Raw genomic sequence first — 108,465 nt, 5'->3', positions numbered from 1 at the left:
TTAGGTGTTCAAGTAGAAGATAGCATGCGGTTTTTGACGTTGTTGCCTCAAGTTCTCTAACGTGGCCCGACTAATTAATTTGTATCGAGTTTTTTTCTGAATAGTGACAAAATTTATCATGCCCTAATAAATTTGAGGAAAATTATCTTTTTGACAACCAAAATTTTGACAAACTTAATAAAGATTCTAAAAATAGAATTAAAGTAGATTAAATTTTTATTTTTTAATTAAAATAAAATAATAAAATAATACTTTTTTATCTGAATAAGAAAGTTTGTCAATGTCAAAAACATTTTGTTAACCTATCATATCATAACTCGTTTGAGAATATTGGTTTTCCCACCTATAAAATCCTACAGCTGTTATATTTTTACACAGTACTGGCCATAATGAAGTGTAAATTTGAGAACATTGGTGATTTTTGGGCTCTGAATTTCTCATTTTGCCATAGGTCAGAAGTTACGGTTTCAGTTTATGGAATGTCGGTTGTAATTGAGCGAATTTTCCAAAATTTGAAGAAAAAAAATGCTTAAAATAATTATGAACTGAATTGACTTAATATTCTTATTTATAATGAAGTTTGTTTGACATTAAGAACATTATTACATAAGAAGATGACAGTTTTAAATTGTCAAATAAATTAGTCTTGAGCTTAAGTTTATTTCATTATTAGTTTAAGAAGACTCTTTGAATAGAGAAAAAGTTACTTCTAAATGAATGCATTCTCATCCAATTAAATTTTAATTATAAAATCATGTACACTAAAATATACAAAATAATAAATAAATTTATTTATTGAATGAGAAGATGGAGTCTATGAAGCATAGATATGATACTGATACGACACGTATTTGATACACCGATACATTTATTTTGAAAACAATAATACATAATACGTGATATATGCATATTAAAAATATATAAAAATCATTAAAAACATGATAAATATTTATATTTTATTGTGTTAATCCAAATTAAAATCAAATATATTAAGCATTTTTAACATAAAAAGTTATAAATTATTATCATAAAAGTATTACTAGTTTTCATATTAGATATTTCATTGATTAATATTAATAAAGTATCATAAAGTATCAGATACTAATATATGTAGACACGGATATACGATATATAAATTGAAGTGTGGAAACATCATAGTATGTAACTAATTGAATACATCACGGATGACTAACTTCTATTATATTTATTCATTATTAAAAAATATATTTTATAGTATTTTTTGGAGAAAAAACTTACTATTTTGACAAAAGATGAGAGATAATATTTTTTTAAACATTATTTACATGTTTCGTTTATTATGATTTTATATGTTATTTTATTTGTGTGTGTTTTTAGTTTTAAGAAAATTACATATCAAATATGTTAATTTATAATTTATTGTTGAAAATTAATGAGTATGATTAAGAATGAAGTTAAACTTTCTTACTTTATTATAATTAATTGAAATTAAAGTTGTCATTTTCTTTTTTGTTTTGTAAAGATTTTCTTGCCCGATAAATATGGGATTAATATCCCAAAATGTAAAAGGTGCTAGCTAGCTTCTATAACTTTCTTTCTTTTCTTTAAAAAAAAATAAAATAAAAGTGAATATTAATTTACTAAAGTAACTTTAACTGAAAATAAAATGCAGATTATAACAAGTATCTCTCTCTTTAGTTCAATTTTTTTATATATTTTTTATTTGAGTAAAATCTCACATGGGCTCAAATAAGAGAGTATGGGCTTTATTTATTTAATTGGTCTCAGATACACCTTTTTTTTCTTTTAATAATAAAATATCAAAAGTATGCTATTGACATCTAATATAGTATTATTAGAGATGGAAAAAAAATCCCCGCACATATAATAAATATATAATTTTAATGGATAATTGATATATATATATATATATATATATATATATATATATATATATTTAATTACCTATTTCATATATATTATTTTTAATAATTATCAATAAATTTATTTATTTTTTTAAAAAATTAAGTAATTAAAATAAAATTATTAATAAAAAAATATTAATCATGGAAGAATTATTTAAAAGTTAACTTCACATATTTTTATTTTTTATTTAGATTTATAAAATTAAAATTAATTTTTAAAAGATTAATTTCTTAGAAGACCAAATTTATTTATATTAATATCTTAGAAGACCAAATTTATTTATATTAATATTTTAGTGAATAATTTAATTTGAATTGTATTTCAAAATTAACTTTTTATCTAAATTTATATTTTAAAGTATTTTATTTAAAATTTAATATATATATATATATATATATTTATTTATTTATTATTTTTCAAGAAGTGATTATAGAAGTACTTCTCGATATGTTTTTGTTAATAATTGTCATAAAGGCTCAACATAAGGAGTACTGGAAGCATTTTATTTTATATTTCCAGTAATTTAAAATATTATATTATTTTTTTAATTTTTTTTAAATATTATTACTATTTTTATTTTCATTTTCTTTATCAATATTTCCATAACCCTTTTAAACATTCACTTAGTAACAATAGTCAGCGTCGGTGACTTTATGCCCCCTTCCCCGTCTTGTTTATAATGTTGGTGTCTCTTCTATTTTCATGCAACCAAAACAATTTGTTTTATTAATAATTATAACATTAAAAAAGCTTTCACTTTTATTTTTTCTTTAATTTCATCTTTTTATGAAGCTACTTAATTAAGCAGTGTCCGAGTAACAGGAGACAGCTTGTTGTCCCAGAATTAGAAATTGATTAGCCATAATTAATGAATATAGTAATGAAGTTAGTTAGATTGGTAATTGATCTCATCTTCAATTCCTCTTGATTTCAAATAATTTGAACTTTATTATAAGGTCCACATGTGAAGGACCTCTTATTTTGTTCATTCTTTTATCCTTAAAAAAATGCCCTACTTCTTCTATGGTTACTCACTTGGGACCCTATGCCACCAAGAACAAAAAAACAAACAAACACCTTCAACATTAATATACACAAAACTCTCATAATCACACAAGAAATAGGCACATGCAGTAACATCATTCTTCAACATTAATCTAATCATTCCAACATCAGTGGACCTGGTTTCTTAATTTGGCATTAAAACATGTTGGATTCGATGTCAACAGTTTCAGCCATTGGGATTTTTGTGCACCAAGTCATTCTAATTCTAGGAAGCAGTTTTTATAAGGCAAATCGACCACATTTTGAAGACCGTTACTACGTAAGTAAACACTGAATCAAATGAAACATCCACATCACATCATGTAAACAAATAAGTGTATGAACTAGAAATGAAGAACACAAAAAAAAAAAAGGTCAAATGGCCCAGTTGAAGGGCTGTGAAGAGTGGTGACTACGTTGAGTATAGACTAAATTAAAGCCTTAAAGTATGGGAAGATTTATGATGAAACCTTAAAAGACAAAAAAAATGGAAGAAGAAGATAAACACCCACTAATCCCAACTACCTCACCACAAACCCATGTTACAAACTATGTATTTTTCCAACCTCGGGGAAAAAAAGTAACACATTGATGTGGGAACAAGAGAAAGGGATAATTTGCTTTTTTTTCTGAGGTCGCAATCTTTAGTTTGAACTTTTCAATGCAAAATATATAATAATTCTTTTTTCATTTTATTTCCACGAGCTAAGGTTCAATTCTCAAAAAATTGAGTGATAAATGGCCTACTTTTTTTGTAGTCTATTATTATTGTTAGTAATAATAATAATAATAATAATAATAATAATAATAATATTTAGATAAAAGGAAATAGGGGTAGGTGATTTTGATTGCATTGGGACGTAGGGTAGTAGTTAAGCGTGGTGGTTGCTAAAGAATATTAATGTCTCTTGTGTGGTGGCATGTGTAACTGTAGACATGTTACGTGGTAAATAGGCATCCTATGCGTTAGGTATTTTTCTCATGCCACTCTCTAATAAGAGTAATCAATTTTTTTTTTCATATATAAAAGTAATAATAGGCAGCTAGCACTAGTAGAAGTTTGGACCAATATTGCTGTGCTCAAAAATATTACGAATAAATTCATTGTATAAAATATAATTACCAAGCTCATTTCAATTTTTGCTTTATTTTGACTTTTTTTTTCCCTATCGTGAATAGTGGTTTTTCTCTTTGGGCCATTTGTGTTACTCGAAATAAGGGGTCAAATATTAGATTCTATATTGAGTATTACGTTGCTTGTCATTTATATATATATATATATATATATATATATATATATATATATATATATATATATATATATATATATATATATCAATCAGAACTTTACAAAATTAGAAAAAAGAATAAAGAAGGGAAAGATTTATTTCTTTTGTTTATTTCATCTTTTATAGTTTTGTTTACAAGACAAAGAGATGACAATGGGAAGGGACAGGAACGAGTTTCGTTATCTTATATTTAATTTTAAAGAAAAAATTCATCATCATCCCTATACTCAAATCCAAATTCTATCAAATTTTTGTCTCATCCCATTCTTACATGATAACAAGTTCATACTTATATCTCTATCCGTTTTCTTACTCTTTCAATATTAATTATTAAATTTTGTAAAATAATACAAAATTATGGTAAAGAAAACATAATATTATCACATATTCAATATTGAAATATGTTTGCTTCTTCAATACCAATATTTAAAAAGAAATTATAATTATATATATTTTAATTTCAATTGTATACATTTCAAATTAGAATACCAAATAAAATTTCATGAGAACAAAAATATTTATTAAATTTAAAAACAATAATAAAACCTACTTGATAAAATTTTAAATATTTAAAAGAAAAAACAAATTCAAATTAAAAAATATTTGAAATGTCTGTTTATTTTAATATTTTAAATTTTAATAAAATATCGTATTTTATACACTAATAAAAGTTATAACACATCACTTAATCAAAATTACACAAAAAAACAAAGATTAAACTAATAATAATATAATTTTAAAATAGATATTTCATCTTTTGAACTTCAATATATGTTAGATGGTGATAAAAAAAACTCATGGAAATTACATAAATTATTCTATTTTAGCAAAAAAATATATATTTATACAATTATAGTGATAAAATCACACATATAATATTGACTTTTAAAATAAAAATAATTCTATAAAAAATATCAAAATAGTATTATACATGATAAAAATAAACAACAAATAAAATATTAAGAAAATGGTCAAATATGTATCTTATAAACAATTTGAGAGACCAATGAATGAAATCTCACAAAAGAAAACAAATGTATAATTAAATGTATGATAAGATGAAAAATATCTTAGAGTTCTAAGCAAACTTTTCAAATATCAACATAATTGATGGTTGAGAGATAACAACAATTATTTTAGTAAAACAAAAGACTTTTTCAAATAAAACAAAAATTAATAATCATAGAATAAAAAACGGTAATTTTTTATATAACTTAGCAAATGAAAGGTTTATGGTATTGAATAGTTAAATTGAGAATATTAAACATTCCCACGTGAAAAGAAAATATACATTAAATAAAAATAATAAAAAGTAGTAAAAATATTCAAATGTTAAACATAAAAAAATATTTAATTGACATACATTATCTGAATATAATTGCATAAAAGTTATGATAAGATTGACAAAAAATATATTGGAGATGTGAATGAATTTCATGACAAGTCAAACAATTAAAAAAAATAAAATTAGAAAGTGTGCAATATATATATAAGATTACTTAATATACTATGAGTATTTTAATAATTTAAACATAGACGAGATAGGACTGGGATGAATATTATGGTAGGTATGAAAACGGGAACCGGGTACATCCGCACCTCATTTTCATCTTCATCTTCATATCTATGCTTAATCAATACAAAAATTCATCATCAAAATGGAGACGAGTTCAAATAATATCCACAAAATCAAATTTATATGGCTTCCCAGTGAGAGGAAGATGGTCAAATGGAAAACTTAAAATTTCTTCCCCTTTATTCCAGAAATTGGTCCAAATCAAATAAATAAATGAAATTATGATCACTTTTAGTCTACATATTTTCTAACAAATGTTCCTTTTTCTTTTTCTATATATTTTTTGTTTTATTTACATGTACATTAGAATATTACTTGGCTACTAAAATTATTTCCAACCTGAAATTCTATCTCAAGTTTTTTTCTGAAACAATATATAAATGTAAAAACTTATTACTTTTTTTTTTTCTTTTCATAACACAAATCGAACCCACTAACTATATTCCTGTTACATTTCCTTTTTTTGGATAATTTATTACGTAGTTTTTTCAGAAGTTCAAGTTTTTAAAGATATTTGAGCGTATTTAGTCAGTGTGAAATTTTAATAATTTGGACTTAAAATGTATAAATTCATTCCAATTTTAAAAAGTGCCGAAAAGTTTAAATCAAAATATTTAAAGCAATCAAACTTAAAATTATAATATTTGATCAAGATAAAGATTGAGTGAGGTTAGATTTCATGAATTATATTTAACATAGCTTCAACATTCAGACATTGTTCCTGGTTCTTTAGAGACGACTTTTGAACCTTAATACAAAAATACTAATTAATAATTATTTTTACGCAATATTTACATAGAGATAAATGTTTAGAATGATCGAAACATGTAAAGTTATGTCTATAATCATATCATGAAATGGTTCAATCTTTTTTACACATATTTTTCAATGTTTAGAAACAACACAACCCAATGTATTAATAATCAAACTATAATTTTGTGTATATTACTTTACGAATAAGTTGGAACAATTCAATTATCCTTATTTAATATATTTATTTTTGGTGATAAAAAATACAACATAAAATATAAAGAAAAAATACAAAAGGTTCAATCTCTGGAATTTGAATATCTAATACTGCTGAAGGTTAAAAGATACTTCCAAGTTGAGAAACGAAAGTCGAATTTTGAGTAAAGCTCCATGGATCAAGGAAGAAAATTATTATGGCTAATTATATACATATATCTCTTTGATGAAAATCATAACGATATTCTTCTAAAACAATTGAACAAGACCATAAACTAAAATATTTTCTTAAATGTAAATATCAAAATGTTATTATGCGTGTTGACTAAATACAAAAATATCTACACAGCTTAAAAAAGCATCAAACTTCTGAGAATTATTGAAAATATTTAAAATGATTTGTCATTAATTATTCACAATGAAAAAATGACTATTTTAATAATTAATAATTTTTTATTTTATAAATTAGTATTTAAATCAATTATTATAATGATTAATAATTTTTTGTTACTGAAATTAATTGTTAATAAATTACTTTTTAATAATGTATTTCCAATTTTTTCAATGTTTTTTTATATTTAATATTTAATGTATATGTAGATTTTGCTTGAATCGATACGGTACTTTTAAATTATTGAGATTGACATCTTAATAGTATCACATTCTAACCTTATAGTACAAACAATATATAGTATTAGCAATTATGAAGTTTATACATTTATTAAATATAAAAAATACTAATTTAAATTCAAATTAATTTTAAAAGTACTAATAATTTACTTAACAGTGAAATATACGTGGATTTCAAACCATTTTAGATAACTTAAAAACATTGAAAAACCTATAATTAACAAAATATTGGGTACCTTATTCTAGATAACAGAAACTATAAATAAGATATTCAAAAAATTTAAAACCAAAAGTATGTTTTGTTTCAAATTTCAAACGAGACAATATTTTAGTAGATAGTTGGAAGTTCTATTTTTTGAAAAATGTTTGGAAGATTTAAAGAAAGAACTGTATTTAAATTATATTTTAGTTATTGAATGTATCCAAAGAATGTCATATGAGAGAAAATGTGTTTGTTTGTTTGTTACAGTCACAAATGTTTCAGAGTTAAACTTATTTAAAATTATAATTTAAAGTTTTATTTATTCTTAAAATGGAGTTGACCTCGTAATTTCTGGAGGAAAATATATAGCTTATACTCGGTCAGCAAAAAGGTAAAGAAAAAAGGTACATTAATCACATGACATGAAGACTTGTAAGACAATGTACATTGTCTCAAGACACCCCACCACTATCTATCACCACCATTGCACTTCCTTGCTACATTATTATTTAACACACCACAAACAAAATTTCTACATGCTCCAATCTTATGCATTTTAATCATTTTAACCATTTTTTCTTTTCCTCCAGTCAATAATACTATTCCAAAGGATAAAACTTTCCCCCGGAATAACTTTTATACTACAAAACCTTTTTTTCTGAATATTTAACTCAGCTGTACATTATTTTATTAATCAAAAGCAACACATGTAAAACGTACGTAATTGGTTGGGGATAATAAAATAAAAATATAGCCGGAAGAGGAGACCCTGTCTCAATAAAATTGGTGAATCGGATACACGAAATTAAAGAAATTTCGTATTCAAAATAGATTTAAAGTTCATTTTTTAATATGATTGAATTAAAGTTTATTTTAGCAAAATTTGTTATTTATTGGATTTATTGTTTTATCTCTTATCAAATTACTATCAAGTCATCTATTAAGGTCTAATCTTAATATATATGTCTTGGTACAAAAAAGTGTATATTAAAAGTTTCACATTAACTGAAAATAAGGTCGATTTACCGTATATACGTATATATAAATATCGATGATAATTTGGTAGCAATTTAATGGAATATTGTTGGGAATTTAAGTAGAGTCTAAGTTACTCATTGAGTTAAAATGAGAAAGTTAAGCATCGTATAAGAATCAATGCCATAAATCCATTGTCTTAATATTTTGAGTATTTTAGGTTGAGAGTAGCTCAGGTCTCATTAGTGTTGTATTTCTTCAGTGAAACTTCCTCTGGATATCTAACAAATATATATAATGACGATGTAGTGAGAAATAATTTGTGGAGGCATGAAATGTTGAAACGTGTAATAGAGGAGAAGTAGCTACTTGTTTACCCTCTCCCAATTGGGTACCTTATTTTGCAAGCATCTTGCCCAAAATAGTGGGTGCAGCTATTATATCTGTATGCAAACAGTGCCATGCAAGAACAGATTCTAAGCACATGAAATTAGAAGCCATATATGAAGGCGACAAAAACAACTGTTATTCCATCAACATTTTGAACCGCCAAAGTCCCACACTGTTGCAGTAAGTGAGGACCAAACCCTACATTTTGAACTATCAACGTGAACCACAATTGAAAGCTACTCTCTCATTATCCATTAACACTAGTTTAAGGGTTGGGGGAGATGAACGTTTGAATCATATTTATGCACGTTTTTTATTGACTTTCAACCAAATCACCAGTGACCAATATTTTCTAGCTGTGACAGCGACCACAGTTTTGGAACGAAAATATATGCCTTGTGTGAGTCATATGTGACATTATAAACGCTTCGATATCTACATAGGTTTTCTTCACTTTCAAATGTATAAAGGATTTTGAACCTAATACGCGCCTTTTCTCGACCAAACCGATTCCTTTACACACATTTTAAAATGCTGAAATAGTGCAGAGTTTTCTCTTCATCTCGTGTGGTGAACGAAGATGCGGTCCTATTGTCATCTTGACTTAAACCTCTCTTACATTATTAGTGTTGGGGGTGCAAAAATATCGATACTCGAGTTAAGTAAATGCTTAAAAATTAGAGAATTAATTATGAGGTTTACTATAATAGATTGAATGATTATATACACCTAATGATATATCATGATGGAATTAGAAAACCAGTCTCCCGAGTTACCGCGAGTACATGAAAAGTAGGGCACTTTAATGAGACAGGGAATATGTGATTAAGTGGAAGAAAGTGTTTATCGATAAAATCGTGAAACTGTGATCCGTATTTGAGGAAAAAATGGTAATGTTTTTGTTGTCTGAAACAGACATAGTTAAGAGGGTGATTCACTGCATGCGTTAAGAGGTATTTTGTGTTGTTGGATTTATGTGAAGGTGTAGGAATATTCATCACGCAACTGCACGTGGTGTTGGATTGGTGTGAGGTGGTGGCACAGAAGATAGTACACGTGTGGACACATGGTGTGCATTTGAATTAAGACACCGCAAAATATGGCATGCCATCTATGAGCTAGCAAGGTTGAATTCAATTCAATCTATTGGCTCTTCCAAACCTATCCAACAAAACCAGGTTGAAACACTTTGTGTTACAAAATCTGTACAAGGATTCGTTACAATGAAACTTGTTTTGTTTTGGTGTTTTCTTCTAATTAAATATACTTAGAAGAGGTTTATGCAGAAAGTTTTGGGTCTTGGACGACACAACTAACAGTTATATTTCTGCAGTTCCCTATCAGACAAATGGATCGTAATTTGTTGTTTTTAAGGAAAGTGAAGGATTTTGGCCGTAATATGCCAAATATAGATAAAGCCAAAGTGCCCTAATTCTATAATCTGATTGTTAGGTCCACACAAGAAATTTTTACAAAGAAATACAACATTAATAAGATCTGAGTCCAACACATAAAAATTTTACATGACGCTCGATCTAAAACCTTAAAATAATGGATATATGAATTTTTATTTTTATATAATACTCTATTTTTTTATTTTTAATCAATGTGCAATTTAGACTTACAGTTGAATTCCTAACATTAATATTATTATGCATCAAAATTAACCAACCACAAGTACATCACAGGACCATTTCATTAAATTTCAGGTTGTGCGGAATATGATTGATTCCCATGTACATATTTAATAGCTTTTATATGATTCAATTGTGATTTAATGATTTGAACTTCGTTATGGACCATTTATGTCACCAATAAAAGAAATAAATTTACTTTCGAATGGAAATAGTGTCTTCTATAGCCGATAGGATCTCTTTAGGAAAAGAAAAAAAAAATCAAAATTTAAGAAAGATTTGTCAAAGAGGATATGGATTCTTGGACCCACATATCTTCCCAAGAGAGAAAGGAAGAGGGCGATAAAAATTATTGCAATAATAACATTAAAAAAACTTACTTTATTTTAAGATATTATATTAGTTTATAAAATATTTATTCCATTTTTTTAATGTTTATAAAAGAATTGTCCAAAACTAACTTCTCAATCATTGTATTAGAAAGATGAAAGTGAGAATGAAAAATAGGTCTTCTAAAACTCTTCATGCAGCTTAATTACTTTACACGAATAATTTTTTGGCATTTGAGATTTTGATAAAATAATGCATTGAGTGTAATTAAATTTAAATGATAATCTACCCAATAATTTCATTAACTCGTATACCATTAATTTATATTATTATAATATAGTTATTAAAAAATTGTTTTAGACGTAATAAAACCATTATTTTTCGGAAGTTTAATTCGTGTAGTAATCCATCTAGTACAATAATTTTAATATAAATTAGTGAATAGTATATTACAATTACGTACCTTAATTCACAACAAAACAAATATTATTCCATTGTACTAAACAATTTAGTACACCTTATACTTAAATAGTATTTGCAAAACGTGTTATTATAATATTAAATATTTAATATATATCATTTCTTTGGTAAAACCTTTGTTAACATGAATATTAACACGTCTTTCATAGATATTCAATGGATACCCAGGAGCATACATAAAATCGCATTCCATAACGAGAATAAGAATTTTGTTATTTGTGGGTAACCTAAAAGCTTTTTTTTTTTTTTTTGCATGAAAAAAAGATTATTAATTAGTTTGCACCAAAAGCTTAGGTTATTTATATACAACCTGCATATACCAATGATCAGCTCATTAATCCTTTTGAGTGTGGACAATGTTAAATTGAATGTCAATGTTTTAGAATGGTTATTTATTAAATATGCTTTGCAAGTCATCGTCATCACATCGGAAAAGTGTTCATTTTCACCTTCTTTGTCAGTTCAGTTGTCACTATATATAACACTTACTATTGCTTTGCTATTATAATTATTATCACCATCTCATAATTATTACCGTCATTCTTTCACATATTCTTCAAATAAACATAATCATAACATCTAACTATAAATCATTACTTATATACATATTTTTTCCTAATCTATTCCAATTTTCTAACCATTCCACAACTCAGTCGACACATATGATTTTGCATTTATATTATCAAATTTTTAAGTAATGGTTGATACCAATATCAAGAACACGCTTTTTGAAATACGTTTTTTAATAGGTCAAATTTATTGAAACTATAAAAATTTGTAAGTTTCTTATATTGTGATGACTTTTAAATTTTAGTGAATAAAGAAAAAAAAAACATGTTAAAAAAATATGTTGTTATCACTTCTTTTTGATGAATTGGTCAAAAGTGACACATCTTCAAAGCTAAACAAAAAAACCAGCTCTTGAACAGATCATAAGTTTGTTGAATATATATTCTTCTTGTAATATTAGTATAAGGGTGATGACGACTAATTAATTACTTATTATGAATTATCTGATCTCCTCACTAACATTATCTCATTTTTTTATTTATTTATACAAAGCAAAAGAAATCATATTCTCAATTTATTTCAATTTATTCCCAACTATTCTTAATTTCACGTTACAAACATTTTTCTCGGTCTCCAAAAAAAAAAAAAAAATCCGTTATTCTGAATTTCCGCGTCAAAAGAAAACAACGGATAGAACAATTAGAATAATTAGACACACTACAATACATTCTAATTGCATGCTGTATTCTTCTTTGTGTTTGCTAGCAAAACATTTTTTGTTAAAAAATCATATAAAAAATATGTTTTGTGCTTGATCCAATTAGAGCACCCAAAAACTGACACAGGAGGTAAATTCGTTGACCACTGCTTGACCGTGCAATGATTAACAGCAAAAACCCCTTTTTACATACTGTTATATATTCTTTCACACCAAACAATAATCATGTTTAAGAAATGACATGAAATTAAGAAGATTATTATTTAATTAAATGTACCGTCTTATCTCACTTTAGTTAACACATGTTTTCATAATGAAAGCCCTTTGTGAAGTAGGAAATTTTATACGGCTTTTATGAAAAAATATGCTTCGTCATGTTTGCCTCTTGAATACGTAGATGAAGTCACCTTCTTTGTCCCCTTCCCATTTGGTCTATATATATAGCCATACTCACCCTTAGTTTTTATCATATGCAACAAACCCAAAAAATCTTAACAATCCTCTTTCCTCTGTTTTCATTCCTCTGTCTCAAAACACCACCATGGATTACAAACTCAAAACCTTAACAACACCAACAACTTCTTCTTCTCCACCAATCCCAATCCATGTTCCCACTATGCTCTCAAACTCTCCTCCATCTTCATCTTCTTCACCTCCCTCACACTCCCCCACACCCTTCCCTTCACCCTCTCAGGGCTCTCCCCCCGCTGCTCCGCCTTCTCCGCCGCCGCCGGTGGTGGTTAGCCCCTGTGCCGCCTGCAAGATTCTCCGCCGCAGGTGCGTCGAGAAGTGTGTCTTGGCTCCCTATTTCCCCCCCACCGATCCCCTCAAATTCACCATTGCTCACAGAGTCTTCGGAGCCAGCAACATCATCAAGTTCTTGCAGGTACCATACACAACGTGCATTCACCAATCCTTTGTTACTGGTTTTTGTTTTTTATATTTTTCCTCTTTGTTGCGTTGTGTTTGACAAGTCCACACTTCTTGGCACGCCATTTTTCTTGGAAGACAACAAAAAATTAGCAAAATTGATGATTTCAGAGAAACAAAATCATGGGTTTTGGTCAAAAGTGGGAGGAAAAGCTAGCAGGGGGCATACCTAATTGATGGTCATGATGGGTTTTTGTTTTCTAACTTCCTAACACATCAAAACTGTGCATAATTCCCTCTTCTTTCAACTCTAGTAACCACTGCTTTCTTTTTCATCTTTTAGTTAAAAGAATGCCCAAGTCAAACAACACTTTCTAACTTCGTTTTTCTATCTTCCCCTGCCATCTGTTTGTAATAATGCACAATGTCAGTTTGTAACAAAACTAAAATTTAGAATCTGGGTGTCAAAATTCTGGTGTCCACATTTGGAATATGTGTGTGAATTGTTTTTACTGTCTCGAATTTTGAAGGAACGTGCATTGATTGATTTTTCAGGAGCTACCAGAGTCCCAGAGAGCAGATGCTGTGAGCAGCATGGTTTATGAGGCAAATGCTAGGATCAGAGACCCTGTTTATGGGTGTGCAGGTGCAATATGCCAACTTCAGAAGCAAGTGAGCGAGCTTCAAGCACAGTTGGCGAAAGCACAGGCTGAGCTAGTGAACATGCAGTGCCAACAAGCGAATTTGGTGGCTCTAATCTGCATGGAAATGAGTGAATCGCAGGAGCAGCACATGGTGCAGCCTCAACCTCACATTGACATGAGTTGCTTCATAGAGGACAACAGTTTCGGAACTGCTTGGGAGCCTCTTTGGACATGATGAACTTAATGAATGCTATATATGTATCTTAGATATTTGCATTAGAGAGAGAGATTAATTTGTTCTATAGTAACTGCTCGAGTTTTCAACCTCCCAAGTGGAGCAAGAGATGATGAAAATTATACTCAGGGAATCCATTTTCAATAAAGTCATTAATTAGTTATATGGTAGATATGCGTCATCGTGTTCGCTACCTCATTAGTCATTTCACAAGCCAAACCTTTGACAATACAGAAAAAATAAAATAAAACAAACACAAAAAAGGGAATAAGAATAAGAAGAAGAAGAAGCAGAAGAAGAAAAATATAATTGATAGCGGTCCTCTCCAATATAATGACTCGGGAAAGAAAAGTGCAATAGAAGAAGAAAATTAGTACAAGGGATAGCTGTTTTAGTCTGAGTCAGCATACTCTTGAAACATCTTTGCGACTGTTTCTTTGGACCTTCTTCTCATTTTTCTTTATTGAAATAAAAAGAAAAAAATTTGAGCTTTTGGTGTCACACCAACCGTGGACAATGTGAAAGTGCCTTTTCTAGCCATCTAATAACATCCAATCTACAATTTTTGCTTTCTGCTTGTAGTACCATGGCACCTTTAGCATCTTCACCTATTTCCACCAAATCATTTCAACACTCTTCTACACGACAACACATATTTTCATTCACTAAAAACTAACTTCCATTGCCACTGTTGCGGCTCTCCCAGGAGTTTATCTGTGGTTATATTCATGCTATCTTCCATATTTATGGGACTAACCTGTAATACGAAAGTTATTGTGTGATTAAAGATTTTTTTTTTTACATTTCAAGGCATTTTGTTTTAAGTTAATATTTTATATTCATGTATATGAAGTAGCACGTTGGTCTAAACAATCCAATTAATTAATGAACCAGATCAGATGTTCAATAACGTATCAAGATAATAATTGCACTTTTGGTTCAATTTTCTGTCCTTGGCTAATGTTAAGTATGTAGCTGTTTTATGTAGTTTGGCTTTAAACTTCATGTTTATTTATTTGTTTGTTTGTTTTTTTGTATTTTATTAATTTGATTTTTTTTGGTTAAACAACAAGATAACAACTACATAATGAAATCTAAGTCAAATTCATATAAGATAATGATATTACTTTCGACATAAAATTTGAAGACAATAAATTTATATTTTCATTTTTATATAGTGTTCAACTTTTTTGTTTGTCTAATATAAAACTTAAACTCATTTAAATTCTCATGATCTCTCCTTCAAAGGTGATGGAATTCCTTCGTACACTCTTCTTCAAGTAACCACGAGTACCTTAATGATGACTTTATTATAAGGCTCATATATATTAATAAGAGGTCTTTTAATTTGCCGTAAAACATGTATTCTTGTGTAATTTTTTTTTATCTTTTCATAAATGTAATTGGTTTTGGTTAAAAATCAGAACATTCAAATATAGAAAGATACTAATTGCAAACGCCTTGTTTTGTATACATCAATCACAAATGATAACATTATGAAAAATGATAAGATCACAAATTGGAAAATTTTGAACATAAAAGCATGAAATATCTATATTGTAAAGGTTTGATAAATCTCTACTTAATAGTATATGTACATGTAAACCAAATGACTAATTAATATTGAAAAATACCTCAAAAATACTAAAAAACTATTAGTAAGTGGAGAAATTTTGGAGATTTTGGACCCTAGTATGCTTTGGGTATTGGTCAACAAAATGCTTTTCTCATTTCAAGTAGCTTTCATTTGAATCACTTTTCAATTTAAGCTCTTAATCCAAAAAAAGTTACAAGTCTTTGAAATTTTTCTTCGTCAAATTATGCACATTTTTGTATCATATGTAAAGACTCTATTATCAAATATATATCAAAAGAAATTACCACATAAATATCTGGGTCAAAAATCAATGTCTAACTAATTTTAATGATTTTTACAAAATTTGACGGATAGTAAAATTACAAAAAATATAACAAAATAGATTTAGCAATTTCAAGATACATAAAGTGAATATCGAACACAAAACAGTAAACAGTAAACGAAACAACAAATTAAAACACAAAATTATTAGGATTGAGTGCTTACCACTAGAACAAAAGTTATAGTTATTAGTTAGGGTACAACTTTTTTTACTTAAGAGTGTAACAGCCCAAGCGCCACGATTCGATTGTGATCCGCCCACTTGAACTCTGTCACAGGACAATTGATGTCACTTACTAGGAAACCCACTTGGATTGTGACTTGACCCACTTGGTCTCAACCACGGGATAGCCACTTGGTCTCCGTCACGGGACAATTGTGCAATCTGCAACAATTTCTCCCTTAACAATTGTCCACTAAGAATCGAAGGACAATTATGCAACCCGCAACAATCTCTCCATTAACAATTGTCCACTAGAAATCGAACTCGTGACATTAACTCTGATACCAATTATCAAGATCGAGTGCTTACTACTATTTCAAATCTATTGGGGTACACTGAACTCTGTGAAATACTATTAGACCCAGATAAACTTTAATATAATTGGGAAAAAAGTGTGAACCACCAATTTGAACCATAAAAACTGCCTTCAAAACACCTATAAGTTTTCCGGCAACCATAAAAAAAAAATGAGAAAAGAGGTGAAGGGGTTAAACTCTAATTTAAACAGATTTGATATAAACATGTTTCAATTATTTAAAAACTATTATCGCAAAAACTTGAGTAACTAATGGTTTAGGAAAAAAATAATAGTATAGAATGAAAATTGATTTAAGGAGTAACGTGTAGCATAAACTTTCATATTACAAAACAAAACATATTTAATTATGCTGTTATTTTTATTCAGAATTTTGCTTTTTGCTGTATTTACATATTTTGTATTTTTTTAAACCCGACATTTTTTTTTCAATTTACCTCTTTGTTTTTTCTTTTCCACTTTTCTTCTCTACCAAAAGCAATTGTGTATGGTTTAAGTGTTGGACATGTGTGGTCACACATGGATAAAAAGTCTGAACTCAATTTAATAAAGTCAACTGTAAATCGTATATTGAATAAATGTTTTTGAAATTAAATAAACGAGTTATAGATGTTAATTTATATTATGAGTGAAATAATTATTATCCTAAAGTTTTCCAAGATTCAAATGTTAATCAGGTTGTGATAAAATTTATTGGCTATTTAATAGTATAGAAGTTTATCTGGAGAGCTTAAAATTGATTTGGTAGATGGAACATTTTAATCATTCGGTTAAGTTAAAACCGCGTTATCTTTAATCTTTTTATTTTCATCCTAAACCTTTTCATGATTTTTCTCGTTGCCCAAAAAAACGCGTTTGCAAAACTCTTCATTGCGTCGTTGTATCTCACCTTCTGTCATCTCACGTGCAACACTCAGTCACCCATGACTTCTCAAAAAGAAATACAAACTAATAACATTTTAAGGTGTATTTTTATAAGTTTTTTAATAATAAAAAAATCAAAATTAACTTTTTGATAGTTAGAAATGGGTTTTAAGCCCAACTCAATCTCACAAAATCAAAAAACTCGTTAGGATAATCTCTAACTTGATTCTGATATTATGATAGAAGTGAATTTTAAGTCTAACTCAATTCCACAAAATTGACTTGTAAGATAAGATTTACAATTTCACTTATATACTATGAAATGACTTGATCTCTTATTTACGTAGACTTCCAACACTCGTAACTCAATTATTGTATGAAAAAGTTCATGTAGTTTTTAAAATTTATAAATAAATGAATTTTAACTTATAACATTTTTTTTTTTGTATAAAGTTTATGAAGAAATTGAGTATAGCTTTATCGCGTATATTATCATCTCATTGTTTACATTTTACGCCAAAAAGGAATATGTTGTTTTGACACCCATGTGCCGATTGAGGGTACTCCCATCTCATCACATATCCACCAAACAAAGTGATATTGAAATCGAAAGATCATAGTCAAACCCTAAAAATATTCATGCACATTTCACCACTATCACTTACTTACCTTGCTACATTCATTGTATCTATTTAACTCAATAATCATTCTCACTATTGTAAATAAAATAAATAACTACCCAAAATATAATAATATATATATGAAAAAAATAAATTGGAAAATAATGTTAGAAGAGGAAAAGTATGTTGAATAAAGTAGGTTATAATTGAAGGGATAATGAAATGAAAGATATAAAGTCAATTATTGATTATATGAATTCTCAATGAAAATAAGAAAAAAAAACTGTATATATGTTTAGAAAATTATCAACGTGTCATATACGAACATAGTGATCTAAAGGTCATCTCAAAAACATCTTTTTACTGGGTGCTTCTCATAAGCATAGGTAATGAATATAAATATATTTATTTATTTATAGTTTATAAAATAAATATTATTTTTTCTAAATGTTATCAAATTCTCCATTGAAAATTGCCTTATCTAGCTGTCTAGGAACGAGTCAAGAGTGTCCATGGGATGAGATGAGTTTCTTACTTTTGATCCAACCTCTTTAAAGACAATAAACTAGGTCAAATGTTACCATAATCTTATTAATTAATAGAATTCATTATAAGTCACATCATTTAATAATTAACTTTATTTCTCTTCGTAAAAAAAAAAAAAGTTTATTGACATAATGTAATATGATATAAAATATAAGATAGGAATTCAAGTGTGAGAGTTTCACATTGGTTAAAAATGAGAAAGTAGAATATTATATGAAAATAAAGACCCATAAATTTATTATCTTAAAATTTTAGATCGAAAATAGTATCAATATTTTGTGTAATTAAACTCAGATTTTATTGATATTTGTTCTTTCTAATAAAACTTTCTCTATAAACCTAACTATGTATATAACTATGTATATAGAAACATAACACTCTTTTATGTGAGTAACATAGTATTGTTAGGTAAGTAAGTTGTAATACGTTAACAATGTGAATGGAATATTAAATGTGAATGAAACAGAAGAAGTAAATTAAAATGAAAAAAAAAAAATGATTCTAGGAGAGAGAAAGAGCTAAGAAACCAGAGTGACCGCCATCGCTCGATTCTGGTGACTCCTTCTGGAAAAAACAGTTAGAAAAATTGTTTTATTGCAGAACTTAGTGCAAACTCCAAAATTTAGATGACATAATTCAAAGTCAAGATATAGACATTAATTAATTAGTTCAAATATTCATTTTGGTATTCTACCCTAATTATGTATTTTTCAAAAACATACGAAGTCATCGCATTTTCTCACTCACATTCAAAAACAAAACATTTTTTAAATAAATTTGTTTTCTTTTTCACAGTTTTTGTTTATGAAGAAATTATCAGCATAACGACAAAGAAATATGAACTAAAAGAGATTACACGAGTATTTAATTTCACCCTTGCATTTTCAATGTCTTCTAAGGGTGAATGGTTTTCTTCGTAACGAGACGTCTTTTATTAAAAAGGACTTTTGATATAAGAAATTTTTGTATCTAGAATTTGTTAGGTATATTTTATGGACTTTTTTACTTATATTATCTTACTTTAATTTATCCAAATGTTGACACTTCAAAACTCTTAAAAAAATATTTCACTCGTACTATTTTATACTACTTATAAGTCTTGAAATAATTTATTATAAAAACACAACATAAATAAAATACAAATCAAACTCATAAATATGGACACAGTTTTCAACTCAAAATCCGGTGAATTTTCTTCTTCATATATCTTTTTAAATTTTTCATTTATACTCGGTGTTAGTCTTAAAATTATTTAGCAGTCATTTATCACATTTGTCATAATTTTTATTATAATAAAATATTCTATGCAGAAATCATATTATACACCTTAACTCATTACTATAATGAATCACTAAAATAATTATCAGGTTTTACATAGGGGTTTCACTGGGGAGAACAACACCAATGAGATCTGAGCCTAATCACATAAGACACTGACACCACTCTCAACCCAAAAACCTTAAGGCAATTGGTTTATGGGTCTTTATTCTTATATAGTGCTCTACTTTCTCATTTCTGGTCAATGTAGGATTTAGACTCACACTTGGATTCCTAACAATCTCCCCCCTCAAGGGTGAGTCCCTTCAACCACATTGGTACACTCCTCCTCCAGCGGAAGCATTCCCAACCACGAGTACTCCTTTTCTGCCCTTTTTCTGTACCGCCGTTATTCTTAACGGGACACGCTTACCTGGAACCCTTACCTGGGACCCTTGCCAGGAAGACTTTCGATACTAGGACTATACTGCACTCGTTTGAACCGGTTTTAACCATCGGCTCTGATACCACTTGTCAAGTTTTACAGAGGGGGTTTCACTGGGGAGAACAACACCAATGAGATCTGAGCCTAACCACATAAGACACTGACACCACTCTCAACCCAAAAACACCTTAAGGCAATAGGTTTATGGGTCTTTATTCTTATATAGTGCTCTACTTTCTCATTTCTGGTCAATGTGGAATTTAGACTCACACTTGGATTCCTAACAATAATATTATATGATATTATACCTTATATAGTAACAACATAAGTTTTATTTGTATTACTCGTGTTGAAATGTTTCGGTTAGGTAGGCATCGAAAAATTCAAATGAAATAATTTTCTTTCCATAAAATAAATGAGTAAATAAAATTATGTAAAATTATTATATTTTTAAATACACCTTGAGTTAAGGAGCTTACTTGGATTATTTGTAAATTTGAATTGACTCAAATTCAACCCATTTTAATTTGAGTTTTAATTGGAGCTAATTTTTGTTAGTTTGTGTTGAATAAGCTTCACTTCACTTAACTTAGTTTAAGTCTTAATAGAAACAAAGAGATATTAAACAACGGAAAATTCATATCCGTGTGTGTGATAGGTCCCTTTCAACTTAAAGAGTTTGAAAAATAAATTGGACTGAATGATTAAATTGGAATACTTTATACATTAAATATTAAATCAAGATGCTTTAAAAATCTATTATCGAAATGATATAGTTTTAAAACATATTACTCAAAAAAAGGCAATAAAGTTCAAACCCACTGTTCAGATTAGCAGGTCCTATGGAAGATTTCATTTTTTTAATAAATTAAAAATTATAATAGTATAAGAAAAACAATTCAAAACTCGTACTTTACTAGATAATTATATGTGTAATGAATAATATATTACCATTTAAGGCGAGTTATACTTGACACTTTTTTATTTAATGAGATTCGTCGTTTTAGAAGTTTAAAAATAATATACTTTTATTTAACCACAACCTATCATCATAAATAGATTTTTTTTTTTAGGCTTAAATACCTTCTTGGTCCTCATTTTGGTAGTGTTTGTTGCGAATGGTACTTATTTTAACATAATGTTTAAATTTAAAATGGTTCTCATTTTTACTGAATGTTTAAAATGGTCATCATTTTCGCAAATCGTGTTTTATTTGGTCCTTTTCTGTAACGCCGTTTAAATTATGAACGTAACATTGTACAGGTGGCACGATTTGTATTAGAGTGTGTTATGTGTACTGTACAGGTGTGGTAATTTAGATATTTGAGATAAATAAGTGAGCTAGGGTGTTGGTAAGGAATGTTTGGGCAGTTGGTGAGTTTTGGCAATCTTGTTCCTACATTCCCAATTGGTTATATAGGTATGTTACGGTCCCAATCTTCTTCTTCCTTGCAGCACCACTACTAACACCAGAAGAATCATCTCAACAGTTTAGGATGAAATTACATATTAGGAGGAGACCATGATAGCAGCTACAAACATCTTAGTTATTTTTTGGAATTTCTGATGTAGAATTCCGAATTCATTATTGATGTACTGTATTTTGACTTTCCATAAACTTCGTTCGATTTCACTTTTGCCAAACATTGATGTAGTGCATTTTGATGAGTGATGAGGATGAATTAATGTTATGAATTTAACTTCTTCCATACTTAGATCAATTTAGTTTTTCCCAAACTTAGATCAATATCACTTACTTCAATGCTCAGATTAAGATGTCATTTTGAACATCTTGAGACTAATATCAACATAATCAAACTAATTCATTTCTTCATTTAACAATAGTACAAAACAGATTGGACTTTAAAAGATTACACACAATAACAGTACGAATAATACAATAACAACACAAGTGAACTCTATTACTACTTGCAGCCTCTTCTCAGCAACCTTCAATGACTTCTCCAAATCATTAATCTGCCTCATTTGTGTCATGATGATGACATCCTTTTCATCAACACCACCATTTGAAAAAGTTGCAGCCCACATTATTAGAACCACCACTCTGTAAATCAATAAACCAAAAATTAAAACCAATTTATTATTAACACAAAAATAAAAACATATTGTACCCAAAATTTTCTACCAATATTCTTTGGAGTTCTTGTCATCCTCACAACTGCCATCTCCGCAACTACAAATCGCGGTTAATCCATTTCTCGTTGAACCACCAACAATGCACGAAGTGATACAACACGATTGTCTCCAACGATTACAAACAGAGCTAAAGGAAGAAGATTAGGACCATAACATACCTATATAATAGGATTGCAGGAAGAAAAAGATTGCAACAACACCAATTGAGAATGGAGGAACAAGATTGCCAAAACTCACCAACTGTCCAAACATTCCTTACCAAAATCCTAGCTCACTTATTTATCCCCAAATATCTAATTACCACACTTGTACAGTACACGTAACACGTAACACATCCTAATACAAACTGTGCCACCTGTACAATGCTTCGTTAATGATTTAAACGGCGTTACAGAAAATGATCAAATAAAACACGAATTGTGAAACTGATGACCATTTTAAACATTCGGTAAAAATGAGGACCATTTTAAACATTCTGTCAAAATGAGGACCATCCGCAACAAACATTACGAAAATAAGGACAAAAAAAATATTTAAGCCTTGTTTTTATAATGATCTATTGACAAGAAGGATATGTTGTCATTTTCTTTTTATTTTCATGTAAAGTCATGCATCATTCCATTTTTATGCATAAAGAATGTGTCCCTATGGATGATGAATGTGTATGTGTAGAACTTGCAGAGCAATGAGATTGCGTAATAAAAGCTTATAGTGTTTTGCAGTTATGTTAGCGTGTTGCATTGCATGAGCATGAAGAGTGGATCATGCTTAAAAAATAGTGTATGAAAGGAGAAATATGCTTTATGGGCTAAAGAGAGAATGAAACAAAGATAGGTTTTGACAATAATCTCAGTAGTTGAAAAGATAAATGCACCAATACAAATAAAAAATAGCTATATAATTTTAAAGATTAAAAAAATTATAATAAAGAATTTATTTTTGTCGGTGAGTCTCTAATTAGATCACATTCTTTAATAAAATTGACTCTAATAAAATCATTTTCTTATAACTTCCAATTTTTTTTTCTATGTGAATTTGCAATTATGGTTTTCCATATCAATTTATAATTCTTAAGTTATTGAGATTGATTATCAATACATATTAATGGATGAGACAAGAAATTAATGGGTGGTTCGTTAGCGGTCCGATATCGGGTGAAACAAAATGTTCAAAAAAGTTTGTTATCATAGATTCTAACTTGGTTTTGATACCATATTAGAAGTGGGTTTAAAGCCTAACTCAACCTCACAAAACCAGTTTGTAAGATGAGGTTTGTACCCCACTTATATAGTATTAATTGGTCTTATCTCTAATCGACGTAGACGTAGGACTTCCAACACTCAATAATATAAAAACAATAAAAGTTTTTCTATTTAAAATTGTTTTAGGTTTAATATTCATTACTTTCGCAAAAGTAAACAAAAAAAAATAGTGCTATTTTAAAGTGGATTAAATTTATGAAATATTACCAATTCGTATCTTGAATTCCATATGTTTTTTACTTTAAAATGTAAAATCAAATATTAGAGATGTCAAAATAGGTTTTAACCCGTGAGCCAACCCGGCTCACCACGGGTTCGAGCCGGGTTGGGTTGAGAAAAATTCAACTTTTTCAAAAGTGGGTTGAACTCAACCCGGCTCACTTAACCCACGGGTTCGAGCCAGGTTGAAGGTGGGTTGGCCCACTTAACCCACCAACATTTTTTTACAATTTTTTTTTTTATTTTTTTTAAATTTTCTTTTAATTTTTTTTAATTATTTACTACTCCAATTATATTTTTTCACAATTTCATATTTTTAAATGTTAGAATGTTGCTTAATTATATTTGAATTATTTGAATGTTTAATTAATTTGATTGTCAAGTTATATATATGTTGATACTTTAATCTTTAACTATAATCTTTATAATAAATTACTCAAGTAACCGTCTAATAAACAATTTTTTCTAAATTAGCATGAAAAAAATGTATAGTTTTTTTTATTTATATTTTGTTGAATAGCATGACAGAAAATTTGTAATATTAGTCATGCTTTCTTAGACTAATGGATACTTTCTTGGAAATAATTCTTCATATATTGGTGGTGAGCCTGATCAAAACATTGGTTCTTGATTTTACTATGATTGTCATCTCATGGGTTACTTAAAAATTTATTTAAATATTTGAATAATAAAAAAAATAAATAAATAATTTTTTTAGGTGGGTTGGTGAACCAACCCACTTAACCCACCAACCCGTGGTGGGTTGAGTCGGGTTACAAAATTTCTGGCTCACTAGAAAGTGAGCCGGGTTGGGTTCACTCATTTTGAACCCGGCTCGTGATGAGCCAACCCCTTGGCTCACTTTGACATGTCTATCAAATATATTATTATATATGTTCTTAGTCTCTCTATTTCCTCCTACGCTCATGATAGTGTTACCCGAATAAGGCAAGACAAACTTACAAGGAAGGTTCATCTTATCTTCCAGAAAAAACACAGTTTTTCTTCTATTTTTGTCATTACGAATGACTTGCATCCAAAATCCACTCTTGAGTTGCGTATATATGTTTTCCTAAGTAGAACCAAATCAATGAACCAAGATGATGTTTTTTACGAACATTTCCATATCTTGACTAATCTTATGTTAACATGTGTTTAATGATCATCATGGGCTCCTGAACAAACTGAATGGAACCCTTGTGAGACGCCACCAGTATTGTTAATTAAACCTACATTCTAAGTGTCGTACGATGAATCGTATACGTAATCTCGGTTGTATTGTTAGAATCACTTCACATGTCTGCTTGTCCAAGTCCATATACATATATATACTAATTTGAGTATTTCTTGGTCCTGTGCTTCCCCCTGAGCACGGTAGCATGAACAATGGAAATATAGAAACTAAAAAACAAGAATTGACTCAAGTTAGCAAAACTTGACCTGCAACATTGCCGTTAATTAGCAGCCTTCATCATCATGCTTTTCTCCATCCTCATCTCTAATTAGTATCTATATGAAACTTTTTTATGTGTGAAACCCTTGAATTTTCGAGAAGAGGTTAGTGCATGGTTATGTATATATTAATAATATTCAATATGTAGAAATCAAGTAACTTAACTTCTCTAAGGTGGCATGATGATTTCCGAGATATTATTTGTGTGTTAGTTATATCTCCACTACTTCTCATTGCCCATGTATAGTTTTTTTCTTATATATATACACTTGTCATTGTCTACCCCGTCAAAAAAAGTATGACCCGTAACGGTACTTGTTCAAGTTGGGAACTTACACATGGAGTCAAGAACAAGAACATGTTCCTGAGAAGAAATAATGTAACATGATCATGGACTAATCCGAAAGAAATGAATACATAGGAATAGTAGTATAAGCAGTGTTGGAAAGTGATTTGTATCTGTCTCATAAGCCGACAAAAGCTCATAACTAGAAATAACCTTCTCAACGAACAATGTAGGGCTGTGGTTATTCACTTTCTACGTGTGTGAGAAGACAATGATAATAATTAAAGCTTGGTGTTGTATTTATTTTGTTGTTGGTCCCAAGTAGGGTCTTGCAAAAGCAATAAAGAGGAAAAGGAGCAGAGGTACATCCAGGCCCAATGCAGCCATACAAGAATGTACAACTAAAAGACACCCAAAATGCACATGCTTCCTTGGGTTGCTTTAGAAAGAAAATCTAAACCTAGATACCATTCTCGCACGCCTAAAAGCACCCTCTCTTTTCGTATCCTTTGTCTCCATCTCTTTTATTTACTGCATCACATATTAGGATTCAAAGTTCAATAATAAATAAGGTTTAATAATAATTTAATCCAAATAATTAATTATAAAAAAGTTAAATTTAGTAAAGTAGGAAAAAACGAAAAACAAAATGAGAGGCTCAGCTGCAACGCGGATTGATGCAACGAAGTGAAATCGAGGTTGAGTAGGGGTTAGTTTAGTCATTTGAAAAGCTTAAAAGGAGGGGATGAACTTAGTAGTAAGTGGGTGAGAATAAGAGGACCCATTACTGTATTTCGATGACATAACGGGCCGGCCCTATAGAACCCGGCCCATACGAGGAGGCAAGGTAATGAATGATAGGAGGAGGGTGTGAAAGGGAGCACAGAGAACACAGCAGCGAGAAGGGGAATTGGAATCGCGTTTGGGGAGAAGAGAACATCGCAGGCAAAAAAATGAGCGGAACGGTGAAGAAAGTTACCGATGTGGCGTTCAAGGTGGGAAAAAACATTGATTGGGATGGAATGGGGAAGCTTCTGGTCTCCGATGAGGCTCGCAGGGAGTTCTCGAATCTCCGTCGCGCATTCGATGAGGTTAACTCCCAACTACAAACCAAGTTCAGTCAGGTCGCCTCTCTCTCTCCGATCTCTCTCGCTCTCATTACATTATGCACTGGATTTGGGATGCGAATTTCTGTGTTAATTCTGAGATGTTAGATCGATTGGATAATTAGGGCTAGTAATTGATTTATTGCGATTATATTTCATTTCGCTTTCTGTTTTAAACATACACGTTTTTTAACCTAATAAGCTAATCCAAATAAACATACACTGTCTCTTCTCCCGAATAATAGTTGAGGAAATGATTATTTTTATTATTTTTATAAACATTAAGGTCCCTGTTATGTGAATGTTTGTTCAAGCGCCTCTTCGTTGTGTTTTGAACTAGAGCGCTTTGCGATTCGAATTGATCGTGTGATAAACTAGTTAGATGCTTGTTGTAGTTGATTATTTTTTTCGTTTTTTTAAGTTATCATTTTCAGGAATTGCTTAGTTGTTTATTTCATTCTGCAGGAACCTGAGCCCATCGACTGGGATTATTACAGGAAAGGCATTGGCCCTCGTTTGGTGGACATGTACAAGGAGCATTACGAGAGTATGTTTATAAATTCCATGGCCAATGCTATTAATATGTATATATTTAGATTTCTTAACGATACCAGTACCGGGTAGTGTGCTTGACTCATTCTTAGTGGCGATGATGACATCATTGAATTTAAGGTTTGTAAATTTAGTTTTTTGTCATGCACTTACTCTCCTCCATGAGCGAAGACTCTAGAGTCTTGCTCAACCCCAATGAAACATTTTTTTACTTCTGCATTTCTTCCTTTGGGTTATGTGCACACCAGTTTCCATCATGGGTTTACAAAAGTGCTCCTTGTTCTACACTGATTTACATTTTGATTTGCAAGTCAGTGCATATATTGTAAAAAAACTATTTTTTTCTTCTCTTCTTACTCGTCTTATTCCATCTTTCTCTCTCTTTTTCAATTTATTTCTTTGTTGTAAAAAGAATGATTGTAGAAACTCGTTATATGGACAAAATTTTGCAAATAATATTGGATAGAAATTAGGAAAAGTTCAAATAGGTAGTTGACTAGACATCTCCAAACATCCATGACATTCTTTTTGTTTACCAATTTCCTCATGTTATAATATACTTTCCAATGCGTGTTAAAACCTATATTCTAGTGATACATAGAATCTAGTGTTCAAAGTGTTTATGGGACTGTTTATTTTTCTGTTTAAATCCCAATTTGTAAAATGAAGAGCATACGAAACAATATGCTACTCAGCTGTGGCAATGTTTTGCCTCTACTTTCACATTTAAATAATACCTATGTACTAGGGACTTGAATTTGGAAAATGGATGTAGTTTGATTTTGATATAAGATCTCAGATCAATGACACATTAGTAGAGTTGTCAAAATGGGTTGGAACCCGTGAGTCAACCCGGCTCACCACAGGTTCGGCTCGGGTTGGGTTGAAATTTTTTTACAAATTTCAATACGGGTTGATTTTTGACCCGGCTCACCCAGGTTGAACCCGTGGTGAGTCCCGACTCACCAACCCGCAAATAAATGGTCAGTGTTTTTTATTAAGTTGAATTTTGCATTTGGGTCATGTTAGGTTTTTTTTTAGCCAACACATAGATAATTTGTATTTTTGTGATTTTAGTTTGTATTTGGATTGTATTAAAATTTATTTAGATTTTAATTAGAATTATAATTTAGTTTTGATTGAAAAAAAGTAAAAAAGTTGTATTTTTTTTAATTAAGTAAACTCGTGAGCCAACCCGTGGTAGGCCGGGCCGAGTTCAATTTTATTTTTGGCTTGCTAATAAGTGAGCCGGGTTGGGTTGGCTCACTTAGTGATCAACCCGTGGTGGGTCGAACCGAGTCGGGTTGGGTTACTCGTTTTGACAACTCTACATATAAGCCTTGCCTTATAGTTTCCTTATATTATTAGCTAATGTGGAATGGATTATGCATTTGGTGTAGTTTCCTGTATGTGTGTGTGTGTCTCTGTATAAGGAGTCTATTAGGTGAGATAGTTTGAGATTAATGTAATTGTTGAAGAGCCTACATTGACTAAAATAATGACAAATTATCTTAGTCAAGTTTGTTGGGCATATTGGGTTCGTCTCGGTCCCACGTTTGAGATGTCCAACCCTTGGCATGTGGGAGTGTGTTGAAGAGCCTACATAGGCTAGAGATAAGGTAAAATCATTATATATATATATATATATATATATATATATATATATATATATGTGTGTGTGTGTGTGTGTGGATTATGTAGATGTAAACCTCATCTTATAAGTTGGTTATTGTGAAGTTAAATTAGACTTAAATTTCATTTTCTTAATAATAATCTAATCATGACTATTCTACCTTGCTTTGGATGGGCTAAATTAATTTGTTATGCCCCATATATGTGCGTGTGCACAACCAATATGTCATTTTATAAATTTACTCTTTTACCTACAATTAATTCAAATTTTAATGTTTGATTTGATGCCCTATTTGCAGGCATTGAGGTCCCCAAGTTTGTTGACACAGTAACTCCTCAGTATAAGGCTAAATTTGACTCCCTGGTAAGAACTTAGTCAAATTGTTAGTTTTATTTTGTTTAAATCTTTTACGTCCTAAAAAGGCTCTTTTACTCATACATTACTTTTACAATTATAATTTCCTGATTTATTATGCTTGCGTTTTTGGCTGCAGTTGATTGAGCTTAAAGAAGCAGAAGAGAAATCTCTGAAGGAATCTGAACGTTTGGAAAAGGAAATTGCTGAAGTACAAGAGTTGAAGGTAATAGATATAACCTCAGATTTTACAGCTTTATAGGATTTTTATTAAAAATCTCATTCTTTTTTTTCTTCTTTTTCACAGAAAAAGCTTAGTACCATGACGGCAGATGAGTACTTCGAAAAGCACCCTGAGCTGAAAAAGAAGTTCGATGATGAGATCAGGAATGATAACTGGGGCTATTGATTTTCAATTAGCAAAATGTCATAAGTTGATGTTTTTCTTGCTGGTTCAATAAAAACAACTACATTGATTTCTTTGTAACTTGGTTACCTTTTTCGGTTAAAAGGTTTTTGATATACAGTGTCGAATTTTTTGTGGTACTGTAGTTAATCACTTACGATTTCACCTTAAAGTGCAGCTTTGGTTGTCCAAAGAAACTGATATCTTATGGTTTCCGTTCGGAGACAATGATAAGAAAATGCTGTTCTGCGATTGTCGTTATAAATTATGCCCGTAAAGAGATTCTGATTTATGTCAAGCAGTAGTACACTACAACTCGATATTCCATAGCTAGACATATTCGGTTTAAAATGTTACATGGGATTTGTACTGTTTATAAGAATGATTCGATAGATAAATAGGCATAGTTTGGTAATGGCAAAATGCTGTTACTCCATCTTTCCATTGATTTAAAACGATGGTGACCATTGATTGCCGAAACAGAAGAGAAAACATTGGCCTCATTAAATATTGAAAGTAATTCATCTTTATGATTACAGATTAGGTGGTGTTTAACTTCGTTTATATTTTAATTTTCTCTCCTTATTTTTCAAATGCAGGGCCAAATATTCATAGAAAAGTTCTTATCAAGTTTATTTTCTATAGAATTGATTGTACTAAATTTTTTCAGCTCTCAAATGATTCTTGTACTTTCTATGGTTTATTAAAAAAACTCTACATTCTTTTGGCAGAACATCAGAGAATGTAATTTCCAATGTCTTTTCCAAAATAAATCTCGAGAGAAGCATAAAGAACAAACACATAATACATATAGAAGAAACAAAATCGAATTGTGCAATTCTTTTTCTATTATGTTTAGATGCTTTTTCTTACAATCATGGGATGAGGAGTGTAAACAGTACTGTTGTCTTTCATCAAAACAGCACATTTTTTATCTTGCACGTATGTCACTTATTAAACAAAACAAAGGGCTGTATCAATTCATTAAACATACAAGGTAGGTTAATTATACTTTAAAATTTAGAAAAGAAGTGTTAGTGCCTTTTGAAAACTCTACAAAAATAGTAAATGTAATCTGTTTTTAAAAGAAAAAAAAAACTTCTAATCAGAAACACGTCAACATATTTCCATTTCACTCATTTTTCTCCTTTATCAAATAAGCATAAAGAAAACAAAAAACTGGTCAGTCATTAATAATTTCAGGAATTAATTTGCAACATTAAATTAGAAATTTCGTACCAAAACGACGTTGAATAACACGCCACCAAAAAATATGCATTCATTTTAGTCATATATTCTATTAGAAAGGGTACACAATTTTAGGACTAAATATAAATTAGGTTAAATATTCTTTTTCAAAAGACATTTGCTAAATATAAATTTGATGCATGTCTCGCTATGGAATCAGCCAAACCAAATTAATACGAATTTCATGAGTAATGTCTAAAGTTTGAAATTTTTTAGACTTCGCTTAACGATTTGCATGACGAACTAATCTCAACCATGTCTAAAAAATTTATATAAAAAACTTGTTACCCGAGATATACTCCAATTAAGCTCCACTCTCAACCGCAACAATTATACAAGATTGTTCCAAATAAATGGAAGACTAGCAAATCAAAATATAAAATTGTGGTGACAAACTGATCCAACAAAACAATAAAAAAATGAGAGCTGAAGAAAGATACAAGGGACCAAAATCTGTACAATAGAGGAAGAAATAAAATTGAACCTTTAGTTTGCAAATATACTTTTTGATTCTGCTGCTACAAAGGGCAATCTTATAAAAGTAGAAGAAAACGAACAAAGGAAACAAAATGTGTATCTGAGAGCAGCATCAATGACCTTACTCCATTGATGACTGCAGTAAACTCAAAAATTCCACCAGACATTTGGCTGCTGTAACACAAAATCCCATGTTAATCTGAACTCCCTGCCTTACCCTCCTCATTTTTGTTCATAGCCTTCTTTGCCAACTCATAACCTGCAAAGTTCATAGCACCAAGAGGTGCAATCCAAAAGAACCTTGGAACTGCTCCTTTGAACAACCCAAGGGGTCCCTCATGTTTCAGTATAGAAAAGGCTATCAAGGACATTGACACAGACCGTCCTTGCGCCGTCATCATTCTAGTTTTCATCACATCAAACGGTGTCGTCACAACAGCCGCCAAGCCGCCAGATAAAGCTCCAACAGCAATTGTTTCCAGGGGACCCAGTTCCCGCTCCAGTAGACGTTCAACAACCTAAAATCAAAGACCAACACCACAACACTCAAAGTTAATCTTTTTTTGGGTGAATATAAAACATAAGTTAAAATGAAAATGCCATTGATAAACACGAGAACATTGATCAAGCATGCTGAATCATGGAAGTTACACACCTTTTTAGATTCAGCATAAAGCCCCATGCCTGCGACATAAAATGGAACCTCACGGCACAGGGTAGCTCCGGTTCCACGAAAGAAGCCCCTAAGACCATCCTGCTCCCAAGTTGCAACAAAAGCCTGACCAACATTGTCAAAAAGGCCGGCCTGTAACCTTTGCTTCAACACCTCACAGGGGATCCGCACAGCTGTTCCTAAAAATGTGCTACAGAATGATGCTATTGATTGTACCTACAAAAGGGTTCGTACATGGAACTTTTGGATTCAGTTAAGTGACAACAAAGAACTTCTATTGAACAACATAATGAACTTGTTATCAACCTCCTAATCTTTTGAAGTACTAAAAACGACTAAATAAAATTTGAGTACATTGATCTATTAAGTGTGAACATCTCAGTTTAAAGCATTTGCCCCACTAACGACCCTTTTAATAGAGACAAGGAGTTAAGTGAAAAAATATTCACTTATTACAGAGTGACACATTTTTCATGCTTTTACATATAAGATTTACAAATTACCTGGAGTTCTGGCAGTGTTGGAGCAACATTTATCAACACCAATTTGCTTGCTTCAAATATCCCAGTTCGCAAGCCGTGGCTGCAATATCAAAGATGGCATAAGCTCCAATTTCAAAACAGAGGAAAGTAAAAGGGAAGCATTGAAAAGAGATTGAACAAACAACCTTGAAAACTGTCCAAGAATTGCAGGGATTGACCCCCTGTATAAACCCCGCCTTCCAATCTCTGGCAGCTTAGAAATAATTTCAGGGAAGGACATGGTTGATGCTTGTACTCGAGTCTAATATACCAAATAAGACAACGATGAGGCCTCTAAAAGGAGCCAAAACAATCAAATGGCTATGAGAGGAATAGGGAATTGTTCATCAAAGTTCAAGAACATGCCTTAATTGTATCAACTGGATGCAGTAAGGCACAAGACAGGGCACAGGAAAGGCCACCTGCCAGTGCAGATCTTAGCACACTTCCGGCAGGAATTTCAACAGGTGGTGGAACAGCAACAACAGTTGCAGCTTCAAACCAAATACTCCTGAAAGTATAACCAAAAATAGTCATTAATATAGAGGATCAATTTAATCATTGACTGCTGGTAGTAGTTGAACATCGACGAAATTAAATTACTAACCGAATCTTAATCACCTACTGCTTGCTAGATTTTCTGATTACAGCTCTTAAAACAAAGATAAAAGATCAAGACCCTTTAGTTTTTTAGTAAGAATAGAATCATCTTACAATAATTTGAAGTTCTTTTATCAAAGTTTCACACCAAAGAGCTTCCAATCCTATAAGTGATCAGTTGCTCCCCCCACTTCCTAAAACAAGTGTTTTATAAACTTGAAATCATATGCCATTGAGAAATCAATAATAAACTGTACTTTCTCATTTAGTACTCCAAAACCACCATGAACTCATGAATAAATTTCCTTGCCCCACTACTAAATGTTCATTTAGATCCCCACCAAAGAGAATCTTTTCTTCTCATGGAAAGCCTTAAGTAAACTCCAGCAAATATTTATGTTAATCCTTGCCCCACTACTGCTTACAAGCAGAAGCAGGAAGCAGAAAAACTTAAACTTATATACAAACACATATACACTAATCCTTCTCCTAATGGTAGCATCTACCCAGTCCAAAGGCTTGAACCAGTGTCTTTCAAGAAAATTGTATTTAACAGGATATTTGAGCACTGATGCAACTACGCTAACTCATTTAAAACTGTACTCAAGAGCTAGAGTGTGTAACTTCAGGTTAACAACCACCCATTAGCACACATATGGGCAATTTAGATAAAAGTTCTCAGTCAGTATTTATACAAAAAATAAAATACATTTTAATAAAACTTCTTTCACAAATTAAAATTCAGACAAGGCCATAATCTACAGTGAGTGATCCATGTTTCAGATTTTGAGAAGTTTTATGTTGGCTGCTGATGATGTAACACAGTCCCTCCTATTTTACAAAGTTTTGGAACTGGGCATCAGACCATAGGCCTGACAATCAATAATGAAGCCTTATCCCACTAGGTGAGGACAGCTATATGAATAAACAATGTTATTTAACCAGGTTAAAAGCTAAAGTTTAAGAAATATTTGACCAGGTTATTCTCCATAGTTTATTTTGACCTTTGTTGCTTATAGTTCCCCTTTTTCTTAAATTCTGTTTTGAAAGGTATCTTATTTTCTATTTTTCTCCAAATATTTATTTTTTTCTACCATTAGTAAATATCCTCATAAGCAAGGCTTTTTAACAGTATAGTGATTACGCCCCTCTCCTACCTCCAAAAATATATAAAGGATTAGTGATGCACTTTATTATCATGGATATATATATATATATATATATATAAATCAATTAATTGATCATATTTCTCTCACCTTGGATCCTCTTGAAGACGATCAGAGGGAAGCAGAAGCATGAAATTGCGGAAATGTCCATACGAAATAGATTCTTCTGTATCTGCATTCAGAAATCGCATCATAGCAACAGCATTGTCTTCATTTGCAGGGAGACCTGCATTCTTTAGTGATTCCAATATTTCACTCTTCTTCAGTGTCCCTGACTTGCTTAGACAAAGCGAAGTATATGCCCGAAGAATTGTTGGCTCCTTCTGTTCCATTAATGATAAGAACTGCTTCAAACCAAAAGACCTAGAAAACAAGTGACTTCTTGCACGACTCATAAATTCTTTAGCATATCTTCGTGGCAGCTTTCGTTTTCTAATTGCTACTTCTAGATCTTCCAGAGTTACTTGGCCATCACCATCTCTATCCAACTCCTCAAAGAACCTCCTCCCTGTACGAGGATAATGAAAGTGAACAGTTAACTTTATTTCCAAAAAGTACCACAAAGAAATCACCATATACAAACAAATAAAGTGCCCAAGTCTCTATATAGTATAGTAACTGGTGTTGTAGCTACCTATCTTCTCTATATGCTGACCAACTGCCAAAAGTTGGCAATCATATATGTAGTACTGAGTCAACACCTAGTACTACATGTAACAGTTTTTAACTGGAACCATTAACTTCCTCGAGAGGAAGAACTAGTAACAAAGTAGAATAACTGAATAATAAATAATAAATTAATAACAAAACAGATCTCAAGTTCTCTTTTTCTATGTCTAAGATCCTTTCTAACAATCACAACAATTAAACAGGACATCTTAACCAACTACTTCAAGAAAATATGTCAGAAACAGACTAACTTAAGCATATCTTACAAAAAGGATAAAAGATTACAACTGATAGGATTCAGATCCGGGTACCCATTTGTAGTAAAGTTGTTTATTGCTTAAAATGTATTCGTTTATTGTATAGTCGTACATGATTTCTTATTGCAATATTAATCATACAGAGATTTATTGCCGCAATGCTCAAACACTGCTCCAGAAAAAATAAGTTCCTGTTTGATTGTGATTTTAGGTTTTCGTTTTATAAAGTTATTTTGTAATATATTGTTTAAAAACTCGTAAGGGGGTTAAAAAGAAATGAAATGATGATGATGATGATAAAATTTTGAAAACATTTTTTAAAATGTTCACAAGATCTTCTCTATTGACGTTCCCAATATTGCTTCTCATCTATGAATTTTAAGCCAGCACTTCATCTGAAGTCTACCCTAGGCCACAACCCTACCATTCCATATTTCATTCCTAATCTGCCTAATTAATCTTCACTCCTTCACATTTCAAAAAATCAAATCTATAAAAAACAAATTGATCTCAGATCATCAAAACCCTGCATTTGAAAACCATATGCAGATTTATTAAACTAACTTACATTACTGTTTGCTCAAATTATATTATACCCCTCAATAATATTACATCCCTGCCATACCTAGGAACAGAAAGTATAAGCTAATTGACAATATCTTTACATGAATCAGAGAATTCATGTCAATTCCTGTAACAGTTAAAAATATACCTAACCTATACTCTCGTATTTGCCGAAACAGATTTCTCGTATATCCCTCCCCTGTCCATGCATACCAGCATTTTCTATCCTATTACTATGTACATGTATATTCTAATAAATGAATTCACAATTTTAAATAATTAAATTGCACCAGAATCCTAACTCCAATCAACTCCACGTTTTAACAATCGATAACTGCAGTTATTAAGAAGAGTGTGCTGGTATCTTATGCAAGCAAATTTTGAAAATAAAAAGACTCCTATTCCATGTAATATGACACACCTTCAGCCTCTGTGTATCTAAAAAAATCTTGCACCGAGATTAGCTTCTTCTTATCAGGATGGTCTTTAGAAGTTTTTCCCAGTTGTGGTAGCAGTTCAACCAATTCTGTCAATGAAACTGTGGAAAGTGTAGACTTAAGACGTTCCACATTTGAGAGAGGAATACTGAATATGTTGCTGGCAACCTTCTGCGGCGAATTTCCTCCGCTTTCCTCCTTGTTTTCATTATTACCGCTACCATTTCCATTATTATTATTACTATTGCTATTATCTCCCTCCCCGTTTGTGGAAGGGCTTTCTTCTCCAGGCACGGTTGATGGTACACCACCCACCTTTGCAAACCTCAAATTCCCCAAGAAACCATTGACATATACTTTCTGCTCCTCCAAGAAACCTGTAAGTGCATTCACATTACCAAAATGAGGAAAAGAAGGTTGGGGCAGACAAGTTTTCCCACTGTCAAGGTCATCCTGATTTTCTTGCACCCCATGATCAAGACTCTGAATAGTCTGAGATAACTGATCAAAAATAAAACCTATAACGCACTCAAGTGAAACATGTTTCCCATCCTTCCTATTCACACCGTTCTCCCAAACTGCTCTACCAAACTGAACCCCCTTGGATTCATCCTGCTTCAAATCACATGATGAAACAGTGGACCTCATGCAAGAACTCGGCTTATCTTCATCACACACTTTATGACACTTCTTCTTTCCAGATTTGAAAGGAAGTGGCAAAGACTGAAGGAACCCGTTAACCAACAAAGACCAAGTCACAGCAAACTGCAAACAATTGGTGCAAGAAGGACCGTCTTCTTTACCCACTTGAGCTCTATTACCAGCACCACCATTCCCTGAATTCTGTGAAAACATGCCCAAGAAAGCCTTCAAAGGAACCTTCATTGACAACCCCTTCTTCTTCTTCACATCACAGATCTGAAATTCACTACCTTCCCTCAGTGGGGCAATCAAACAAACACCATTGACCTTGTTCTTTGGCCCTGCCAAACAATGCTCAAGATCCTTCGCCGCCTTCCGAAAACCCACTTCCAGTGGCGACAGCGATTCCTTCACAACCTGAACGGAATTGAAAAAAGACTCAACTGGGTCGCTCCCTGACACCATTTCTAATCAACCCTTTGAAAAAGTCGCAGCCTTTTTCTACCCCCTTATCAGAAAGAAAACTTCAAAGTGCAAAAAATTTACAAAAGGAATTAAAATCAACAGAGAAATATCAAGCTGTTACGAAAACTGGATTAAAAGGGATGACCCAATCGAGTATATAGATGGAAAATAATCCACTCTTACGACGGGACCAATAAGGATTGCACATTTCGGTTCAAGATTAGACCCATTTTGGTACAGAAAAGAGAGATGGTATGGTGAAGAAAGTTAAGAGTGAAAAAAATTGAAGGGAAGAATTTGGATAAGATTGAGACAAGAGACAAAGAGCATCAAGACCTGGTTTACGACAGAGTTTGCGAAAAAAACTGATATGGGTGGCAGAGGAAGAAGCACATTAAGTAAGCAAGAAGCACAATGAGAATCAAAGAACAGAAACTGCGAAGTTTTATTTTCCTTTTATTTGCTTTTTTCACAAAAAATTAACACCATTTAATGCAACAAAATATAAAAAAAATTAAACAAATGCATAATTTGGGCGCACTTCTTTTTTATAAACAAGTTCTTTACTATTATTATTATTATTATTATTATCAGAAATCCATTAAGAATTATAAAACTTTGGAGTCTTATTTATAACTCCCTCAATAAATATAATAAACTGTGTTTTCTAACATTAACATGACATTCCTTGGTGTTATGAAAAATGTGTTAGCAACATTTTTTTTCTTTTGTTATTTGTGTACAACACTACATCACCACTACTCTATTCTACTCTAAGCTTTGTAGTTAAAACATTAAAAGAATATTCATATGGCCATTATGACCAAAATAAATATGTATGTCTTTCTTACCAAAAGAAAATAAAAAGGAAACATTTGTATATAGAATGTACTAACACCTGGGCTGAAAATTTAAAAAGGTTTTTATTGTGTTTTGGATAAAGAATAATGAATGCTGATGAATGGATAATGGCTGACGCAAGGCCATGTAGGAGTGAGAATTGGGGACACCACTGAAGGGTTGTGACCCTTCTTGTTATTCACGATGGCATTATCAGATAAAACTTGTTTTATGAAATGAAATTTGAAGTGAAATGGTTCAACTCTCATAGCAGAGTGAACAGTAATTGCAGGTTTGAACAAGTGCAAAACAACAAGGCAAAAGACACATACACATATATTTTTAACAAAACGTAGACTATCAAAATGGACAATAATAAGATCTAATTTAGCTTGATTTATTACGGGTTAATTATTTAGTGAATTAATTTAATTTAATTTATTTTTTAATGAATTAAAAAATTTAAATTTGATTCAATTTATTACAGGTTGACGGATTAAACGGGTTGGCTTACGAAATCACTTAATTAAAAAATATATAATTTTTTTAGTTAAAACTAAATTATAATTTTAATTAAAATCTAAATAAACTTTAATACAATCCAAATACAAACCAAAATCAAAAAAAATCCAAATTATTTATGTGTTGACTAAAAAAAACAACTTAACATCACTCAAATATAAAGTCCAATTTCATAAAAAATAGTAGTGTGACCCTTTTATCTGCGGATTGGTGAGTCAACCCAACTCACCACAGGTTCAACCCGGGTGAGCCGAATTCTAAATAAGTCGGATCAAAAATCTTCATATTAAAATTTGTAAAAAAATTTCAACCAAAACCGACCCGAACTCATGATAAGTCGGATTGAGTCATAGATTCAAATACATTTGGACAGGTATAGCAAAATGCTTATTTGAAAGCACAACTTGTATGAATGACTTGTTCAAATATATTAAATTTATTTATTTATTTATTATTGTTATTATAAATTATACACTATGTTGAGAAATTTTTTAATGGCCAAGTTCATGCCAAGTGGTTTTGTATTTGCCAATAGTCATCACACACTCAAGTTTTGATTGGCCAATTGCAAATTTTTTGAGTCTTTATCTCTTCTGCAGTCAACCACACATTAAAACCCACCAGAGAGTTTCTATCGATGCTTGCATATACGGCGCAAAATTTTCAAATTGGAGGAATTTAAAATATAAATAAATAACTCTTTTCTACGAGATACTGAGTTGTGTTGAAAAAAACTCTTTTTCCTAAAAAATTATTCTTTTGTGGCTGAAGATTGTTTCTTAGCAATCATTTTTTTTTTCGTGGTTTATGTATTGAAATATTGTATTTATTTAGCCTAACATTTTTAATATAAATTGTTGCTAATACCTTGAACATTTTGAGAAAATCAAATCATCACCAATCCTGTCAAGCTAATAATTTAAGTGGGTTTCCTTCATACCTTTTGTTGGAGTAAAAAAATATGGGTGGAACTGAATCAAATTTAAAAATATATATTATGTATATTAAGATCATTGTAAATATTAAAAAACAGTATAACGATACAAAACTTCAGGAATTGTCGGTAAAACTTTCGGAAAAAATACTGTACTTAACTGTTTTCCTACACTTTAAAAGCTAATAATTTCTGGTGTTACTTAACAGTTATTATTAACTGTAAAAAATATTGTGCAGATAAATAAACAGCAAAATGAAACTCACAAAAAGAAACACTTTTACTTTACTCGGTCTTAAATTATAATTTAACAAAGTAGTGAAAACGATTGATGGCATGGTGATGGAGAATACATGAAAATGCAATTTTGTTGTGCGAATTAATGTCATTAATATTCTGAAAACCATTATCTTTGAACTCACCAACAATCATTATTACAAAGTTCATGTCACAATAATATATAACCTTTAACCTAAAACCCTTTATCAAGATCACCGTTGGTTTTAGAACTCCTAAAACCACCATCTCCAATCCAATGGGTCGTTATTGGTATCCTTTGACCACCATTCCAACCTACATCATTGCCAACGTCCACTCTTCACATCACCTCAATTTTTTCACCATAAATTTCAATTCAAATTTTTAAATTTGATCCATTCTTTACTTTTTCAGTTTAATAAAAATTTATCTAAAATTAAAATCAAGTTCTATGTTTCATCCATTCAAAATAAAAAATACATTTTTGAATATGGCTCTCAAAAATATAACACGGAATGGAGAATAGATACAACATGGTCTATCACAGTTAGAACCATGGTCTTGAATTGATGAATTGATGAATACTTTACAAATGGGATAAATAGTGCAGTACATGTTTACATAATATATATTTATATATCGCTCCCAAAAGCAATAATCTTGTTACATATATATAACATGGAACTACTACAGTGAGTTAAAGTAAAAGAAAAAGTTATCTGCATCGGTTATGAAGATAACTGTGAGGATGAAATGAATACTTGATCAGTCAAATTTTATTGCATCTCCTCCCATTGCGCACCAACAACATGGCTTGTATGAAGAAAAAGCTGATAGAGACTACTATGAAAGATATTGGTGCCACCTTTTGTAATTTGATTAATCTTCGTTCATGTTTCTATTCTAAGTACACCAATGGCATGCATGATGCATCTCTACCTTCTCGCTCTCATTTTCTGTTGCTGGAAGAAACCACATTTCCCGGTCTGGTTGAAACAGAATGCCTTCTTGCACCAGTTGGAGAAGCAGGGAAAGAGAGTCTCTTCTTTAGAGGAGCAGAAGCTGCTGCATTTTCGGGTGTTGTATTTCTTTGTGATGCACTTCTTCCTTTGGATGATGGCTTCGCCTTTGCAACCTGGGTGGATGGTGAAGAGCTTGAATGGATCTCGTCATCGTTCAGTGGTGACACTCCAATGCTGTGCCTGCGATTGTTTTCGTGGACTTTGTTGAACATGGATTTTGAATCAGCATCACCACCCCATGAACCAGTTGATACCTTTGGCCTTGTTCCATTCGACAGTGAGGCTCTTCCGGTTCTTTTTGGAGGGGATTCCATGCTGCCAGTACGAGTTGCTTTTTTGGTTGCTGATGGTGATTTCACATCATTGTTCTGGTCACGGAGAGAGTATAGTTTTGTGATTTCACCCACTGACATGGTGTTTTTTGCAGCACTTTTTGCAGATGCATGACCAATGTGGTAGGTTGTGTTTTGATCTTCCCATGGCCTAGTAGCCATCCATCGCTCTAGCCAGTTCCAACCCCAGTGAGGATTGTTTGGATCCATAAATGTAGCATTTGTGGCAGATTTTGCAGAGTTCCTCCATGTTTGCTGTTGAAGAGATTCATTAGTGTAGTGCATAAAATATATGTAACTGCATCAAAAACTTGTTTCTCTTGTTCCATTTTCTTACCTGATGTGTTGATGCATATGCCATAGCCTTCTCTCTTCTCATAGCTGCTATTTGCCTTTGCAACAACTTTGCCTCAACTTCCTCCTTTGATTTCGAGCTATCATCCCATTTTTCTCCAATTTGCTGAAAAAGTATTTGCCACTTTACAACATTAGCATAACAAAAATTATATTCTCAATTGTATCTGCTTAACTCATTGATGATGTCCTTCTTATAACATGAATTTCAACATAACATACACATTACTTACGTTAGCTTGCAACTTGTCAAATTCCCTTTCACGTTTCTGCATCAGTTGTCGGTTAAGAGTTTGATTCTCCTCGGACATTCTGACCTTCCTTGCACGAATCTGAGACTGCAACCGTGAAAGCGTTTGCATGCATTGCAAGGTAGTAGCTGCTTGTCTTTGAACAGATTGCCCTTGCACCAATGTTCTCAACCTCGCCAAACCTCTCAAGCCTCGCAAGGATCTTCTTGCCTGAAACACACATAACATAGAATAGAACGGTTATTACACAAAAAGTCTTTCACAGTTCAACGTTGTTGCAACACAAATACAAATGTTTGTTCATAATAAATAGGATTGATAAAAGTCTGTACCAAATATCCACGATATGCTGTTTGAATTTTGGTAGCAGCCATGTCTTCATTCGATATTACACTTTTACGACTTGCGTTTGAGAGACGAGAAACCTCTGCAGCAGCGGCAACAGCAGCACCTGTAGCCACAGCAGTAGCCAAAACCAAAGAAAAGGCTTGGTTGTTCTGTTCATTCTCTGGCACACTTTTTGGTGAGGTCTCTTCTTTTCTTGGTGGAAGTGAGGGAACAACAGCAACTGGTGCTCCTTCTAGATCATCGGGGTGATAAGCCCCAAAACATCCTAACTTTGGTGGCTTGGGATGATGTTGTTGTTGATGATGAGGAGAATGTTTCTGTTTTTTATGACCAAACAAAATTGTTTTGCATCAGAATATTATCCTGTTTCAAGGTAATGTTCTTTCTTCTATTCATGTCAGAGGCAATAACATGAGTTATTCACGTACCTGTTCCTTTTTGGAATCAGAAAAGAAAACTTTCTTCACTGAATAAAACCACCCTTTCCTCCCCATGTGCAATTCCTTTATCTAGCAAAATGGATTTTGAATTAATAACATAAAATGACCAAACGTCGTTCAGAACAAAAAGAAAATAGATGAAAAAGATAGAATTTCATGCTGAAAGCAAATTTTAACTACTGTATTATACAAAAGTGTTTCAAACCCCATTGATGAAAAGGACAAGAAACCAGACATAATAGAAAGAAAAAAAAAAAACTGTCTTTCTAAAGATAAAGCAATGAGTTTCTTTGGATTCATTAACGCAATGGAATGATCAAACAAGGATGAAGCCAAAAGCATCATTCAATAAGCCATCAGAAGTTCCAAATCAAAGTCAAAAAACACCATTCGTGAACACCTGATTCCATTGGGATGGAAGATACGAAATGGATAATGAGAAGAACCCATATAGCAGAAATCAAAAACCATCAAAGCCATAACACAACATGATTCAAAAGGTGCAAAAACAAGGATCAGAAGGAACAAAAGGGGACAAAACCGAAAAGCTTCACATTCTAAACACCTTAGCGTAAGAATCACAAATGTGTCTGCAAATTAAGATACTTACATGCCCTGTGCCCTGTGAAGGGGAAGAAGGGACAAAAAGGAGGAAAAGGAGAAAACTTCAACGATGAAGGAATCAATTACAGCAAGGATTGAATGTTAGGATAAGTGGGGCCTTAACACGAAATGTGAAATTCCTAATTTTAACGTTCGTAATTATAAATAACAGCGTACCCAAACAAAAAAAACAACAACGACTAAAATCTATGCAACAAATAACAAACTCTCGCTGTCTTTTTTCTTTCAGTTTTTCATGGTCTTAGATTTTTTGTGTTGCATTTACTAAAGAAAAACATTTAGAAAATTCAACTCGTATTCATTTTATATCTTTCTATTTTCTTGAATAATAAACAGTTACTTCTATGATCTATTAACCAATATCAATAATCTTGTAGTCATATATTAAAATAAATAGAAAAGATTGAATATTTTTTCCATTTGATGAAAATGACCAAATTTCTAGATTAAGTATAAGTGTCTCTTTCTACATTTGGTTTGGTCCACCCTTTATAAAGAGTATATTCCCAAATATCCTCGACTGAGTTAAATATTACTACTAATATATCATATATACTAAATGCAATTTTTCTTGCTTTATTTTATAACAACAATAATTTTTTAAGCCATATTTTCAACAATACTTTTTATTTTGTATTCAACTGTCTACCTTTATAAAACAAATTCGAGTCATATTTTCAAAATAAATTAATCCCCATGTCCATCACGTATCTTCCTTCTTCCTTTTCAATGTCTAAGTTTTCAAATACTTTTACTTTTATATAATAATTATTTTCAAAGTTTAAATGATATTAATTTCTTTTTACCAACAAAATTTAATTAATTCATATACGTATTTCTTGTGATATAGAAGTTAAAGGAATGAAATTAAAAGTTCAACAAATATTTATTGTTGTTATAAATAAAATGTATTGATTTCTTTTACGTAAAAAATGTATCCCAGAGAACTATAAAAGACATTTAAAAATAACTATTTGTGGATGTTGATAACCAGTACTATCATAAAAGACACTGTTTAAGAAATGCGTGCAATTTAGAATTCATCGAAAAATCACGATAAAGTTTATTGATATCAATTTTTAACAAGAACGATAATTTGTCATAAAAAAATTAGACAAAATAGAACTATTTTGAGTTTCTCTTTTACCGCCGAGAACCAATTACTCACTCGGGATTTTTTTTTAATTGTTTTGTATTCTGCTACCATATATCTAATTGCGAAATATATAATAGACGATGACAAAAGGGAGAAAATGATGAAGAAGAATAAAAAAATAAAATAATAGACCTTTATACAAGTTTATATGCACAGAGAGAAGAGAGAATAATTTACTTTAAGATTAAATATAAAGAATTATTCTTAATTGGAGTCTTTTATTAAATTTTAAATTAATATTTCAGATTAATTAAGCTTGGACAAACTATAAAATAGTAAACTTATTTCTCTTCTAATTCCTCAATACCACATAATACCTAGCTAGCATATTTGCTTGTTATTGTACTTTGTTTTCTCTCATTTCTATTCCTAACATACCTATATATATATATATATATATATATATATATATATATATATATATATATATATATATATATATATATATATATATATATATATATATATATATATATATATATATCGTATCATTAGAGTTAGAATTTAACCTTACTAAGTTCTTTTCTTCAATTTAACATTGCGGAAGTGTGAATAATTTTATTAAGAAATTGCATCGATTACTAAAAAGATTACTTTAATTTTCATTTATTTTAGATAAATTTCTCATTAAAAAATTATAAAATTAAATTCAATAATTGACAGAAGTTTAAAAGATTGTAGATGTCATTTTTTAGAAAAAATAAATAAATTCTCCAATATAAAAAATTAAGTACATGATTTATTTTTTAAGAAAAGAATCAATCTATTTTATTTTAAATTTGTCTAGATAAATTTATTTAAAAATTCCTTAACAACCCAGGCGTTGTTTGTTTAAATAAAAATCGGAATGAACCAAATGAAAAAAACAAATAAAAACTTTGGTCATTCGTAGATGAAAATAAAGTCCATCCAAGCTACCTATGAAATTCAATGTTGAAGTTAATGTTGGTTGCCTTTCTTTATAAATGAAGCATCCTTTAAAAACTCTACCATAAATGTTTTAGTTTTGTCTTTAACAAACTAGTAATTTGTTATAACGTAAAAAATAATAAATAAATAAAATTAATTGATATAAAAATATTTTCCATATAATCTACCAATCTCTCTTCACTTTTTTTTTTCATCCAAAAAAATTGACATTCATTCTGACTGAAAGTTTATAATTTGAATTAAATTCGTACAAAATATCCAATAATTTACGTTTTTAAGCTTTTATATTTAGATACTGATATTTTGATACTATTATCTTTTTACTATCCTTGACATTATCGTTTATAATTTTTTATTTTTTTTATTTTTTTTAAATATAAAAGTTAATTTTTGTTACTATTTTAATTTTATACAGGTTGTCAGGTCGTCAAAATGATGTCAAAACATTTTTTTTATATATTTTTAAAAAATCTCACGTGTCACGACAAAATTAAAAGGATAACCATGAATCTTGTTTTGTGCATGTTTTGACTTTTGAGTAGTTAATGTTGTGAGACCAAAAAGAAGAATAATAAAAGTCTTCGGTGACTGCATGAGAGCACGAGAAAAAGAAAGTTTATTCTTTTTTCTTTCCATGATGGCTACATTCACCGGTTACCCATTAACACAATTAAATATAAATATATTATATTTATATTACTAAAAATCACTCACCATACCATTGTTTAAGGAATTATGAATGTAAAAAAAATAAAATCTTACATATAGAGTATTTAATTAACTGCATCTTTGAGTTTAATTCATATGCACAACTATTCTTACACAAATAGCACTTTAATAAAACTCTATCATTTTACAACACATTTCTATTTCTATAATGAGAAGAAAATAAAATCTCACTAAATATATAATAATGGTATATAAATTAAACTCAAGAAACAAGTGCATGTTACAGGTGTGTGAGGTTGAAAATTCACACCAAAGCAGCCTTTACGACGTCGTTTGCAAGCTTGCTACTGCGGCAGCCCAAGACCATAGTAATTGACTTCAAAATCTTCCACATCCCCTTGCAGCTTCTCTTCTTCCCCTTCACGGCGTCTTCTCCGCCGTCTTCAGCCGCCGGAAACATCGTCGCCGGTCCCCTCCGGCTCTGTCTGTTTCTGATGTCTCTCAGCTCCATCTCAGTAGTACCAGACAACTTGGACATCCCGAACATAAACAAAAACCACCGAGACTTGGTGGTGCACCTCACCAGAGACACCTTCCCCGTCGACGTGTAGTCACATGAAAAACTCTTTGAACCGCGTTTTTGAATACCCTTTTGCACGTTCCTGCTGCGTGCAGTGCTATTGCATTCATCAACTTGCGGAGGATTAATATCCTTGAAGGGAATGAGTTTTCCGCAGAAGATTATGTTCTCTGCAGCTGCAATGTTACTCGAAGAGTTGAATTCTTCACTGAAGAACTCAAACAGATTATCCTCATCATCATCACCGTCATCACCAAAGCTTTTTTCATCTTCTTTGGAGAAATCACCACGCCATTTATCTGAACTGGAGGCACTGTAAATAGGAAGGTCACAGAGAGAGAGGGTTTCTTCTTCCTCTTCGAATGGATCTACCTGCAGTAGGGTGGTTTCTTCATTTCCTACTTCTTGATCTGAGTGAAACTCTTTAACCGCCATCGGTGTAGGAAAGAAACAAAAGGGAATATATGAACACAGAGAGTGAATAATATTTCTTTTTTCTAAGGGTTTTGTTTGCTGCTTATGAGTGTCTTGATCTGTTCAATGTTCTGTATATATATACGGAATAGATTTAGAGAGGAGAGAGAGAAGTTAAAGGTAATGATACAGACATAAAGTCGATATCATCTAGATGAAAAAAGAAATAAAAAAATAAGAATAAATTTTAGAGATCATTGATTTAAGCGTCTAGAAGCGCAGGCTGAAAGTGAAAAAAGGGAGGTATTATAATATTGATTATTATTATTATAATTATTATTATTCAGAGTGCTTCTAGATGAAACTGTGCATATGCATGGAGATATAAGAATTCTCTGATTCCAGAATTTTGTTATTAGTTTAATGGAGGCTGCTTTAGGATGTGTCCACATGTCTGAGTTAAGTTTGTGTTTGGCCATATTTGTGTGTTGAAGTCAATACCAAGGTCCCATAAGCTGCACTTAATTTACTGTTCATGTTTGTGGAGCCGGCATGTTCAGCTAAAGCAGTTTAAACACTCTTCTGTCTTTTTTGCTTTTTTTGCTTACACTCAATCTTGTGCATTGAAATAGACTTGTTTTTTGTTGTTTTCTGGGGACAAACACTTGTTTTTATTTTATCTGTGACTCATTGCTATGTGGCCTAAATATTTAGGGTTTGAAACTCAAGCAAAACATGGCAGAGAATTGGGACTGCTGTTTGCTTTTCCTTTGCAATAATTAATAACTTTGGTTTGGAGCTTCTGAAACATGGTAAAGATCTAGTGTATTGTTAATTACTTATGATAATTTAGTGGATTAATTAAATAAGGATTATCTCGAAACAAATAAAAACGAGAAACATTCATTTTATTCGGGTTAGAACATTTTTAAAGTGTTCTGTTATTAATTTAATTTAATTTTTATTGATAAAAAAAATTCTGGTGTGAGAATTTTGTTAAGATTTAATTTGGTTCAGAAATTAATTAAAATTGGTAAAATCTTTATCCTATGAAATTTTTGTGGAAAAAAATATATATATTCTTCTAGAACTTATTTTTTTATAATTATTTTCAAACCGTGTCCAATTAATTTATGAGAACGTTCCTAAGTCAGAGGAATAGAATGGATTTTTATTTTTTTTGTAAAGGATAGTGTGTTATGACTCGTCCTCTGTTGAGTTTGAACAGTGGTGAATTTTAAATATATAAAAGTTAGTTAAGTTTTGACCCTTTTTTCATGATGAAATTATACTTTTCATGAAAATTTAAGTTAAATAATATTAAAGGAAACTTCATACTATAAATCACCTTGTACGTGTATCTATAGCAGACACTAATTCTCTTTAACACAAATGGAAATCTCCCTCTTGAAAAATATAGAGTTTAGGAAGGAAAAAAAAAAAAACTATGTACATTTCACACTCTCGTCCAATTATAAATAATCATGTATAGTAAATAAACAGTCTTTTACAATATTCTCTTAAAACTTATTATACTAATATTTTTGTGATCGTTTAATTATTAGTAAATATCCACTAAAATTTTGTAAAATTAATACTAACGAGTATTTGGTGTATTATTTAGAAACTTCATAAAACACTTAGCCTGATAAAACAAATTACAAAAGATTCAAATAAATGAAGAAATAAGAGTTAGATCCATAGTAGTAAAGTAACACTTTGTCTTGAATATCTATCACCTTCTTAGAGAAAATTTAGAGAATTTGGAGTTTTAGAGAAATATAATTTTAATAAAATAAAAATTGAACGTGTATTTAATATTTATAATTATTTTCATTTTATCTATTTTTAACTTATCTCTAAAAACTTCAAATTATATATTGTATAATATTTTTTTCATCTTTTTAAAAACATTAAAAAGATATACAAACCTTTTTGTCTCTTTTTATATATACTCTTCGTTTGATGAAGTATTTCTCATTTTTTTCAAGATTATAATTAGGAGATAATAATTACTAGTATTCTATTTTAATTTAAAAGTGGAGTAATATGCCACCCAAGTTGAGTTTTTCTGGTGGTGAGCAAAAATGAATTTTGGAACTCAACTGATATCTTTTACAACATCTCAGTGTATATGTTTTATTATTATTTGAATGAAACCATATTAATTTCGTTTAGGACAATTCTTATTTTTTAACTCAAATCTTTTACTTTCTCATTTAAATTAGTATCAATCAATGATTAATGTATTATTATGTTTTAAAAAAGAATTACAGTAAATTACGTCAAAAAGTAAATTATATAAATTTAAAAAGACGAGAGTGGTAATATAATTTTCCTTTGGTTTAATCACATTATTTGTCACTAATGACTTTATTTTGGCATTTATTATAACAAATTTTCTCGATCTATGTGGAACTTGAGAACTAGACCTATCTAACCCACTACTTCATTCCGTCTATGACTAACGAAACGTGTCCAAATTTTTATTATACTATTCAATAATATAATTTTTAAAGATAGATAATGTTGTATGAATAATTTTGAAAAAAATTATGGTGGGAAAAGAAAATGCTTTCGATTCGCTTTTTGTGTTGTTGCTTAATTATCGGTTTCAAAAGTAAAAATCAAATAATTTCATGTTTTTTAACGACAAAGAAAATAAGTTAATCTTTTATTTTCTTTCTTGTAGGGTATATAAAAACAATAAGAATATTTATCTTTTTCATATTTTTCAACTTACCGTTAAATAAATATAAGGTCGTAAAGTAGCACCGACAATTCCAAAAGTAATAAGAAAGGAGGGTGGCGGAGCAGTGCAACATCGTGCTTGCTTAAGGATTAAAAAAGCTATGAATAAGCAAATAAGATTTCGGATAAAGTTTTGGGATATTTAATTGTGATATTTACTTTAACCATGCGAAATTATAAAGTTAATTAGCACTCTCTTTTTTTCGGCGCTTTCTTTATCGTTGACTAATATTATTTTAAAATTCAATACTCTTTTTAAATTATTCAGTTACGATTATTGACATAAGTTAATATAAATTTTGGTTATATAATACCAAGTTTATAAATATTAAAGCATACTTGATGTAAAATGAAATTCTATGTTATTAGGCAAAACTTTTAATTATTAGTTATCGATGAGTACGCAACTATTTTGATCTAAAAGTGTAACATCAAACATAATTTAGGTCATATTAATAAATTTTTCATCCTTAATAATTATTTTGCTATGAATTCACTATTAGATTTTGATTTGAGCCACCTAAACTTCGTTACGTGATAATTATGTAACTCGCAACAAAATATGTATGTTTTGTAATAAAAGTGTTGTGAACTTCTTTTAACCACATTATTCTATGAAATTATTTATAACTTTATTGGTGAATGAAATCGGGTGAGCCAGATTCTTAATAGGTTTAATATATTTTTTGTCGGTATGAAAATTTGTAATTTTTTTTAACTCATTATCCGATTTGAATTCATAGTAAGTCATATTAGTTATTTAAGATATTATGTTTATTATGCAACTTAATTAGTTATATTATATTTATCTTAGTTAAACATAATAATCTAAAAAGGTTACAAATTGAAAACTATATGTAGCATAATATATTACCTAATTTTGTTGAATAATATTAAATTATTAAGTCATTGTTTTTAATATGTACTGGCGTAAACAAAAGTGCTGTTGTTGGCGTAAACAAAGGTGCTGTTGTGCGTGCCTGTGTGTATGTATTTTTTGAATTATATTAATAATTGATGATATTGTAATGTTATTAAGTTAATAAACAAAATAAAAGTATATTTATAAAAAATAAAATAAAATGTATGAAGAAAATATGAGAAAAATAACTGTTAATGAATAGTAGGAGAAAAAATAAGGAGATAAGTAAATAATTTTATTAAAACTTATAAAAATAACCACTAATTTTTAAAAATTTAATAAATAATTAAATTATAAAGGGTAAAGTTGGAATTATGAAATATGGACACACAAAAATAAATCCCTTTATGTATAGTTATAGATGCATATATATAGCTAGAGATACGTGATTGTTGTAAAAATAGTAGTCTTCAACAGGAATTTTTGGAAAGATTTATTCTGTTTCCTCTTGTGAAAGTTTAAATTCATCATTTTTTATACTACATCTTAAATCGAATATAAATTCAAAAACTTATTCCACAACTATACATATACTATATTTGTTTTAAATACGACACATATTCAATATTTTGATTTTATTTCAAAAATAATAAAATACGATGTGATATATATATATATATATATATATATATATATATATATATATATATATATATATTAAAAAATGTATAAAAATTTAAAAAATATAATAAATGTGATTGTTATTATGTAAACCCAATTTAAAATTATATGTATTAAATTTATCAATATAAATAATTATAAATTATTGTAATAAAAGTACTCATCTTTTATACATTATATATTTCGTTGATAAAAATCGATAAAATATTCTAAAATACTGGTACAAACACATTTAAATACAAATTCGTGATTCAAATTGGAATATCGATTCATCGTTGTTTTATAATAATGTTTTTCACACATAAAATACAAATCTATTAAAAATTTGGATTCAAATGTAAAACAATTTAAAGACCCAAAATGATCATATCCAACTTCATAACTTTTCATTCTTCATCCCCAAATATACATTATTATATTTTTGGGTTAATTATATCATTAATCCTTAAACTATTGATATTTTTTGTTTTAGTCCCTCATTCCATGTCCCTTTCGTTTTACAACTCATGAATTTAATCTGAATATTCTAATGAGTTTATTTGGTATTAGTATAATTGTAGGACTAATATTTAAATAGGTATTATTATTTTGACATACAATAAAATTTTGTACATAGGTTACATTTATTATTTTACTCTTTAATTTTTTTTCTTCTTTTGCAAATATAAAATTATTTTTTTTAACGAATAAAATATTTTAAAAATAAAATTTCAAAGCACTTAATATAAAAAAAATCACTCATTTAAATATTTAATTAGTAGGATGGAACCTACTTTCATTTTGATATCTTAAATAACTTACAAAATTAAGTATTGATATTTATATTAAAATATAATGATAAAATTCATTAATTAAATTAACGACTTTGTTAATGTTGTCTGAAATAGATTTAATTAAGATATTTTTTTAAAAAATAAAACTAAATTAACACATTTTTTTTAGAAATAGATATCAAACTAAAATATCTTAACAAAAATAATACGATCTTACTAATTAAATCCTTATTTAAATTAGAAAAGGTTTTCTATCATTAGTAACAACCCTAAATCTTTTTTTATCTTGTGCCGTCAAAGAAAATAAACCAACTAGGAATTGGCGTAAAAAGTGACATGATCTTCTACGATTTTTTGCAACACGTACTGTACACATAGGAATATCTAAACCATTAATTACACTCTCTGTTTCTAGATTAACTTATTGACGGCTGAGATTCGGCTATATGGTGTAGACAAAAGAATTGGCCGCAGAGGATCTGGTTTGGCGAGAGGATAGGTTTTCCATCGACGCCACGTCAAAAGAACAGGGATACAACTGGAATAAAGTGCAGAGAGTTAAGGGTAGTACCGTCAACAAAAATTAGCAAGTTGCAGTCTATAAATTCTCGGTCCCTCTTAGTCCAACAATTATCTTTAGTACACTCTCTTCTCGCGGCTAGGGTTTAAGAGCAGCTTCTTTCTCTTCAAGGTTATTTCTTGCTATTCACTTTCCTTTCATTGCTTCCTTCATGTGTTAGCTTTTGTCTTAGTTAATTCCTCGACGTTTACGGAAACGATTGTTATTATCCGATTTGATTTTGGTTCTGCTTTATCTCTCTGCTTAATGGAAATTACCAATCCAAACAGTGCGATTCTCGTGTCAATTCGAATTATTTGTTTTCTTGGTTCTTCATCTATATATATGTTGCTGTCGATCAATTTTTTTACCTGTGTTTGGTGTCTTGCATGGTGGTGTGGGTGCACATATAATCCTCCATCTTCATATCGTATTGTTATTTTAGTTTGAGCCATTACATGCTTCGTATTACAATGAAGTCTATATCTAGTTTTTACTCAATCTTTAATAATTGGGGGTCTTTTTTTCTGAGACATATCCTACCGATTTGAAAATTATTTTTTATTTTTGTCAGTGCCGTGAAGTTTTTGGTGTATGGGTCATCTCATTTCATTTTATCTTTGAGGATTAGGGTTAACGTTTGGGGGGGAAGTATGTGTAATATTTTACTGATTTATTCTGTTCTTGGATGATTGATTGTTGTGTTGATTGGCCAGATCTTAATTGTTTCAATTTAGAGGACTAATGGGTAAAGAGAAGGTTCATATTAACATTGTGGTCATTGGCCATGTGGACTCTGGAAAGTCAACTACCACCGGTCACCTCATCTACAAGCTTGGAGGTATTGACAAGCGTGTGATAGAGAGATTCGAGAAAGAAGCTGCTGAGATGAACAAGAGGTCATTCAAGTATGCCTGGGTTCTTGACAAGCTCAAGGCTGAGCGTGAAAGAGGAATCACCATTGACATTGCTCTCTGGAAGTTTGAGACCACCAAGTACTACTGCACAGTCATTGATGCCCCCGGACACAGGGATTTCATTAAGAATATGATTACTGGGACATCCCAAGCTGACTGCGCTGTTCTTATCATTGATTCCACCACTGGTGGTTTTGAAGCTGGTATCTCCAAGGATGGACAGACTCGTGAACATGCTCTTCTTGCTTTTACTCTTGGTGTTAAGCAGATGATTTGCTGCTGTAACAAGGTATATTACATGGGTACCTTTACCTCCCTGCAATTAAAAGTAAACTTAGTTACTCAGTTGTTTTAAAATTAATTTATTAACGCTTTCATATTTGGTACCTATGAATAGATGGATGCCACTACACCTAAATACTCCAAGGCAAGGTATGATGAAATTGTGAAGGAAGTTTCTTCGTATTTGAAGAAGGTCGGTTACAACCCTGACAAGATCCCTTTTGTTCCCATCTCTGGTTTTGAGGGAGATAACATGATTGAGAGGTCTACCAACCTTGACTGGTATAAGGGTCCAACCCTTCTGGAGGCTCTTGATAATATCAATGAGCCAAAGAGGCCATCAGACAAGCCTCTTAGGTTACCCCTTCAGGATGTGTACAAGATTGGAGGAATTGGAACCGTACCTGTTGGACGTGTTGAAACTGGTGTGTTGAAACCTGGAATGGTTGTTACCTTTGCACCAACTGGACTGACAACTGAAGTTAAGTCCGTGGAGATGCACCACGAAGCACTCACTGAGGCTCTTCCCGGTGACAATGTGGGATTCAACGTGAAGAATGTTGCTGTGAAGGATCTGAAGCGTGGTTTCGTTGCCTCAAACTCCAAGGATGATCCTGCCAAGGAGGCTGCTAATTTCACGTCCCAAGTTATCATCATGAATCACCCTGGGCAGATTGGAAATGGCTATGCACCTGTTCTTGACTGCCACACCTCCCACATTGCCGTGAAGTTTGCCGAACTCGTGACCAAGATTGACAGGCGATCTGGTAAAGAGCTGGAGAAGGAGCCCAAATTCCTGAAGAACGGAGATGCTGGTTTTGTGAAGATGATTCCCACTAAGCCCATGGTGGTTGAAACCTTCTCTGAATATCCTCCACTTGGTCGTTTTGCTGTGAGAGACATGCGTCAAACTGTGGCTGTGGGAGTCATCAAGAGCGTGGAGAAGAAGGACCCTACTGGAGCTAAAGTCACCAAGGCTGCACAGAAGAAGAAATAAATTGCGCAGGGTCTATCAAGAAATCTGTTATTATGCCTGTGATAAATGGTGTCTTCTTGTAGACGCTGTTATTTTTCGTGTCAGGATATTGTTTTTCGTATTTTGTTTGAGGTTTTCTCCCTCATCTCTCAAATTTTGTTCTCAGAATTGGGTTCTTGGTCGATGGGGGCAGGGTTTAGACTTTTTTTTTTTTTCTATGCCTTATTTCTTGTGTAATGTGTTTTTGTGAGAACGTTTATAATTTGGTAAGCTACAGTGATATTTAGGACGAGCCCTATAAAGTTTGGGTTTTGAATGTCATGTTATATTTTGTTCTTATTTTTAGATTAGTTCTATGTGACTAATTTGGTATTTCCTATGGTATATCTGTCTTAATGCTTAATGGGTATACTTGTTCTGGATTTTAAGTTATAATGTATATTTCTAAAATTTTGAACAAGCACTTAACGCTGATCATAACATCGTTTCTACATGAACAAAACTTGAGTGATAATTTTATAATCATTAAAATCCTTATATCAATTATTTTGCTTCGTTAATTGTTAATTTTTTGTTTCTAAATGTGAAAAAATAATTTAGTTCTCTAAATTTGAAAAATGTATCAATCTTGAATTAGCCGTGGTAACTCGATAACATTTATGGTTTAGACTTTTTAACTTGAATTTTAGTTTTTTTGAGAAATAGAAAGTATAAATGGATATTTTTATTAAGATTATAATTTTATTTTAATTGTTCTTATATCGTTGATTTTGCTAAGAGACCTTAAAATTGATTCTTTTAAATAAAAATAGTCATTTTTATCATTAGAGTTCAATAATTCTCGTAGACTTCAATAATTTATTGATGCTTCTCTGTTGATATATATATATATATATATATATATATATATATATATATATATATATATATATATATATATATATATATATATATATATTATTGAACTACATTTAGTTAACTACTTTTAATGTCATTTTTCAATCATATTCTTTTTAGTCACATAACTTAAATTTAATATATATATATATATATTTATTTATTTATTTATTTATTTAAATAGATCGAACCAATTCATTTGGACCGACTTATATTAAAATATTATAAAAAATAATTCAGAAAAATAACTAAAATATTTTAATTTTTTAAGTGTTTGACATTTGAAACATATATTTATAAAACAAAATAACAAAACTTTGGTATTTAAATAAATAAAGTGGTTGAATGCTTTGATATATATATATATATATATATATATATATATATATATATATATATATATATATATATATATATATATATATATATATATATATATATATATATATAAATAAAAGATGTTGGTTATAATCTTTTACATATATTCAATAACTAATTATATTTTATACTTATTTTAATTATATTTTGAGTGTTTATTCAGGGTTTAAATATACACATCCATATTTAATTTTCTTTTCATCATTCCACGTACCATTATATTACTTTCTAAATTTGTACTTATCTGAACATTGAAAATCATCTGCAAGTGAATATATTTTCAGTTTTGATTGGTGCTCTCTCATTACTAGATTGATAGTTCGTCCTTTGAGGATCTCATACTTCCATCTCAGAAACTATTCATCAATCTAAACACACATTCTTTATTAGTAATTTAGCTAAGTTTAATATAAAAAGAAATTGATAAGAAAAATCCATTGAGATGATGTCACTGTATAAAAGAAAAAGCTTCGTTAGTCCCATTAGAAATAATATCACAAATTCCATGTTGTGAAACTCAATTCCAGATTGAGTGTCTCCACATTGTGCAAATTTTAATTTTTGTAAAAATCTTGCAGACAGATTCGAATTTTGCGTGAGAGAGAATTGAGAAGCCATGACACATTCATCTTGTTAATGTGGTGTCATTCCACATATGAATATGTTTGATAAGGTTCAGCAATGGAACCATTACAAAAACTTGTTTTTGCTAATATGAGCCATCTTAATGGCCTTTATCCAAAAACTAAAATTCTCAGCATATCAAACACATTACTAACTATAAATGTCTAATATAAAATAAAGGTTCCTAGTAGGCATTTAAGGTTAATGACAGTTTTAACGGGTCTTTGTGTTTAACGAACATGTTTTGAAAAGTTAATACTCACTTTGAATAATTTGTTAGTGGGTTGACATCGATTTTCTTTAATATTATTTTTGTGATGAGAAATTTTGAAGGAAGACTTGTTTCTGGTGTTACTTGCAGGACAAGGTTAGCTATTGTTTCTGACTTTTTCTGAGAAAATAATGATTGGGAAATTATTTTTTAACCTTTATAATTTTAACTTACAATTTAAAACTATTTAAAAAATAAAATTTCAAATTATAAAAATAATTGTTAAGATTTAATAGTCAAATAATATTAACGGCTGAGAAAATAATGATTGGGAAATTGTTTTTTAACCTTTATAATTTTAACTTACAATTTAAAACTATTTAAAAAGTAAAATTTCAAATTATAAAAATAATTATTAAGATTTAGTTGTCAAATAATATTAACGGCGTTATTATATATAACTTGCTGCGCAAGGCTAGATATTTTCTATAAATAAACCCCTCTAACCCCTCTCAAAAAAGCACTTTTCTCTGCTACACGCACACTCTTTCTCTTCTTGAGGCTCTCCAGGGGTTTATCGCTTTCACCAAGGTTATATCTCAAGTGTGTCTTCTTATTCATGGATTATTAATATATTACCGATTCGTAGACTTGTTAACTCAGTTTAGTGTATAAAATTTGACTATGGTGGTATAATCAGTTCTGTCTTTTAACGTTTTTGATCTGGGATTTATGATTTTATGTGCCTGCTACAAACCCTGAATGTGAGAAAATCGTGTAAATTTGATTTTCTTTTGGTTGTTGTTGATGTTGTTGTATATACATGTAGGTGTTGATTTCTTTTTACGGGGTAGTTGTAAGTAGTCTTTTTATGCAATAATTTGTGTATTTGTAATGGTTGTATAAATCAGTGTTTTAGTGTATGCAATGCAAAATGATAACTTTCTTTTTAGGTTGGAGAAGTAATGGGTAAAGAGAAGGTTCATATTAACATTGTGGTGATTGGCCATGTGGATTCTGGGAAGTCAACTACCACGGGTCACCTTATCTACAAGCTTGGAGGTATTGACAAGCGTGTGATAGAGAGATTCGAGAAAGAAGCTGCTGAGATGAACAAGAGGTCTTTCAAGTATGCCTGGGTTCTTGACAAGCTCAAGGCTGAGCGTGAAAGAGGAATCACCATTGACATTGCTCTCTGGAAGTTTGAGACCACCAAGTACTACTGCACAGTCATTGATGCCCCCGGACACAGGGATTTCATTAAGAATATGATTACTGGGACATCCCAAGCTGATTGTGCTGTTCTCATCATTGATTCCACCACTGGTGGTTTTGAAGCTGGTATTTCTAAGGATGGACAGACCCGTGAACATGCTCTTCTTGCTTTCACTCTTGGTGTGAGGCAGATGATTTGCTGCTGTAACAAGGTACAGTAAACTAAAATTCTTCACCTTCATCTCATGCACTTTGAAAGACATGCACACAACCTATTTGATGTAGCACTTAGAAATTTTGCACTGTTGTGAGGACAATATTTGGTGAAAAAAATTGTGTTGGATCTTTAATGTCAGAGCAGTCACATTTCCAAGTCAGAATAGTATCTGAATTGGAGAGACAGGAAAATAAGTTATTGTTGATTTCTTTAGTTAATTTCTTGAAATTCTCAATTCTTACTCTCTCTTTGGCTCTCTTGAGTAGATGGATGCTACTACACCTAAGTACTCCAAGGCAAGGTATGATGAAATTGTGAAGGAAGTTTCTTCTTACATGAAGAAGGTCGGTTACAACCCTGACAAGATCCCTTTTGTTCCCATCTCTGGTTTTGAGGGTGATAACATGATTGAGAGGTCTACCAACCTTGACTGGTATAAGGGTCCAACCCTTCTGGAGGCTCTTGATCAGATCAATGAGCCAAAGAGACCATCAGACAAGCCTCTTAGGTTACCCCTTCAGGATGTGTACAAGATTGGAGGAATTGGAACTGTACCTGTTGGACGTGTTGAAACTGGTGTGTTGAAACCTGGAATGGTTGTTACCTTTGCACCCACAGGTTTGACAACTGAAGTTAAGTCCGTGGAGATGCACCACGAAGCACTCACTGAGGCTCTTCCCGGTGACAATGTGGGATTCAACGTGAAGAATGTTGCTGTGAAGGATCTGAAACGTGGTTTCGTTGCCTCAAACTCCAAGGATGATCCTGCCAAGGAGGCTGCAAATTTCACGTCCCAAGTTATCATCATGAATCACCCTGGGCAGATTGGAAATGGCTATGCACCTGTTCTTGATTGCCACACCTCCCACATTGCCGTGAAGTTTGCCGAACTCGTGACCAAGATTGACAGGCGATCTGGTAAAGAGCTGGAGAAGGAGCCCAAATTCCTGAAGAATGGAGATGCTGGTTTTGTGAAGATGATTCCCAATAAGCCCATGGTGGTTGAAACCTTCTCTGAATATCCTCCACTTGGTCGTTTTGCTGTGAGAGACATGCGTCAAACCGTGGCTGTGGGAGTCATCAAGAGCGTGGAGAAGAAGGACCCTACTGGAGCTAAGGTCACCAAGGCTGCACAGAAGAAGGGCAAGTGACTCGTGCAGGATGGTCTATTAAGGAATCTATATTACCATGACTATGATAAATGTTGTCTTGTTCGTAGTAGTACTTTTTTTCATGTCGGGAACTTGTTTATCAGATTATGTTTCAGTGTCAGTGTCAGTTTTGCTCCGTCATCTCGCAACTATTGTTCTCAGAATTGGGTTCTTGATCGACGGTGGCAAAGCTTATTTCCTTTTTCCACTTTTTTGCTTTGTTTCTATTATGATGTGTTTCTGTGTCTTTGAAATCTTTGCAAAGTACAGCGAGTCTTGGGATTTGTCCTATGATGCAGGTGTGAGCTTTGAATGTCAACTTTATATCATTGTGTTCTTATTTTAAATTTGTGGTGGGGTCATTCGTGCAGTTCAAGTTACTTTGCAGCCAGTATCTTGGATGAGAACATAGGTAGCATTTCGAATTTGATTGGTGTTATCTTGAAAGTATAGCATGTGTTCTTTCTTCTGGATGAGAATCTCAAAACGTGAATAAGTTTTTTACTGAATCATGTTATTGGAGTAACATTTGTTATTGGTGATTGAAAGAATGGTGTTTACCTATAAATCTTAGAAAAGAAACATTCTAATCTTAAACATTTCAATGTTTTAAAATAAGATGACTACTATATCTAATAATAGTTGAAAGATTTCGTTTAGTTTATTTTTTCTTTTTGCACATTTATTCTTGTTCAGCTTCAGCTTTTAAACTCCTAGATAAGCAACCATTTCTAGTAATTGTCTGAATTACAAGTGTGTGTGTGTGTAACTTTAGGTGCTAATAATGACCAAGCAGTTAAAAAGGAATGTAGCCAAAAAAAGTATTAATAAAGCAAATACACGGACTTAAATTTGTTGATTACAAGAGTAATTTTCAAAAAAATATCACTTTCTTTTTAAAAAAGTAATCATTTTGTAGCAGTTAATATATAGTTTTAACTTATCAATCATAAGAATCAGGTGATTAATTTTTTTACAAGATCTTTAATTCACATGTTCTAGTAAGTGCTTTAAATTTAGATCCAAAATTTATAAAAGATTAATGTTAATATAATATGATGAAAGCCTTAAAATTAAAAATTAGATATTTTATAATATCAACAACCATGTTTTAAAAATATATTTTCTTTTGTAAAAATAACTATCCAAACATTTAAATCTGACATTTTGAAAATTTGAGACACCATAGACACTCGAACAAAAAGTGGCTTCGTAGTTATACCTAGGTAGCAAATTTATAGAAGAAGAAATAAAAGAGAATTTTGGTGTGAGAAAAGCGAAGAACAGGTGGTTTGAAAGTGTTCGCTGGAGCTCCACTACCACACCCACTGTTGGATCCTTCCTCTTCTTCTCAGACATTACATTTTCTCACTTCATCTTTTTCTACTTGTATTTTCTGCCTCCTGCTAGGTACTCCCTTCGATTTCCCCTTTCCCAATTCCATTCCTTCTTTTAAAGTTTTCATTTTTACTATAATTCTTAATCATCCCCATCATTCAATGTTCCACATGGGCCATTTGCCCTGCATACGCCCACTTTCTTCAATCTTCAAATTGTTGGTTCAAACGACGATGGGCGTGTTTTATTCGGTGTCGTAGCGGAAAATGTTTTCGTTATTTTAGAAAAAAATGACGTGGGTGAAGTCATTCCTCTCCTCATTTTTAAATATCTTTTCCAACAACTTTTTTTGGGCTTGTCTAGGGCGTTTCTTTGTTTGATATATTAAGGGATTCGATTTGAGATTCGTGGAATATTGTTTTTGTACTTGCTATAATTTTATTGAAAAGTTAATTTATATTGAGTTTCGTAGAAATATTGTTGTCAATCCTTGATGAAGTTTAAAATTAGTTCAGGTGATTCTGACAGAAAATATCCTTTCTTGTTACAATTCTAATGACAATTCCGCAATGTAATTGTAGATGCTAGTAGAATTTTAAAAGCTATTGTGACTGTGATTTACTTGTCCTCGCAGTATTCTCGTAAACAATTTAACATTTAATTGTACTTAAATAATTCTAAGAAAGGGTGCTTGAGATGTAGGTGAAATGCAGAATTCAGATGCAAATCAGCTTCCTGAAGTTGATTCGTTGCCAGATGGGTTTGTTGAGAGTACTACAGAGCCTCTTGCTCCTGCAACTCCAACTCCTGAGCAAGAGAAGCCTCTCAGTAGTTACAAGGATGATGGTTCATCCGACCTTATTCATTCTAATGAACTATCAAATGACATTGGAGCAAAAGAGTTTCAAACCAATCATGGTAAGCAAGATCAGTGAGCGATAAAAACCTTTTCATGTTCCACTATCTAAAGCACTTAGTTTTGATGCCTCAGACTGCTCGGTGGAGATTTCCTCTAGTAGCTGTATGCAGCAGAATGAAGGTGTACAGATTACACCTGTAGCTGTATCTGTTCCCGAGTCTCCACCATCCATATGCTGCGAGGTAAAGGAGCCACAACAAGGAGAATGCCAAAGTTCAGATGGATGTAATATCCTAAGCCTTTATGTCCCTTTTTGTAGATTTTGTGACTAGTAACTACATGCTAATATTTGTTTAGTTTCATGGGACTTACACGAGTAATGGATTGATCTTGACTACAGACATGTTTCTTTTTTGTGTGAATCCTTACTATTGAGTAGAACTCTCCTTCATTCACTTATAGATACTATCTGTATACCTATGCAAAAGTTTCTTCTCTTCATATGTATTTTTCTTTAAATGGAACTACTAGTCCCTGGTTGCCTAATGATTTCTAAAATTCCTCTGTTTTCTGATTGTGTAACTTGTTATCATGTATACACAAATTTCAAAATTGGAGGCTTCCTTATTCGTGTTTGTGTGTGTGTATGCTGGATGTCACTGGAAAACCTTGTAATCCTTCCCTGTCTTTAGTTTTTTAGTTCTAACCTTGAACAGTCTCTATATTATGCGGATTAGGTATTGCCATTGTCATGGCCCCCAAATTTATACTGACCTTGTTAAAATTAAGCACAGACTGGGCATAACTTTATTGTAAAAGCAAGATCGTAGGAGGATTGTCCATGTCATTGTAAGTAGTACTTTGACCATATTTCTACCCATCATGGGATCGTAACACTCCCCTTATACTCAAGATTGGACACCTGAAGTGTGAAATTGGCAGTATTGGACACTTCTGAATTGTGGGTGACTGAAATATTAGGATTGAGATAGGACCTAATACCCTAATATATTAGAATTAATAGCATACAAGGTTTACTTCATCTTAAAAATCTAGCTCAGGGGTTGGGATCAACTTGCCCTGGTCATTATTATAAGGATTACTTTGACCATATACAGCAGGTGTGAGTTCTTAGCATAATGAGTAATTTTTTTCTTTTTTTGAACTAGGCATATTATATAAGTCTGTTTATCGATCAAGCAACTCCTTTTTTAGGATTAAAAATATTTCCATTGAAAAGAAAATTGAAAATCCATGATTTTAAGAATTTGTCCGTTGAAAAGATGAAATGTTCTCTTAAACTTAACATTTTTTTTTCTCTTGCATTTCTGATCACTTTTGCTGACACCATACCTAGCCATGTACTAAATAAATGGTTGGAATAATGGTCTAAACTCACATAATGAATGGGTTACCTTGCATGCTTGGACATGACTACAAACCCTTTAAAATACAAGCTTTTAGATCTCTATGTTGAATTACTGATGTCTTCTAGTTATTTCTTTGAGTATTTGACGTGGTGGTTGTGTTGTTGCTAATTGCTTTTGCAGCAACTGTTGTACCTTTGGAGACAAAAGCATTGCCCGTAAAGAATGTGTGTTCATCAGAGACTGTTGATTCTTCGAAAAACAAAAAATCAGTTAGTCAATTATCTCTGTTAATTTCTATACGTGCACATGAATTATTGCATATGTATTTTCTGCTATATATTTCTGTCTGTGTTCCCTCTGGCTCTTAAATTCGGCTATTTATTTTGAACAGTTGATTAAAAATGTTCTTGTCGGTTCAACTGACATAACTTATTTGACCCACAACTAGCCTTTTGGGCATTGGGTTTGGTAGGACAAACTTGATCTAGGCAAAGCTTACTGGAAATAGGCAGAACAATACTCTTTGCTTTATAATAAAAAAAAATTGAACATTTTTTAAATTGTTAAGCTGTGAGTTTGCAAGTGTAATGTACTTTCACCCTGTTGAAGAATAGTAATGAGGCTGTACTGATTGATTCTGGTGTTGTTAGGTTATCTTTATGAGAACGGTATAGACAAGTATGTAGGGGATTTTGAAGAATGTTATAGGAAGTGGTAGGTTATCCTTGTTTGGTCAAAAAGTTATAGCTCGGAATTCATAAACTGTATCCATCATAGTTTCTGAATGATTGGGCAGTTTGTAATGCTTTAGCTGTTTAATTTGTTTATAGCAATGCATTTGTAAAGGAGGCAAGTTAATATACTCTGATCGTAAATATAATTGCGGCTAGTTGCAAGATTAGGTTCTATTGAATAGGAAATATGGATGGACCATCACAATTGTTCCACATCAAACACTTTAGTCATGTTGAGTTCACAATCTTTTACAGTTAAGGTCATGTTGAGTTCAGTGAGTACATCAAAATCAAACAAAAACATCTGTTGTGGAACCGCTAGTTTTGTGCAATCACTGGTTGAATAGAGTGTAATATACTTTTGATGCACTCCAGTATTATGCTTGGTCAATATTCAGGAACCTTTCTAGAAAACCCTCTTTCTTATTATAAAATGAGCTGATCACATCATTTGTTTCAATGTCTCAGTAACTATAAAAGGATGATTTTACATATTGTATTTGAATTAAAAATGTTATAGAATGAATTATATTTATCTCATTTTGATCAACATGAGCCAATTTACGTTCTTTCTTTGTGATGTCACAATGAGTATACGAAACTACATCTAGGAGAGACCGAATAGTTGAGCTTCTTAATTTGTCAGGCAACGGGTGAAAAGCGAAAAAGTGCAAAGCGTACTCTTAAATCAGAGAAGGAGCTTTTAGAATTTACACTCAATTATCAACAAGTGTTGGCAGAAAGAGATGCAGGTATGTAGCAATGAATATGTCCTATGCTTATAAATAAAGTTTTGAATGGAAAGCATTTGTGAAGTTTCTAATCAAATTTTTGAAGTTCTTATTTATGCTAGTGTAAAGTAATACCTTCGGTGTTTAGGGAATATTCATCAATAGCTTTGTAATTGAGCAATCAAATAATATCTTCTATTGGTATTGTATTATTCTCTATTGGCTTTCCTTTTATTTTACGTGTATCATTTCTCTTGTACTAATAAGTGTACTCTGCAGGTTGTTTCTCTCAAATGACCATTTAAACACGTTAACAACTTTTTCTTTTAATAGTGTGGGTTAGGTTGCTGGAGGTTTGGGTAGATTTTTTGGTTGTTTACACACTGTTTATTGAAATAGTATCAATTAAAACACTTTATCTATGACTCATTTTTTTTTTTGGAATTTTAAGTACATGGGAGCATCTAATCTGTAGCTACATTGATGCTAGTTCTTGTTCATCAACTTTTGCCTTTCTTTTTGCAGCTCTTGCGGTCCGAGATAAGCTTGAGTCACTATGTAGAGAATTACAACGTCAAAATAAAATGCTGATGGTATTTTCTATTGGACTGTTACCTGCTAAACTGATTTTATAATAGTCCTAGATGTGGAATTGATATACCTCAACTTTTTGTCTTTCTTATATGCAATTGAGATATGCTGATTTATGCAAATTTTGCTGAGAGGCTAAACTTCCTGATTGGAACTAAGTTTTTCAATAAAAGAAGTTCTATCTATTCTAGAAAATAGTAAAAAATTTAGTCTGGAGGATAACATATTCCTTTAAGAAAGAGTTAAGAATTTTAGGTTTTGGAAAATCATTGTATTGTCTTGCTCTCTCATATGTATATTTATATATGCAAGTTTGAATAACTGAAAGTACAACTCTGAGAAATCAGAAATAAAGGCTAGACCTTGACATATTAGATACAACAACTGCTATGTGGAAAGATTAGGCAGCCTTGTTGCATTGCATGCTTGAGTAGTTAATGATTTGAAACCCTGCCCTAGTTGTGCTCACCCCCTCTTCATCATAATATATAATTTTCTATCTCTAAAAATTGTTATCTCGTTAGAAAATGGCTCCACGTGATTTTTTTTCTTCAGTTCATTATATTTTATTTTTTGATCTGTTTCTAACTATCATGAAATAGTATGGTTGGGATCTGATTCATCTTACTTCAAAAACTACATCATGATGCTTTTTAACAAAAGGACCAAGATTTATTGATCATTTTCAGGAAGAATGCAAGCGTGTATCAACTGAGGGGCAAAATTTAAGGTTGGACTTGTCAGCCAAGTTTCAAGATGCAATCAAGGTTTGAGAATTGTCTTGACTAGAAATTAGAATGTATGATATTCTGATCAGTGTGCATTGGGTATGCTTTCATCATTCAAATTTAATTAGTGGAATGTGGTTTTAAGTGGTTATGAAATCAGACATGTTATTTCTAATTAATTGTATTGTATTAATACTAACAAATAGGCTGGAACTTTGGTTGGGATTAAATCTTTTCTTTGAAGGAGGGGGCTTCCATGTTTTAGACTTGCCATCTAATAAGGTTCTTTTCTTGCTATGTTTTTTGGTGCTGTGTGGGTGACTTCTTTAGATCAGTATCTCTTGACAGATATGCAGAGGCAGTTGCACAGTAGTATGGATTTAAAACATTGACTTGGCTGTCTTTTCTTTTTATAGTACAAGTTATTGATGATACCCTATCTGCCTCTTTTTGGTACCCTTTCTTCATGCTTATTATAATATCTTTTTGACTATATAACATTTTGCCTTCTAAACGTTGGCCAATGGCCAACAGATATAAATGGAATGCTGCTATAGCTATTGAGAAGTTATATGGAAAAGCAAGTGATACTGGACACTTATCTGGAAATTTAAATGTGTTCATTAAGGTTTGAAATTGGTGAATTTTATCTCAGAATACAAGAAGAAATATCTCTTCTAGCTGCTCCACGGTTATTTATAGCATCATCTATCAATTCTTACCAAAATGAGCTAAAAAGTCCATAAATTACTGTATCTGTTATGTTTTTTCCTTCAATAGTCATTTGGCTTATGCTTCAAGTTGGTGGAATATGTTTCAGAATTTATTATAACCTCAGAAACTTATGCTTATTTTCTTCTGAGATGATTTTGGTGATTACATCACATGCTTCAATTTTCCTGCTTTTTACTCCACTTAATAGTAATTTCCCTCTGCTACAGGATGTCAGCAATAAACTTGAAGAGCGCAAGGATGAATGCCTTTCTCAGCTTAAAGAGAATGACATGTAAGACCCTGACAATTGTGAAAGTAGAATTTATAGCTTTACATAATGTATCAGCAAATGTATATGTTTCAGCTATACATATAACACATGTTCATGCTTGAGTATTTTATTGCCATATGGTATTTTTTTTCTGGGTTATAGGTTATCAATTTCTCTGCAATGCTTTAGTGTAGAATGCAAGTCTTATTATTTTGGTTACTAATTTGCTGGGGGTGCATTCTTTTTCCCTTGTGTGCTATTACTTTGCTTGCTATTTCTCAATAAACTTGGGTTGACTTCATGTGTTTTATTGCCTGCCACCTTTTGGATAAGGTAATCTTTAATACAATTTATTGACTGGCCTTTCCTTACCAAGCTAAATATTCATTTCTATTTGTTTGGTTTGATATTTTTGGTTCATCACTACAATGAGGAATTGGGTTTTGCGGTGCTCTTGATTTGCGAGTTATTGGGTTTTGCGGTGCTGAGTAACAGAATCATTTGATTACATTGCTTGAGTGTTATAAGCACTCAGCAGTACCTCTTATTTATAATAATTTCAGATTGATTTACATTAATGAGGAATTAGAATATGTAACTCCCAAAACTCCTAGAATAGCTACTATACATTTGCTTTTAAAAAAGTAAGTGTTGTCTGTAATGTTTATTTATAGAAAGATAAAAACCAAATTACACTGATGTAACTTTTACTAAATATTACCCTGTCAATTAATATATAAAAAGTGAATTTTACTGATCCAAACCTTACTTATATTTTCAAATCGTGATTATCCATGTCAAATAATTTTGTAACTATGATCTATGTGAAAGGAACTTTCAATCTAAATTAAAAATAAATAACTCCCGTAATAGCCATTATACATTTGCTCTGTTTAAAAAAATAACTAATGTAGGCAATGTTTGTTTATAGAAGAATCCTCTAAGGTGAAAGATCAAATGTTACATTAATGATTTGTAAATATTAAACTGTCAATAACTTTATATAAAAAATATTGCCTATCCAACCGTTAAATTATATTTTCATATCATCATGATTATCCATGTCAATTTTTGTTAAAAAATAACAATAACAAATAATTCATATTTATATTTTGAATAGTACATTACGTCAATATTTATCTATATAAAGGAAGTATAAAACAGTTTTATAGTAATATAAATTTTGTATCTATAATATTTGTAAAAGGAATTTTCAATCTAACAGTGATTTTTGAAAAAAAAAACATTATCCAATAGAAAATATAATTGGAGTAACATTTGGTAAAAATTGTGCCCGTGTGTTTTTGATCCCTCCTCATCCTCTAATTGTTTCTTGATGAACACAAAATAAGTTGCCTTAAATCTCAATACAGGTTAAGAAACAAGCTAAAGCAGCTTGCTGAACAGTATGAACTCTCTGAACAACAATATGCACAAAAGGTGATGTTTTTTCTTTTCTTGTGGTTTACATTGGTGATATAGTTGTGTTTATAAACTTTTGTAACTTATTCACTTTAATGTTGTATTTGTTCAACAGTTGAAGCAAAAGTCTTTGGAACTACAGCTTTCTGATTTAAAAATGAAGCAACACGAAGAAAAATTGATTCAGGAACAGTCACAGATAAAATTATATGCAGAACAAGTATCTCAGTTATTAGCTACTGAAAAGAGTTTACGATTGCAGTTGACAACTGATGGAGAAAAATTCCAACAATTTCAGGTTTTGTTTTTATTCTCTTTTTTATTTGTCACAATTTGAATTTATAGCCTCTTTTGCTATAATGTGCTCATTGTTTGCATAAAGGTCTGGTTTACTAAATATTCGTAATTTATAACAATTTGATGTGGAGATAAACAATTTGTGGTTGGATTCATAAACGTCTTACTCTAATCGTGATATGGTTTCACATCCTCAATGCTTTATTTTTATGACAATTGAACACAAATTAATATTATATACTTGTAGTTATTTCTGCTGGATTTTTGTTTTCCAAGATATTAGTAATTTTTAATATCGTAACACAAATTCTGTATCTTTTGATTCTCTTTCAGTTAACTGGTCCAAGCCAACTGATCTTTCTTGTTTTCACACATTCTACTTTTTTATCTTTATTTGACTGATTTGACCCTCCTTTCAACTATTTGCTTTTAGGCATGTCATTGATAACTTGTTTTCTGAGTACATCTGGTCCCTGTTTTGCTAACAGGATAAGCTTAACTTATTTTCTTCTTTTTTAAGTGTTCATAGAAAAGTTTACTAAAATTTACAACTTGGCTTTTCTTTTTCATTTCTATTTCTGGCTTTGGCTTTGCTTCTTGCTAAAGACCTTTTAGAATGTTCTGAGGCTGATCTCTCCATTCATACACTGTTCTGATCACACATATTTAACGCATGCATTGAATTTCAGGAAGCATTGTCAAAGAGCAATGAGATTTTTGAAACATTCAAACAAGAGATTGAGAAGGTAAACATTATTTCTCTTGCATGTTTTATTTATTCAAGACCAGTAATTTTTCCTGAATCATATATCGGATGACTGCAATTCTAAAGTCCAGTCTTTTCCTTTATTGTGGTTGACAACCAGATGGCAAAATCAATCAAGGAACTCAAGAAGGAGAATCAATTCTTGAAGAGTAAATCTGAGAAGTCTGATGTTACACTTATAGAGTTAGTTGATGAGGTATATATATAGTTTATGTTTCCTGTTTTTGAGCATTAACCATTTTAGCATGTTATAAGAATTAAGAAAGAGACATAGATAAAGAGATTAATTGGCCTCATTGTGTTATACACACCATTTTACCCGGAGAAATTGTAAGATACCCAAGATGCTCGAGTGCCTGATGAAATGATTAAAGAAAAAATAGTGCTAGGTTAAGTGAGCTCCTGAAGAATTTCTACAGATAGAATCTTTCTTGATGATGCTTTTTAAAAAATGTATATATTGACTTTAGGCTTCTTAATTTTCTATTGTTTCTTTTCAAATTTTATTGATATTACATTAAGCTTTGTACATTGATTTTTTTGGCATTTTCATTGCTCATATTATTATTTCCTGTTTTTTCTTAAGATAACTTCCTTAATCTATGAAAACATTATTGTCTGAGCAGCGTGAGCGATTGAAGAAACAATTGGAGAAAACAAAAAATCAGAAAGAAAAACTTGAATCATTATGCCGGTCGCTGCAAGCAGAAAGGAAGCAAAGTTCTTCCGAGAACAAGAGCAATAGCTCAGTTCAAACATGAAGAAGAATTGGTTCCTATTTCCTAGCATCTATAGATAGATAATAACTTATAGAAGGAAACATATTTCTATTAATACTAAGTTTGACAGTGACATGGCTTTTGGTTTGACAGGGAATTTGCATGCAGGTACATGAATGTGATTTTGTTTGCTATGTTGTTATTTTTTATCCATTTCAAGATTTGAAACAGGGTGAAAATGTCGTTGTTGATCTTGTCATTCATTCTTGCTTTTGTTTGCTCCTTTTCATTTCTTGCTTTTCATGGTCTCTCACTCCTGTGCTCAATAACAACTGATAGTGTTTTTTAAATGAAAACTTCTACCAAGACCCAAAATAATTATATTTACCGCCATTGTTTAGCTAATATTGATACAAGTTAATTCAAATGTTTCTTTTTTAGGTTTGGGTTTGATCTGTTAGATTATAATATTTAAAATTTTATTTAGTTTAAGTTTTTTGTTTGTGAAATTTTATTCAATCCATGATTTATCTAGGTTTTAACGAAAGTTATACTATATGAAAATTTGTAAATAAATAACCAAACTTATCAACCTGATATGTTATTTGTAGTTGTCTAAAAGACAAAAATATCTTTAATTTTTATCATTTCTGAATAAGTTGTTGGGATTTTCTCGTTTCTTTCTGCCGCTGTCTTTCTAATGATGTTTTCTTTTGGTTTTAAACTTTCAATCTTTGAAGCTTTCTCTGTTTAGAAATGGTAACATATGACACTTTCTTATGATAACAAGAATAACTTTTAAAATATACCATCTGAAAATAAATTCTAAATTTCACGGTCTAAATTTTTTAATGCAAGAAAGAAATTATTTTTGAATTATGTAATAAAGTTTTTTTTTTCTGAGGAAGAGATTTTCAAATTCTGAAATCTATAAGTTTTCCTTCTTAAAAAAAACATTTCTAAATAGCACAATCTAAAAGTGATGAAGATTATTTTTAGTCTTAAAAAATTTAGAACCTAACTAAATTGTAGTAACTTTGGATTATTTAACTAATTATATGAACAAAATATGAAATTTAGATGATGGTATTATGGCGAGAGATCCTATCCTAAAACTTGCTAGTTATTAATTGATATCTTGTTAATTGATTCCTTTCATTCCCAAGTTATTAATTGATATCTTTTCAAAAATAAAAAGTCACATAATTAAGTTTATAATTTTTTATTCAAAGTGTAATTTGACTTCTTATGCTCATTTTAAACAAACAATTCATCTAAGTAACATTTTTATAATGTTTTCACATGTTGGATTTTATCATGTAATTGCACATTTACTAGGTTAGTCATCTTTTAATACAAAATTTTATGGATCATTTTAACTCTTTTTATTCTTTTCATCAACTCTTTTAAACTTTATATTGGATCTTGAACTTCCATGTAATTAAGAATATGGATTTCCATGTAATTATGACTTTTAACTTCATGGTTGTTAAAGTTTTAGCAAATTACCTGGATAAGTAAAAAAAGAAAAAAAAACTTTCCGAATTATTTAATTAAAAAACTTTTAATTCATTATTTAATGACTTCAAAATTTCACTATTTAACAATTTGAATTTTTTTTTCTTATTTATCATAAAACAGAAAGAGAAAGTACGCACCCTCTCCGCGACGATTACTTTTTGCAGTGAATGGCGTGCTGGAGACAGTAGTAGCAGAGAATCCAGTAATGGGTACCGACAAGCCAAACCGGGTCGGGTTGGTTATATCCACCACACCCTCGATTCGGGTTTTCCTCTCTGGTGCGTCGAAAGACGCGACTCTTTCCGATGACCTTCGACAAGCATCCTCCGACCTGCTCCTCCAATCGGAGTTGCCCTACGCCCCACTTCGCGCTGTGTGGATGGCCTCTGATCCATCCACCAGACCCGACTTGACCCGACTCTTTTCGGGCACCCGTCTCATCTTCTCCAGCCCTAAGCCCAGAGAGAAGGTTAGTGTTCTATTCCTACTCTCGGTTTCAATTTCCCAATTTTGAATTTCCTTCAATTATGATTACCTCTTGTTTCCGTGGCTCCAATACATGTTGGTGATTCAATTTTATGTTTAACATTGTTATTGGTGTGAAGAGTGAAGAATTGAAAGCGAGGCTGAGAAAGCTGGAAGATTTAGCGGAGCGGAAAGCGTATCAGGAACTTGTGAAGGATATTGCACCGCCTAAGGATGTTCCGGAACCATTTTCTTCTTACAAGGATCAATTAGGGTTTGGTAAATTCTTCTTCACTTTAGTCTCCTATAGCAACTATGCCGAACTCTAGTTTACCATTTCGATACATGATACATGTATGAGATGAATTTTAATTACAATGTAAAATCTTTGCCATGTACCAAATCAAAATTAAACTAATAGCCGTTACTTGTTGAGATATTGATGCTTAATTTGCTCATTTAGAATGAACACCCTTTGCTAGATTGGGTAGGTTATTTTGCTTTATGATCTCATTTCACAGTACAGGTTTTGTCCCTTATTTTGCTCATTTAGTTTGAACACCCTTTTCTAGATTGGGTAGGTTATTTTTCTTTACAATCTCATTTCACAGTACGAGGTTTTGTTGCTGAACCAAGTAACCTCAACATTGTAATGCAGATTGGCTTCGGAAGTTCTTATAATATTTACTAGTAATTAGTTTTTTTCCCCATCAAGGATTCAAAAATGATTTGTATTCCTGCAAAAATGTAACTTGAATGCATTCTAATGTTGTGTTTAATTGCTTGTTTTATGTACATCCATCGTGACATGTTTATTTTTTTATGTTTCCCAATTGAACTGGACAGTGGAAGAAATAATGTTTGTATGAAAGTAGTAAAGAAGAATGCATAGGGAAGTGAAAAGGAGATATTAAATTTTATTGACTTTCATCTTTTGTTATGCATTGAATATATGACACTTCATGCATAGATGTTGCCTCTGGCCTTTCTTTTCCAATGCTTGTTAATGTTAACTACGTGTGAAGAAATATTCTTCTGTCTTTGATACTGAGATCTTCTCTGCCTGTTTTCCTGTCTTCAGTGGAATTGATTTCTGTTTGGAATAGGCTATTGATGGTACTGATGTATTAATGATTACGTTAGTTACTATGTATAAATTACAGAGTGCAGCACTTATTGTATACATAGTCACGAAATATTCATATTTGAGTTTGTTAAATATAGGAAAGAGAGAGACATTAAGCTGAAACAGTGTGTTTTTTAGACAACATGGATGCTTTATTTATATTTGGAAAGAGAATAAATACAATTAATATAAGAGATTTAATATCCTGTAATAAAAAATGATATGGGAATAAATATAAACATTCCTAATAGTGCATGTATAATCTAGATTTTCTTGATTATATTGGATCTGCTCCTTATTTTGTATAAGAGTAACAGAATTTAATTTCAATCTTCTGTTAGTATAAAGAGATTTGTATTGTCATCCAATTAGAAATTACTCTGGATATGATTCATTTTTGTTATTACAAAAGCGGAAAATTTATATCTTACAGGATAATTTTTATGAATCTATGTAGTTTTGATGGTTGAAAATAAAACTGAAAAGCTGTGCACATATGCTCCAGTTATGCTGCATTTAAATTAGCAACTTCAGTTATGCTTTAGGTAGTTCATTTTTTATATTTATCTTTCCCAAGATAACTTGTAATCCTTATGATAAAACATATACTGATTTTGCTGCTGGTGGCGGCCAGTAAGTAATGTAAGACCTGCAATTTCCTTATGCTGCTGGAAGACTTTCTTAGGTGATTATTGGAGTAGTGATGTTAATTAAAAGTTATCCCTTTTGTACTCACAAAGAAATTGAGAAATTCAAATTAGATGACAGAAATCTTTAATCTTTTTTCTTTCTAGGGATGTGATTTGACACATTTAGTATATCTTTTGTCACATTGATATAATGTTTGTGCTCTGAAGAAGCTCTATTTGATATTTTTTCTTTAACTTTTCCAGGTTTACATGTTGTGGTTACCATGTTTACTGGCTATCTCCTTGGATATGCTGCATTTAGAGCCTTGTTTAATCACAGTCCTGCCATGGTACTGTCTAAAATATGCTTTTCATTATCATTCATTTATCCTCGATTAGTGTTTTAGTTTTGAGCTCTCATTTCCTCTTCATTCCTTTCTTTCCTTCTTTCCTTCCTGTCTTGTCTCTATTTCCAGAATGCTGCTGGAGGAATTCTGGGGTTGGTTGGTGCCATGCTTGTTGAAACTTTCCTTTTCATTATTAGAAGTTCAAATGCAGATACCAACAAAACAAAAAAATTCAGTCAAAAATCAAGATCGTCCTTTTCAACACCCAGTTCTACTAAGAAAAATCAGTAGAAGTGATCAGGTTGGTTATTTTTCAGTTCTAAGAAATATCTTTGTTCTGAGTTCCAGATAATTTAGAAGTGTGATAACTCATGGCAAGCCCTTTGTCTTCTATGCAAAAAAGTGAATATTGTTGCCTCTTAAGATCTTATGTACGAACACTTGTTGCCATATTGTATGAGAACTGTGTTAGATGTCTTTATATCAGATATTGAATAAACACTTGAATGTTTGTAATTGTAATTTTATATTTTTTATACTTTCGTTTTCTAAATCTTCATAATAATACTATTTTGAATACCATAGTAATTAAATATTTTTTGTATTTAATCATTTTTATAATGACTTGTGCTTTTTTTAGAACATGCAGGGATTTTTTCTTTTCTCATCTACTTTGATTGGAATATAATTAGGAAGGAGGTACAGAGATGGAGATCCAACCTAAGACCTCTTGCATATTGTATATCTCATAACAGATATTGCTATGTATTATTATTTACTTTTTTGGGAACCCTAACTTTATGAAATTAGTATTTAACCATGTAAATAATTTAAATTAATTATAAAATGCTTACATGTGAGATTCCCAATACAATGAGGAATATAAATTAAATATTGAGTATAGTAAATGAAGTTCAAATATTGAAAACAAATTTACAATTTTTACTGACTTTCTTATGACAATTATTAGGTGTTAAGATGGTTAAATATATCATATTTAAATATTTGAATATCATAGTAATTGTAAATATTGTTTAAACAATTTCTTGTTCGAATGTTTCTAAATATTTGAGTTAAACAATGCATAAAACTTTAAAAGCACGCATAATTACGTAATAAAATAGCTTATTATATATAGATGTTATATGTTAATATAATGGAACAAATAAGATAATAGTAACTAAGATACTATTGATAATAATTGTTTTAAAATGAATTCCAAATTAAGTTGTGAGTTAAAGAAAAAAGTCTTACTGTGTTATAGTTTTATAGGTCTTAATGGCTTTTGAGTAGTTGGATACAGCTGTTGTTACTTTGTTTATAATTCATACAAACTGTCATTAGCCACTTTTATGATTTTATATTACAATGTGTTGCACAGTTAACAAAAAAAAAAAATCAGTGTTCTTATCCTTTGGAAATAACAAATGAAATAAAAAAGTATTTTAAAAATGATGTCTTTTAAAATTGAAAAACATTATACATTCTAAAATCGATGAACAATAGTAATGGATCCTAATTTTTTAAACAATCTTTCATGTCATTTAATTATACTATTTTATCTAATTAAAATAAGTTAATTATTTAATAGAATATACAGCACATAATTTCTTAATCCAAAAATAACTGTATAAACCTTTAACTTTGACATCTACAACATTTCTTATTTTTTGTATCTTTAAATATTAATAAAAATATGGACATGTGTGCACAGATAAAATATGTTTTCACTAATTATTTATATAAAAAACCACTTCCAGAAAGAAACCTATAAAAAGCACATTAGTAAACCTACAATTCCATATTCAAATGATAAATGTGTCAATTGTAAGGATTAAAGATGTAATTGAAAAAAAAAAATACAATGATTCCAAAATATGAGGACACCTAAAATACTTTTGTGTGACTCGTGTCCAACCAAACAAGTAAATTAAAATAGAAATAATGTAAAGTGAAGAGGTGTGGAGAGAATAGATAGTTAAATATTATTTTCGATGATATCAGAGAAGTGTGTCTACCAAAAGCAAAATACCAAGTCCAACCTCACCCAACATCATCATATATAGAATTCACCAAACCAAAACAACAATTAATAATCCTTAAATTATTCAATTATATATATATATATGCTTGTATCTTTTCCAATTAGATTTTCATATTAATGAGAAGTAAGATGGGTATATTGTATAATGTATTATGTATCCATACATGTTCATATGACTCAATAAAAATTTACTATAAAGTCACATAAGGTAATATAATAATATAAAGTCTTTACTTCAAACATTTTAAATTATTTATCATTTTAAAAACTTTTCATCAAATACGATATAAATGTATACACTATAAAATTTGCATAAGATGAAAACTAAATTAAGTAAAGACTTCGAAACGCAATAAACTTTGTCCAGATAAACTTATTTTACTTTATAAAAACTTGTAATTTAATGGTAATATTCTTAATTTCTTATGCTATAAAAACATATTTAATTATATAAATATAAACTCATGAGTGTTATTTGTACAATATATAGAAAGATCAATTCCATATTTAAATGACAAACGTGTGAATTGTAAGGACTAAAAAATTTAATTGAAAAAAATAAATAAAACACGATATTCTAAAATATGAAACAGTTAAACTACTTTTTATTAAGTTGTCAGAGGGGGTGTGAAGAGAATAAATAATTAAATATTATTTTTGAGAAGTGTGCCTACCAAAAGCACATTACCAATACCAAGTCCAACCTCACCCACCATCATCTTACTTTTCAGAATTAACCAAAACAACAATTAATAACATCTAAATTATTCAATTTTAGTACTATTCAATGCATTGAATGATAGGTGCAAATTTTCATACCATAAATATTTTCTCAAACCATTACAATGGATAAATATAAACTGAGATATAGAGTTATTTTGAATTTGTTTTAAAATATTAAAGTTTAATTTAGGGATACAAATAAGAGATTGTATAAAAGAAAGGAGTAGGTTTTTAAAGATAATCAGTAATAAAGATAGCTTCAAATAGTTGAGAGATTTTTTTCTTTATATAATTTAAATCTGTTTCGTATTTTATTTTGGAAGATATTCCATCAATTTTGTTTTATTTTTCACTTTTTGAAATATTTTTCTGGTTAAGATAATTTGTAACTTTAAAATTACGAAAACAAAAATTGATATAATGTTAATAATCAGTTAATGTATTAGATAATCGTAATTTAGATAACTCTATTTTCTGATAAACAGATTGCTATTATCAATTATTTATTACTTATTAAATACATATTGCCTTTTTTATGCTCAATGCGGCTAGGTATAAAAAATTATTTTAGATACCAACACTATGAATGATCAGATTCTCAATAATAAAAATTGTTGAAAAAATAAATAAAATAATATATGAAAAAATGAATCTATATTTTCCACCTAATTATATGACATATGAGAGAAAGGAAGAAACGTTATAGGCATGCATAAAATTCAACTTTGGTAGTTTCCATTCTGATGGCGTGTGGACACCACAGCCATAATTGACTCTATTTATTTAATTAATAAATGTATCTTTCCCTCTTTTGATATTATTTTTATTATTATTCTGCAAAATCAAATTGCAATAATAATCTTGGAGGAGGAGAAGAGAGAGAAATAAAACTAGTTCTTCTTTCTCCTTGAGCACTATTAGCATTAACATTTTCAATCTCTTTCACCTAACACACCTTCTTTGCATTCTTTTCTTCTTTTGCTTCATTCTTCAATTGGCGTGTGCCTCTTGCAATCCCCCAAAGGTATTATTCCCATAATAGATGCTTTAGGTTTTTACCTCTTTTTTTTATTTTTTTAATCTTTAATTTCTTTTATTTTATTTTGTGTTGCTGCTGCTGCTGCTCATTCTTTCCCAGTTTCTGCGGTGAGGATATTTGGATAAAAATTTTATCTTTAATTTGGGTGATTGAACCCTACTTTCCCCCCTCTTTTTATTGTTTTTTTTGGTTGTTGTGAGTTACGATTGTCGGAAAGTTTTGATTTTGTTTTCATCTGTTTCCGGATAATCAGGCGACTTTTTGGATGGGTTTGAGTTATCATGCTCAGTTTTTCGTTTGTTTGAGCAATTTTTTAAGATGGGTTGTGGTGAGGTGGTTGAATCATAAAACTTCATTGGATTTGTCTTGAGTTGACTTTTGGGGATCAGATAAATCTGATGGACTGGGGTTGTGAATCGTTGCAAGCTGGGTAGTGGGAATGCTCAACTTGCTTGAATATTTAGTAATTGATATTTAATGTAGATTTTCTCTTTACCTGGACTGCAAAAATCATGAAAAGAAGAATATTGAAATCGATTGTTGTTGCTCCATGGTATATCATATGGATTTAGTGTTGTCTTAGGTTTTCAATCTTGATGTTAATTCGGGTGTGTGGACATATCATTAGTTTCCTTTGGTAGATAAATATCAGAAGTTTAGTTTGATTTTGAAGGTTTTAACCTTGTATGTAGTTTCCAGGATCCATTTAATTTTGTTTGTCAGAATTCTTAGAATCGAACTCACTGAGTCCTCCCAGTTTGTGCCTCTTAGTCTAAATACACGAAGTATGCTTATCTATGTCTACCTTCATTTTGCAGTTTGATTTGAAGCAGGAGAATGGACTTCTTTACTAGAGACATAAACGAGGACTCTATGCTTAGATGTCCATTCTTGAGGAACATCAATGAGCCTACTAACTTTTCATTCTCTTCGCCTTTGGCTTTACCAATGCCTGTAAGTTTTCCTCCATAGTTGACATAATTCTCATATGCTCTTTTACTTTATCCTGCTGCATGTATGGGTTTTTCTGTCCTATAGCATGTTTTATTGTGAATGATGCCTATTATATCTTGCTTTTACTTCTTGGATTCGTTGAGCAGGTCTGACATTGTTTACTGAGAATGCTTAAGATTCTGTCAGATATTGCTCTTCTTAGATCTATCTACTGAATCGGACCAAAAGATATAGCTTTGAACAAAAGTTTATGTCTCATGGAACAAATTATGTGTTTTGCTTAGCTGGGTGTCTGTTCCTTTTAAATTTAAATATTACATGCAATATTGAATGCTAGGACTTAATCTTTCAAGCACACCGTATACCTGTTCTGTTATTATACTTGATAAAAACCGTCACACTTACAAATTTCCACCTCATAATCAGGTTCGTGGAGCTAAAGGTCCAATTTTCGAAGATGGCCCCAATTTTGATTTGGCATTTAGGCTTTTCCACGGGAGTGATGGTGTAGTACCTTTGTCGGACAGATCTTTCCGTCATTCAGAGAAGAAAGTACAGCCAGAGCCTCCCAAATCCCAATTCAATCCTTTAGCTGCAAAGGCAGCAACTATTAGTTTGTCATCATTTGGATTTGGTGGGCCTTTCGGTTTTGATGCATTTTCTGAGAAGTGGAACAACCAGAAAAAAAAATCAAAATCATCAAAGAACGAACCATCTTCACAGGTATACATCACATTCAATCAGCTGTCTATTTACTAGAAAGATTTCCTTAAGAATTTTTTTACCCAGGCTTTTTGCAGTTATGAATCACAAGTTCTGGCCTCCTAACTTGATATTTTCATTTTCAATTTCCTTGATCTGGATGAGGAGGTTTACAAAATCCTGTGGTTGAAGACTCTGATGTGCATTTTAACTGATTTCAGGATGGTTCAAAGCATGAGGCAGGCAATGATTGGTTGCAAAATGGGAACTGCCCAATAGCAAAGTCATACCGTGCAGTTAGTAACGTCCTTCCACTTGTTGCAAAGGTTATTCAGCCTCCTCCAGGCATGAAATACAAGTGCCCACCGGCGGTAGTTGCAGCGCGAGCAGCCATAGCACGCACCGCATTTGCCAAGAACCTCCGCCCTCAGGCCCTGCCTACAAAGGTTCTTGTGATTGGAATGCTGGGCATGGCGGCTAATGTTCCATTGGGTATATGGAGAGAACATACCAAGAAATTTTCACCAGCATGGTTTGCTGCAGTCCATGCAGCTGTGCCATTCATAGGAATGCTGAGGAAGTCTGTCTTGATGCCTAAATCAGCTATGGCATTTACTATTGCAGCATCAGTGTTAGGCCAAGTAATTGGTTCAAGGGCTGAGAGATACAGGCTGAAAGCACTTGCTGCTGGAAAGGTGTCTATAACAGAAGCTTCTTCTGGTGTTGGTCCCAAAACATTAGACAAGCACTGCGCTGATGCTGCGGATTGGAATGCTGTTTCTCTGCAGCTGGCAGCAACTTCATCAACTGATGTATTCTGCTCATGATTTATGCTATGTGTGTAATTTGTCTCTCTTCTCTGAGTGTGTAATTTGTTACTGCTTACTCGGTCCTCCCATATCACTCTCAAACTCAATGCCTCAGTTGGCAATAATAAAAGTATTGATGTTTTCTCATCTGGATTCTCCTCAGCTATGCTCAAACATAGAGACAATAAGATCTGTTATAATTATTCATGTTCTGTGTATGAACGACTTTGCTGTAACTGTCCAACACAATTCTTCTGCTTTACTTGTGCTGCGAACTTTTGCAATGTTTGTCTCATGTAATATTTAGTGAAGTCATATCTCACTTGAGGTTTACACACGCCCACAATTATTTGTTAAAAGTAATATTTATTTGGCTGGCAGGAATTTTGAGTGATTAATTAGCTTAACGTTATGAAATCATGAACTCCTACAAATACGCATTTGTGTGACTAAATTGCTGTAATTGGACTCGTGTTTTTCATGAGACAAATTTGCAGAGTATGAAATGAATTTTCAAGTCAATTTCATGTTCTTTATTATTGCACCAAACTTGGCTCTTATGCTCTCAGAATGAGTACCTCATTTTCTAGAGATTTTAGCTTGTCTTAAATGATATTTACCGACTTAAGCATTTTCAAACGTTCATACAAACCCAGAATAATTCGGGTTAACAGTAAATTCGGATAGGGTATTATTCTAACTTCGACTCAACACCTCCATCAATAATAGAGTTACCTTACATGAAAAATTAATTATTTTTTTAATCATATTATTTAAGCGTAAAATAAGTCTCTTTTTTTTAAAAAAAAAATCACCTATTTAAGAGGTAGATAGATTGTGTTCCTTCAAAACAAAAATAAAAAATTCAAAATAAGTCTTTATTGTTCTCTAGATGTTTTTACTCATGTTCCTGTATTTACTCGTGTACAAAATATAATCACATAAGATCATTACACAAACAATAAATACAATACTATAAGAAAATAATATATTAGTAATTCACAAACAATTCAATTTAAATCAAAAGAAACATAAAACAACCATATAAACGACACATAAATATTAAAGGATATTCAATAAATGAAATATCAATTATACCTTTTGAAAGACTAATATTAAATATCTACTACTAGATATTAACATATGATTCGTCAAAAACTCAACTTTATAAGCGAACTAGAGAATAAAAAATGGGAGTAAACTCATTACAACTTATGTCACATATCTTCATATGTTGTTGTATGTTAGAACTTACACTTGAGCTTTACCATCTAAGATCATATGTGACACAATAAGATGTATACTATAACATAAGTTTCGATACATAATAATAACTCGAACAATGATCAACACAATATTAAACATATAACCTCAAATTCATACAATTTCATCATTCTCATGCAAAAAATAAATATTCATTTTGTATTTATAAAACTACATATAATAAATTAGTTAAAGAGCAAAAATTGTGGATAAAAAACTAATGTGAGTACTAAAGATAGCAAAGAAAATGATCGTGAGTGAAAAATTTATCATTTGAACGTTTTTTTGTTAAAGATTAAGATTGAGATACAACGATGTTTTCACTTAAGTTAAAACAAGGTTGAAAATAAGATTGATTTTCAAGTCATGTATAAATCTCTATTATATTTTAAATCTCTATTATATTTTTACTTGAATAAAAATACTTCACTTAAGTGAAAATATCTTACTTGAAAGAAATTTTAAATATCATAAAATAAAATAAATTTTCAAAGATATTTTCAAATACTTTTTAATATCACAATTTCTTAATTATTCAAATAATTGATCAAATTATGAGTTGTTCAAAAATAATATTTTAATTCACATTATACATGTTTCTATTCACATCAAATTCGTAAGATAAATATATAAATTTATTATACTCATCTATTAAAAATTCAATTTAAATTCTTTTTTTAATAACCACTAAATCAACTTATTAAAAATAATATTCAATTCAAAACATTTTGTATAATCATTCCAACAACAAAATCTAATGACCAAATCAATTACAAAATAATTTCTTTCACCTCCAACCAATATTTTGAAATAAATTTCTAAAAATTCAAACAATAACATTATTTCATAATCTACCTAGAATAACTCAAAAAATAAATCTTCGATTTCTCGCGATCTATTTTACAGAGAAAAATATTAAAGTTAGAAGTACAAAAAACGACTATGATAAGTCATTTAAACTCTCGAACTACAAATTTTTTCTTTTCTGCTCTCCGTTCATGTTTGCAAAATTTTAGGACCAACTCTTTTTAAAATATCTAATTATCTAAATAACTTGTTTTAAATTGGTTAACTTTGACATTATTATATTCAATCTCATTCAAATTTTATTTTATAATATTTACTATTATTGAAAACTTTCTTACTAACTGTGAGGGGGAAAACAATTTAATTAAGCATACCTCAAATTAATCTCTCAACTAAACAGATAATAAACGTCGTTTTGGTTTTCAAATTCAGGCCTTTCAGTTTTTTTTTTTTCATGGCTTGCCGCAGGAAATTTGGAATTCCTTGGCCTGAATGCAACGACGGTCTCTCCTACGACGACGTCGTTCGAACCTCTGATTCCGGTTCAGTGCTCCTTCTCAATGCTCACCTCTTTCCCCTTTCATCTTTTATCTGATCATATTGCAACTCAATTCTATTTTACGCCCTATCAATTTTCAGGGTTGACTCTGATAGAGTTTTACTCTACCAAGTACAAAAGTTCTGCTCCCTTACAAGGGTAAGTTAACCCTCAACTACCAACTTACGTTTTAGTCATAAATTTTGAAAATTTTCTCCAGTTACATGTTAACAAGGGAAGAAAAATGAAGATATGCTACTGGGTAGTTTTTTGTTTTTTTTTAACTATTTTCGTTTTTTACTGGAATTTGAGATTCTGTTTTGAGAATTTAATGAAGGGTTGGCATTGATGAGAAACACACATGACCTAGCCAAATGTTGTTAAGTGAAATTTTGAATTGTTCCCAAGAGCTGAGGGGGAATGAAATACATTAAGGTGATAGTTAATACGATAGGAATACAAATTTGATGTTACCAACTATGAAACAATTGATCTGGGGTTATGAGTTCTCTTGGTCAGTAGTATCTTCCGCTGCATTTTTTTGGGGATGGAAATTTGAATGGTCTTTTTTCTTCTATTAGTTTTGGTAATGGGGTTCATTTTTGTCAGATTTGCTGAGGTGTTGGAAAGCTATTTTCGTGCATTTCTCTTTTCCAAAGCAATTTTTGTTTTTAGGAAATAGTTTTATCCTCTTTTTTTTTCCCGATTTGGTAACATAATTACTCTTGGGAATCGTACGTACTGATTTTTTAACAGTTGGTTGCAGCGTATAAAAAGTGGACAGGTTTGATCATCAACGAATCTGAAATAGTTGACTACAAGGAATGCTCCATCTTGGCTGTTTGTAATTTAATTAGTGTGTCATCTGCAGATAACATTTGATGGAAGAGTTGTTACTGATTCCAACGCAGTCCTCAGGTTTTTTGATAGAAGTTTGTTAACCTTTCTAATGCGTGGTTTGTTCCATTGTATGATATTTCCTATCTTCATATTAGAGTTGGCTCAAAGCTAGTCTATCATAGACTTCCATGGAAGGAACCTGATGCACCACATATGATTGAAGTATTGTATGAAGATGATGACATGGTTAGTGTTACTTTATATTCACCATTTTTTATATCTCTACTTGTTTGATATGATTGTTTTTCTGATTAATTATCTTAAATATGTAAATCAAATGTATGAAATTATTTTCTTTGCTAGTGGTGCTTTAGAATGCAAATTACGAAGTTCAATTGACATTATACTTATATTGGTGTAATAAAATTCAAATATGTTTGGTTCATGAGAAGGAGGGAAACATAAGATGGAAAACTGTCTCCTAAGTAAATTAACAATGTTTTTCTGGCAGATTGCTTCCAATGAGTGTTTAAAATAAGTTGTCAGGATCTTTAGAGGAAGTTATTTAGACTACAGAGTTTTCTGGTATCCCTACTAAAACATATTATTGTAGTACTAGTAGAATGTCTTGAATATAAATCTTTTGATTGGGGTGTTGGTGTAAATTCAGATTGCTCTAAATAAACCTTCTGGCTTGCAAGTTCTGCCTGGAGGGCTCTTCCAGCAAAGGACAGTTTTGACACAGCTTCAATGGGAAGCCAACTTGCACAAAAAGCCTCATCCTGTCCCAGTACATCGTCTAGGGAGGGGAACTTCAGGTTATACGGAATATTTTTGTCGTGAAATTGGTAGATTCTGTCTGTAATATGTAGCATAGTTTAAAATTTATTACAAAACTAGTTTAGAACTCTGACAGGAAACTGGTTTTATCTTAATACTATATAAAACATAGTTGTATGTTGTCAAAAGTTTACTTAATTACCGTTTGCTCAGTTGTTTGTTTAACTACAAGTGGTAGTGGTATTTTTATATTTATTACTACCAGAAATGTTATACAAGTATGACCAGATCCTTTTGTTTAACTACAAGTGGTAGTGGTATTTTTATATTTATTACTACCAGAAATGTTATACAAGTATGACCAGATCCTTTGCTTTTAATGCCTTTCTAATATTATGAATAATTAGCCCATGATACTTTCAATTGTTTTTGATTTTGAGTGATTGCATCATAGGAATTTTGTTATGTGCAAAGACAAAACTAGCCAGAGCTCGTCTTGCATCTTATTTTGCTGATGGAACTTCTCACATTGGAGGAAAAAGGTTAGGAAAGGACTACCTTTTTGGTTTGTTGCATTTTATAATTCACTTGTGAAATGCTTTACCTTGTAGCCTGTTCCTTATCTTAAGTTGAAGACACTTGAGAAAACCACGGAAAAAAAAATGGTTAAAATTTTAAGTTGACATTATGCACTTCATACTCTGTTACCTTGTTTGCTAATTGTTTGCTGTTGTGTATACTGCTGTTATGGAGGCAGAGATACAAACCAGGAAATTGGGAAGATTGCAAAGATATACCGAGGACTTGCGAGTGGGGTAGTGGAGAATGACCAGGTGATGGTGACATAGTTTTCCCCTCCTCTTTATAGGCACTGTTAACAAGTGACATGACTCCCCCTTGTCAATATTAACAAGTGCTTTTAGGCTGCATCCATCCCACACTCCACCCCTGAGTAAAAGTAAAATGATCAGAAAGGTGTACGAGATTAAGAAAGCATGGAATATTTCGTTTTTCCTTTTCATAGTGAATGTTAAAAAGACAGCTGCAAGAACTCTCAGTAATATTCTAATTTAATTCATACCGCAGGAGATATTATTATATTCTTACAACCATATATGCTTTTTGAAAATGAAAAAAAAAATGAATGAGCTAGAATGTACACAATTTATTTTAGGCATTTTGACAAAGACAATGGCATTGATCAAGTAAGAAAATGTTCAGAGAGAAACCAAAGCTATAGAATTCCGTAACTAGAATGGTAAGTGAATAAACTTAACCACAAGGGAGAATGTGTGATACATTTATATTTAGGCCTTTGACAGCTAACTGAAATTAACATTCTAGCTACCTAACAGTTGTATACGCAGCAAGGTGAGTCGGCGTAAAGGGGACGCCTACATTAGGAGTTATATTAACTTTTAGTGAAGTTGCATGGGTACTGAATTCTTTTGACTATTAAATTTTAGAAAAAAAGACTGACAGTTTGGAAAATTTAGAGATGTTTAGAACCCGTGATTCAACTTTTGAAAATTTTAATGGTTTTTGTTTTATAATGCAGATGATGCTACATCTTTTTAACATTGTCATGATCTTTTTATAACTGATTTTCCATTGTCTATTACCTATTGCTTTCAAGTTCATTTTAGTAAAACTAATGTGAATTGTTTAAAAAATTGGTAACCGTTTGTGTGAGCATGGCTTGTTTTATTGTTCCTTGAATATCTATCCTGACTAATCCATCTGTCTTGTGTTTATTATCAGGATCAAGGGACTATTCAGTTGTTATTTTGTGCTTATTTGGAATAATTTGATGCTGAGTATGTAGTTTGGGACAATTTTACATGTATAACTTGAAAGTTGTTTTGCTTTACAGGTGACTATCAATCAATCAATTGGAGTAGTTAAATATCCAGGTGTTGCTAAAGGTTTATACGTTGCCTCTCAATCAGGTTATTTTCAGTCTCTATTTTGTTTCAGATGGATGAGTTATAAAGGAAACCATGCTTATGCTTATTGATTTCCACTAATCTGATTTGGTTATAATGTTTCCATTTCTCTTCTTTCTGAGACTTCCCTCCAAATTTTGATCATCTAGTCATGTCTAGTTGTTTTCATTGGACCAGGAAAACCAGCACTCAGTGTGGTGAGCATTCTGGAGAGAAACGTACAAGAAAACAGCACATTGGTCCAGGTAGCTGAATTTCATGCTCAGGACCACATCATTTAATGACAACCAAGTGAACTTGGGATCCTAGAAATGACCTACCCAAGACTCATATCCACTAAAAATAGTTTCAAAATTAAGTGCATAAATAAGAACAAATTTCATTTAACAAGTCAGATTTATAAGATTAAATTATAATTAAATTAAATTACATTGTAAGACACTTTTATCAGTAAAAACATTAACAAAAAATGCCATCATTTTAATAATTGAGCATTGATAAAACATCATATAAAATATTGGCATTTTTTTAAATAGAAGAAAAGTAAAATATTATCTCTGATAAACAATATTTTTTCTATGGTTTTACAGTGTTAGGGTACAATGTATACAAAAACAATGAAATTAAATCTCAACAAATAAGGTAAAAAATAGTGTGCGTTAGAGCGGGTTTAATTAACAAAATTGCAGCACTGCTCTGTTTTTAGATAGTATTCAATGTTCGCTGATGTCACATCAGATTCACTCTGGGAATAGTCATTCAAAAATTATTTGCTTGTATTTCAACATGTAATCGTTTTGCTGCCCAAAGTTCTGCTTGTACTCATCCCATTATGAATCCCTTTGAAGAAGAAATAAAAGAAAGAGAAAGGCTGCATTAAATTAGAAATCCGGACTCTTTAACATCTTCTGGTTGGCTTGTTTGTCAGGTTAAGATTCAGTCTGGACGGCCACATCAAATCCGTATTCATCTTTCTTTCATGGGGCATCCTCTTTTAGGTAAATATTTAATGCTAAATTGTTCATGGTGCTCCACGTAAAATAATAAAGCTAGATTTCATATACGATGTACACCACTAAAATAAAATTAGAAAAAAAAAAAAAACTTTCAATTTCCACCCCTCTCTAGTAAATATGTTTTCTGGAAATATTTCATTTTGCTTTCAAACTTTAAATTTTAGCAAAACCAATGCCAATTTAATATGGAGGATGGAATGATTATTTGTTGAGGTTTCAATTTGATAAACATGATTGAGAGGATAACCAAACATCATATTTCCCTGCTTCTTGTGAAATCTCGTGTTTGCATGCACGTTCCAACTTCTGTGTAAACATGCTTTATTCGGACACTCCCATTATTATTTTTCCTTTGGTTTTATTTGCAGGTGATCCCCTATATGGTGTTGGCGGGCAACCTAAATGCTTAGATTGTGACTCTATAGATGAGAGTTTTGCTGAAGATGGGTAAATGCTTGTTTTATAGGTTTCCGAGAATCATTCACTTAACTCCATTTTTCCATTTTTCAACGATATTAAATAATATCAATTTCGTCTTGCGACATGAACTTTCCTTCATCTCACTTGCAAATCGAACTCTAACAGAAGAAACTTACAATGAATCCAAGTAACTTCTAAGTGCAATGTTCTGGAATGTAGATTGCTTCCCTCTTAAATACAAGTATATGTAGACTAGGGGTTTTTGGCATTCTGATATTAAATAGAAGTGTGTTTATATTATGCAATCAAACTTAAAAGTGTTTGACATTTGATTCTAGATATTATACTTAGTTTTAGCCTCAAATATTCAATTCCAGATAGAGTTGGGTTGCCCCTTCTCCTTAAATTATTTTGGCTGTTCCTTGTGTAGGGGTTATCGAAGGCCTACAAAGGCAGTTCCTGGAGATTGTGGGTATAACTTGCATGCACATAAATTGGTTCTCTCTCATCCATTAACTAACGAGGTATATTGAAAGTTATTTTAGAGCTCGTTAAAGATTATTTTTCCTTATTACAGTTGTTTTTAGGAAACATAAATTATTTGATATGTTTGCCTTTTTTATGGAACCATTCCTGTGAATCTAAAATTGTGACTTTGAAACTATTATAATCAGTTGATTGAAGTGTCAAATATAATATACTTAAACATTGAGAGGTTTCTTCAGGATGTTATGTTATTAGTAATATGGCTTTTTATACTAAGGATCTTTGGGTTCTTGCAGATAATTGAAATCAATGCACCGCTTCCTTCTGTCCTCCAGACACCTGAAGAGGCTAAGGAAATTGCTACTATGGAGCAGAGTGCTTAAGATGTTTAAATGAAAGATGTATGGTGAAGCCAAATAACTACTTTGATGTTATCTTCCTTGCCAACATTTATATTCGAAAGTTCTATTCAAATGTTATTATCTTCACGAAATTGCTCAACATATTTGTTAAAATTTAGGGGAGACTTTGATTAGAAACTGATTGAAGGTAGTAGGAACAAGAGATTGCAGAAATTGTCAGAAACAGTGTCAAAAAAATTCAGCATGATTGGAAGAAGCTGAATATCCAGTAACTCAACACCTACTACTAATATTAAATTCCCTAATTCTATAATTAGAAAACGCCGCAGAGTGAATGCCTACCGAAATAAAGTAACTACGGGCAGAGTTGAATAAAGCATCTGATCTGTAAAGGCCATACCAACAACTCTGGAACAGTAATTAGAAGCTGGAAAAGATGGTCAAAATGAGTAGTGAGGACGACGTCAAGGATCCAGAATTGGCAATGGTAATGGCAATCGCCCCTCCTAACCTTTTCAGAGATTATTTCTGTATTTTCATCAAATACAACAAATAAAAAGCTGCTGCCATATTACAAGCACCTAAATATTTTACCAAAAAGACGGGCTTGAGAACCATTAAATCGCCCTACACTGTATTAAGCAATAACAAAAACTATAATACAGAGGGCGGCAAAAAGAGGTGTTTGCCGCTCAACACAATGACTACCTGTCTCAATCCCCCTTCCCTCCCCAAGATTCATCTTCTCTCGCAATACTCCCAGACTGACCACCATACTTGTCAGAATTGGAATAATGCATTTTGATTGCTGCCACAGGATCTGAGACACCACTGCACGATCCTCCTACAAGAATCCCCGGTCTTCCAACCCCATTCATTCCCATCACTCCCCTGCTCTGCTGCTGTAAACTTGAGATTGCTTCAAAACCATTTCTTCTCTGCATCTCAGAGAATACATCCTGGCAGTGCTTCACATCTACCATGAATGGCTGCACTTTCGGACCATCCCTTCTAAACATCTGATAATCAATCACGGCATTACTGCCATTTAGGAGCCGTTCATTATTATTCTTCGAAAATGTTTGCAATGACGGTTGCTCCAATTTGGCAGAAGATGTGGGATAATTACTGAAGGCTGCAGGATACTTGGCTAGCAAGATAGCAGAATCAGGCAAGGATGAGAGACCAGTCTGTATTCTGTTCCCATCCCAATAACCATAACTCCGCATGGGAACATTTTCAAGGCCGACATAATCATTACAGTCAAACTTCAAAATTTTCAAATTCCCATCACCATTATGTCCGGTAAATTTCATACCAGAAGGTTTGCTGAACTTATGATGGTGGGTACCATTTTCTTCACTACCTTTAGCACCTACATTAGCTTTTTGTGCTGATGAAGGATTGGTTAGTATCTTCCCAAAAAGTTTGACATCACCATTTCTGGATGTTTTATCTGAATCCAATGACTGTAATTTTTTGGCTTGATCATCAGGTTGTTCGATCTTCTGGGACAAAAGATGCAATTCTGTTGCTGAACTGCTACAGTTCAAATCACCATTCATCTCCTTAATGGGAGCTTGCAAGGGATAGCCCTGGAGAATGCTTCCGGCATCAACATGGTCTGAAGAATTCCCAGTAATAGGGGGCTGCTCATCGTTGCTAACCTGAATATCACAGGTAGAAGACAGTCGATCTTGGCTAGCTGTTTTCTCACACTGAATATCAGAAGCAACAGTATTTTGTAAAAATGAATTTGAAGATGCTTGATGTTCGTCCACAGACAACGGGGAGGCATGAGGCTTTCCGATGGGTACGTGCTTATTTTCAGTACTAGAACTCAATCCAGAACAGGAATTTCCAAATGATGAGACAGGAGCATTTACCATAGTGCTTAGAATGTGCACAGGGCTTTTCAAATCAACTATGACACCCGAATCAGCTTCCTGTTTACTATCTCTATCATCAAGACATCGGGGTGAAGACACTCTTTGCCTCTCCAATTCATTTCCAGGTCTTCCGGAAGAAACCTCGGAAACCACCATTCTATCCTCAACAAAAGAATTACTCTCGCATGGTTCACTTGTATCTGGAACAGATATCAACTCTGTAGCACCTCCCAATTTATTAGCTTTATCTCTCCTAATTTCTGTGCTATCCGACAAGATTACAGTTGTTTGTCCACTGACAGAACCACACAAGGCAAATTCACTACGATCACATCCCTGTATAGAATCAATATCAATTGCACATGCATTAGAAACCACATTTGCATCTTCAATATCTACTTCTGTCCCATCAGTCCCCTTTGATTCATTTAACTCTGCTGACAGGTTCCTAGCTTGCACAGGATTGGACTCATCATTGAACGTGTTTGTTCCATACAAAGGCAGGTCCTCATCTGTTTTAGTGCCAGACTTTTCAGTTCCAACCACTGAGCCTGTCTCCACAACACATGCATCATCAGTGTCACTCTCACCCCCATTTGCATCATCATTCACTGGGGATCCAACATTTTCAGGTATTGGGCGCATGAGATCCAATCCAAGACATTTGCGGCCTTTGCTGAAGAAAACTTTGCACTGTTCTTGGGACCTTGTCCCAACACACCGAGCTATCTTGGCAAAATCTTTCCCAAAAGTAGACACAGCCTGAAGAAAGGCAGCCTTCTCATCATCAGTCCAGTCTGTAGGATCCATTTCACCACAGCTCTCATCCGAACAAGTCTCATCATCAACCTCCTGAGTAACATCAGGAGTCAAGGGCAGCTTGTATAAAGGGTTTACTTTCAGAAACTTCCTATCCCTGCTACCTTCTACTGGATCAACAGAACTTGTTATGCAGGAACTAATAGCCTCGGAAGAAAGAGAACCACATATTCCTGCCAATACATCAGCCGCAGCAGCAGTTTCTCTTTCATCCCCAAGAATGTCAAAACTGCCTGATTTGTCAATGAAGTCTTCGACCCTCGACGTCTTCGCTTTACCATATCCACCCAAAAGTGAGCTTCCTGCACGGATTTTTTTATTACCTGCAATGCCATCTGCCATCAGCGAAGCTGCACTCAAAATTTCAAGGGAAGCAGCATTCAATTCACGATTCCATTTTTTACCTGATACCACCAAGTCAGTTTTAGCTGAAAATGACTTCCCCAGCTTACCAACATCTTGCTTCTTAAGTTTCTCAAAACAATCAGATTTGTGATTTTTGTAGTAGAATTCAACACAGTCAGCAGTTGTCTTGTGGTCAAGAAAAGAAGCAATTTTCCTAAAATTTTTTCCAAAGACGGCAAATTTCTCCAAGAAAACTTCTCTCTCCTGTGGTGTCCAAGGATTAATCAAAGCCCTTTCCTTCTCAATAGCCAATGGATCTTCAACCAGCCCATTACTAGTTACAAACTTTGAAATCGTCTTCTCTCTTTCATCCAAAATTAAAGCTGGCATCTTCAAAGTGTTCCTCTGCACTTTAACTTGAGATTCTGAAAGCAGTTTGCTTGTAAAATTAATCATCTCTGATGTTGGAACCAAGCTCAGATGATTTCCTGCTGCAGACAGGAGGAAAAAAAGAAAGCATAGTCATTACCAAAACATAAAGGCAAATAAATTAAGAAATGAACAAACTATAAGTCGTGTGCAAGTTAAAATATCACAGATAAAACCATTAAACATTGAAGATAACTTGTGTTACAGGATGATCACTAAATAATCGTGAATGTTTGGTGACAAATATAAAATAATAGACTTAACGGAAGCCCTTCACTTCACGAGTACAAGTCAATCCCTATCAAGTCAAAATATGTTCTAAACAAGAAGTCATATAATTGAATAAACAGGAAAAGACTTTTATTCAACTATTAATTTTAATAAACAAAATAAATCACTATAACAATAATCAGACTCTCCAGGTATGCACGTTTAGATTGCTTACTAGCTACAATTAGTTTCCACTTTTCAAATTAGTCATGACTAACAAGAAAATACTACACACAGCTATAAAGCAATGATACTACAATATGAGTTAAGTATCTGTGTCCGACACATATCCATGTCCGACACTTTACTTTAAGATACTTATCAATGAAAAATCTAGTTTACAAAACAGTAGTACTTATATGATGACAATAATTTATAAATTTTTCTGTTGACAATCTTTAATACATATAATTTTAATTTGGACTCACAATAACAATCATATATTTATCATGATTTTTCAGAATTATTTTACACTTTTCAATATACATATTTTACGTATCAACATATTGGATATGTGTCGTATCCATACATCATAGTTACACAGTAATGACAAATGCGAACTGCTACTGTGGGACTGGTTTCAAAAGTAGCCTAAATCCTACCCCAGTATATAACTAATTTCACTAACATTGTAATCAAACCAACAAAAACTAGTGAAGCTATCCAAACCAAAAGCGACTGATTTTGCCTGAGCTTAAACCTTCCGATTTACCTTACAAACAGCCAAGAAACAACAGACTGGGGATTACTATTCTATTTCTGAACACAGGAATATATGAAAACCAAGCAAGTAAGCAGCAAAAGTACAGCAGATTAATAGCATCAAAATTAAACATTTTTTTCTTTTTCAAAAAAATCCAAACTACAACAGAAAACTAACCACCCTCTTTAAACATTAGTTAGCAAAGCTTATTTCCATATAAAAAAATATATATGTTACTAGCTGAACTAATCAAGAAAAGAGAAACTGCAAATCAGTGGGACAAACAAACAAACTTGAAAATATCCATACCAGGAAAGGGAAAACGTGATCGAATGGATGATCGGTTCTTCTGGTTACCATTACAGGTAGTTCGCACACTTAGTTCATTCTTTTTGTGAGATTTTGGTCGGCATTTCCTTATAGAAAGTAAGCGCATATCTTCTTTCCACAAGTGATGCAAGGCTCTGAACTTAAGTGCAATAACTCTCTCCTTAAACCTAGCAAATCGCTTCTTCTCTGCAAACTTTTCCCTAATCAAGGTCTGATTGCATGTGTCACTGCTGGCTCCCATCCTCCCAATCTTACAACAATCTTTGGGCAATAAATTATCAAACACCTCACTAGCTTTGTTGGCAGATTCTTTATTGGAAGAAATAATTGTACCACATAAAATATCCATGCTATCGTTTACCTCCAAAGAAGTCTTGTCATCAACACAAGGTACAATAACATCTTTCCTAGCACTACAGGGAATTAAGCATTTCACAGCTGCAGATGGAACAGAATCCAAGTCCTGGGAGAAATTAACATATCCTCCAGTACCACAAGAAACTGCTTTAATTAAAGGCAGAGGCTCAACAAATTTAGAAGTAGCTGTTCCAGGACTATCAATATCCTCTTCCTTTACATTTTCATGAACACTATGTAAATTAGTTGAAAGTGGCACCTTCTCCATATTGGCATCATCAACAATATTCAACGGTACTGGCCGGATGACCTGGTCAGAGACTCCAGCATGTCCTTCACAGGATTTTTCACCACTACCTACCATCTGGGAGCCCAGGGATACCGCAAATGGACATGTAACACCAGATTCAGATTTCAGCGACTTCAGTTCATTTTCAAGTAAATCTATTTCAGATTCGGTCATCTCCAACACCTTTGAAATGTCAGCTTTCCATATCAGTAACCTATTAATTGCATTGGACCTCATTGGACCAGAATCTACAGAAGTTGGATCATCAGATTGTACCAACTCAATAATTGAAGTGCCCAAATTATTCAAGGAGCCAATATCAAATTTCTCTAAGTTAAAGGAAAACCTCTGCAAATTATTTTCAGACAAAGGAGCGGGTGAACAAGTCAAATTACTAACATCATTGTCTACATTTGTAGTCTTTCCGAATAATTTATCATCCATACCTGGTAAAAAGTTTGAGGTTAGGTTATAAAAACAGTAAGTAAAAATATATGGAGTAAGTAAATATACGATATCTGAACAAAACATATTTCCAAATAAGTATTTAACATGCTGACCAGCCATTCGATTGAATATTGACCTAAAATATAAATATACTCATTGCAGAAGTCTTGGATTGTAATTCCTATATGTCATGCTCCTATCCAAGCAAGTTGAGTATTGATTAAAAACAAAAGCTGGAACACGAATGTTCAAGAAACATGGTCTCCTTTATCGAATTAGCTATGGCTAATCCTTAAAAATTAATAAAAAAACCTCGAGCAGCATGCAACTGCTGAAATGTTGATTCTTACCTACATTGATAAATCGACATTTTACAGACATTTTATGTTTTAAGTAAATTTTAGGCCCTACTCACTAACAATCAAGTTCTTCAAGAAACCATTACATTTTACAAACATTTTCAAAATAGTAAATTATTTTAGTAATAAAACAAATCAAATTAGCACACAATGAACAAAAAAGACATGCACTAAAGAACTGGAGTACGTAAGAGTGTCAAGGGGACATTCAATAGAAAATGGAGCTCATAAAGGAACACCTATGCGACATATTACACACAATAAAAAGATAAAGAGTCAAGGGAAATACTTGTAAATGGAGAACCTAATCAACAGATAAACACGTATGTAGTGAACAAAAATGAAACAGAGACTTGTCTTTCCAGATATCTGACTACTATTCCACCACAAGTCTCTATGAAATACCAATTCAAACCTCATAATATCGCAGTATACTTCACTATAATTCTATACACATAGATATAACACATGTTACTGCAGTGCCAATAGTCAACCCATCATCAATTTGCAATTTCCATATAAATTTTTCAAAGCAGTATTTAAAATACAAAAAATACAGCGTCTAGCAACATACCAGGAGAGGAACTGCAGGCGACAGAAGATGGAGTTGCAGGAGATGCACATTCAGAAAATCCTGTAACTTTTGGACTTTTGTCAACTAAGCTGGTACTGAGGAAATTACAAGGTTCGGTGATAGTAGCAGACAAGACGGGACCATCTTTGTTTGCACTTGCATCAGGCACCTCGACTTTTTTCTTCTCATACTTTGCAAGTCCCTCGCCCCAATTCAGCCTTGGCTTTTTTCTAGAAGCCGTATCTTCAGAAGGCACAGAAGATGTCGCACAAGCAGCGGCTTCCCCTGAATGTGACTCATTAGCAGCTGCACTTTTCGGTTGCAACTCAGGCTTCTCTTCATGCGAATCCGCTGCTCCCATGCTCCTTGAGCTACTTGAGTGGCTAAAACCTGAGCCTCGAGAAGACAAGCTTCCAGAACGGGTCCATTTAAGCGGCTTCCAGTCACCCAGAGAGTTCTCTCTATCACTTCTGGAGCCAGTTCCCAACACATTGACACTACCTATCTTCTCATGCTGGTCTTTCAGATGATGCTGATCCCAAGAGTTCCCGAAATCGGAATGTGGATGAGAAGAGTATCCTAGGGCGTCGTCCACAGCCCTCTGGTCATTGTTCACATCCTGCGGCCTTCTGGGCAAATTCACGGTACCATTGGAGGGTTCCCACGAATGCCCTCTCCAATCTCTCTGACCAAAGGGTCCTCTATTTTCCCTACTGCTCCTGCCGTACTTCCCATCACCTCGTGAAATCGAGGGCCGACTATCTTCCTCCAGGATCTTGTCACTGCTTGACCGAGAAATCGCATACCCATGACCTGAGTCCTCGGAAAACAGGTGCCAACCGCCCTGCTTACCATGACCTTCAGAAAATATTCAAACAAAAAAAGAAAAATACAAAAAAATCAACACAAGTAAAGTATATATTCTCGCACCCAGAAAGTCATAGACAAAGAAAAACGAACACGGAAAACTTGCGAACAAGGAAACCCTATTAAAGGCTTCACTAAAATATTCCAATAACAACAGCAGGCACAGATCTTCAAAAAATCAACCAAGGTTCACCCTCAACAACGCACCAAATACGCTAAACAACAATCCCTCAAAATCATAAACCACTAAGAAACTCTGACCAAGAGAGAACAACAAAACCTAAACAAAAACACCGATGAGCGCCTATTTCGGCGTGTTCGGGGTAAGAGGACCCTAACTGAAAAAGAAATTAGGAACGAATAAAAAGATGGATTGAAAACTCACCTGGCGGTCTGCGAAACTCGGCGGATCCCCAGCGATTGAAGTCGCGGTGGTGCGAGGAATCCCTCCATCTGGCGACTGACCCAAGCGACTCAGACCTCTCGTGCTTCCTCTCCTTGAAGAAGTCCTTTCGATCCCAAGGCAATGGTTCAGGCGGCATCAAAACCAACCCAATAGCATGGGCAGCCACAGAAAACAAAACCTAGGGTTCACCGTAAAGCAAACCGCAGCGCCGCGAACGCGACCTCCGCCTCCAGATCCGACGACCTAGGGTTCGCAGGGCTGAGCCACACGACGCCGTTCGGCGAGATCGAACGCAATACCAAACGCGGCAGCCGAATCGGCGCGCCGCACAGCAATCTAGGGCTTCCGCGGAGCTCGTACACGGTAATATAAAGAAAACGCAGATTGGAGAGGGAAAGGGGATTAAACGGCGACGGAATGAGTTCAGAGACGTGGATTCAGATCGAAGAGTGAGGCCATGTAGCTGAGAGTGAGGGAGAGAGAGAAACAGAGTCTTCTTGTGATGTGCTCTCTGAACGGTGGTGGCTCTGAAAATTTTCTATCCGTTTCTTGGCTGGTGGAAAACCTGTATGGGGCAAGAAAGTGAGAACGTGAGGTGATAAGGGACAAAGAGAACCTTGAGAGAGAGAGAGAGAGAGAGAGAGAGGGGGGGAAGAGAGAGAAGGTGATAGAGATAGAGAGAGAAAGTGTGGAACCGGATCTCAGCGTTTCTTATAAAACCATATTTCAAACTCCTTTCGATTCCGCCCATATAATATTTCATTTCTGTTTTTTTTATTCTTTTTTCGTATCTTTCACTTTTTTTTTTATTTTTTTTATTTTTCGTCAATCAGCTTTTCTGTATGGGCCTCTCGGGTAATCAAAGTGCCCATTTTTCGGCCGTTATTTACGCCAGCAGTAAACGCTCTTCCCACTTTACCATTTTACCCTTCTTCTGTGTAATAATTATATTCATATCTCCACTCAATTTAATTGTTCAAACCCCTATCACTTTTAATCATCTCATTCAACAAAATGCCAATAATAAGTCTTAAAATTATAATCAATTTTAAAAATTCTATTATTTTTAAATTATAACTTAAATCAATGTGTTTAAATTTAAAAAAAATACATGTGTTTAACTCAAAATAAATAAATAATAAATATATATATATATATTATGTAAAAAATATTTGTTAGATTTTTTTAATTTTTACTTTTTACATCAAAGTTCATCGTGGTGGATGACTTAAAAATTCTTATTGTAAACTAGTATTTTGTGCATGAATAAATATTTGCTTTTATCTTAATATAACTAGTATTTGTAAATAGAATGGTTAAGGTGAAAATTTATCTCGTATAAGTGAAAATTCCCTCTTTATCTCGTTCAAATTTAAAAGTACGTATAATTTATCAGACAACACAAAATATATATATATATATATACTCAATGTATTTTTTTTCTTATTACGACCTTAATAAAATAGTGTATTATTAATTTTAAAATAGATTTTAAAACTCACATTTTATGTTCAAATAGTGTATTTTTTTTACTTATTTGTTTCATAGAGAAGTTCAACTTTGAGTTTCATTTGCTTAAACACTAAGTTATTCATTTAGTAATATAAATAAATGTTTTATATAATTTTTGTGGTTTCGGTTGTCATTTAATATTTTGATTTCAAAGTTATACCATCATAATTTATTTAAATATTTGTCACGAAAAATATGAGAATAAATATTTTTTATATTTGTTACGTATGTTTGTTCAATATTTTAATTTTCATAAGAAATTGAGTTAAAATTAATAAAAAATATATAATTCTTTTTTAGAATAGTTGTTAAATTTAAAATTAGGAAAATAAAATATGTACACAAAAAAATTATAAAATAACTATTAAAAGTAAAAGAGGTTTATAGAATAACATCTAAAGATAAATTAATTATAAAATAATTAATTTTTAAAATATAATTAAGGATAAAACTGAAATATATTAGATAATATTATGTTTGTTTTGCTTTGATTTTTGTGAGTTCTCATGAACATTATTACAACATAGATTTACACTATCTAAAAAAATTACTCTTTATTAACTAATGATTATACTTCTTCATTGGTCATTTAATTGAGTTATGTGAACGATATCATTTCAACATACCCTAATTATTCTTATGTTAACACAATTCAATTGATATTGAGTTTTGTTCAAATTAAAGATATTTGATTATTTCAAATACTTATTTAGTTTAGAAATTGTCAAATCCAAAAAAGGTATTTTCTTGAGTAAGAAATATTTTATTTTATGTTTCCTTGGTGATATTGGTTTTTTAGGTTTAGCAAACTAGTTATACCTATGAATCTCAATTTCAAATTTATTCTTAATGATTATGACCCTATTAAGATATCTCCATGTTTAAAAGGATTAATGAGAAAGTTTATATATCATATTTTTAGGCACCCTGCATTTAATTGGAGACTGTCACTTGTTCTAGCTAACAACAAATGCAACATTTCAACATAATACAAACATGAACAATCATTTATACAACAAAGCATTAACCGTTGTCTTCTTTGATTTATTATTAGAAGTTTGTGAAACAAGATAATGTGTCTAAATCTTTGAAGAAATCAAAATATTGTGTCATATAACCAATGGCCAGTTAAACGATTTGGTTGCAATAATTACTCAAACAATTTTTATGCTCAATGATTTTTTTTAATTATTTTTTCCTTTAATAAAGTATTATACAATATTGTAACCATATTCATACAAATAAAATTTACTGCAAACAAAAATAAAAATAAATTCAGTTACATCTGAATCAGATAATGCAATTTATCATATTCAATAACTTTTGAAAAACTCCACCCGACAATTGTTTAATCTATAAAAAACAACATTCGTAAATACTAACATAGATTTATCATTTGAGAATGCTTATTTGCATCTAATAGCATTGATACGAGAAATTGTTTATTTTCTCAGTACAAGAAGTCTAATCTGTATAATAAGATCATGAGTGAAACGTATTATATTTATAATAAGTACTACATCACGTGCTAAATATTTAATTTAAATGAATTCGTTTCTAAATGTGTGTTTATGAATTGTTATATTCCTATTTACTACGAAGTTAATAATTATGATAGAAATAAGACAATAAATATATATATATATATATATATATATATATATATTATGTATATATTATTTTAGAACTTAGCTAAAATATTTATATTTATATAGAGTTGATATGGACATACAGTGCAAGCAGTGTATGTATGTATGGTAAAGGTAAAATGTTACATCTTGATTAATCAAGTGGCTGATTTTTATTTTTTATTTTGAGTTCAAGTGTATCGGTAAAATATGTAAAAACCTTATTTTGCATCTAAACATCAACTGTATTCAAAACTTTTATTTTTACAATCCCAAGTTCGTCAAAAAACAAAAACTAAAATATATTATTATTAAAAGTGTTTATTGCAAATCATGTGTAAAATGCATTGAGAGTATGATAACTTTAATATCATAAATTATTATTCAAACTTAATATTGTCATGACTTTGGTATATAATATATAACAAAATGTTATGTTTTGTATGAAATGAGAGTTAGGGGAGAGGGAACTTAATATTGTTATGACTTTGGTAGATAATATATAACAAAATGTTATATTTTATATGAAATGAAAGGGGACAGGGTGAGGAATATATGTTTTATTTTCTTAGTGGATGAGAATGTAGTAAAGTATAAATGTTCTATTTATTTGGAATAGACAATAAGATAATACAACTCATCTATTGCAGAACAAAATGTTATGTTTTATAGGAGATTAGTGTTAGGGGAAAGGTTGAGAAAGATATGTTTTGTTCTTTTTTGCAGTGGATGAGAATATAGTGAAGTACAATTGTTCTATTTATTTGAAATAGATAATAAGACAATACAACTCTTCCACTGCAGTGGATGAGGTTGAGGAATATATGTTTTGTTTTTTGTAGTGAATGAGAATGCAGTGAAGTACAACTGTTATTTATTTGGAATAGACAACAGGACAATACAACTTCTCTACTGCATGAATGAAATTGTAGGACAAAAAAATATATACAGATATAGGGGACAATGTTGCAGCAAGTTAAATAAGAGTAGACAATTATCAGAAAGATGTCATTATACTCATTATGTTAACCTAACATCATCTTGGAAGTATAATTTCATGTGACTATGTAACTTTGAATCAATATGAAGTGACATGTCTGAAAAATTATTTTGTTACTAATTATGTATGTCATTTTATAACATCTTTTCAATTATAGATTGTTGTAATACTAAAGGAACCTATTAGTCTATTTCTCAACACTTTGTTAGCATAGATACCTCTAAAATGTGTGGACTTTATGTGAAGGTAACTTATAATTCTTTTTATAGAAGGGTTAAAATACCAAAATGTATATTTAATTTTAGTGGTAAGTATGTTTTTAGTCCCTGAACTTTGACTCAAAATTGGAATTCGTTCATGTCCGAAACTTCAATATATTTTGGTTCCTACACTTTAAAAATTAATGAATTTAGTTTTCTTAACTCAATTACGTTAACTTTCTTTGAGGTGAACATATTTCTCAGTAGATATTGAACCAGGAATGTGTCAAATAATGTAAAAAACTCAAATACTAACATGAAAAACGTTTTACACGTAAAAAAAAAGTTAACATATTGGGTTAAAAGGACTATATTCATTCATTTCTAAAGTTCAGAGACCAAAATGCATCGAAGTTTCAGGGACAAATTACAATTTTTGGTCAAATTTTGAAGACTAAAAACATACTCAACCCTTAATTTTATTTATTTATTTTGTACTGATAAAAAAAAAACAAAAAATACTTACTTGTGAAAAAGTTAAGTTTATTTTTTTTTTTATATTTCAATTAATACTATAAGTTTAAAAAGAGGTTATACAAAACTTTCTACCTCATTTTGATCACACAAAGAACTTTTGATACTAAATTAGCCAACAATTAATTAAATACTAAAACATTCTCTTATACTACACTGAAGTCCTAAAAAAGTTAGTTGAAGGAAACATTGTGATACATAGTCAGACAACATTATTTTTCAAATAAATTTATAATTCAATGAACTTTTCTTCCTAAAATTAATATATATTTTTTCTATCATTCATAACACTCACAACGACCCTGTTTGTCAAATTATAAAATTATTGTCTTCATAACATAGTAATAAATCAAAAAGAACACAAGGTCAATTGAGTTGTCTCAAATTATTAACTAAAACTTTATAAATCCTAGAATCATCTTCATGTCATACTAAACATGCCAAAACATGGATGATGTAGGATACCATGTCATTCTTACATAAATATCAACTCCAGTTGAGGAATGCACTCTAGTTAACTCCGTTCCCGCATTGAATGTTCATTCACCAAATTTAGATACATGTTCTTACCTGTCTTACAACAATAAAATATTATTTTTTAATATGCATTTTTTAAAATTAAAAAAATTACTTAAATATATTGACTTTAAAAGACTTATTTTATAAAATTTATATTATAATTATTTTTATTAAGAAAATAATTATTTTATTTTAATGTTTTCCAATTATATTTTTAAATATATTAATTTTACTATATTGAATTAAATTTAGTGTAAAAATTCAATAAAAATTATGAACAACTAGAAATTTGAAGTTAAGCAGGTAAATTAAAAATTATTCCATTGACTCTTTGCATTGTTTTTAATTCGAAATTTGATGATATCTATATGTTTTTTTTTTACCCTAAGTCGTGCATAGTTTCTTGTTATTATTTTTTTCACTTACAAATCATTTAAAATATATTTTTTAATTACACTACCTTTATTATTTGCATAATATTTGTTACCATTTAAATAAGAATATTTATAAAAATATTATTTTTCTTTTCCCACATAATTTGATTGCCCAATGTACTTGTTAAAGATGAATGTAAAAAAAATGAAATAAAATTATATTATGTTTTTTTATTATATTTTATGAATATAATAAAAAGAAAGTGACATTTTATTTTATTTTGTACATATTCTTTATTTTGTAAAATTTTAAAACATCATAATCTTATTCCATTTTATAAAATCCTATTCCACCAACAAAATATAAAATAATTCTAATTTTTTTATTTTATTTTAAAACATCAAAACCTATAAATATTATCCTATAACAAGTAAATTTTAAAATATAGACAAATTTGCAAATAAGGCAAAAAACGGAGGAGCTTTTGGGATGATCGACTGCTTGAGCTGTGTATGCACGTCCGTGTCTAGGCGCGTGAATGCATATTAGGGCTGACGTGTTAATTTATTTGGCATATTCTTCGAGAGTCTTTGGATCTTGAGTTTTTTTTTTCTTTTTATCTTTTACGGACACAGACACAGAGGCCTAAACATTTTAATTAATATTACTTTTATAACAATATTATGAAATATTAGAAAGACATGCCTACATATTTCAATTCCATATTTTTAGTTTCTTGACAAGACTTAAATTGTGTTATTTTAAAACATCAATGAACATCTTAATTTTTATTTATACTGCACTATTTCATTTGAATTCGTCAATATTTGAACTAAATGTGATAATTTTAAACAATTAGTTATTTATTTATTAGTTAGAATCCAAATTACATGATTTTAAACCGATCAAGGCTATTGGACAAGGACCTTCTCTCTCCATCTTTTTCTTATTTTCAGGGAAAAACTTTATCCCCTCATTAATGTTTTGGTAGGAAAAAATTTTGGATTCTTTTCACAGTTTCCAAATATGGTCCTGCTATAATTCATTTATTATTATTATTTTTTAATAATGTGCCGCTTAATTGCTACCATTTTTTATATTTTTTTTGGCAAGACAATTTGGTTAGAAAATTAACTTGGCTACATCTAAAGCTATGTTTTCTTTCCATGTCCCCCTTTGAAAAATAAAAAATAACTTGGAGCCTGTTTTTTCTATAAATACTGCTGGATCTATAAAACTGTGGAGGAGTTTTGGGTTCACTTAGAATTTGACCTATCTTTTTTGTTTGATTAATCACATAAGTATAGTCAAAATTATATTTCCATATTCATTGTAAAGACATGGAGATTAAAGATTTATATGTTAATAATCAATAGAAACCACAAAAGTTATAAACACGTATATCAAACTAAATTGAACTTACCCATGAAAGAATTTTACATTAATAAATTATGAATCAATTTATATAAAATGTTATAATGACACTTTTAATTCAAAATCTTAAAATAATAAGTTTTCGACTCTTTTATTTATATGGTAGGACTCTTTTATTTATATGGTATTTATCTTATTTTTTTTCTAAGACTTTCAACTCACCTTAAATTCCAAACATTTATCCTATCACTTTCTAATGTTTACAATAGATGTTTGTTTCTTTCATTGTGTATTTGAGATAGAGTGTATATGATGGAACATTTATAATTTTATTAAGAATTCTTTGTTAGATTATTACACATGAATACATTCATATAAGATATCAATAAATCAATTTTAGTATAAAATCTCAAGACAGTAGATTTATGGTCCTTCTAATTATATGTTATTCATCTTATCCATTTTTGTAGCAACACTTAAGCATATGATCTAAAATATACAAAGATTTATTCACCATGCGAACCAATTTTTCTTGTTTTTTAAAAGCTTTTTGGTTGGAGCATAACTATGTCCTTTTTAACAACAACATCTTGGGTAGTGGAATCCCACAAGTGATACCCCTTCACATTATCATCATTGTTTGAGAGTATACATTTATTGGATTTTGGATTCAACTTCATTCTTTCTTGGGAGTTGTACACAAGATAAACAAATGTATGTAAGGAAGATAATCAACTGGTTTTCCATTCCACGTCTCCATCAATGTCTTTAAACCTATTAATGTTGATGCTAACTGGTTTACCATGTAATAGGTGGTCTTAACTATGGGTGACAGACTGGATCAATTCAATCTAGTTTGGCCTAGCAAAATTAGGGATGGCAATTAGGGCCTAGCCCGCGAGCCCGGCCCGCAGAAAAAATACGGGACGGGTCAGGATAGTGAGCCCGCAAGCCCGCGCGGGCTCGGCCCACATAGGCCCGCGACCCGCGCAGGATGGCCCGCAAGCCCGCGCGGGCTCGGCCCACATAGGCCCGCGACCCGCGCAGGATGGCCCGCAAGCCCGCATAAAATTAAAAAAAAACTTGCACTTGTGTATATTAATTACTTCTTTTATGGACTCTTGCATTAACGTTTCAAATTCTTGTATAATTGGAAAAGACAAGTATTATGTAATTTTTAAAATTTAAAGAATACATTGTGTATGTCATAGTATGAATATGATGAAAATGTTGAATTATCAATTTATCATCTAATTCCCCAAAGTATTTACTTAATTTTGTGAACTTCTTAAAGTTTTCCAATTTTTAAACATTGAAAGTTTTATCATAAAAATTAAAAAAAAGCGGGCCGGTCCGCGAGCCAAGGAATATGCGGGGCGTGCCAGTGTTTTCAGCCCGCATAAAGTATGCGGGACGGGGCGGGCCAGCCCGCGTTGTGCGGGCCTTATGTGGGCCAGGCCGGCCCGCATTGCCACCCTTAAGCAAAATTGGGCCAGTCTGATCCATTTTGACCCACCAAAAAGGTTGAGTGTTGGGCAGGTTAGCCCACCATTTTTTCAATCTTTTGGTTTTTCAAAATTTTCTTATGGATTATGGGTTTATTTTGAATGCATTTGGGTCTTTTTTTTTTTTGCATTTTGAATGCATGAAAAACTTTCAAACTTTCTATAATATTTTTCTATGTCTTTCAAATGAGTTTTACAAAAGCAATGGGCATCCCCAAGCATCCACTACCTCTGAAACATCAAGCCACCAAATATTAGACTGCATAACATACCACAAAAACATATTTGATAATATGAAATAACATATAATTTTATTTTCTTTTTTCAAAAAAACATATCACCCCTAATAATTGTCTACTTTACTTATAATTGCATATCATTTAGGTACTTACCTTGCATGACTTTGATGTAAATCTTAGTAAACCAACCCTTTTTACCTTAAATTATAGAATGAGGAGTAAATAAGTTATAAAAAAATGGAAATTGAAATGTTTGGGTTGTTTTTGCATATAAATTGAAGGAAATTAGGAAGTTGGCATTGAGCATCAAAGTTGACGTTGAGCACTCTAAGGTGATTTTATGAAGATTCAAATATGAGTCCTACGGTTAAGCAACAATATTGACATTGAACCACACATGAAGAAAACTTCACTAAAAGGAAACCTCAAACTTATAATTGACAATTGAGTCTTAAGATAAAACCTACTTGAAAAGGAAAGTTCCAATTTTAAACATCAAGCTCGAAGCTCAAACATGGAGGAAACCCACCTAGAGAGGGAAACTTATGGTTGACCAACATCTTGAGAGCTAAAGCAACACATTATTTTGCTATTAAAATAGAGCGTGCCTTTGTTATTTGTATATTATTTTAGAAGACTGACTTAGTAGTCTAATCCTATAATTCTTAGGCATATATATTGTAATATCTTTAGAAAGAACCATGGGAGGAGGAAGACAAATCTTTATGCTTGTATTAGATATCATTTTGCAGCTAAACTATTCCTAGTTATGATTGAATGTAACTTCTCTAACTCTTCGTACTTGATTCATTATATGGTATGGTCTTGCTTTACGTATTGGTTATTTGATGTACTTTTTTTGCTTTGATGACTTCATCAATCTTTTTACTTCATTAGCTCAAATGTAGTGGGAACTGGTTTAAGTTTAGATCCAATCAAATTTCCTAATGCTTGTTAGATACCATGAATGGATCTAAGGCTTTAGTTGGTTTAAAAAGTCTTATTCGTTAATGCAAGGAGTTATTCAACCAGAGGTGAGGAATCACACTAGGTTTTATAACCTTAGGTTCTAAATGCTAGGGATGAGTTTAGAATTACCTTAAAGAGAACTTCTAAGAACTAAAGTAAAGAACATAATTTATAATGAGTTAAAGGCAATGTAGTGGATAAAGAGTAACCAAGTTCAATCCCAATATCCTAATTAACATCACTTATTCTTAGTATCTATCAAACTTATTTTCAAGATTGTCAAACCTTTACCACTAAACAAACTTGAATAGATCATAGATTATTGTTTTATCAAACCATCTCTATGTGGGCATGACCTTCAATTGAACTAGTGCACTTGCTGGATAATTTACATTCTTAGTTAGTGGAAAGACAAAACATTTATATAAAGCTTCCATTTCCAACTTTCTTTGAAGTAGAAGCTTTACACGTTAATTTTTATTTATATTTAAATTATTTGTTAAAAATTGTACAAATAACATATTTAGATTGTTGATGTGATCCATTTTGCGTGAACTAACTCGATTTAACATGACATATGCTTGACCCAACTTGCTTGACTTAGAGCTGATCCAACTCAATTTGACCTAAACTTAGCCTGATTAATTTGACACGGTCTTGATTCAACCTAACTTGATTCGAGCTTGATCCAACCTTGGGCCGACTTGAACTAACTAAGGGTCAACTTGCTTCAACCTCAATTTGGCCCTACTCAATTTTGTCCAACATGGGTCCAACTTGACTTTAGTTGGGTCGATCTTAGCACAACTTGAGTTGGCCTGAAATAGACTCAACTTGACATGATTTAGAAAAACTTAAGTCTGACCATCTCAACTTGACCTATATACTATTAGTCTAACTTGGACCTTATCTAACTTTTGTTAATATAAATATGACTTGACATGACCTCAACCTTAATTTAAAATAAAAATAAAATAAAACTCCAATTTTTTTTTATCACTTTAAAATTCAAATTTCGGCCATCAAAACACCCCATAGTAAAGTTCTACTCAATATTCTTTACATACTATGAACCCCAAAACATGCATTCCTAAAAAAAGTGTTTGATCTTTGAAAAGAGGAAATAGGATTACTTAAGGAAAAATTCGACCTTTTTATTCACTAGAAAATTAATAAATTTTCAGAAAGGAAGAAAGAAATTTTTAGGAGTTTAGAATTTGAAAAGAGGAAGAGGAAGAAATAAAAGAGAAAGAATGAAGTTATTGAA

General features: G+C 31.4%; 12 protein-coding genes across 21 annotated transcripts; 8 read left to right on the top strand and 4 right to left on the bottom strand.

Moving 5' to 3' along the window:
* The first annotated feature begins 13,107 nt into the window (after nucleotides 1-13,107).
* Nucleotides 13,108-14,568, top strand: LOC114190662 (LOB domain-containing protein 1-like). The gene is made up of 2 exons (XM_028079635.2): nucleotides 13,108-13,535; nucleotides 14,075-14,568. Exons 1-2 carry the CDS (start codon nucleotides 13,191-13,193, stop codon nucleotides 14,396-14,398), a joined length of 669 nt encoding a protein of 222 aa, XP_027935436.1. The 5' UTR covers nucleotides 13,108-13,190; the 3' UTR covers nucleotides 14,399-14,568.
* A 12,260-nt stretch (nucleotides 14,569-26,828) lies between these two features.
* On the top strand, nucleotides 26,829-30,280 carry ATPQ (ATP synthase D chain). The gene is made up of 5 exons (XM_028082072.2): nucleotides 26,829-27,088; nucleotides 27,536-27,617; nucleotides 29,554-29,618; nucleotides 29,749-29,835; nucleotides 29,917-30,280. Exons 1-5 carry the CDS (start codon nucleotides 26,918-26,920, stop codon nucleotides 30,016-30,018), a joined length of 507 nt encoding a protein of 168 aa, XP_027937873.1. The 5' UTR covers nucleotides 26,829-26,917; the 3' UTR covers nucleotides 30,019-30,280.
* Nucleotides 30,281-31,717: 1,437 nt separating this feature from the next.
* Nucleotides 31,718-38,159, bottom strand: SAMTL (mitochondrial substrate carrier family protein). The gene is made up of 7 exons (XM_028080719.2): nucleotides 36,612-38,159; nucleotides 34,791-35,208; nucleotides 33,301-33,445; nucleotides 33,081-33,196; nucleotides 32,917-32,995; nucleotides 32,396-32,629; nucleotides 31,718-32,258 (listed from the first exon to the last, which is right to left on the bottom strand). Exons 1-7 carry the CDS (start codon nucleotides 37,732-37,734, stop codon nucleotides 31,935-31,937), a joined length of 2,439 nt encoding a protein of 812 aa, XP_027936520.1. The 5' UTR covers nucleotides 37,735-38,159; the 3' UTR covers nucleotides 31,718-31,934.
* Nucleotides 38,160-40,811: 2,652 nt separating this feature from the next.
* IQD3 (IQ-domain 3) lies at nucleotides 40,812-43,795 on the bottom strand. 3 transcript variants are annotated; one of them, XM_028079139.2, is made up of 6 exons: nucleotides 43,646-43,795; nucleotides 43,024-43,104; nucleotides 42,580-42,912; nucleotides 42,230-42,457; nucleotides 41,980-42,102; nucleotides 40,812-41,897 (listed from the first exon to the last, which is right to left on the bottom strand). In XM_028079139.2, exons 2-6 carry the CDS (start codon nucleotides 43,087-43,089, stop codon nucleotides 41,238-41,240), a joined length of 1,410 nt encoding a protein of 469 aa, XP_027934940.1. In that variant the 5' UTR covers nucleotides 43,090-43,104; nucleotides 43,646-43,795; the 3' UTR covers nucleotides 40,812-41,237. The 3 variants fall into 3 exon arrangements, with proteins under 3 accessions (XP_027934940.1, XP_027934942.1, XP_027934941.1); XM_028079141.2 differs by lacking the exon at nucleotides 43,646-43,795 and adding an exon at nucleotides 43,601-43,619; XM_028079140.1 differs by lacking the exon at nucleotides 43,646-43,795 and adding an exon at nucleotides 43,436-43,617.
* A 2,846-nt stretch (nucleotides 43,796-46,641) lies between these two features.
* On the bottom strand, nucleotides 46,642-47,529 carry LOC114192313 (uncharacterized). Its single transcript, XM_028082002.2, has one exon. It carries the CDS (start codon nucleotides 47,427-47,429, stop codon nucleotides 46,719-46,721), a length of 711 nt encoding a protein of 236 aa, XP_027937803.2. The 5' UTR covers nucleotides 47,430-47,529; the 3' UTR covers nucleotides 46,642-46,718.
* A 5,539-nt stretch (nucleotides 47,530-53,068) lies between these two features.
* LOC114191723 (elongation factor 1-alpha) lies at nucleotides 53,069-55,530 on the top strand. The gene is made up of 3 exons (XM_028081082.2): nucleotides 53,069-53,166; nucleotides 53,751-54,240; nucleotides 54,349-55,530. The coding sequence occupies exons 2-3, from the start codon at nucleotides 53,779-53,781 to the stop codon at nucleotides 55,228-55,230; spliced, it is 1,344 nt and encodes a 447-aa protein (XP_027936883.1). The 5' UTR covers nucleotides 53,069-53,166; nucleotides 53,751-53,778; the 3' UTR covers nucleotides 55,231-55,530.
* Nucleotides 55,531-57,829: 2,299 nt separating this feature from the next.
* On the top strand, nucleotides 57,830-60,249 carry LOC114191721 (elongation factor 1-alpha-like). 2 transcript variants are annotated; one of them, XM_028081080.2, is made up of 3 exons: nucleotides 57,830-57,910; nucleotides 58,273-58,746; nucleotides 59,018-60,249. In XM_028081080.2, the coding sequence occupies exons 2-3, from the start codon at nucleotides 58,285-58,287 to the stop codon at nucleotides 59,900-59,902; spliced, it is 1,347 nt and encodes a 448-aa protein (XP_027936881.1). In that variant the 5' UTR covers nucleotides 57,830-57,910; nucleotides 58,273-58,284; the 3' UTR covers nucleotides 59,903-60,249. The 2 variants fall into 2 exon arrangements, with proteins under 2 accessions (XP_027936881.1, XP_027936882.1); XM_028081081.2 differs by having other exon boundaries at nucleotides 57,832-57,922.
* Nucleotides 60,250-61,096: 847 nt separating this feature from the next.
* LOC114192086 (alpha-taxilin-like protein) lies at nucleotides 61,097-70,705 on the top strand. Of its 2 annotated transcripts, none has more exons than XM_028081665.2 (13): nucleotides 61,097-61,312; nucleotides 61,943-62,158; nucleotides 62,232-62,384; nucleotides 63,650-63,738; nucleotides 64,850-64,955; nucleotides 65,460-65,527; nucleotides 66,215-66,292; nucleotides 67,195-67,259; nucleotides 68,612-68,678; nucleotides 68,776-68,958; nucleotides 69,647-69,703; nucleotides 69,824-69,919; nucleotides 70,350-70,705. In XM_028081665.2, exons 2-13 carry the CDS (start codon nucleotides 61,948-61,950, stop codon nucleotides 70,482-70,484), a joined length of 1,308 nt encoding a protein of 435 aa, XP_027937466.2. In that variant the 5' UTR covers nucleotides 61,097-61,312; nucleotides 61,943-61,947; the 3' UTR covers nucleotides 70,485-70,705. The 2 variants fall into 2 exon arrangements, with proteins under 2 accessions (XP_027937466.2, XP_085532387.1); XM_085676261.1 differs by having other exon boundaries at nucleotides 61,173-61,312; nucleotides 61,927-62,158.
* Nucleotides 70,706-72,072: 1,367 nt separating this feature from the next.
* On the top strand, nucleotides 72,073-75,438 carry LOC114189977 (ER-based factor for assembly of V-ATPase). Of its 2 annotated transcripts, none has more exons than XM_028078709.2 (5): nucleotides 72,073-72,432; nucleotides 72,569-72,707; nucleotides 74,448-74,533; nucleotides 74,660-74,831; nucleotides 75,180-75,438. In XM_028078709.2, exons 1-4 carry the CDS (start codon nucleotides 72,169-72,171, stop codon nucleotides 74,819-74,821), a joined length of 651 nt encoding a protein of 216 aa, XP_027934510.1. In that variant the 5' UTR covers nucleotides 72,073-72,168; the 3' UTR covers nucleotides 74,822-74,831; nucleotides 75,180-75,438. The 2 variants fall into 2 exon arrangements, with proteins under 2 accessions (XP_027934510.1, XP_027934509.1); XM_028078708.2 differs by having other exon boundaries at nucleotides 75,171-75,438.
* Nucleotides 75,439-78,126: 2,688 nt separating this feature from the next.
* LOC114191868 (uncharacterized) lies at nucleotides 78,127-80,948 on the top strand. Of its 2 annotated transcripts, none has more exons than XM_028081309.2 (4): nucleotides 78,127-78,321; nucleotides 79,155-79,290; nucleotides 79,717-80,013; nucleotides 80,214-80,948. In XM_028081309.2, exons 2-4 carry the CDS (start codon nucleotides 79,174-79,176, stop codon nucleotides 80,817-80,819), a joined length of 1,020 nt encoding a protein of 339 aa, XP_027937110.1. In that variant the 5' UTR covers nucleotides 78,127-78,321; nucleotides 79,155-79,173; the 3' UTR covers nucleotides 80,820-80,948. The 2 variants fall into 2 exon arrangements, with proteins under 2 accessions (XP_027937110.1, XP_085521251.1); XM_085665125.1 differs by lacking the exon at nucleotides 78,127-78,321 and adding an exon at nucleotides 78,421-78,443.
* Nucleotides 80,949-83,220: 2,272 nt separating this feature from the next.
* Nucleotides 83,221-89,390, top strand: LOC114189843 (Pseudouridine synthase family protein). 2 transcript variants are annotated; one of them, XM_028078559.2, is made up of 14 exons: nucleotides 83,226-83,413; nucleotides 83,511-83,568; nucleotides 84,166-84,193; nucleotides 84,281-84,327; nucleotides 84,405-84,495; nucleotides 84,920-85,067; nucleotides 85,484-85,571; nucleotides 85,787-85,862; nucleotides 86,903-86,978; nucleotides 87,153-87,220; nucleotides 87,904-87,973; nucleotides 88,360-88,438; nucleotides 88,842-88,935; nucleotides 89,194-89,390. In XM_028078559.2, exons 1-14 carry the CDS (start codon nucleotides 83,326-83,328, stop codon nucleotides 89,278-89,280), a joined length of 1,098 nt encoding a protein of 365 aa, XP_027934360.2. In that variant the 5' UTR covers nucleotides 83,226-83,325; the 3' UTR covers nucleotides 89,281-89,390. The 2 variants fall into 2 exon arrangements, with proteins under 2 accessions (XP_027934361.2, XP_027934360.2); XM_028078560.2 differs by lacking the exons at nucleotides 84,166-84,193; nucleotides 84,281-84,327 and having other exon boundaries at nucleotides 83,221-83,413.
* Nucleotides 89,391-89,737: 347 nt separating this feature from the next.
* On the bottom strand, nucleotides 89,738-98,027 carry LOC114189842 (Duplicated homeodomain-like superfamily protein). 3 transcript variants are annotated; one of them, XM_028078558.2, is made up of 5 exons: nucleotides 97,323-98,026; nucleotides 96,071-96,928; nucleotides 94,024-95,136; nucleotides 92,372-92,803; nucleotides 89,738-92,290 (listed from the first exon to the last, which is right to left on the bottom strand). In XM_028078558.2, exons 1-5 carry the CDS (start codon nucleotides 97,477-97,479, stop codon nucleotides 89,973-89,975), a joined length of 4,878 nt encoding a protein of 1,625 aa, XP_027934359.2. In that variant the 5' UTR covers nucleotides 97,480-98,026; the 3' UTR covers nucleotides 89,738-89,972. The 3 variants fall into 3 exon arrangements, with proteins under 3 accessions (XP_027934359.2, XP_027934358.2, XP_027934357.2); XM_028078557.2 differs by having other exon boundaries at nucleotides 89,738-92,800; nucleotides 97,323-98,027; XM_028078556.2 differs by having other exon boundaries at nucleotides 89,738-92,803.
* Nucleotides 98,028-108,465: the final 10,438 nt, after the last annotated feature.

Source organism: Vigna unguiculata, chromosome 7 (genome assembly GCF_037176805.1).
Source record: "Vigna unguiculata cultivar grain cowpea cultivar isolate G323 ecotype 2 chromosome 7, ASM3717680v1, whole genome shotgun sequence".
Lineage (NCBI taxonomy): Eukaryota > Viridiplantae > Streptophyta > Magnoliopsida > Fabales > Fabaceae > Vigna > Vigna unguiculata.
This window is presented reverse-complemented; position numbering and strand designations above follow the sequence as displayed.

Coding starts and splice junctions, on each gene's coding strand:
- LOC114190662 (XM_028079635.2), top strand. CDS start 13,191: ATGGATTACAAACTCAAAACCTTAACAACACCAACAACTTCTTCTTCT. Junction 13,536..14,074: donor ACATCATCAAGTTCTTGCAG/GTACCATACACA, acceptor TTGATTTTTCAG/GAGCTACCAGAGTCCCAGAG.
- ATPQ (XM_028082072.2), top strand. CDS start 26,918: ATGAGCGGAACGGTGAAGAAAGTTACCGATGTGGCGTTCAAGGTGGGA. Junction 27,618..29,553: donor GTACAAGGAGCATTACGAGA/GTATGTTTATAA, acceptor CCCTATTTGCAG/GCATTGAGGTCCCCAAGTTT. Junction 29,836..29,916: donor CTGAAGTACAAGAGTTGAAG/GTAATAGATATA, acceptor TCTTTTTCACAG/AAAAAGCTTAGTACCATGAC.
- SAMTL (XM_028080719.2), bottom strand. CDS start 37,734: ATGGTGTCAGGGAGCGACCCAGTTGAGTCTTTTTTCAATTCCGTTCAG. Junction 33,446..34,790: donor CGTCTTCAAGAGGATCCAAG/GTGAGAGAAATA, acceptor TTATACTTTCAG/GAGTATTTGGTTTGAAGCTG. Junction 32,996..33,080: donor ATTCTTGGACAGTTTTCAAG/GTTGTTTGTTCA, acceptor TTGATATTGCAG/CCACGGCTTGCGAACTGGGA.
- IQD3 (XM_028079139.2), bottom strand. CDS start 43,089: ATGGGGAGGAAAGGGTGGTTTTATTCAGTGAAGAAAGTTTTCTTTTCT. Junction 42,913..43,023: donor CTGATTCCAAAAAGGAACAG/GTACGTGAATAA, acceptor CATAAAAAACAG/AAACATTCTCCTCATCATCA. Junction 42,458..42,579: donor CAGCATATCGTGGATATTTG/GTACAGACTTTT, acceptor TGTGTGTTTCAG/GCAAGAAGATCCTTGCGAGG.
- LOC114192313 (XM_028082002.2), bottom strand. CDS start 47,429: ATGGCGGTTAAAGAGTTTCACTCAGATCAAGAAGTAGGAAATGAAGAA.
- LOC114191723 (XM_028081082.2), top strand. CDS start 53,779: ATGGGTAAAGAGAAGGTTCATATTAACATTGTGGTCATTGGCCATGTG. Junction 54,241..54,348: donor TGATTTGCTGCTGTAACAAG/GTATATTACATG, acceptor ACCTATGAATAG/ATGGATGCCACTACACCTAA.
- LOC114191721 (XM_028081080.2), top strand. CDS start 58,285: ATGGGTAAAGAGAAGGTTCATATTAACATTGTGGTGATTGGCCATGTG. Junction 58,747..59,017: donor TGATTTGCTGCTGTAACAAG/GTACAGTAAACT, acceptor TCTCTTGAGTAG/ATGGATGCTACTACACCTAA.
- LOC114192086 (XM_028081665.2), top strand. CDS start 61,948: ATGCAGAATTCAGATGCAAATCAGCTTCCTGAAGTTGATTCGTTGCCA. Junction 65,528..66,214: donor GTCAAAATAAAATGCTGATG/GTATTTTCTATT, acceptor GATCATTTTCAG/GAAGAATGCAAGCGTGTATC. Junction 69,704..69,823: donor TCAAACAAGAGATTGAGAAG/GTAAACATTATT, acceptor GTTGACAACCAG/ATGGCAAAATCAATCAAGGA.
- LOC114189977 (XM_028078709.2), top strand. CDS start 72,169: ATGGGTACCGACAAGCCAAACCGGGTCGGGTTGGTTATATCCACCACA. Junction 72,433..72,568: donor GCCCTAAGCCCAGAGAGAAG/GTTAGTGTTCTA, acceptor ATTGGTGTGAAG/AGTGAAGAATTGAAAGCGAG. Junction 74,534..74,659: donor TTAATCACAGTCCTGCCATG/GTACTGTCTAAA, acceptor CTCTATTTCCAG/AATGCTGCTGGAGGAATTCT.
- LOC114191868 (XM_028081309.2), top strand. CDS start 79,174: ATGGACTTCTTTACTAGAGACATAAACGAGGACTCTATGCTTAGATGT. Junction 79,291..79,716: donor CTTTGGCTTTACCAATGCCT/GTAAGTTTTCCT, acceptor CCTCATAATCAG/GTTCGTGGAGCTAAAGGTCC. Junction 80,014..80,213: donor AGAACGAACCATCTTCACAG/GTATACATCACA, acceptor AACTGATTTCAG/GATGGTTCAAAGCATGAGGC.
- LOC114189843 (XM_028078559.2), top strand. CDS start 83,326: ATGGCTTGCCGCAGGAAATTTGGAATTCCTTGGCCTGAATGCAACGAC. Junction 83,414..83,510: donor CGTTCGAACCTCTGATTCCG/GTTCAGTGCTCC, acceptor ATCAATTTTCAG/GGTTGACTCTGATAGAGTTT. Junction 84,496..84,919: donor TGTATGAAGATGATGACATG/GTTAGTGTTACT, acceptor GTGTAAATTCAG/ATTGCTCTAAATAAACCTTC.
- LOC114189842 (XM_028078556.2), bottom strand. CDS start 97,479: ATGCCGCCTGAACCATTGCCTTGGGATCGAAAGGACTTCTTCAAGGAG. Junction 96,929..97,322: donor CGAGTTTCGCAGACCGCCAG/GTGAGTTTTCAA, acceptor TATTTTCTGAAG/GTCATGGTAAGCAGGGCGGT. Junction 92,804..94,023: donor ATCACGTTTTCCCTTTCCTG/GTATGGATATTT, acceptor TCCTGTCTGCAG/CAGGAAATCATCTGAGCTTG.